Raw genomic sequence first — 142987 nt, 5'->3', positions numbered from 1 at the left:
ATATACTGTTTTTACCAGCCATCCAACCAACCAAAAACGGTGAAATTTTAACTAGCGCTTCCTCTGTCACTAAACTGGTTATGCGCCTGCACTTTTCCTAGCACGCGACTGAAGCACAAAACTGATGCGGGCAATTTATATTTTGGTTCAAATAATGATGTTTTTATAAAATAAAATAATAAACTAAAACACACAACAGGGTGTCATAATTATTTCGCGCACTTATTTTTCAATTGAAGTAATCCAGAAGTAATCATAATTTCTGTAATCCGATTACAATATTTTTGTTGGTAATGTAACGGATAAGTTACTCCCCAACTCTGTTACTAAATCATTGTCATTGTTTACGGGCTGGTAGCTTTGGTTCGACTTCCTTTTGAGCGCTTCCCTGTCTCACGTGAATGACACGAAGAATACACTCACTACAGTCAGTCATGCAACTGTAGTGAGATAGTACATCAGCATTCATTACCAAGCAAGGAAACCAAACAGACAAAGTGGTACCCCGATTAATTAAGATTTAAATGAAAGAGTCAAATCTGCACAATTATCGTTATTTATTATTACAATTATTGTACAGTATCTCAAATGTGACGCTAGTCTCTGTTTTCACCCCTCCCCCTCATGTCCTCTGACGTACTATACCCCGCCCCTCTCCTGTCTCTCACGTAGCAGTTACGTAGAAGCGTAAAAAATAGAAACTTCCAAGATGGCCGAGTCCGTAGGATCCATGCATTTCGCAGCTAATGGCAAAACAAATCCCCCCAAACCCTTGGTACCAAAAATACCACCAGAGAGTCGACCACAGTCTTCCAACGATGTCTACCCTCCACCGCCCAAAAAAGTCCGAATCGAGGAGAAGAGTTTGAAACATAAGAAACTGAACGGGGACGTAGTGTGTGCTGGGGAAAAACACAACGGGAAGCAGAGTTATGGAAGCCCAGCGAAATGGAGTTTCGGCCAGGCCAAGCCGAGCAACTCCACCACGCCAGCTCCCACAAGAAAGATTTTCAAGATCAGCAACTTTCTCGCCTCTCCTTCTAAAGTGAAGAAACCGAAGGAGAAACGTCTCAAGGAAAAGGAAAAGAGCGCTAAAACGCAGAATTCTCTCCTGGAGAATGTAAGCCCTGCCTGCTGTCATACAAAGACGGAAAATGGTGATGTAAAGATGATACGAGGTCAGTCCTTTGACATTTTAGTGTAAACACGAATGTAAACTTCACGTAGATATTAAATGACTATAACCACTTTAGCCAACTGAACATTATTCGCTCAGGGTTACTCTACAACAAGAAGGCCTTGCCCACATATGCCTCTAGGCCCAGTTGTTTACATTATTGTAGCCTATCACTGACTGACCGACGGCCAGCAGTGGAGATGAAGTTGAACTTGAATAATGTGTTGCTTGATGTTTTTGTGATTTCATCCTTTCAATTTCTTTTGCAGATCACACAATTAAAGAGGAGGAGAGTGAGAAGAAAAAGGATAAAGAGAGAGAGCGGGACAGGGAGAATAACAACCACCAAGTGGTGATTGTGAGTGATGTAGGGAGGGAGAAAGGAGAGGTGAAATCTCAGCTGAAAGGTAAGGGTGAGATAAAAGACTTTCAGTGAATTTATTTAAGATTTAATTCCTTGTTTGACATTTCCATGTTCATCCTCTTTTGCCTTCCCTCTCATGAAAAAATGTAATTAGAAGCAGTGATGTTCCTCTGCCTTCAGAATGCATGCAAACATACTCTTGTTTCTTTTCCTTGCAGATTCCGCGGAGAAGCCAAGTGTCAACTCAGAGGATGAGCTCCTCTTGAAGAAGGTGAAGAAGAAGAAAAAGAAGAAGCACAAAGACGGAGAGAGGGAGAGACGCTATCGGGCAAAGATGTATCATCGCTCCAGCCAGACTGTGTGTTCTGGTGTGTCTGTGGACCTGCCGGACCTGCTCAACACACCAGACAGGAGTAATAACACCAGTAACAGATTCTTCCAAACCATCCCAAGTCCTCGTCAGGATCCTTCCAGCACCACCACTACCTCCGTGTCCACCTCCATGGTCAGGGAGAGGTTAGGCTACGGCTCCCCAATCCACAGTGCCCTGTTCCCTGGCATGGCCCGGCTGGAGTTCGGTCACCTGATCCACGTGGAGCAGCAGGCCAATGGAGGGGCATCAGTGGCCCATGCTTATTTCCAGCAGCTGACTTGTCTCTCTCCGGCTGAGATGCAGCGTTTTGCCCAGGAGTTTGTCACATTGTCGTTCAGTGAGGATGAAGCCAACGCGGCCCGCTACGTCATGGGCATCATCCATGGTGCAGCGTCCTACCTGCCAGACTTCCTGGATTACTTCTCCTACAAGTTCCCCAATGCGCCAGTCAAAATGGAGGTGCTGGGGAAGAAGGATATAGAGACCACCACCATGGCCAACTTCCACACTCAGGTCAGTTTGATAGATGAGAATGTTGGCATAGTGCTGTTGGGCTTTATAAGTGACCCATTGATTCACCGCCTCAGTTCCATCCACTTCCACACACTGGTGCTGATGTTGTCTACACTTAAGTGGAGCGGTATTTGCTGCCTTTCTGATTTCTCTTTTGCCTGTTTGTGTGTTTCATCCAATTGCTGACAGATTTTCATCTACGTATTCCACTGCAGCTTAGGTTCAATTCTGGACTATTGCTAATTTTGCCCACTTCACTCATTATTCGTAAGGCATAGAATTAGCAAAATATATCAAAATACAGATTTTCCTGCCAGTGGTGAGGTTAAGCTCAACACTTTGCGGGTAAAAATGTATGCTCATCAATATTAAGAAAATACTGTAAGTTACTGCATCTGATGAACAGTACTTAAAGGTCACTGAGTGGTTGATCATTATAGGACACCTCACACAAAATTAGACCAAATTAACCTAGAGAAGTCTTGCAAGGAGTAAAGTTTCGACTGATTTGCAAAAACTGTCTTTCTAGGCATGGACAACGTCTGGATTTGTACATAGTCTCATTGAACAATGGTCAATAGATTATACTCTTATGATTTTTATCCTTGGATTGGGTGTGTGGACTGTGGTCCACTCACCCAACAAAGGTGTAGATTGGTGGGAAAACTTTATAAAAAAGGACAGAAGTTATGTACAAAGGCCACAAACTGTATCATTATTAATGAATCTGAACAATTATACAGGCTACTCATAATATAAAACAAATTTGAAACCAAGGAGAGTGTTAGGCTTAGTTATTATTTATGTCTAGTCTTACTGTGTAGGTAAACTAGCTAAGCCTGTGTAGTCTCTTGTAAACTAAATATGAATAATCAGAAACCAATTAAAGTTATGTCTATTTAGTAGCCTTATGTAGCATTTTATTTCATCTTGATCAATTTGGTAAACCATTTGGGACATTTATCAAATGTTGTCTATTAATACAAGCAATCCGTCTGAATGGTTATTCGGTAGAGCAGGTAATATTGTCACTGCACACTGCACTGCATTTTTAAACCAGAAAAATAGAACTTACACAACCTTAGGCCAGTTCCTTAACAGATTATAGTAAGCAATTACATGTGAGGTTCCATGCAGCACTTTTTATTTAATTGTGCAAAAAGTAATAACTTAAGCCTACAGGCTAAATATTCTGTGTTATAAAGAAATCATAAATATAAAAATAATTTGAAATTATTGTGTTGTTGACTTATTATAAATTCACTATTTATTTGTAAGCTTTTCTAAGTAAAGTTCTTTGAGAAAACCCAGAAAGTGATATATTCACTGTACCAGTCAAGAGTTTGGACACTTACCAATTGAATGGACAGGTGTGTCCAAACTTTGACTGGTATTTGTGATGGCAATTCTATCAATCAGAGAATACATTGGTAAGAGAAATTTCCACAACATACTGTATATTTTTCCCGCTTACTGAAAGCATAGCTGCATGAAGAGGGAACTTATGCCCATTGCACAATTTCAATAAACGCATCAGATAATATTTGGAGTAGCCTATTACATTTTAAGTTGTCATAGTAAGATTTACTCATTTTTTGATGGTAGTCTTTTTCGATAGCATAAGTTTTTAGCTAAACTTTTATGAAGCAGAAACGTATCAAGTTTGTTTGAATGTTTTACTTTATCTGGCCCATGAATTCATTGGATGGTTGATCATCAAGGAGTGGAAAAACACATTACGCCCTATTGACATTCATTCTACTTTGTGCTTTCCGTACTTTCTACATTGGTCTCTTGCATTAGGTTATAGTCTAACTATCGTCAATATAATTAAATATTGGTTTGACATTGTAATGTCTGCCATTGTAATGGACAATTGTATCTTCCCATTGCCTGATGATGTAACTTTGAGCACATAATGACCAAAAACACTCTGCAAAGCCTACTTGGAAAGTGTAGATGGAACACAGTATTAGATTGGCCACCTCAGAGCCGCAACCTCAAAGTTATTTAAGTTGTGAGGGATCTCTCGGACAGGAAAAAGAACAAGACGCAGCCAAAGTCAAAATAGGAATTATGGAAAGTCCTGCAAGAAGCTTGGAAGAATTTACCACAGGAATACTTAAATTGCACAACATTCTACCACAGGGAATTGCTATAGTTTTGCATTCTTAGGGATGCCACAAATGATTTGTTTTAAAAACATTTCACATTTGTGTTACTTTAAATTTTAATTAATGTTTGTGTTTACTTCAAGGTTATGTTGTTTCTTTCTTTCACAAAATGTATTACTGCTTAGATAAATGGCTTTTTTTTTTTTTATGTCTCGGCCCCCTAAGACGTTGTATCCATTTTTATTTTTTTCCAGAATCTTTCTCCTCTCCCAACTGCATGATTTCATTTGCAAATATGGATTGGCCTCATCCTAAAAACTTCCCAGCAGGTGCAGAAAAGCAAAACACTCCCCCGAAGCACATTTAGCTAAGAAGCTTTTTATCACACTGCTCACTTAACCAGGGTAATTTGGCCAGACATGCTGATAGAGAACACATTGCCTAGCCAACAACCACGATTGAGCTCACAATCAGTAAAACCTACTGCTTGTGAGCTTGGTCAAGTGTGACATGACAAAGAAGCCGTGTCAGAAGTCCACCCCCAGGCAGCGCAGAGCCAGCTTACACCGCCCTGCGCTGGATGCCTCAGCATTGTTGGTGTGAAATAAATGCCCGGCCCGCTATGACTCTGTTGCCCTTTGAGGCAGTGCCTAGATCATTCCACAGAAGTTTGAGTGTGTCATCTGGGTATGTGTGCAACAGAAGTTCAGATTGCATCCATCTCTGCAAGGTAATGCCACAAGGGGAAACAGCACAACATTGGAAATGAATGTGCTGCTACCAAAACACGGGAACGAAGTGGCACTTTAATCACATTGGCCTGGCAAACTAAGTTACTGCTTTTTTTTTCTTCTTGATTACATAGTTGGGATGTAGGAGGTAATCATTTCTCAATCTAATTTTGGACAGTATTTATTCCATTCAGAAATCCCAAAACATACTTTTGGTAAGTATGTTTAACCTATGCACTTCAGATTGCTGATTAAGCCAGTAGATGGTCCAGGAATCATTAGCAAATACACGTCCATCTATATTGTCTTGACTGAGTAAATCATTTGTCGTTGTTTCTCTATTTTCACACTGTGGTGTCATTTGTGTAGTCATTTGTGGGCTGTCTATTGACAGCTCATTGTATTGGGTGTGATATTTGCTTAGCAACGGCATGGCAATCTAAACGTGACTGGTCGATCGACTGCTGGGTGGGAGCATATATCCCTTCATTTTCCAAGAGTTTCCAAACTTCTTCATTGAATTTCCCACACGGATTGCTGGTTTTGATGACATTGTAATTGGAAAGCAGAAATTAATGTGTAATTTCATGTTTCTTTAACAACAACAACAACAAATCAGCTGAAGCATTAAGAGAAATTGTCCCTTTGTCACATCCTAAATCCTAAATATGTCTATTGGTCTTTTTAGTCTTGTTTTCTATTCGTGTCTTTCTTGACTCCTATTTCAAGAGCACTTCATCTGTCCATTCAGTGTTCCCATGTCAACATCCCATGTGTGTCTGCCCACAGGTAAAGCGTACCTACTCCCAGGGGACGTACCGCGCAGGGGCAATGCGGCAGGTCAGTCTGGTGGGGGCTGTGGATGAGGAAGTAGGAGACTACTTCCCTGAGTTCATCAACATGCTGGAGGAATCTCCCTTCCTTGAGGTGGGTGTAATGTGTGCCTGCGTGAATGTGTTTTGTTGTAATGGAGTCAACACTGCTGTGCTACTTTTTTATTTGCAGTAGTGATACCCACAATACTTTTTAATTTTGAAACCTATATTCCTGGATTTTGTTTTTATGCCACTCAGCCATTTTTGGGTAATAATTTTAAATGTATTTGATTGAGGCTTGAAAATGTAGTTGCTTTACCAATTAGACAAGCTTGCTTTTAACTTAAAAAAAAAAAAATAGCAGCCTGATCATGCTACCACACCATGAACTTGACAGTAGATTCTGTGTACTGTTGGATTTGTGCAAATAATATATTTTGTAAATAGGGCCAGAAAGTTCTTTCTGGGTCTCATCAGACTATAACACATTTGCCCATATGGTTTTGGGAGATTAAACATATGCAATGTTTGAAATATGTCCCAGTTCCTGACAGAAATTCCTGAAGCTCTTTTGCTGCCTGTGTCTTTGTTGACTCCCTGAAGAGCCATGTTTTGCCCTGTCATCAATTTTAGAGGGAGGTCCAGATTTTTGCAATGTGCTGTCTCGCTTTCTCTTCTTAATAATCATCTAAGCATTGTGCCATGATAAAATATGTCCAAAAGTATGTGGATACCCGATCATCACACCTGTATGGGATTGTTGGACATCCCATTCCAAAACCATGGGAATTAATATGGAGTCCCCCCCCCCATGCAGCTATAACAGCTACCACTTTCCTGGGAAGGCTTTCCAGGGCTCTGTGCAGGCCACTCGAGCTCCTCAACAGCAACCTTGTCGGACCGTGTCTTTATGGACTTCAATTTGTGCGCAGGTGCACAGTCTTGCTGGAACCAGAAAGGGCCTTCCCCAAACTGTTGCCAAAAAATTGGAAGCACCCAATTGTCAGAAATGTCTTTTTATCCTGTAGCATTAAGATGTCCATTCCCTGGAACTAAAGGGCCTTGCCCAAACACTGAAATACAGCCCCAGACCATTATCCCTCTTCCACCAAAGTAGGCACTATGCATTTGGTAGGTAGTGTTCTCCTGGCATCTGCCAAACCCAGATTCGTCCATCAGATTTCCTGATAGTGGAGCGTGATTCATCACTACAGAGAACATGTTTCCATTGCTCCAGAGTGTAATGGGGGTGTGCTTTACACCATTGCAGCCGATGCTTGGCGATGAGCATGTTGATGTGAGGCTTGCATACAACTGCTCATCCAAGGAAACCCATTTTGTGAAGCTCCCAATGCACAGATCTTGTGCTGATGATGCTTCCAGAGGCATTTTGGAACACTGGTGAGCAATGCAACAGATGATAGCTGATTGTTACACACTTCAGCACTCGGCAGCCTTTCTCTGTGGGTTTGCATGGTCTACCACTTCATGTCTGGGCTGTTGTTGCTCCTAGAAGCTTCCACTTCACCATTATAGCACTTACACTTGACCAGGCTAGACATTTTACAGACTGACTTGTGGCAAAGGTGGCATCCTATGACAGTGCCACGTTTAAAGTCACTGAGCTCTTCAGTACGACATTGTATTGCCAGTGTTTGTCAGTGGAGATTTCATGGCTATGTGCTGGATTTTATGGTAAGATGTGCTTGTGAGCATTGGGTGTGGGTGAAAAACCTGAACTCAATATTTAGTAGGGGTGTCCACATACCTTTGGTCATAGCGTATCTAATTTGATACCCCTATCCTGATCCCTACCTTTAAACCATAACTTCCCTACATTGTTTGTTTGGCTACCCACGCATCATGGCTATCTTTCTATTATGCTACTTAGAAATCTTAATGGAATTCCTACTGGAACTGATTTTATTTAGAGATAATCAAAATAAGTTAATGTCAGATGATGGCAAATTACCACCATTGTAACCATGGTATCAACAGTTTTTATTTTATTTCCCCCCCATATTATATATTATTATTTACAAGATCTTGTGAAAATGTATTTAAAAAGTGATGGGTGATTTTAGCCTTTACATACACAAAAAACTGTTTTCTGCAAGGGTGTTTAGAGTTTTGATATCCACTGTAACGTTGGTGTTACTAGCTACCATTAGTGTTGATTTGCACCTAATTAGATTAATGGATACTTGTGGATGTGTATTTTGGGTTTTGCATTGTATGTGGAATATATGTATTTGATGGTTGTGCATGTTCATTGTTTTAGAAAATAGCTAGCTCAATTCTCTGCAAGTCTACTGAAGAGTTGAGTGTGGTTTTGTATTCGTTTTATAGACACTAAACAAGCAGAAATTATAAAGTTATGGAAATCTAGCTACAGAATTGGTCTGATAGGACAGCTAGTTCATGTTCTCCAATTTAACTCTAGCTAACCATCCACTATTGGCTGCTTTTTGAGCAGGTGGCTCTTAAGGAACTGAAACAATACAGTACTACAATATGATGTGAATTAAAGAAATGCATCTGATATAGATATTTCCTTCCCATATCAATTCCCATCCTTCATTTGCATGTTAAAGTAATTAAAACAGCAAATGTGTCTACATAAATGAAATAGTGTGTGTGTGTGTTCTCAGCGTACCCTGCCCTGGGGCACCTTCTCCAGCCTGCGCCTGCGGAGTCCCACAGAGAGTGATGATGGGCCCATCATGTGGGTTCGACCTGGAGAGCAGATGATCCCTGTGGCTGACATGCCCAAGTCCCCCTTTAAGAGAAAGAGGTGTGTTGATTTGTTGGTTTTTGACATGGTTGTTTGTCCACCGTAGTCAACAGATTTCTTTGGTCAATATTTGTTTTGATAAGGTATTGCTACAAGTCACAACGCTGACAAGAAAATCTACCTAATAGGCGACACAACAATGAAACCGCCTTTGACACACCTGAATTTGCTTATAAGGAACATTTCCCCCGTTTTTCAGATCAACCAATGAGATTAAGAACCTACAGTATCTGCCGCGGACCAGCGAGCCCAGGGAGATGCTGTTTGAGGACCGGACCAGAGCCCACGCTGACCACATTGGACAGGGCTTCGAGAGACAGACCACTGCTGCCGTCGGTGTTCTTAAGGCAGTGCGCTGCGGAGAGGGGTGGGTACACACCTGGTCCCCCAGACCTAGTCTATACACACACCATCCATCCATGTTCACACCTGGTCCCCCAGACCTAGTCTATACACACACCATCCATCCATGTTCACACCTGGTCCCCCAGACCTAGTCTATACACACACCATCCATCCATGTTCACACCTGGTCCCCCAGACCTAGTCTATACACACACCATCCATCCATGTTCACACCTGGTCCCCCAGACCTAGTCTATACACACACCATCCATCCATGTTCACACCTGGTCCCCCAGGCCTAGTCTATACACACACCATCCATCCATGTTCACACCTGGTCCCCCAGACCTAGTCTATACACACACCATCCATCCATGTTCACACCTGGTCCCCCAGGCCTAGTCTATACACACACCATCCATCCATGTTCACACCTGGTCCCCCAGACCTAGTCTATACACACACCATCCATCCATGTTCACACCTGGTCCCCCAGACCTAGTCTATACACACCATCCATCCATGTTCACACCTGGTCCCCCAGGCCTAGTCTATACACACACCATCCATCCATGTTCACACCTGGTCCCCCAGGCCTAGTCTATACACACACCATCCATCCATGTTCACACCTGGTCCCCCAGACCTAGTCTATACACACACCATCCATCCATGTTCACACCTGGTCCCCCAGACCTAGTCTATACACACACCATCCATCCATGTTCACACCTGGTCCCCCAGACCTAGTCTATACACACACCATCCATCCATGTTCACACCTGGTCCCCCAGACCTAGTCTATACACACACCATCCATCCATGTTCACACCTGGTCCCCCAGACCTAGTCTATACACACACCATCCATCCATGTTCACACCTGGTCCCCCAGACCTAGTCTATACACACACACCATCCATCCATGTTCACACCTGGTCCCCCAGACCTAGTCTATACACACACACCATCCATCCATGTTCACACCTGGTCCCCCAGACCTAGTCTATACACACACACCATCCATCCATGTTCACACCTGGTCCCCCAGACCTAGTCTATACACACACACCATCCATCCATGTTCACACCTGGTCCCCCAGACCTAGTCTATACACACACCATCCATCCATGTTCACACCTGGTCCCCCAGACCTAGTCTATACACACACCATCCATCCATGTTCACACCTGGTCCCCCAGACCTAGTCTATACACACACCATCCATCCATGTTCACACCTGGTCCCCCAGACCTAGTCTATACACACACCATCCATCCATGTTCACACCTGGTCCCCCAGACCTAGTCTATACACACACCATCCATCCATGTTCACACCTGGTCCCCCAGACCTAGTCTATACACACACCATCCATCCATGTTCACACCTGGTCCCCCAGACCTAGTCTATACACACACCATCCATCCATGTTCACACCTGGTCCCCCAGACCTAGTCTATACACACACACCATCCATCCATGTTCACACCTGGTCCCCCAGACCTAGTCTATACACACACCTATCCATGTTCCCACCTTCCCTTATTTTGCTGACCGGGTGTCTCCCCATGTGTGTCCCTGTAGAGATGCTCCTGCCAGGATAACCAAAGACGTAGTGTGTTTCCATGCTGGGGATTTCCCTGACGTGGTTCAGAGGCTGCAGTTAGACCTGTATGAACCCCCCCTCTCACAGGTATGTTTTCGTGTCAACAGATTCTTCTGGTTCATTCTGAACATGTTAACAACCAGTGGTTTAATGTGAATGTTGGCTTAAAACGAAACATTAATGTACGCTGTCATCCTTTCCTCTCCCTCTGTCCTCTCTCCTCTGTCCTCTCTCCCTCTGTAGTGTGTGCAGTGGATAGACGATGCCAAGCTCAACCAGCTGAGGAGAGAGGGCATCCGCTACGCCCGTATCCAGCTGTACCACGACGACATCTACTTCATCCCCAGGGGAGTAGTGCACCAGTTCAAGACGGTGTCTGCCGTCTGCAGCCTGGCCTGGCACATCCGCCTCAGACAGTACCACCCTGACCAGCTGGCAGAACCGGACAGCTGCACTTCTACACAGGCAACCAGTCAGATCAAGGAGGAGGAGGTGACCGACGACAGTGGGGGAGAGGAGCAGAATGAGGAGAACACTCCTACACAGACACAGATAAAGACGGAGGTGAAGGAGGAGGGAGGGGAAAGGATGCCCGTACAGGAGCCGCCGCTAGTTCACAAGGAGGAAGAGAATGGAGGGGAGCGCCGAGGTTCCACACCTACACTGATGTTACCATTAGTGAAGGAGGAGAGAGAGGAAGGAGCCCCACTCAAGGACACGCTCCTGGGAGTCAAGGAGGGAAAGGAAATTGAACATCAGAAGGTGGAAGAGAGGGAGAGAAAAGGACCAAGAGACAGCAACACTTCCACACAGATGGAGGGAGATGGAGAAGATGGTGACCTCTCCAGGGCCTCACAACATGCTAGGATAGACAGAGAGAAGGAAGAACGGCAGCAAAGGACACCTCCGAAAGCCCAGAAAGACATAGAGAAGGAAAAGGATGGTTGTACAGCCACACAAACACCACCACATGTCAAAAAGGAGAAGGAAAAGTGCAAGGGGAAAGATTTCGAGAAAGAGGAGAGGGCTAGGGAGAAGGAGAGGGTGAAGGAGAAAGAGGAGTGGGGGAAAGAGAAGGAGAAAGAGAAGAAAGAGAGGGTGAAAGAGAAGAACAGAGAGAGGGAAAGGGGGAAAGAGAGGGAGAAGGACAGAGTAAAGGAGAAGGGGAAAGAGGAAGGTGTGAAGGAAAGCCCGACACAGACCCCCACGTCTCTGCCCACTAGGAAGGTGGAGGAGGAGGAGAGGCCAAAGGAGGACAGGAAAGTCCCACATCCATCCCAACCTGCCCAGAGGGACGGCAAAGAGAAGGGAGTGAAGGAGACAGCGGACACGGCATCGAAGACGCAACCTCAAATGAAGAAAGAACGAGACCGGGACAGGGGTGCTTGTGCCGCACAAACGCCATCCCACACACGACAAGAGAGAGAGCCGGGCAGAGAGGGCAGCACTCACAGGCAGAAACCCTCACACGGAAAGAAGGACAGGAACGGGTTTAGAGAGGGGAAAGAGTGTAACCCATCCACACACGCCAAGCCAGGCAGAGAGGAGGATGGGAAGGCTGTGACTCCTAGACACACGCCTTCTCATGTGAAGGAGGGAAAGAGAGATGGAGAGGTCAACCATAAGGAAGAGAGGAAGAAACCGCCCCCTGCTCCTTGTTGCACCCCCTTGGAACATAAACCCCCAAGGACGCTTGTAACCTTTGACCTCTTTAAGCCTATGGACGCATTTCAAGTCCCATCCCTCTCCTTGGCAGACAGGTCTAGGTCTAAGTCTAACCACCACAGTGACTGTCGAGGCACTCTCTCCAAGTCTGAGAGTCGGACTCTAGTGTCCCCCAAAGGACCCAAAGTAAAGGACACAGCACACACCAAACCTGCAGTTCCTCTCCAGGACACACGGCCGCAGCACTCCCTTAAACACCCTGTGAAACCACACACCACACATCCACAGCAGAAAGACTTTTTATTATGAATGTGTAGATGTGTAGTTTTCTCTCTACTGTACAACTTGTCGGCCTGCTCCCAGATCCATTGCTGCTTCAGCCATAATATCATTTTCATGCCATAGTACATAAAAAGAAAAGTGTCATTGGCTGAAACACACTGACCTGGGACAAGGCCACAACTTAACGTAAGGCCTATTTAGATCATATATAAAATTCATCCTTTCCTCGATCCCTTGAGGTAATCGGTCGTCTAACAGTTGTTTGGGTAAAAGCAAGTCTCACCAGCATTAAGGTGAGAATCAGATCCATGACCTCTGGTGAAGGATGCATTTCATAGTATCTGAAGAAGGCTACAGTAAGAATGTACACTAAGTAGCTCACTTCACGTTTGTTAGTGAATGTAAGTAGGTTCTTCATATAAAACCTGGTGTGTGACCTGTGTGTTAGTGCCTGTGCACTACTTAGCTAGTTGCTCCACTGCTCTTAAAGCACCTACTCTAGGTACTCTGGCTCAGTCCCAAAACCACCCTATGGCTCCATTGTCTTATTCTAGCCTTACCCCCTTTGATGTTTGCAGATCTGATGGGACCAGGTAGGTGTACGTAGGCAATTCAGTACCCTATCTAGGCTGAATTCCAAATCTGCTTCTACCCCTATCTTTTCACGTCTATACTAGACTATACTTAGGTGGGTAATATAGGGGTCTATTTGGAATTTAGAGCTAACCTTCCTGTATGCTACAGGGAGTTTCTACCATGTTCCTTCTACCTCTCCAGGCACTTCAGGTCTGCCAACCATGAAGAGCTCAGAGCTAGAGGTTGTTTTTGGACCAGGCTTGTATGATGTATGATTCAACACAGGGCTGTAAATGATATGTACTGAATCTGTACAGTATAGATGTACTAGTACTGATGTGAGAAAATGTATACAGAAATGCATATATTTTTTGTAAGACAAGTTTTATTTTCCATAGAACTTATTTATATAATTTTCTGTCTGTTTTAATTTCAGATGTATGTGAGAAACTGTTGTAAATATCTTTTATTTCCTAAGATTAAGACTTGGTAGTGTGATTTATACTCTGACCAGAACCTATCAATAAAAGGTTCTTAATATTATGATTGTCTCAATTGAAATTGATAACTGTAACTCAGAACAATCATACTTATTGAATCTGCCAATCATCCAAACCATGTAGTTGGATTTTATTGAGAGAACGCACTTCTGACACAAAACAATACCAGACACAAAAGTTGTTACAGAGTCCTTTACAGCACAACCGCCATCTACATATTGGACATTTGAACTGACAACGTACGCATACATACATACATACATACATACATACATACATACATACATACATACATACATACGACGACAGACAATGATCAACACACCCTGTTTTTGGTTTGTCTTTCATTTGATTTAATGAATCAACCTTTATTTGAACAGGCATGTGTTCCACCAAGACATGGCTGTTATGGGGGAATCCTGCATACATAAAACAACATATTGTATAAAAATATAGATATTTACATCACTGCTTTAAACCAGTATATTCCATTGACAGTACATCCTTTAAAGGTTTAAATAATGTAGTGTAACTAATGTATCTAGCGTAAATAATTTCTGAAATGTACACTTTTGTGGTGCATAAAGACTAAATGCAAATTTTCCAAGTTCATTACCAGCAATTGAAATGTCTAGTATTAAATATTCTTGTGAGCAGTTAAAACAATAAATGGAAATTATGTAAATTTAAAAGACACATTAAGTAGAAGCATTAACAATGCATTAACAAGAGAAGGCTGTGATGTTCCCTTAAGAGAGCAATGGCCAAACAATCTTCTGATACATGACAGTAATGTGTGCTAAAGCCATCTCCAGCTATAAATCTAAGCCCTGTGGTAAATTATATCTAGTGAATTTAAGAGGCCGCTACATGCATATAGAGCATGTGGTCATAACCTAATATTGATAAAAATGCTGCCTGGAAACATGTTTTCTATAATGTAGTATAAAACATGCCTATTTTCTATAGAAAAATGTAATTTAATAGGTCCTCAACATGGGTTTTTAATGTCATTCACATCACATGTATCATCTCCCAACAGCTGGCTTTCTGCTTGTAGGAATATTTCCAAATGTGATTGTTAGGTTAAATAAATATGTCTGGTTGTGCTATAATAGATGTAGCCAATAATAACAGCCCTAGATCAAAATGATCCAGTCACGTAGATTAACTAGAGTCAATGGAAAATATTGCTTCAAGGACTTCTTTAAGAGTTATCTGAAAGAAAAATTTTTACTCTGTTTCCTAATCATTCATACCAACAAAAGGTTTGTTACATCACAGTATTGATTTTAATCCAAAATGTCTGGACGTCACCTCGCCAGAAACAACTATAACAGTAACTGGGGTCAAGTGTTGCACTTTTTAACTTAAAAAACAGGAATTTAAAATTAATTATATAGAAATATGTAATGATTTTGGAAGAAATTCAAATAAATGTACAAGGCCATTTGGTTCTCAATCTACTTTAATAATCTGACAATGCCCAGATATTTTTAAAACCTCTAATTTTATAATACTCTTCCCAGGACCACTAGGCTATTCATGGTATCTGTATCATATAAGGTATGTATAATACATTTAAGTTAAAACCTTGTTTGTATAATTTGGCTGCTTTGCTCAACATAATTTCTACATTGTTACAACTTCCCCCAACCCTGGAAGCCGTCACAAAACCTCCTGTGCCTGGAAAAGGCAATAACAGGACATATCAATGTTGACCAACACAGCAAGGACATTTATGGTAGTGTAAATTCTTGGATATTAATGCAAAGGTCAGCAAAAAAAATACATTCACTGAAGAAAAATAAAACTTGCAAAAAGTATAGAATTTGGCTTTCAAGCAGGAAGAGTGAATGTCAGAGTAAAACAAGTACTTTTATCAGCTTGTTTATGTTTGGAGACATTCAAGGTAATACATTTGCTCTCACTCTCTGCTAAATTTTTCCTCAATTAATCAATTTTGGACTGTAAATAGACACACATTTTGGATCCAAAATAGAATGAGTCTGATTTATCTAAAACAGCTGGATGATTGCCTGCTTAGTAGAATTACAGGTTTTAGTGCTGGAATGCCAAAAAAGCATGTAGCCCCATTTGGGTGCCACAGAACTAGGTTGAGAAACTCTTCCTCAGTGTACCAGTACCAACGACATAGCCTATCCCTTCCTAACCCTGAGAAGGTATTTTATTGATCATTATTCATGTTTTTAGCTTTCAGCTTTCACCCCAATCCAATCAATTATATAATATTATTGCCAAACAACATTTTACTGTGCGTTAACTTTCAAACGCAGAAGGGATCAGCCCATTCATTATATCAAAATTGATTAGTTTAACATGAAAATAGCAGAAACAGTTTTAATATCAACACAGGTAAGTCCTCAAACCAGGTATGTAGTACACCCTTCTGACCTATGATAAAACACCCGAGAGGACAGGCAATCCCTCCTGCTCTCCTTTCTAGAGTGAGTCAGGTTACCTGTTATGAAATTCCCTTTATAGCAGATTTACAGTTATGTTCCAAAACTTAGAAAATATACTCCTCAATGTTCTCTTCTTCAAGGTAGTCACTAATCTGCAAATTATTTGAAAATATAAGCAGGGAAATACCACTGTATAATGAGTCCATACCAACTTTAGTGAGCTCTCTAATTACTTCAGCAAAGTTGAGGAACTGTATCTAATGCATTTTATGACTTGTGTATTTTTCCAGGAAAAAAAAAGATTCCTACCAAAGAAACAATGAATACCGATATTAATTTATAAATCCATCAGACCCAACGGTCCTTAGTTATCATAGTCAGTCAGTCTGTCTGTCTGGGGATGCAGGGTTCAAATCTGCTTATCAATACCCTCAATGTCAATAGGCACGTTTCACAAATACAGAATATAGAGTCCATTCCCACAGAAACCAGTCTAGACTCCAGTTCCCTGGTCAGAGGTCATGGCTGAAGTATTGCTCGCTGTAACACAACTCCCCCTCAGTCTCTATTGCAGTTGTCTCTGTATCCTGTACTAGTAGGAGTAAAGTAAATATATTCCCTTCTCAATCTCCTTTCACCCCTCCCCCTTATCTCAGTCTCTGCGGTAGTTAAAATGAAACAATACCCTTCTCATGTTCACTCTTTTCAGTTTCACCAGAAGCAAATAATATTATCTCACTTTCACCTTCCTTACAGACTCATCTGCAGTTTCTATGTCCTCCCTCGGAATCTTGTCAGTCTCTGCGGTAGTGAAAGACATTGTACCCCAGCTCCACCATGGCCCCGACCAGCACAGCCCAGAGGGGGACACAGACCACACTGAGCCAAATGTCCGTCAGCCTCTCCAGCCGGGCGCACAGCGTCAGACAGAAGCCCAGTTTCAGCAAAATGGCCACCAGGTACCATACCCTCCGCCGCAGGTTCTGCTGGCCATCCCGTGGATCATAGCCGGGCTTGCAGCGACCCGCCATCTTTACCACAAGCATGAGAATGAGGATGGTGTCGAAGGTCCATACAGGAAGAAAGACAAGAAACCAGTTCCAGTAAATTTTAGAGTCCAGTTTGAGGACCAGCATGATGAGGAAGATGAGAGAGAAGATCCATGTCAACAGGACTCTCTGGGCCAGAGACATCCTCATTGAAGGGAAGAAGTGGTGGCCGGGAAGGGGAACGTGGACACTGGTAGGGTCTGGTCAAAAGTAAGACAATCCTGAAGATAGGAGACACAAACAAACAACTACAATGAAACAGAAATGCGCTAAAACACTACATTGCAATGATTATTGTAGAACTAGGAGGGAATGCAATGTAGGACAGGTTCACTATATGTGTGTTATTTTAGGTTAAAGTTAGATTTAGGGGTCAGGTATAAATACGTTTCTTTTTAATGGTACTAAATTGTCCCTTCTCAACCTTGATAGCAAAACTGTGTGTGTGTTTTGGGGAGGGGGGGGGTAGGTACTCCTACTAATATTACGTACTGCTAGCTACAGCAGTTAACTTGCTGACAGTCCGCAATCACCAGTAGTTGACTCAGCTATTGTTAGATCATCGTCATGATCTGATTATCTAGTTTGCAACTGACAAGACAGCTTATATCAAGTTGGTCAATGAAATATTGACAACAATACAATAAGTGAATTTAGCTAGCTAACGTAACGTTAAATGGACAGAGTAGCTGAACTGACATTTTGAGACAGGCTGACGATTTGCTTACCTGGTTCCAAGCAAGGATTTGTCAATTACAGTAGAAAGAAATATTTTAAATAAAAAAGTGATCAGTACAAGTGAATAATATAGAGTTTTGCAAGTTCGTAACTACGACAACGAAGTTTCTAGAGCATCGTCTAATGTTTATCTGAGGTATAACGTGGTTCCGGTTACAGGGACCGAATAGAACATTAAAGATGGCTGCCTGGGCATTACTATATATGGACATGTTCATGTGACGACAAAACTATTTTTTTTACATTTTCTGTGTATTTCCCTAGCTATCTTGCTTTTAATTTCAACAAATGTGATCAGTGACATAAAAGAGATCAGCAGAAATATAAATGAGGAGAAAATAATACTTACTTACGTAGCTTGCAACAACATATATAATAGCTCCTAGCTTGTTTGCAACAAAAAGTGTACAGTACAGTACAGTACCAATTTATAATGCTATACATACCACACTAGCAGGACATTTCCTTAATCCCCCCACGCTATCAGAGGTCAGGAATGAATTACCACGCTATTAGCCTATATGTGCATTTTTGTCATTTTTAGAACTTCAAGAAAGAGCAGGTTAAGGAACAGGATTTTATGCACATTTCTGTCCTAACTAAAACTCATAAGACTACTAAGGGTTTTCCCCCAGCTGAGGTACAACAACTCAGTTGTTGCTTTCTAATTGGAGTTTCTCTGTTAAAATAAAGGTTCTATTCAAATAAAATAATAAATTAATTAAAACATTTATTTGATTGATGAGACCAGGTGCTGGGGTGTACCTTGGGCCTGCTAACTTCCTAGTTCTTACAGAACCACATTTCATATCATGTCTACTGTCCTACATACAAGCTAAAAGCTGTTGTGAATATCTACAGGTATAAAGACAAGTAGAATAGCTGGGGAGGTTGGTAGAAGCTGGACTACATGATACCTCATCCTCCGGTTGTTGTTAGTATATTTTTTGAGATCATTATTTTATGGCTTATGACTTATTCTCTTAATTATGTTCGTCAATCACAGAAAAACACAAATGCTATCATACCATACATTGTTAATCAGGAAATGGAAATGTACTTAGCCATTTGAATTTTAATTAAAATCTTATATCACAAATGAATGATAATTTACAACCTTAGATAAAAACGTCTCATTACAGATTGTCAAAAAAGCAAAGTATTAAAAACAGTTGAGGTAAATCATCATAAAAATAGCTTCAGTTAAAAAGCCCTTATTAAAATCACAAGTAAACATTAAGATAAAAAGCTTACTTCACAATACCTAGCTGTCCTAAAAAAAGGTATTTACAGTTGAAGGGCAGCACAACACAGTGAATGAGACAACATTCAACAAAACCCTCATTTTCTCTTATGTAAACAGTAAACCTCTAATAACATTTCATTCTTTAGTTTGTATGGGTAATACATTATATTACTGCTTTACGAAGCTTGAAAAGAGGTTGATACACTGGTCCCTGGTACTTAAGCTAACTTTTCTAACTATTGTTTTAATGGTCATACATGTCGAGTTTGGCAGAACAGTAAGAAAGCACACAGTTGGGAGACGGAAAATAGCCTACTGAAGCCAGGTTAACACACACTGGGATGGGTGGGAGAAAGTTGTGACCAAATTACATTCACATACTGTACTGTCATACTCCAAACGCTACTTTTACTCTGGTAAATGCAGCTTACAAAGCTTTATATGGTCCACATCCAAAAGCCCACAAGTTATGGCATTAAAGTAGTTAGAGTCAAGTTTCAAAACACACAAAAGGAAACACATCCCAGAAAAACTGACATATTCAGAATTTATCAAATGCTTAAAAAAGTTTGTTTCTCTTTTTCTCAAAGTAAATGCTTACTACAAAGAGGCCTCTTGTGGGTAGAAGTATGGAGTGCACATAGCCACGCAATCCTCAATAGGATGAGTTTTCTCTTGCCCAGACACTGATGTAAGGACAGTTCAGTGTTTTCCCTCAAATGTCTAAGATAAGGTATGTGGGGAGGACATGCTGATCCTAGGCATAATTCCCTCTACACAGTGCTCTGCCTGCTGTCCCGACCATATCCCAGAGACTCAGAGCAGCGTGGTGGGAATTCTATGAATATCCCGTCTGAATCTGAATCCAGGGATTCCAGAACCTGGCCAATAATGGTCTCTGGGCTGGAGGATCCGCTGGGGGGGGGGGGCGGGGGCACACATGGCCATGTCCGTGAGGGTCATCGTTGCCTCCGTCCCGTGGAGGTTTCCTGGGGAGTGGAAGGGGAGGAGGGAAGAGGAGTTGAGAGAAGACTCCATGGTACCTGCCAGGTGGAAGGTTGTGCTTAAGGTTTATTCAGTGGTGCAGTATTTTAAGTGTATTTGTTTTTGTCTGTCTGATATGTCAACCTTTTAACCCTCACCACAACAATTTCACAGTTTTTAGTGTACACAGAAGACAGAGGGCCTACCTGTGAACTGTGGAACCACACAGAGCCTGTTCACAGAGGCAATGGACGTGGAAGGATCAGTCCCAGAGGCCATGTCAGCATAAGCCACGCCCTGTTCTTCCAGGCAGGAGATGATCTCACAGGCAGAGTGGCGTCGGATTCCCCCGCTTCCCACAGAGCTGATGTCAGGGTCATACTCCGCCACAGGCGTAAGGAGAAGAGGGATGTTGTAGCTCTTAGAACGGACCACAGGGTTCTTAGACGCTTGGTCCACAGGCTGCTTTGGCCAGCACCACTGCAAACGCTTCTCTGTAACAAAGGGGTTCACAAGGTTTTTGGCCTGTGCCTCAATTCATTTTGATTTTCTTTTCACAACATCAGCATGTAAAACATATAGATAACCCATTTATATCTTCTTATTCTGTGTATGTTGAGTGTGTGTATCTTACCCAGCACACAGGAGCAGTGTGTCGCACTGCTGTCTCCACAGTAGAGGCCATGAGTACCCAGGTAAGGAGAGACCACCTTCTGAACCAGGGACTCCAGACGCAGGTACTCCTCACTGACACCCCGCGACTCATGGACACCCTGCAAGGACAGAGGAGACTGGTCAGTTTGTGTGCAAATATACAGTATATGTGTGTGCTTGGGTTCCACTACATAAATGGAGACAAATATTTTCCAGAACCTTGATGAAATCAGGAAAATCTAGAAATGTATGTGTTTGTTTGTGTGTGTGATTTAGTGAGAGAGTGGCAGAGAGAAAGTGCGAAAAATAAATTGTGGACAAGATTTAAAAAGAGATTCCAAGATGGTAATCCAAGATGGAAATGGTGGAAGAGTGAAGACCGAGAGGCGTACTGTACCCACCTGAAGTATAAGTAGCATCTGTGTGACGGATGGGGGGGTGCGGGCGCGGGGGCGACACAGAGCGTCCTCCAGCTTCACACTTAGAACTATGGTGTTCCTGAAGTGGAGCAGAGCCAGCTGTCTCACACTGGGCTCCTTACCCTGCACACAGACAAAACCCATGGGAAGAGTTAGAAGAAGAATGGAACGACAAGTAAGGTGAGGGGACCGCAAGGTTATTAAAACATCCCCGGTGAGAGAAGCAGAGAAAAAGACAGGAAGACTCAGAGAAAGCAAGAGGAAGTGCAGGTAAAGGAGAGAAAGTACAGACAGCGACATGAAAGAGTCAGGGGAGAGATACCTGTACTGGGTGGAAGATGGCCTGTAGCATGTTGAGAACATCGCAGAAGAAAAAGTCCCACGTCTCTGCCAGAGAGTCCAGTAACTTCTGACCTGCACACCAACAGGAGAAAACAAAATATGGTTAGTACTAGAATAACCTCTAACAGCCCAGCAGTTTGGGACCTTTGTATCACAGACATTGACAAAGTCAATCCAAACTTTGGTTAAATTGGTACCAATATTTGAAGCACAGGCTGCTCTCTTCTGTGAAATTCTGCGAACACAAACTAATATGAAATGAAATGTGAGACACAACAAATACCTTCATAGAATCTTATTTTGTCCCGTAGAATGACCATGCCCTTTGTCAGCAACTGGTTCTGAGGTACGGAGAGGATAAACAAAACAAGTTTGTTAAACATTTATGTTATTACTGAATCAGAAACAATCTATCTAGTTTATTAATTCACCAGAACTTACCTGGAGGTACTCTGTGAAGAAAGACCCCAAGTCTGTTTTTAACAGGTGCCTGAGTCAACAAATACAAGAGAAAGAAAATACTATAGCATAGGCTACAGTGACCAGTGCAATACAATGACTGCACAAAACAAGCAAAAAAGCTGTAAAACCAACAATGTAAAATGATGTATTAACTTTTTTAGTTACATGCTTATTACCATGTAGTTACACCAATGTTTATTTATACCAAGTCTCACAAACTTCAGGTTGTCTGGAAAATGTAATACCCAGTTTTCTCTTCTAAACATATTGTTCATTTGTTTCCAGTGGTAAGTATATGTTGAAATACTGCTAGGACTATACTTTATGACTGTGTCAGCTCTGTCTAATGCATGTGACTTCAGTTGTTTACTGCTCTAAAATGGAGGCTGATATGACAGAACTGATGGCTTTAATGTCTGGTTTTTAAATATAATTAGATATCTGGCATGGTCACATGGCATTTCACACTCACGCAGCAGGAAAAATGCTGTGCAGATTTGTGTTGGTGTGTACCTCACCTGACACCTTCGTTGAGAACATAGAGTTCATTGTCAGCCAGACCTTTCTTCTGGAAGACGGCAATGACAGCATTGTGGATGCTAGTGAATTCACACATCCACCCACACACACACACACACACACAAACACACACATCAACATGTTTAGATTCATTGCACTCATTAAATTATAGTAAATAGAGACAGATTACATGCATCACCAAGGTGCAGCAACCTGTTCCAAGTGGCGTTGGCCCCGGCCCTCTTCTGTTTCTCTCCACGGTCCTCCGGGGATCCCTTCTCACTCTTTCCCAGGTCACTGAGACTGGGGGAGCTCATCAACTTCAGCCTGTGTAGAGTCCTCATGACAGGAGACAGACAGGAAGAGAGAAATCACACTAAGTACGGCGCAAAAGCCTAGAGACTGAACTAGAAGAAAGGCAGAATAAAGACAGAGAAAAGACAGAGGTTGGGCTGGAAAAAGAAAGAAAGAGTGAAAATGAAAAGAGACAAAGAGAGACATGTGCACTGGTCAAGGCCACGGCCAGAACAGAAGACTTAATGGGAGTGTGGGGAGAGCGGAGAGAGAGAAAGGGGAGAGGCTAGCAAAGCTGTCGAGTGAGTAAGGGGTGGGCCATTGTGTGGGTCTCGGGAGAACAAAAACAAGATCTCCTCTCTCTTTCTCACACCTATGGTGTAAATGTGGCCATACAAACAAATACAACAGTCAAGACGCACATGCCAGTGACATCGCAAAAAATGGGAATTGGCAGAAACGATTTTGCAGTTTACCTGAAAGCATCATAATCTGATCAGGAAGTAGTCTAGTTCTTTGACAACAATAACAGGGACAGGAAACAGCAACACAATACGGGACAATAAGAGAGGGTTTCCTGTGTGGCAGGGGATGTGTCGCTGGACAGAAGACACAGCGAGAAAAGCTATAACATAGGAAGAAGCCTTGCTAGGCTCTCCTAATCTGATTGATCAGATTACCCCCAATCCTAATCTTAAAAGTGAGATAAAAACAATCTGAACCTGTATCAGTGCTTACGGGGTATAACGGCCATGGAAAGAGACAAGGAAGCAATACTCTGATGGGAGAAAGCCTTAAAAGACAGCAGCACTGTCAGGTGAAGGAGTAGGCATGCGTTATCACAGTGAAAAGCTTTCCCATTACATGATCATACCCAATCAAATACCCAAGCCCCTCCAAAAACATTAATCTCAAAACCGTATCTTCTCTTTTAAAGGAGAAAAAATACTTCACAATCCCATTCAAAATTAGTTTGAGGTGTGAAGTATCTCAAAAGGTCATAACACCACTCACCAGCCTCAAACTACTGCTTGAAATTTTAATTTAGTTAAAAATGCAAGCCCTAAATGTACTGCTTCACTGAGTAAGGAGTACTTACAACTACTGAATGCCCTTGTTTTCAAAAGAACAGCAAATTTGTATCCATTAAAATAACATTACATTTATCAGAAATACAATGTAGACATTGTTAATGTTGTAAATGACTATTGTAGCTGGAAACCGCTGATTTTCAATGGAGTATCTACATAGGCGTACAGTGGCCCATTGTAAGCAAGCATCAAATAGAAACCGCAAAACACCAGCCTCAACGTCAACAGTGACGAGGCGACTCTGGGATGCTGACCTTCTGGGCAGAGTTGCAGAGAAAAAGCCATACCTCAGACTGGCCAATAAAGATAAGATAAATGTGGGCAAAAGAACACAGACACTGGACAGAGGAAGGACTCTGCCTAGAAGGCCAGCATCCCGGAGTCGCCTCTTCACTGTTGACACTTAGAATGGTGTTGCGGGTACTGTTTAATGAAGCTGCCAGTTGAGGACCTGTGAGGCGTCTCTCCAACTAGACACTCTATTGCATGTGTCCTCTTGCTCAGTTGTGCACCGGGGCCTCCCGCTGCTCTTTCTACTCTGGTTAGAGACAGTTTGCACTGTTCTGTGAAGGGAGTAGCACAAGATTGGTTGTATAAAATCGTCAGTTTCTTAGCCTAAACAAAGGAATAGGCTTGATTTATCAGAATATACTGATGACTTTAAGAAGAAAGTTCATTGTTTCTGGCCATTTTGAGCCTGTAATCGAACTGCCACAAACACGGAAGCTGAAGATGCTGAACTAAATAAGGACAGTTTTATTGCTGCTTTAATCAGCACAGCAAATGTTAGCGGTGCTAACATAATCACAAAAGGGATTTCTAATGATCAATTAACCTTTTAGAATGATACATTTGGATAAGCAAACACAATGTGCCGTTGGAACACAGGAGTGATGGTCGCTGATAATGGGCCTCTGTATACTTATGCATTTCTGATCAATTTGATGTTATTTTAATGATCAAAAAATTAGCTTTTCTTTTGAAATCAAGGACATTTCTAAGTGACCCTTAAATGTTGAATAGTACTGTACATAGTTATTTTGATATCCTGTATGCATCTGTAAGTCTCTCTGGATAAGTATCTGCTATCAGTGTTTCCCACCCTTTTTTGGTTTACCACCAACTGAATTTTGCTCAGCCTGGACTGCCCCAGACGCACTCCCTCTTGTTGATTTTATCAATAAAAGAATGGTCTCCTGTGTGTTCTCAAGTACCTCCTGTGGATTGGCCAAGTACACCCAAGGGCCCTAGTACCCCTGTTTGGGAAGCACTGTGCTAAATCACTAAAATGTAAATGAAGCAGGAAGTTGGAGGATGGGGATACACTGCTCTGTCTGTTTCAATATGGAATCCAAACCAATGAGTGGTTTGCAAGGGACGGCTTTTCAGATGGAAGGAGATTTCAAATGGATGATTGGCTATTTAAAATGTAGTGATATGATTTGTAAGGGCGGTTAAAATGTTGAATTCTGGTTAGTCAAGAGGTTAAAGAACATAGTCTGATTGGTCAAATGGATTAAACATGTGTATTGTAATGGTTAATGCAGAGTGCATAACAGCTTGTGTTTCTGTTCAAACCCACACAGTCCGGGAGAAGTCTGCTGACAACAGAACACTGAACAATAGCCCTCTTCAAAACTCCACTCCCAATCACAGACACACTTACACTTGCAGGCAATGACTACACATAGGCACTTGGATACACATAGAAACAAGTTTGGACATAACATTATCCCTACACACCCATGCAAGCGCACACACACATACACACAACCACATAAGAACAGGGTGTGACCACATTTTGCTATTAGGAGAAGGAAAGTGATGTGTGTGTGTGTGTGTGTCTTCTGATGATTACTCCCTTTAATCATTACTACAGAACTTGTTCAGTACTAACTGATAAAACAACAAGCTAAGCAAAAGGGGTCAAGGTAAACATATTTGACTCTGAAGCCAATGAGCCAGAAGTGGGAGTTTGTCCCGCTAATTCCACTAAAAAGAGCTGGGTTAACTGCTGTTTAAAACATTTATGTAGACCAAATGCTGTATGTAAAACATTACACAAGACAATACTTTTTAGGAAATCCAGACAGGTGAGTCAGAACTGGATCACCACGAGCAATCTGGTAAAATCTAGCATTATGACATCCAAACTTCTTCCCTACTACTTTTTAATAGGGAAGCATTACTCAGTGGTTCTCAACCTATTTTGGGCCAGCGCCCCCATCCATTATCCAGGTCCCTTACCGCCCCCCATCACATAAGATATAGGTTAATTGCTCTGAATATTAATGATGATGATTATTATTACTGTTATGATTATTATTATTGTTATTATTATAGCTGTTACTATTGTTATAATCAAAAATCATTAAAAAAGCTAATTATTGAATGACAAACAACAGATTTATTATTTTCCCAGGGAAACAAACAGCAGCCAATCAGCTAGCAATTTAACATTCAAATCTTAATTAAACAACAGCCAATCAGAAATGCCAAACAATAATATTTCTTATTAATTGTTCCAATGGAAAACAAGCTGGCACTTATCAAGGGGTAAAAGCAGAAAGATTGACTTTCAAAGGAAATTGAGAATTAGAGAGAGCCCTGTGCCTGGTTTGTATTGCCGTCATGTCAAAAAGCCACTAGTATTGAATAGTGTTTTAATGTGCGTCTGGATGCTGGATGCTAAGTTGCTTTCAGGGAAAGTCCAACAGCGGAATATCCCTCTTTGTAAATGTGTAACCACTTGCGATAATAAGGCATTCATGGTGTATACCTCAGAGGTAATACCAAGAAAAAGAGCGTTCCATTTTCCAGAGTTTTACACAGTAAATGCCATGTGGGTGAAATGTATAGATGATACTCTGAAGTCCCATTCCTGTGAAGGCACAAGAAGCGCTACAAGAAGCTGACAGAAACACTGAAGAAAAGAGTTACGATACACCGTCTCGTCCAGTTGCAGTGGTTGTAAACTGTCAGGTTTTAATGTTTGCAGACCACAGTTTTTTTGCAAGTAGTTGAAACTTTAAACTTGTATTGTTGTGAATCTTCTGTGTAAATTCACCTTAAAACAAACGCGCCCCAAGGGAACCTCAATACCCCCTTTCCAAAATATTGCTTCTGTTGCCTCTGAACACCCCCTGCGGGTGGCTTACATCAATCAAATTAGGGAGGCTCTCTACACAACTTTTTTTTCCACACAATGATAGTTTTATGTAGATGATCAAGGCCTGTGACCAGACATGTGTCAGAGATTTTTTATGGTGTGAAAATCTTGACTGTTGTACTAATAGTGAAAATCTTCCAAGGTAACATGGCATACATTTCTGACCAAGGTACTGATGTCTACAAAAAAGGGCCCTCCTTCATGAAATGTGCGTAAGATCAAATTTGATCTTAAAATGATCGTATGCTCATTTCACCGACAAAGCTGGTATTCATCAATATTATCTTTGTCGTATCCTTACAATCAAACCCATGTCTGGTCGGGAGACCGTGTAAAACAACATAAAAAATAACATCATGCTTGATTCACAAAAGATGATCATTATCACACAAAACAACAATAGTAACAGCCCTCAGTAACAACAACCCACAATTATAGTTATAATAATAGGTAATATAAAACAAGATGACGAGGAAAATAACACATACAAACGTACCACAATATTAAATATTGTATCACTACCGTAGACTACTATTGTATTATTTATTTATTTCACCTAATTCTGCATTTTCTTTGAAATGCCTTTGTCTATGTAATGCGCTAGACAAATAAACTTGCTTTGCCTTGCTTTTTTCTAAGCCACTCAGGCTGTATCGACATATTTGGAGATCATAAAGGGTCGTTATAATTTCAGTTGCTGATATCTTGATTAGCTAAGAGGTCTTAAATTGACTAATGAGAGAAAAAATAAACCAGTGGTTCTGGGTCAAGCAGTTAACCTAATGATGGCAGAGCTTGCTCTTTTAAAGGACTTTGGCTCTGGGCTGAGACACGAAAGTGTTCCGTAACTGCGTTGATTTCGTTACAGAGAATGTCGAATGGTTAATTTGTCATTCCAAGCTATAATTTATGTTGAAATCTGTCAATTCATAGTTTGCTGATCACCACACCCGCATATATCAGGGGGTTGTCATATGTAAATATGGCCAGGTACAGCACGTTCTCGCGTCCACGGCATTATGTGATTTATCAATTTACGATGACATATATTTCAACCAGGTGCAACAGTTTTGTGAATCACACTTAGAGATGATCGTAAGTCTCTTCCCACGTTTGAATCTGAGATCTTTTCTGAGAAGGATTTCTGAATGAGGGCCAATGTCTTGCTCAATGTGTATTAGAGTGGAATGTGTTGTGGCGTAGGAAATCTGGTTCCGCGAGTCCTTCCAGCTCCAGTCCTTTAAACATGCAGGACTTCCTAGCTCATTCTTACCTAAAGGACTCTGATTTCCTAAATACAGAGAACTCTGGGAGAAATTCAACAAACAATCAAAACCTTAAAGACTGACAAGACCTCCAGTCCAGATGGTTCCCACTGTGAATTTTATAAGTGACTTTATTTTGCCTTACATACTAAGAATGTTCGCACACGCTAGCAACAAGGGGGTACTTTCACTTACTCTGGATGAGGTGGGTATGACAGTTAGTCAAAAAGGGGAGATATTATATACAGTTGTATTCAGATGTTTACATACATCTTAGCCAAATACATGTAAACTCAGTTTTTCACAAATCCTGACATTTAATCCTAGTAAAAAACTTTGGAAGTAAGCTTTAACTTCCTGACTGATGTCTTAAGACATTGCTTCAATATATCCACATAAGTTTCCTTCCTCATGATGCCATCTATTTTGTGAAGTGCATCAGTCCCTCCTGTAGCCAGGCACCCCCACAACATGATGCTGCCACCCCCATGCTCCTCAATTGGGATGGTGTTCTTTGGCTTGCAAGCCTCCCCCTATTTCCTCCAAACATAATGATGGTCATTATGGCCAAACAGTTACATTTTTGTTTCATCAGATCAGAGGACATTTTCCAAAAAATATGATCTTTATCCCCATATGCAGTTGCAACTGATAGTGTGACTTTTTTATGGCGGTTTTGGAGCAGTGGCTTCTTCCTTGCTGAGAGGCCTTTCAGGTTATGTCAAGGACTCATATATATATATAGATAATTTTCATTCAGCATCTTCACAAGATCCTTTGCTGTTGTTCTGGGATTGATTTGCACCTTTTGCACCAAAGTACATTAATCTCTAAGAGACAGAACGCGTCTCCTTCCTGAGCGGTATGATGCCTGGTCCCATGGTGTTTATACTTGTTAACTATTGTTTGTACAGATGAATGTGGTACCTTCAGGTGTTTGGAAATGGCTCCCAATGATGAACCAGACTTAATGATGTCTGAGATCTTGGATGATTGTTTTAGATTTTCCCTTGATGTAAGGCAAAGAGGCACTAAGTTTGAAGGTAAGCCTTGAAATACATCCAAAGGTACACCTACAACTAAAATAGCCTATCAGAAGCTTCTAACGCCATGACATAATTTTCTGGAATTTTCCAAGTTATTTAACGGCACAGTCAACTTAGTGTATATAAACTTCTGACCCACTGGAATTGTGACATAATGAATTATAAGTGAAATAATACCTCTATAAACAATTGTTGGAAAAATGACGTGTCATACACAAAGAAGATGTCCTAACTGCTTTGCCAAAACTATAGTTGTTAACATGAAATCTGTGGAGAGTTTTAATGGCTGTTCAATGTAAGTGTATGTAAACTTTCAACTTCAACTGTATACTATATAGATACTAAAAGTTATTAGCAGAGACTCTTGCCAACACACTTTGGTGGGCAAACTAGTCCACACAAATTAGACTCATTTTATACCCAACCATAACTGTAACATTTTTAGGTTCTTCAGAAATTTTACTTAGGGGACGAATTCATAAACTAGACCCAACTCCTATATATTGTTCTAGCCCCTTTGCTAGTAGATTCACGAACAAATCATTGTCACTTTGATTTAATCTCCAAAGAGGCACAAAACAGGTTGCTTACTTGCTGCTGATTTCAATTTTTGCCATCAAACCTCTCACTCAAACCATGAGGTCTGAAGTAACAATACGTGTTTAGAAAACTAAAGACAATGTAAATAACCTTTCTCTACATGAGGGTGACATTCTCCCCTATGTAAATTAACCAAATTCCCAACCATACTCCATTTGGAAAATGTTTCTGTCTAATTCTCTTGATATAGAATCAATTGGAATAAGAGCAGGCTGGTGCCCAAACAGATGCAAAACCACTCTTGGTCAGAACCTCTCCCATTTACCATCTCCCCCAAACCAATGTACCAACTGAGGATTTTAAATAAGTTTATAAAACAAACTTCCACCTTCCAAAACTCAAAGAAAAATGGTGCCGAACTAAATCCTTTCATATACAATTGGACTCAATTATCAATGCATTCATCTGGAATTATAAAGCACATAGGATAGATAAAATACACTTTTGTAAATCTTAGATGGAGGGAGAAATAGCTCAATCAAATCTTAATATTTAGCAGCTAAAATCCACGCTTTCACGTTTTGGCCTGCTTTTGTCCGCCTGGATGAGGATGGACCCCTGACGTTTTTCCACCCCTTTTCTGGAAGTGTGATTATGTCCCTTGACTGTCAGTCTGGAGAAATCACTGGATAATCATAATCCTACTTTGTATCTGAAGGCAAATTAAAGGTCATTTCAACCTTAATCAAATTTTGCTCCAATCCTGATCGAGAGAAACCCTAAGGATTCATCCTGTAGAGCATTTATACATGGAAAGTGCATTTGAATTGCTGAAGAAAACATATGACCTTTCAAGAAGTAACTTTTATTTACAGATTAGAAACTATGTTTGAAAAAGATTTTTCCTGCATTTGAAAAAATTTAGCTTTTGTTCAATGGGTGCTTCAAACGATGCCCAACATCAACCAAACGTGTACATTATTTGTATGACACTTTTCAATCTGTCAACCCAACCTCAATAGATCCCAAAAGAATAAGATTGGAGGAAGAGCAAGGCTGAGATATCTCTTTAGCAGACAGGATATATTGGAATACATTTATACTTAATCAATAAGCTCCACTGTCTTAAACAATATAAGATTGTATACAGGATTAAAGGACATGTGGGTATACCCTGTGCTCTAGCTGCAAAGCTATTGCCCTAAAATCCCCTCACATGTCCGTGATACACTGCTTGACCCGAATGCACTGTTGTATCCTGGGAGTTTCGAAGCCTCGTGACTATCCCAAACACCAACATCTACTATATTTTTTACAGTCTCAATTTGGGGAGAGGGAGTAATGGGGTATCTTCTCCTTTATTTCTTTGCTGTCAGTTGATAATGTATATTTGTGTATCTTTCTTTTTATGTTTTTTTCTATCACTTCCGTTTTTTTCCAGTTTCTAGTGATTCTTCAATACCTGCTATGTCAGGTTAGACAATATGATACACAACTAAAATATTTTGTTTGAAGGAATTCATACAATCTACTTGTGTACTATGTGCAATATGGTTTAGATGAAAAGCTTCTGTAGTTTGACTTGCTATCCTTGGTTTATCTATATATTATTAAACTAACAGTGTGCTAATAGCTGCTCTCACACAAAACAGGCATGACTTCAGCTGCACCATATACAAGGCTATTGTAAACCAAACACTTGAGAAATAGATATCACAAGACATATTTTATTAATGTAAACTGTACCATTCATAAAATATTCTGTAATACCATCTGCTACATAGAAAATGGGGCTAGGGTTTGGATTTCAGACTGCTATAGTTTTATCACCACCTTCATAGGAAAGTTAGCCAGAAGGAAAATTATTGAATGTTAATCCTTGGAGTTTATCCTCACCTTCTGATTGGATGACCGCCACTGTCCATATCAGGGCTTGGAGGCGGGGCTGAAAAGGTGGTGAAGTTGAGTGACAGGGGGCGGGGAGAGGGGAACTCGAAGCCATGCCTCCTACGGAGTCCATCCAGCTATCTGTCAAAGAAACACGAAGAAAATACATAGAAAGAATCAACAAAAGAAGATTCAAGAAAAACTTACATCAACAAGGCTTATTATTCAGGGAGAGGTCAGAGTGCAAAGTGACTCAGAAAGAGTCATATTACGCAAGACAGGCATGTCTCTTCATCACACAGAATAGGAAATTAGGAAATATTATTATGCCACAGCAGCTAGCAATCCAGGAAACATGAAATACATGGGAAGAGAGCAGTCAAAACCACTGCAAACTTGGAACAGTCTAGTACACAAACAAACAATGAAAATACAAGATATAATTCATACTTAGCCTGTGCTATGTCCTTTCATTGATAATAATGTACTTTCATTCTAATTATATAACAATACTAAGGCACCATCAGCTGGTCATTGGGGAAAACTACAGTCTACAAACACTACATAAACCAAACAAAATCAACAAAGAGTTATGATGAATGTAAAGAGACAAGAGAAAAATTCTATACGAATTTCTTCTAATATTACGTTTTAATGCTACACAAAACAAATAATCAGGCATTGTGTCTGCATACAGGATATTGAGCCATAGGACTGTTACATTGTAACGCTGGTGTAATAACTTCCTAAAAAGGCCGAAGGTCTGGTAATTTAGTCATGCTGGTAATTTGTCATGATGGGAGCCTACAACCCAATTCGAAAAAGGAGACTTTAATTTTATTAGCAAAGAAAGGCTAGGTCCTATTTCCAGTTGTACGATTTACTCAGTGACATACCCGGTAGACTAGAGTTTGGATATAAAAAAACCACAAAAAATTAGAAGATCCAAGCACATCCGGGCTGTCCAGGTGCTGAACTAGGCAGTTGTATATTATTTGCGTACGTGTGTGAATCTGCGTAAAAACTGGTCACCGGAGCACACGGAGACTATACGCACAAACACACACACTCCCTCCGGACTGTCTGGGCCGCATCATGCCACGCCAGTCTATTCTGCTTTTGTTCTCGCGGAGCCGTTGAGGTCTCTTCCCTTCCGCGAAAATACACAGATTGATCGCTTTCATTTATAAACGAATGGATTAGCCACATTCGTTTTACAACACCAGAGCCCACAACAATTTGCGTGCATTATAGTTAGGCCTATTCCTATTGAGAAATATATGCGTATAGCCCACAAAGGAAATGTATCCATAGAACACGATGTCCATGTCACGGGGACGAACCTTACGTGGAGCAGGCAACTTTAACATGTGCGTTACAGGATATGCAAAGCAACTAGCCCATGTAAACAATAAGACAGTTGGATATATTATTATTTCCAATCAACAGAAACATTTTTTTTTAAAAGGTCACAATAGCTTACCCATACAGTACGCTATCATTCAAAGTTCACGGTACACAGACATACATTCATCTCACACAACTCACCGTTCTCCTTACGGTGTTGCTTATAAAACAATGAAGTGGATATCGTCCACGGATGATCAATAGCATTGATCAATTGTATAACCTATACAATATATATCAGCTATAAAAAACATAGTCTATCTCATTGTTAATTTTCCAGTCAAAATAGACCACGGGCATGGGTGCAGTTGTGATGCGCCAGCACAACCTATGCTGCGGGAGTCATACCAGGAGCATGCATGCTCGTCCCCGTCTTGTTTTGACGAGATATGTGATCTGTGCCAGACGCCTTGCGTGTTTTTCTGTCTGTGAGCGTGAACGCGCGTTTTGGTGTCCGCAGGGTGGGTGAGAAAAAACATTTTATTTCAAGGCATTTTGTTTAAAAATATAGCAAGAAGCGTTTGTAGAATGTTATTTACCATATATTTCTTTTATAATTTAGTTTAAATTCCCAATACAAGTGAGCACAATTTAAAATGTGCCTGCATGTTTTTTTTATTGTACACCACTCTTCTATAATTGTTATTTTAAGGGTATAGAAAGTATGAGTTTTTCACCAAAGTAAAATCATGTGATATCAAAATTACTTGTTATCATGATCTGGTTAGGTATAAGTACAAAATGTTTTATGGTCCACCAGAAAAATACATCTAAAATATCTGGTTGTTATGCATATTCTGTACTGGGAGAGTAAGCCCATAGTAAGACTGTTTAAGAGTGCAGAGAGTAAAATGGACCTGGAACTATTATTCAGATAATCTTCGAACCAATTAAAGATCAGAGCTTTCTGTTTCCAAAAGCTGAATAGGTTAAGAACATGGTGAGCAAAGCTGGAGCATAATATTAGCAACTAACCATAAACTGTGCTGTTGTATGATTAATACTGGTAGCCTTTGTCCCTAGATTTTTTAAATGTATTTACTTAAGATACTTTGGACATACCTACTATTGAGTATCCTCTCAAAGTTTTTATCCACGCAAATCAAATATAATTTTGACAATTGGTTCACCGGAAGTCATGTTTTGGAGGCATTCAGTTTGGGTTATTTATCATACAGCAAAGATTATGATAGTATGCTACACCAGCCAGGTTGTTTTCCCAGACTATTTCATTTTGTCCCCTCATGCTCATCTTGCTCACCTCAAGTTCCTCCCCATCTGCAGTGAAATGTTCAGCATTATTTGAGAAAAAATACATCATTTTCTCTGTGATTTCTGGCGAGCACATTCACCTTTAACACAGAAACATTGTGGTTCTAGATCGAATTTGGCTATCTTGGCTTCTCTTCCAGACAGGCTTACTTGACTCATCTCTTTACTATCAGATGGTAGTATTGCTGTTTACATGTGTTCTGTGGATTCCTACAACTTGTTATGCTCTGGTAAACCATGGTGTTTCATTAGACAGGTTAGCAGGCTAAACAGCTATTGTCACTTGCATGGATTGCTTGCAAAGATCAATCAATCGCATTTATTTATGAAGCCCTTTTTAAATCAGCAGTTGTCACAAAGTGCTTTTACAGAACACCTTCGCCTAAAACCACAAGGAGCAAACAACAGTAGTGTTGAATTTCAGTAGCTAGATCACTGCATACACATTTTTCATGACTGGTTAGCTGGTTTTAAACAAGGCATTTTCAAAAAGTGTGTGTACTTGCTCATATCTCTGAAGCTATTTATCTGTGTGTTGCAACTTAAAAGTCACTCGCCTAGTCATTTAGTGCTAAATGTAAAAGGCTAGTTGTATAGCAGTCTTGAATGCTAATTTCTGACAGAAATGTTTTCCTATTATGTTAAGTTGGCAAATTTTTTTATTCAAACCAGTAATAATTTAGTTTAGCTTGAAGTTAAACATTTAAAGATTTCTATCTGAGCTGACAATATTATTAGGGTAGCTGTCTGGGTTCTCTTTATAACACCACAGCCCTTATAAACGTATTCAGGGATGACTGCTGACATCTCTGGATATCTGTTAAGCTTAATCTAACAATGCAAAAAAAAATTTTGCGTAACTTTGTTTTGGGACATATAATAATGCCAATCATTGTTACATGTGGCTATGTTATAGTTGTGCTCATAAGTTTGCATACCCTGGCAGAAATTGTGAAATTTAGAAAATATTTAAGGATATTTTATTTAAGGATAGTGATCATATGAAGCCATTTAATAACACATAGTTGTTTGGCTCCTTTTTAAATGATAATGACAACAGAAATCACCCAAATGACCCTGATCAAAAGTTTGCATACCCTTGAATGTTTGGCCTTGTTACAGACACACAAGGTGACACACACAAAATGGTAATTAAAGGTGCATTTCCCACACCTGTGGGTTTTTAAATTGCAATTAGTGTCTGTGTAGAAATAGTCTTACGTGGGTAAACTGACGTGGGTAAACTGAGCAGGCGAGATACTGAGCCATGGAGGGGCAGAAAAGAACTGTCAAAGTTAACATAATGGAACTTTATAAAGATGGAAAAGGATATAAAAAGACATCCAACGCCTTGCAAATGCCAGTCAGTACTGTTCAATCAGTTATTAAGAAGTAGAACATTCGGGGATCTCTTGATACCAAGCCAAGGTCAAGTAGACCAAGAAAGATTTCAGCCAAAAATGGCAGAAGAATTGTTTGGGATACAAATAAAAACCCACGGGTGACCTCAGGAGAAATACAGACTGCTCTGGAAAAAGACGCTGTGGTTGTTTCAAGGAGCACAATACGACGATGCTTGAACAAGAGCTGCATGGTCGAATGGCCACAAAGAAGCCTTTACTGCGTTAATGCATGGTGGTGGCTCACTGATGTTATGGGAGTGTGTGAGTTCTAAAGGCACGGGGAATCTTGTGAAAATTGATGGCAAGATGAATGCAGCATGTTATCAGAAAATACTGGCAGACAATTTGCATTCTTCTGCACGAAAGCTGCGCATGGGATGCTTTTAGACTTTCCAGCACGACAATGACCCTAAACACAAGGCCAAGTTGACCCTCCAGTGGTTACAGCAGAAAAAGGTAATGTTTCTGGAGTGGCCATCATAGCCTCCTGACCTTAATATCATCGAGCCACTCTGGGGAGATCTCAAACGGTTCATGCAAGACGACCATAGACTTTGCATGACCTGGATGCATTTTGCCAAGACGAATGGGCAGTTCTACCACCTGCCTTAGACAACTATTACAAAAGATTGCACGCTGTCATTGATGCTAAAGGGGGAAATACACAATATTAAGAACTAAGGGTATGCAGACATTTAAACATGGGTCAATTCATTTTTTTCTTTTTTGCCATTCTTTGTTTGATGATTGTGCCATTCTGTTATAACCTACAGTTGAATATGAATCCCATAAGAAATAAAAGACACGTGTTTTGCTCGCTCACTCATGTATTCTTTACAAATGGTAAATTCTCCAAGGGTATACAAACGTCTGAGCACAACTGTAAATACTAGATAGACTATAGGCTACCGTGTAATGTCATAGCCTACTGTACATAAATCCAATTATGACACAGAAGATTTGTTTTGAATTAGACTAGTAACATAATTTTGTTTAGTTTGTTACAAGAAATAATGAGGAAGTTGTTAATTTGAGCTGAAAGGAAATTAACTAAAGAATGCATTAAGCATTATAAGCCTACAGAGTAGACCGTGTCCAATTATGATACCTTAATAAGATACATTTGATCAGACTACAAAAAGTATATTAGCTCTAAGAGAATGTTCTACATTGTAGTATACATTTTTCTTGAACGTCCCTGCTTAGTGCTTAGGATGTAAAGGTTTAGACTATTTTGCTCTCTCTTAATACCAATGACACTGTAAATGTGGATTAGAACAGAACTGAACAGTCAGATTGAGTTAATTCTGTGGTTTAGAGCTGGGTCAGGCACGGGTGTCCAAATAGGGGGCTATAACTGAAATTATTGAGTGATGCTCTGCAAGCCCGCAGCTCAGGGCAAAAAGGCATTATGTCTTTTTGTATGCTTTTGTGGGGGCCCAGGCTATTAGGCCACATGATTTTTGGGCTGATTTAATATGATTTGTAATTCACAAATGTTGAATATGAGCATTATCGCCCAATAAAGTCCTGTATAAAGCAATAATAAACATGGTGATCCAGCTTTGACCCCAATCTCACCATAAACAGCGGGGTCTCTCCTCTTTTCCATCTTGCCCATCATGACATTAGGGCATTTGAGTGCAAAGCGCAATACAGACGCAAAATATATATCCTTAAAATACATGTGAATATGGAGCTCGATAGGACTCCAAAATTACAGAACAAATATCCCACAATGCGTGTGTATGAAAATACAACTCACAAACAGAACAATGATTTGTGAATACATATACAAAAACTTTGCTAATAATTTTTTTTATCTGTATGCATGTTTGGTAGAAGTCACAAATAAATGAATGATCTGTGAATATATAAAACAGGAGCTTGACTAGTGCAGAATTGCTGTATGGTCCAAATCCAGCTGGTCCGTGATAGAACAGGCTAAGCCGGGTCATCTCTGTAAGTTATCTCTCAATGGACAGCTCTGTGGGAATAGAAAAACAATAGTGAGTTTACAGATTGGTGAAAACAGAACATAAAATACAACATGAGCTGCCAGAATATCTTTAATTTGCATTGGCATAGATTCTATGAGTGTCTGGAACGCTAATGGAGGGAAGAAACAAACTGTGGCGACCCTGTGTTCATTTAAAGTGCTGTTCTGAGTTGTTCAGTTATGTTTCATTAGGGGGCAGGGGCTTACAGTTAAGTGGGGCTGTTTTGCCGGGGTGGGACGTCTGGCAGCGAGGAGAGCATCTCTGGGGGCTCGGGGACAACAGGGGCCTGTCCAGGGGTATCTGGCCATAGCTTATATAAGGTGGGGTTTTGGAGGGCATCTCTCTCTCTTGTGGCTACACTCTTGTGTGTGACAGAGAACCGTAATGTGACATACTTGTTAAGCTAGCTACAGATCTAGGAGAGTCTGTCAAGTGTCTATGGTGTTAACTGATATTGTTGGGCACAGACGGTGGCCAAACAGCTGTCTTTAATAAATTCTACCCTGTGTTCTTTACCTCTGACTCCTGATTTAGCACCCCAACCAGGTGTGTTACAATACAATAGCTTAGCCTTTTGTTTGAATGTTAGCGTTTTACAAAGAAAGGCAGGGAACATGTCAGTAAGCAATTACAGAATTGCATAGCCAGACAGCGTGCATGTATTGTGACTTGGAAAACCAAACATTATTGATCTAACTATGTACAAAAACCTGGGTCTGGGTCAATTCCAATAAAATACCTGCAAACACAGAACTTGCCATCGTCACTGAGCTAAAACCTATTGACAAAGATTACTAAGACATTTTCTCATTAGCTGGCAGGTAAGATGATACGTTTAGGATAGTAAAATACGGTCTAGTCTTCCTTACTGACAAATACTTGAAATAACTCGCTAGCTAGCTCAACTGGTTTGGTTATTAGTCTACTGATGATGACATCGTATGCTGCTTAACGCTATAAGCGGTACAACGCCGGTTATATTACCAAGCTAACTAGGTAATTTGGGTAGGACATTAAAGTAGTGCCATCACCACACAGTGGCTAATTCTAGTGGGGCTGACTGACAATGTAGCTAGCTGGCTGTTTCGTTCATTTCTGCCTTCGACTGACAATACAACTATTCTGTAAGCGTAGAATACAGACCCACGTGCATTTTTTCAATGCTGCAAATACAAATGACATTTGAACGTGTAAATTAATTTGTGAGCAATGTTGAATATATTCACAGATCATTAATGTATTTGTGACTTCTACTGAACATACAGATCAGATTTTTATTAGCAAGTTTCTATATATGCATTCACAAATAATTGTTCTATTTTGAGTTGTATTTTCATTCATAGGCATCGTGTAATATTTGTTCTCTAATTTTTAGTCTTATCGAGCTCCATACTTTTGAACCCGAAACAACGAATGGCGTCACTAAACATCGAATAGACCACTCCCTCAAACTATTACCATAGAGATAATTAGATCTAGAGTTATTGCATTGGCGTTGCCATTGAGGGCATCCGCCATTGCGGTCAAAAAGTGGGACTTCTAACAATGTTTATGGATACCTCCCAATCAAAAGTGAATATAGCACTTCAACGTCAATTGGGTCCAAATGGTACCTTCCATGCTGGCAAAGTCGTTACAATTCCACTGATATACAGTCCTCTAGCTATTTCTATGTTAACGATTCAAGTCCCAGAGCTAGCGGGAAATACAAATCATATCTTGGAGCTTGCTGAATGCATATTCACTAGCCATACGTGCTGTAAATTACAAGGTAATATACGGAATAATTATACGTTTGAGCTTGCTCAAAATCCATAGGTTATGCATATAAAAACATCTGTTTAGATAGTAACTACAGTTTTAACCAGCTAGCTAGTTAACTATCCACGTTTAGTCATAGCAGTTGATCACACACAGCGATTATTAGCTTGCTACATTGTAACTATACAACCAGTTACAACTACAGTTAAAACCGCCGCACTCTAGTTTGTTATCGAGTAGCAGCTATGCATACTTCGTTGTGAGATAGTTAACATGAACAATACAAGACTTGGACAGGAATACCACTGAACTGTCTTGCAGCATCGCACACGGTTGATAACTCGGAGAACGTGCAAATATGCACCATGACACCGAAGAAGAGAAAAGAAGCACAGCATCTAACGTGCGATTCGGGCAGGTATGGTAGCTATATATGAAGTTACTCTAAATCCTCACGTACGGTCTACAATGACGTTACAGAATAGAAAAGTGAATGCGCAACCCATAATCAGCAATTTCCTTTTGAATATAACCATAAAGTGTAGTACTTTATCCATTAAAATGATTACAAGTCATGTAGATCACTGCTTTTTTTTTTAGTATAACTATACTGCTGAGGAGTACCAGGCTGTCCAGGATGCTCTGCGACAGAAGCTGGGACCTGAGTACATAAGCTCCAGGATGGCGGGAGGGGGCCAGAAAGTATGACCAAGACACACATGAGCTTTTGGTTGAAACTACATTTAAATGCATTCTAATCCACCTAAGAGAGCTAACTATAACTACACTAATGGTTTCCCTTCATCTACTAAAACACCCGCTTGAAACAACCGATAATGTTGTAATTTTTGCAGGTGTGTTACATCGAGGGTCACCGTGTGATCAGCCTGGCCAATGAGATGTTTGGATACAATGGCTGGTCCCACTCGATCTCCCAACAGAATGTCGGTAGGAAAGCTCCGCTAGAATGGAACTATTAAATAAGTATATTTTCACACTTTGGTGTCTTCAGTATTGTTAGTTTAACTTTTATTATTTATGTAGCCGCTCTAGGTACATTAAATTAATGTGTCATTTTAAGCCCACTCCAATCCCAGTGACAGGTTGTCTTCTCACAGACTTTGTAGACCTCATCAATGGGAAGTTCTATGTTGGAGTCAGTGCCTTCGTGAAAGTCCAGCTGAAGGTCGGCCATGTGATATTAAGATTTTCAACCATTTTTAAATCTACACAACTTTTGCATACATTTGCATTGTTTTACTAAGACTGTAATTAGACAAGCATGTATTATGGGTTCCAATAAGGTACGATATTTGAACTAATCTCAGGTATTTTATAAGCTACAATATATTCCTTAAGAATCAATCGTTAAATATACCATGCATTTCTTTGTCTACAATTTGACGCAGCAACTAAGGATTCTTTATGAATCCTTAAAGAAGCTGTAAGAAGGCACTGTGTTGCTGAAGGTTTGTTATTATGTTCACTCATTAGAATGCTGGGATCGTATAGACAATACAACTCTTTATATAGTGTACTCAGCACATCTACAGAAATGTTTTGGACGAGCCCCTCAGCTTATGCTTTTCATTATAATACTGTAAGTTATTTCACTGTGTGTGTTTGGTGTACCTCTCGTCCATAGGATGGATCATTCCATGAAGATGTGGGCTATGGGGTGAGCGAGGGACAAAAGTCCAAGGCCCTGTCACTGGAGAAGGCCAGGAAGGAGGCAGTCACTGATGGACTAAAGAGAGCACTCAAGTACGAGAGATGCAGTACACCAGGGGTCATCAAAAGGTGGCTCGCAGGCTGAATCTTGCCTGCAAGTGATTTGTTTAAGTTAATAAAAAGGAATTCAGCAACAAATTAGTTACATTTAGGAATTCTGTTTCCAAGTATTCCCACAAATAAACTATAATCAGGTCTCAGTGCAATATAAGGTATGGAATTGTTCTTTTCAAAAACAGTGTATTTTTGGGTTTAGTTCTGGTCAACTTGTGGTGTACAAACAAAATGGGAACACAGCTGAGTTGCCTACCCCCTGCTTTATACAATTCATGTACTATTCAACTATTATCCTATTCAAGAGTCAGTTTGTTGTAGTCATGATATTATTCCCTTGTCCTTTCAGATGTTTTGGAAATGCCCTTGGGAACTGCATCATGAACAAAGAGTATCTCATAGCCATCAACAAGATCCCTAAACAGGTCAATTACTGTTCCTCCTCAGCCATCTCTGACATCCAACCATCCTTAGTCTCAGGTGTTGACTGTCGTCTGTTTCCCCAGCCTGTACCCCCTCTGGACCTGGCCCAGACTAAGCGTTCTGACAGTGAGCCGTCAGTGGAGAAGGCTCGGTTCTCTAGCCTGGCCCGGTGTGACGTGGCAGGGAGGGCACCCCTGGAGCAGCCCAGGGCCCAGAAACCCCCTCAGAACCCCACAGGGGGGCTTGGGGATGGAGAAGGGGAGGCAAAGACCTCTCTCTCACACACCCCTTATGCTGCGTCTGTACCTGTAGTGCCCTCAGCTCAACTAGACAGTGAGATCAAGCACTGTAGCCTTGTCAGGTAAGCAACGGCCTGATGATCAACTCAGACTTAACTTTCTAGTTTTATTTCAGATTTGTTTAACTTAATTGTCTCTAATTTCTTCTCTTTCCCCCTTGTCTTTACTCCACCTGTCTATCCCTCTTTCACATCCCCCTTCCTGTAGGTCTGTTTCAGATGCAGAGGACCTGTCTGTCTCTGACACCCACACAGACCCTAAGCAGCTGAGGAAGCTCAAGCAGCAGCAGCTGCAGCAGAAGTTCAGACAGGAGATGGAGGCGAAAAAGCTGCAGCAGGAGAAGGGAAATCCTCTACCCCAGTTCAAGGCAGCAGGCCCAGACATAGAACAGGGACCCGGTGGAGCTCATGGTGAGTGGGAAAATGTGGAAGTATTTTTAGATGACCATAACGTTTGTGTTAGCGTGAAATGTGAAGGTTGTGTGATAATACAGAAGAGCATGTACAGTATGTGTTAGCGTCTCGTAACTCTATTATTAGAAATTATTGAGAAGGACTATGAATGTTTGTGTTTGTATCATACTAGTGTTGCCATGCTCTTTGTGAATGAGTGTACATCTTCCAGGTAGGTTTAACACCCCTGACCAGGGACAGAGAACCTCCGTGGCCTGGAGCACCCTTAGTGGACACAGAATCCTGCAGCAGGGACGAGTATGTGGCCGCTATAGGCTCTGTGCACAAGCGTATGGACAAAGTTCTGCTTTAGCCAGATGTCGGCATATCAGTTTCCGGTTTTCTTAAGGCGATCACCCGCGTCGCCCAAAATTTCAGTTTTTAGTAGATGTCCAAGACCTGCCTAAAATAAGCATTAGTGATGTCCATCGAATTGTTGATGCCTGGTTCCCTGCTCCAACAAGCAAGCGGAACAAGGGATTCAAACTCTACGTATCGAGTTATCTGCACAACTACGAGGGTAAGTAGTTTACTGTGGTGTGCCAGCCGGCTATCGGCTAAGCTAGTTTCTTTTTTTCCCGTACAACAGCATCACTCATCTTGTTGTGAGTTTTGGTGTTTACTAAAGCGGATGAGTATTAGTAAGTAAACCGGAAACCAGACTTCTAGACAAAAGCGGAAGTTCGTTACTACGCTGGTACACAGAGCCTATTGGAAACTAACAGGGGTTCAAGTAGTCCCAGACTGGAGCTATTCAACAAATATTTCAGATTATTTACTGCAAAATATATAGTCTCCTGAAAGGGCATATATGGCCCTCAGTCACCCCCACAGAATTTCCTTAGGATTGAGATCTACGCTTTGACTGGGCCATTCCATAAGCCTCCATTTCTTCTTTTTGAGCCGTTTTATTGTAGCTTTGCTTGTGTGATTTGGGTCATTGTCTTGTAAGATCAGTTTTGGTTTGAGCTTCAGTTTTTGGACAGATGGCCTCACATCGTCTCCTAAACAATTCTCGGCTACAATATGAAATTCATGATTGATTCAATGATGGCAAGTAGGACAGGCCCAGATGTAGCCCCAAACCATAAAGCCACCGCCTCAATGCTTTACGGTTGGTTCATATGCATGATGTTTCGCATTGTGGCCAAACAACGCCACTTTTGACTCATCTGTCCAGAGCACATAGTTTTGATCTTCACCCAGTTGTTGTCAGTCATGTCTTGATAATCTTTTTTTCCCAGCAGAAGACATTTCTTCCTGACCTCTCATGTAGGCCAAGGTTGTACAGTCTCTTTCTGAAAGTTGACTCATGCACGTTCACATGGATTGTGACAAGAGAGGCCCTGGTGTTTAGAGACTTAATTGAGCATCTTTCGGGGCAGCTGTTGGGACAGCCAAAATGATCCCAAAGACATTCTATCCCAAAGACATTCTATGTAGATTGCCAGTGGTCTGGAATTATCTATATCTGTCAGACAGTGGAATAATGCCCTTAGAATTGCTTGGAAATGGCTTTACAGCGCCTCCCAGACTCATTAGCATCAATAATCTTTCTTCTGAGGGCCTAGTATTTTGATCTTGGTGTGATCTGTTACCACACACTCATATTTAGGGTTAAGACCAAACCAGACCACGTTTCTAATCCTGATGAAATGCTAGCCGCAAATATGTAAAATATAACTTTCATGGGGGTGTCCTTACTTTTTCACATGGATGTGTGCTGGTGTTGAGAAAATCTACCTACCTTTGCTTCTATGTTGATATTCAGCATATCAGTACATCCCCATATCCTATTGCAAAACCAAGTGCCTGTATGCAGCACTTATATGTGGTGTATTGGCAATATGCTTTAACCCTGAAGGTTAATGCTTAAATTGACAGGAACACCACAAAGCAAGCAAGTTTATATAGCACAATTCATACCTACAAAGACAGAATAAAATCTGTCGCTGTAGACATCTAGGATAAAAAAAATAAACATATTAAAGGACACTAACAGACAAGTAATGCAAAGACAGAATTGTATTTATTTCATAACTTTAGCTCTATTTTACCAGTTGTTTGGTCCGAGCAGGTTCCCACAGCTTTTCACTGAATGACTTAGAATAGTGCTATTCATGTAATGACCAGAAAGCCAAATTATTTAACATTGTTCATGTTCCTGATATAGTATACTGTACAGGCCACTGTGGCTGCTTGTAGTAACAGTTGTACTTGGGGCTATTCAAATCCCCATAGTGATGATATACCGTAGCTATCATATATCCTCCGAACAATAACTGGTCCTCATTCTCTCCCTCCCCAGATGACCCAGAGCTCTGGGACTTTACTCTAGATGGCATTGAAGAGTTGGACGCAGGTGGTTCGACATCATCCTTGCTACGACCCAACACGCCAGGGGGGAGTCACCAGATGCTGACCCGCAGTAAGACACCTCAGAGACTTCCTGTTAGACCCCACGAACCCCTACCTCATGGCCGAAGTCATCAATCTCAGTTCAGACCCCAAAACCCCAACCAGCACCAGGCTCACGGGACATCTGACAGGGCAGCTGAGACTGGACTGGGTAATGAATGAATTGCTTCAAAACAATGGACATCATTATCCTTCCCCTAGAGAGCTACTGGGTGTGCAGGTGTTAGTTGGGTCTGCACTAAAATATCTGGTTTGTCTAATCAAAGTACCTTCCATTTAACTAACTTTTGGAAAACATTAATGGTACATTTTGTAGGTGTTATAAATATAATTTATTTTCTTGTCACAGGTGAGGCCTCAAGTCCCTATAGACAAGGACAGTACATGAAGAAACGCAAGCTGGCAACTTAACAGCTGATGAACTCAGCTAAAAGCCATTTTATCAACACAAATATTTTATTTATTATAATTTGTACGTTTAATATCTGGGTATCTTGTTTCTGCTAAAACTGTTTGTTATATTGTTGTTAGTAACTGTTAGTCTTGTTTAAAAATAAAAAGGTGTTTCCCTTTCTGAAATTAGACTTAAATCATGTATATCCTCTCCAGCTGATCCAGCACTTTAGGCACACCAACCTTTTTAGCAGAACTGAGCCTCCACTTGGTCTGCCTATTGTATGTAATAGATGACAAATCTTATCACTTTGATTTCAGTTTATTTTTTATTTTTTACATTTTGTACAATGTGAAAAAACACACAAAACTATAGAATAGCCAGAGAAAACAGACAGAAATCCAAGAAAACAACATGAAATAACTTATTTTAGTAATTTTAAGTGATGAGAGAATGTGCCAAGAGAATCTTCCAACTACTTGAGGATAAATAACTACTTACTGTTAATATGATAAATTACCATGGGCTGTACAGTGGATTGGTGGGTTGTGTTCTAGGTAAGTCTAAGTTCTAAAATCGGTTAACATGCAAACTTCCAGAAATGCAGATATTGTAAGACTAACTGAAACATTTGCCTGTGACAGCTGTGAATGGCAAACCAACATCGGCACTGTGGACTCAGAGCAAGGCAAAGAATAACGAACAAAGAAAAAAGTAGGATCTAGGGTTTCCCAATATCAAAACACTTCGTCAAGTCAGTAACAACCCTCGGTATGTGAACATATCCATTTCCCATCACTCCCTATAAAACTTGAAACATTGCATATTCTGCATTGCAGTAACTTAATATTCTCTAGAGAATTTAGAAGTTGTTCAATCCAGGCAAGGGTAGGTGAGGTGGTAGCTGTAGTGAGGGGAATGGCACTTATCATGTGAGGTGGCAAAGGAGCAAGGAATAGTGCCAATGGGGAGAAATATGTTTAGTTTTCTCCTCTACGTAAAACAAGTGCTGCTGTGCAACACTTTTCTGATTGGTTCATTCAGGAACTCCCCAAATCGCCCACCGTATTCCATAACCAGTATAGGATATACAGCTTACACACAAAAAGAAACGCTGTTCTGCTGATGACTCTAGATTTTTAATGCAAACCCAGTGTGCCCTGCTGTCTATTAATCAGTCGTGTGTAAGAACATCACTTGTCTCTCTGGACACAGACTTCTAGTCCATTTGTTATAACCTCCACATTACACATTTACGTTTCTGAAACCGTTTCTGATGGACCTCACAGGTCCGTAGTTAATCTATCTTTCAGTCACTGGACTTAAGTCCGTCAGAACAGCGGGGCTCAGTTAACATGGTGGAATTTCTCTTAGTGAGGATGCAAGGCACTAAAGAGTTACATACGTTTACAGGGCAGTCAGTGTATACTGTGGGAGTGGGTTATAGCAAGACTAGTACTCTATTGTGATGGAGCAGTATGTGAATAATTATTTCATATGCAACCCTTTTACTTTATAAATATATACACAGTAAAACAGAAAAGGACAGGTTGTTGTATAAGAGCAGAAAAAGCAAAGGACTACTCCCTTGTGTTACTGAGTACAATAGTAACCCTGCAATTGCACTTTTATATTCCTTTAACTACACGTTGTTTAACAACCTTTTATAATAATTACAGTGAAACAACATCAAAATCTGATGGCTGAATACAAGTCCATAAAGAAAATCTATTTAGCTTTTTTATTTAAATATACACAAATGAACACAAAGAGTAACCCTGACAATGTCATGATTTGAAAACAATAGGAAATAAGGTTGAGACATTTGAGAAGTTGTAATAGTAAGAGGCTATCATGCACTGTTCAATCTCTAGATAATATACCAGTAGTATCCATTGATAGCATCCATATGCCTCTGGAATGTAAAACCTTTCTAACCAGAACTGTGCAGAGGGCCATAACTCTGGTCAGAGTCTGACTGCAGTTCACTAGGTGAGGTGAGAGACAACTGACAATACAGCTATGGTCTCAAACCAAAAGCACACTAAAGATCACAGTAGCTAAAGCCCAAAACAGACCACTGACAGGTTTCAGTCAATGAGTCTAACCAATCACTAAGGTGTAAACCCAAATCACTCATGGTTATTCACGTCAGGCTAAATCCAAAACATGGACACAAAAGGTGAAGTACGAATTGATAAACACCATCTACAAAAGGGTCCATACTCACATTAACATAAGATGGTCTCAAACACAGCCAGTCACAACATCACATCGGACCAGCTCAGAGGGTATGAGCGTAAAATATAACCATGGAATCCTTACCAAATGTATCGGTATACAAAGATATTTTGGGGGTTTAAAGGAGAAGTTCACTATTTAACAACTTCTGGGCTGTTTAAAAAAACTGAACCATGTATTAGTTTCTCTTGGCCCATAGACTACTTCAGTGTGCAGAACCATCTGACAACAAGTTGTAAAACGGTGAAATACTTCGGTAAGGCCACTGCTCACTCCATTACTCACGTTGCTATTATTGCATCTTACTGTATTGGCTACCCACTATAACCCTCTGACAGACTTTCATTTACCTTTCTTATAATTCTACCACTTCTATCTTCTACATCTTTACTTGCCCTCTTCTTTCTTCATACTTTTACAAACATGTTACCCACAATTAATATAGCTCACCAAGACATCTTACTATAAAACACCCCTGAATCTCAACCAGAGATTGGAGGCATGTGTGTTCGCAGGGTTTCTCTCCACCTGTGAGCACAACTACACTTAAGGCCAGGTACAGTCAAGAAGTTTCCCCTTCCTTACCCTCTACTTCAAGGGAATGATCTCACAATGGTGCTTTCAACAAATATCTTCTTTGTAGTTGGTGACCCTTGGTCCATGGCTTTTTTTGGACCAGCCCAAATGTCAATCACAGATTGATTCCACAGCCACTGGCAGACAGAAATGGGCCCTGGTATGGGTAAAGGTGTGATTAGTGTGCTATGGGTATGTATTGCACTCTCCCTCACTCCAACAGACAGATGTCTTGCTCGGTCTGAACAGACTTAACCACAGTCTCCTCTCTGATCTCACTTCATATTTTTTCTTCCACCACACCAACCAGCCAGCCAGCCAAACAAAACATCAGAGAGTGCTAGTGGTTTTCCTATGGCTCTCCTCCAATCTCCCTCAGTCCCCATCAGCCCAGCCTGACTAACCCAGGTCCAGGGCAGCAGGTTGGGCTACGTAGGCCTCAGGTTGGGACCTCCGGGGTTGCTGACAGGTTTCTGGGTGGCTCCCATGTGAAAGGCCTGTTGAAGGGGAGCTGAGGTTGAGGAGGGCACCTGGGGCTGGTACTGCGCCAGGGGCTGGGTGGGTGCCAGGAGACCCACCTGACAGGAACCTGCACTTCCTGGCCACTGGGGGGCACTGTAGGGGGCTGTTCCATAGCCAAAACCCTGGGAAGGCGCAGCCAAAGAGCCCTGACGCTGGCATAGGGGGATGGAGGGGTTGGTGGTGATGGGTAGATGAGCGCCTGTCAGGGCTGTTGCAGTGGTGATAGGTAGGGTAGGACAGAGGTGGCCAGGGGCTGAGAACTTCCTGCCCATGTTAGCTTGTGGAGGGATGTGTAGAGGGATCTGTAGGAGAGGAAGAGCAAAACAAGGCGAAGATACTGCTCAGTTCAGGTACGTAAGTAAACAATGTGGGATCAAAACCACAATGAATAAAGTAAGAGGGCACACATTGCCAAGTAAAACAGAAGTGGAAACGCAGAATTAAGTTGTAGATGTAAATGCACAAGTCTTAAGATGGAGCAGCCTTACATCGTGTCCAGGTCCCTGGGCTGGCCCCTTGGGTCCTTTTTTGCCCTGGGAAAGGATGATGGCATCTCGGGCCCAGTTGTCAACCAGCAGGTGCAGGTCATCTGTGAATGTGCCCTTGCGGCTCTGTGTTAAGGCCGGGGCTACATTAGGGCCTGATAGCTGGGACTGACTGGGGTTCGCTCCGCTGTCTGAACTGGTCCCAGTGATTCCTGGAAGACACAGATGTGTTAAATCTGGAAATACATTTTGTTCCTGAATTCCACTATCTAATGCCTTGATTCCATTATTATTTTAATTTCATTTCATTTATTTATTTTTTTGCTGCAATTTTGGGTTACTGCATCAGGGTTAGCATCAGACAAACAAGCAAATAAAGTGGTGTGGTATGCAAAAGTTTGGGCACCTCTTGACAAACAATGTGATTTTTTTATTGAAAATATGTAAAGACTGGCTCTCTTGGGCATGGAAAGAAATTTCAGCAAACATTAATGCATAGTCACTATTTATGTAAAAACTTAACCAAAATTGTGGTATGTGCAAAAGTTTGGGCTTACACACACGCTTTTTGTAGTCAGACAAAAATCTTTCAATTCTTGTATTTGGGATTTATTCCCCATTCTTCCTTGCAAAAGTCTTCTAGTTGTGCAATATTTCTGGGCCATTTTGCATGCACAGCTCTTAAGATCTACCCACAGATTTTTAGTAATGTTTAAGTCAGGGGACTCATGGCCATTCCAAAACCTTCAGCTTGAGCCTCTTGAAGTTGTTTACGCAGGATTGAGTTATGTTTAGGATCATAATCCTTTTGTAGAAACCATCCTCTTTTCAGCTTCAGCTTTTTTACAGACGGTGTGTTCACTTCCAGAAGTTGCTGGTATTTAGTGGAATCCATTCTTTCCTCCACCCATGCAATTTCTTATTTGTATTGGCTCAAACACAACCCCAAAGCATGATAGATCCATGTAATGAGGACGTAAGTAAGGTTTTCTGACTCTTACATGAAGGTCTTGTTGGTGCAATCATCACTGCAAAGTGGAACAGTGAACCACCACTCCTGAGTCTGCTAAAACTTCCTGCAGTCAAATCGAGGTTCTGATTTGCTTTTCTGACCAGCATACGAGCAGTTCTCTGAGGGTTTTCTTGGTCTTCCAGATCTCACCTTGACCTCCACAGTTCCCCTAAACTGCCATCTCTTAATTACATTTCACACTACGGAAACTGCAGGCTGGCAATGCTTTGCCATCTTCTTGTAGCCTTCCCATACATTGTGGGCATTAATAACATTAATTTCAGTATTACACAGCTGCTTAGAGGAACCCATGGTTTCTGAGTGTTTGCACAAAGTCAGAGTATTGGTAAAGTTTTGAAATTGGCACCAGTTGACATGTCCTAATGGCAATTGTTGTCAATAGGTCTCAGGCCTAATGAGCTGATTGAGGTCTGAGGCCTTGTAAAAAGAATCAGAAACTTTGGAATTCTTAGTGTGCCCAAACGTTTCCACATGTCATAATTATTTCTTTTTTAAAATTTTGTTCAATTTATGACATAAATAGCGACTGCATTAATGTTTGCTGAAAATATTGGGTTTCTTTTCCAATGTCCTAGAGAGACTGTGTTTTAATAAAAAAAATCACAAAATGTTTTTATCTGTCAAGGAGTGCCCAAACTTACTGTATACAACTGTACTATTTCAACTGACACCAAAAGGAGGTAGTAGTACCGACTACAGGCAATACAACTTAAAATAAAGAACACCACAACACATTAGTTGAAAGGAGGAGTCAATCATCATTAGATCATTTATTAAACATCGGATACCATATCCTCTGCAATGTATTGTTTCTTTTGGCTAAACCATACCAGATCTTTACATAAGAAGTACATTGGCAAAGGCTCAACCACATTTTGAGTAAAGTAAGTAAAAATCCCATCAAATAAAAAACATACATTTAGATGGCTAACTAATAGGTATACAGTGCCTGTAATGAAAACAATGACCATTAATTAGTCATTTTCAATTTCAGAATGATTTAGTTTCAGGTAACTATATTGACTTGTTCTGTTTAAACAGTTGAACTTAAAATAGACAAAAGAGGAACAGAAAAAAGACTAATTGTCTGTATACAACTCTAAGAACATTGGTGGTGGGAAAAATATCTATACCTATACATTTGTCAATGAACATAAACAATAACATTTCACATAGCTACATTTCTTTTGCAAAGTTCTATCAAGTGGACTAGTTGGGAGACAGAAAAATGTTTCATTTCCCTCACTCAGAACTGCTGGTCCTGGGTGAGAGAGATCTGTGTTTCAATAGAGTCCAACACTTGATTTATGAAGTTAGACATGTTGGTTGCAGTTTTTTCAATGAAACATAAAATGCTTCACTTCTGGCATACTATATTTAGCTACTGAAGCTTGTAGCCAGGGAAGTTTTAGTTCATCCTCAACTAATCTTAAATAGTTTTGTCCCTGGCTGTACTGGAAAACACAGTCTCTCCTTTGTGGCAGACTGCGTCTATAACCACTACGATGTTGAACAGTGGATAGTCAGTCACTCAGATATCTGCTCTTCATGGCCAGCTTCACTTACATGGTCCGGGAAAATAAGTGAGATGTTTGTAGAGCATAGCTTTCATATACAGATTCCCCATTGAAAGCGTTCCCCTGCCTCCCCAGTATTTAAATAGTCCTACATTATTCTAACCCCGGGCAAAATGCATTATGAGAGGGTTTTCTCTTATTTTGTTGACCAGGTAGTCAGTTATACCAGAAGCCTACAATATTCAGGTTAGCAGCCCAGTGGAATAGTTTAAACTGACACAGGCCAATGCCCCTCCATCTCCCTGGGTTTGAATCAATGATGTTTTGCAATCCTGGCAGCCTTCTAAATTCTGATTCAGAGGGTTGTGATAGAATCAAGACTCTTAAAATATTTTGTGATATAAATCCTGGGACAGTATGGAACATATTTATAAATCTTGAAAGGGTCATCATTACATTCATATTGATCTACTAACTTACCGGAATAGTCATAAGAATTGAGCAATTGCTAGCGAGTCTGCCAAAGCTATTTCATTTCACAAGAACATCTTTTTTTCTTTCATGGCAAAACAACATACTTGCTTTCATTCATTTGTGAATGACATTGATACAATAATAATCAAGAAAGGTGACGATAACTAACTATTTAATCAAGTGAAAAGACGAAAGAATCGTGTAATCTAACAGAAATAATTAATAAATGTCGTCGCTCTCAATAGATTTGAACTCACATCTTCCACGAGAGGCACTGTCTTTAACCACAACGCCATGGAATTACACGTTTCAGCAGTCACTAGACGCCATTACGTATGGTGTTAAACTTAGTAACGTTTCTTATAACGTTTACCTCCACCACAAATAGCATCTATTAACTGTATGGCCTTTGCCACTGGCTGTTTGAACAGCTTATTTGCCATTCGTGAATGAAACTGATTCAATACTGTATCAATATAGATGACGATAACAGACTTTTACGTCAAGTGAAAAGACGAGAGAATCGTGTAGCCAGCGAAGTGTTTGACTATCCTGAAGAAATGCAAATACATAATTCAAAAGAATCCACCAGAAATAGTTGCAATATAACAGTAACCTAGTGATGGCCGTTATTCTAACAGCAGGATATTATGCTAGCAGCTCTAACTCAGATTTTCTTTTTCATAAAAGCCATCATTGAATTATATAAGGCGATATAGTTATCTAGTCTGTCATTTTATGTTTCATGTCAGTTCCAATGTTGTTCTTGTCCTTTTTCTACATACTAGATTAACTATATGGCCTTCTAAATGTCAATGATGGCTTTTATTGTGATAATGAAAATCTGAGTGCTGCCAGCATAATATCCCGGTGCTAAAATAACGCTAATGAAGCCTCGTTAGGCCATCACTACAGTAAACAGTTTCATTTTAGGCTTCCCGTAGCTACAGAAGGTAGCTCTTTTCCCACTGGCCGTTTTAACAGCTAATTAGCCATTTGTGAATGACATTGAGTATCTATCAATATAGGTGACGATATATTTACTTTTTTGTCAAGTGAAAAGACGAGAGAAACGTGTTGGCAGGGAAGTGTTTGTCTTTCCTGAACAAATCCTTCCATCCACCAGAACTGTTTTATTTCAGACTTCCTATTACGTAGCTACATAAAGTTCCAGCTAGCTGAGTTTTTGTCTGTTCTGAACCTCAGGCATCATGTGTGTTGACTGCTACAGGAGTCGAACGCAGGACCTGTTTTTCCGTAGCCTGCGCCTCTAACCACTATGCTATTTTACAAGGGGTAGTCAGTCAGTCACAGACGGACAGACTCAGTAAGAGACATTCACTCTTCTAGGCCGGCTCCACTTACGCAGCCCGGCAAAAACTAAAACCTAACAATTACCTCACAAGCAGATCTCCCCTCCCTCACCCCACTCATGGTGACTTTCTTTGTAATGTTTTGCACATTGTGCTAAATGAGATACAAAAACAACATACTACTTGAGCCCTTAGTCACATCTTAAATGTTAATTAAATCTTAGACAATCCTCAATGGACTATACTTAGTCAAAATATCGTAGCAGTCCTACTTAAATGTCAAAGCATCCTCCAGAAGTCCAGCCAAGCAATGCAGCTTTTTTTTCACAGTGCTGGGACCAAGAACTCTGGCTAAAAAACACATTTAGTTAATAGGTGCCTGATCCGGCACAAGAAGTTGAAAGAGTGCTACATGACAAAGGAACTCTTGTAGACATTCCCTCCCTGAAACCAGAACAGTGCTAGCCAATTTGCGCTGCACTTTGTATGACTAGGTTGATATGGCACAACCAAGGGATGAAGCCAGATTGAACTGGCAAACTACGGCTACAGAACTCAGAATATGGCTCACCAATTTCTCGATCAAGCTAGCCTTCTCAATTGAAGAGTTATCATGTCAAGGTTTGATGAATATTACTTGTCATTTATAAAACTTAGACAACAGGACATTGTCCGGGCCCACTTACCCATGGTGGAGGTGCTGAAGCTAGGCAAAGAGGGGGAGGATTTGAGGTTCTGGAGGGAGGTTTGGCTGCCTGATTCAGAGACACCAGCTGTGGGGAGAGTCGTCTGCTTAGGAGGGGAGGCTTGGGGGCTTTGGCCTGAGACTGGAGCTCCTAAACACACCAAGACCAAGCAGAGAGTTGAGGAGAGAAACAACTAATCACATCACATTTACACTTTCCGAGATAGCAGCCATTTTATATTCATTACCATTTAGCAGTGCACAGACAGACCCTCAATAGATAGAAAATTGGACTGACAATTCAAAACACCTGTTACCTAAGTGCAGGGGGCTGGGCTGGCCACTGCTTCGGGACAATTTGCTAGTCTTGCTCTTGGGCCTTCGTCGTCCCCCTGCCATGGCCACAGCTGGGGAGAGGACAGCCGAAGGAGGTGGTTTACCCAGCTTGGTGAACAGAGCCTCTATCTCCTCCTTCTGACGGGAGTAGAGGGTCTGAATCTCCTTCATGTGTCTGGAGGGTAGTAGGACAGAGAGATAGACAATGTTTACCTATATTTACAGTACAGTCACAAATAATCATGCTTAGTTGATCCTTCACTGTAAAAGAGATCCCATACTTCTCTCGAAGGCGGCTGATTTCCATCTGGAAGGCCTCATCTTCTGGTCCAGAATCGTCCTCGTTGTCGCTGCTAATGTAACTGTGAAACAAGTTGTTGTTCATGGCGGGATTGCAATTTTGGGGATCAGACATCGTTGAAGAGGATGGGCCGTTCTGATGGAAGTGGCTAGATGCTGATAGGTCTGTAGGATTTGCTGTCGCTGGTGTCACTGAGAAACGGCCCACTTTAGAGGCGGAGCTAAGACTGGCACTGGTGGACACCCGGAAACGTCCAATGGTGGTGGGCTGTGTTGGGACAGTAGAGAGACCATCTACAGAGTTTCCTCTTCTGACCCCTCTGGAGAGGGAGGAGGAGCGGTGGAGAGTATTCTCCGGACTGGAGAGGGAGGAAGAGGAAGAGGAGGATGAAGAGGAGGAGGATGAGGGGGTGAGGGAGGAAGAGGAGGCGATGTTGAGAGGGTCTGGAGTGCTGCTGTTGCCTGCATCTGATGCAACGGAGACCTGGAAGCGTCCCAATTTTACAACCCCTGTGGCGGGAGGGACAGCCCCGCTGCTCACTGGAACGGTCTCTGGACTCGGAGCTCTCTTCAGCTGGCCGTCTTGACTTCCCACAGGCTGTAGGAACAAGACACACGTTACTTCTATTTAATATTGTTCTCTAACCAAATATAGTATTGTCTTACCATCTCATCTTTTTTGTTTTTGCCGGACCGTGTAAGTGGAGCCGGTCTAGTAGAGTGAATGTCTCTTACTGAGTCTGTCAGTCCCAGACTGACTGACTAAGTGACTGACTGACTGACTGACTGACTACCCCTTGTAAAATAGCATAGTGGTTAGAGACGCAGGCTACGGAAAAACACGTCCCGTGTTCGACTCCTGTAGCAGTCAACACGACACCTGCGGTTCAGAACAGACAACAACTCAGCTAGCTGGAACTTTATGTAGCAACGTAATAGGAAGCTTAAAATAAAACAGTTCTGGTGGATATAAGGTTTTGTTCAGGAAAGACAAACACTTCACTGCCTACACGATTCTCTCGTCTTTTCACATGACAAAAGTCAGTTATAAGTATATTGTCACCTATATTGACAGATACTCAGTCATTCACGAATAGATAATTAGCTGTTAAAATGGCCAGTGGTAAAAGCCATGCAGTTCATAGATACTATTTGTGGTGGAGGGAAACTTCATAAAAAACATTTATTTATAGGATTTGTTCAGAATCGACAAAAAGTTTGCTGGCTACAACCTTCTGTAGCTACAGGAAGCCTAAAATGAAACTATTTACAGTAGTGATGGCCAAACAAGGCTTTATTAGCGTTATTTTAATAGCAGGATAAATCCGTAAATCCGGCTGAACTAGGCTTGCCTGGTTTCTTGTTTTAACTCTACTTTGGGTAGGGCCCTACCTAAACATTTCACTTGCCTACACCTGCTATTTAGGAAGACTGTGAGAAACAAGTGATCATTTCACACACAGAGACAGACAAATAACTCTGGGACATTCCTTGTTTTTGTATCCCCAGCAGAACTGATGGCTTTGATTTGTTGCGTTGACCAGCAAAATTGGCGCCTACTCAAAATATGAACACAAAAGGGTAACTTGCCTGTGAGGAAGTATAGATAAACTCAGTAAAAAAAAAAAAAGATTGGCTACAATGTTGCAAAATGGCTATTAATTCAGGTTATTCGCAATTAATTCAGGTAGTTTTGTGGTACCAACCTGCAAAGTATCAAACTCACACAGAAACCACCACGCTGAACACATTCAGTACTACTAACTTTCACAACTAAATGTAACTAATTGAGAAAAAACAAGCACACTAAAACAAACACTGTTCAAGTAATACATTATTAATATTACTGCAAATAGACCATACTTCACATCCCAAAAAACATTCCACAAGACTGACCTGGTTTGGTCCTGGGAATGGAGGCAGTTGCTCAGAGGTAGGTGTCCCTGCCTACTCAGAGCCAGCAAAACAAAGCAGAACAGGAACATGTCATCATTACAAAACTGAGGGTAAAAAACACCCAAGTAACAAAACAACTGCAGAAAGAGTAGAGGAAAAAACAGTCACTGTACCTGTGCTCTGGTGGCTTGACCAGGCTTTTCTGAGGGTGCCTGGGCGAGTCCCCCTGGAGTGACATCCTGTCCAGGGACGGAACTGGTGACTGAAGTGCCCTGTCCCCCTGCAGTGAGGGACAGGTTGGAGGGGGGCACCAGGGCTGCACCAGGTGGAGGGGAAACTGTTTCTGTGGGTGGAGAGGTGGTCCCCGTGTTGCCAGCCTCAGCGGAGGAAGTGTCTTTAAAGAGGGAGCGTAGCTTCTTATCCAGGGCATGGATGTCATCAATACCAGGGACCTTGGATTGGGACTCTCCCCCATCGGAGTCCACAGGCTGGGAGGGCTGGGTGGAGGGTGGAAAGGGGGTCAGGGCCTGTGCCAAAGGGACGGAGGTAGGGACTGGCTGAGACTGGGACGAGGAGGGCTGAGTGCCAGGTCCAGATGAACTGATAAGTTGAGAGGACTGGATAGGAACAGGGTTAGCGGCAGACTGCTGTTCTGAGCTGGGCACAGTTTCAGAGTAGCAGGGTGTAGCTCCAGAGACAGGAGGTACGGGGGCAGAGGCTGGAGGCAGGGAGGCCGGGATGTCTTGAGACGCAGCCAGGGGAGTGGTTGTAACTGGGGCAGGTTGGTAGCCTGGCTGGAAATGTGGGGTTGTATCAGTGGTTACAGGGGCTGGGGTTGGAGACACCCTCCCAGTGGCAACTTGACAAGGGGGAAGGGAGGAGGACCCAGAGGGGATGACAGAGACTGGAGGTAGAGTTGAGGATGAGATGGTGGGGGCTGTAGGGTCTTGGGGAGCCAGGAAGGGAGGGGAGGAGGGGCGCATGCCAGCCTGGGGACAGGGGACTATGCTGGGGTGTGACTCTGCTATGTTGCTCATGGTAGCACGTCTCTCCCCATGCATCTGCCTCATCTCAGTGAAGGCCTGCTGGAGGCGGCCTGAGGGGGCTGACAGGGACAGACCCAAACTCACTGAAACAGAGATAAAAAAGATTCACTTCCATAACCTGTATCCTTACAAATATCCTCATGAAGCCAATGCTGTGTTTCCACTAGTGCCAAACACAGGTTTTTTACCCTAAAGTTTCCACTGACACGGGCCAGGGCCAGTCGACCACTAGGCCATGGCCAAGCAGCCCGGCTCTCACTGGGTGCCAAGGCCCGGACTGTAGGACTTAGGGCGTGGTTTGCAGATTGACGTGTGACGTGGTGTGAAAATGCATGTTGTTCTATACCAATGGCAATGTGTAGCATAATTTGCTTAGTCTTTAGGTTTCTCGTAATGGTTTTCATCCAATCTAAAAAACAGATCCCTGATAAAATAAAGCAATAGTACAGGGCAGCAAAGACGGAAAGAGTTGGAACGACCGAATGTGGTACGATACCTTTGACTCAATAGAAAAACGGAGCGCTGAGACAGAGACGTAAGCTTGCAGAACCTAACAACGCAAAATTACCTCAGAATCCTCCCAAATCCTTCTATTAAAAGTAGATAGTTTTGACAAAATACTTAAACTAAATAAAATGAATGCATTGGCTAACAGTTGCAGTGTTATGAGTGGAGAAGGAGCCGGTTGGAGGAGTTTGTTACATTACTCAACTTCAAATGCGGTACTGTAAACAAACTGAGCACTTATTTTTATAAGCGGAAAACTAAATTACGTTGATAGTTTACTCCTCCCTCCCCACCGGAGCCCTCCTTAAGTTCTTGGTACCAAATATATCGTGGAAACGGAAAGTCTGGAGCCAACATTAACATAAATCACCAGTGTGACCCTGGTACCTGGGTAAACCACCAGTGGAAACGCTGCACAAACGTACTAACAATCCCCAGGCCAGGTTTCAGAGTTCTCAAACATGGTTGGAAGTGGGGCACTACGACCCAGAGTTCCACTCATTACCTGGTGGCAGCTCGTCCCCAAACGAGGTGTTAGCAGAGCAAGGGCCAAAGAACTGTTCCCTCAGACGGGACTCTGGGACGGGGCTGACAATGAACCTGCGACCAGCAGAGTGGACAACCTGGGCAGCAACGCTGGGAAGAACACCTGGGCGGAGGTAGAGGGTAGAAGGATGAGGTGATGTTTAGACAATCGTTTTCACTAAATGGTTGTGTGTCAAGTTGTTTACCAGGCAGAGGAGTGTGCATGTCAGACTGCTGTGAGGGGTCATCTATCACTATCTGTGTAGGGAGAAGGACAACAGCATGTCAATTAAAGGCTTCCCAACAGTCCGTTGGCAGGTACAGTAGTGAAGGAAGTGTTGCTGTGTGCTGTCAAGCATGGTACCTGAGTAAATGGCGGTTGAGTGTAGCCTTCTTTCAGGCCCTCTCCCTTATCGTCCGCCATTTCGATAACCTCACGAACCTGCTCAATGAACAAATCACGTTCGCTCTCCAGGATGAACTCACTCACAACCTGAGAAAAGGACAAACAAAACTCATACCCACAATTCATGCCGATTTGTTCCAGATTCCCAAATGACAAACAGAGATATGAAATAAATTTAAAAAATCCTTTACTCTTGACTCAACAAAGCTTTAGGAACTTGAACAAAGCTTTTTGATAAAGATTAATAGAATTCGGATCAGCCCTTGGTCATTTGTTCTAATTACCATGATCGCAGCAATCTCATCAGGATTATCTCCATCCAGGTCAAATTTGAAGGTCACCATCTTCCTGTTGTGGGTCTCCAGCTGGCACTCTGCCACCCGGTCCCCCATGTTAGAGATCTGAAACAGAGAAAGGCAGATCAAAACACGACCAGACCTCTGTAGATGGGGTAAGAGGCCAGACATCTGTAGACAAGGATTCCCTGAAATTCCAGATTGAAGACTCCCAAGAATCAGAAAAAGATTGTAACCATGTAACTCATACGTTGAGAACATTGAGCTTGGCCTTGGTGGTCTTCTCGTGGTGGGAACGACTGCGTACGGAGCGCCGCTGATGCCGCTTGATCATGGACCGGCCCTCGTGTCTACCTCCTGACACGCCCTCACAGCCGTCACTCAGGCCAGACGCTGCATCTGACAGACAACTGGGGGGAAGGGACATGGATCAGGTTTTTGCATTCACTGTGTAGACATCAATTAACACAAATATAGCTGGATTTTCAATAGAACACAGTCAATAGCAGAAATGTCTGCTCAGGAGTAAAGCTGTTGTCATGCCTTACCCCTCCACAGACTGAGGTCCCACAGCTGTCTGGCCTGCTGTTGGCTCGCCTGCTTGAGAAACACTCACAGGGGCCTGAAATGTGTACACAAACAGTCAGAGAGAACAGGTTTACTTGCTGTTGGAAGGGTCTGTAGGCTCCTTAACCAACTAAGCAACATGAACACACATCCCGCTGGCCTGGATGTACCTGCTGCACAGATAGGTTTGTAGCCTGATAGAGGAAGTAGAGGTGCTCTGCGTTGATTGGAGGAGACAGGATAGGGCTAGGTTCATTGGCCCATGACTGACAGCATGCAGGAAGAAGCAGCAGCATGCAAGAGAATGAAAGTGCAGAGCCACAGAACCGTTATTCAAGAAGCAGAAAATAAAAAAGGATGGAAAGAATGGAAAAGGAAAAGAATGAGGACACTACATTAGATGGAATTCATGCTATTTGGTGATGTAGCATTAGCCGCAGTGCAAGCTGGGGTTGCTGGTTGGTGTCTCACCTGTGTTTGCTGGGCTGCAGGCAGGAGTGGTGATGGTGCTGAGCTCTGGCTGTGAGGTGCACTGATGCCCTCTAGCTGTGGCTGCTGCAGGTGCAGGGGAGGAACAGGCTGAGAGGTGGGAGGCACCTACAAGGAAGGGGAGCAGTGAAGATTAGAAAAATCTAAACATTCAATCTCCCATTCCTACATAGAAGACAAACAAGACTCTGTCCAACATCCATATCCCCAAGGCACCTACCCAAGGGACCATTGGCAGCATAGAAAACAGCCTCAACAAGCTTCAGTTCAGCGCTCATAGTATGGATTTAACACTCCCACTGAGGACAGCACATATACACCGGCCTCCAGTAATACTGCACCCTTGGTACATGTTAGCAAAATGGCCTGGATAAAATATATGCCCTTGGTCTTTCATTCAAAATATTCACCAAAATCGAATCTTAAAATAAAGTAACAATTATTGGGGGGGGGGGGGGTCCTGCCAAAACATGTGTGCCAGTTATTGACAGCCACTGAAATTCTGATGAATTAGATGTAAATTAAGTATATTCCCAGTAATTTTCACTCGTAATGAAATAGTCGCAATTTCTATTTCATTACAAGTGATTAGGGACACTTAAGTGGTAAGCCATGACTACCTGTTTCACTGGGGTATAAATATTAGTTGACACACAGGCCAAATAATCATAGTCATTAAACACTACGGGAAAGACCAGAGAATACAGCAATGATGTGTGAGAAAAGGTTGTTGAGCTGCAAAAATTAGCAAATGGCTTTAAGAAAATAGCTCAACGATTGAAAATCCCCATCACCACTATCAGGGCAATAATTAAGAAGTCAAAAGCAACTGAAGAAGTTCATAAATGGCCTGGAAGAGGACTTTCTGTCCTTGCGAACGCTTGATATTTACCAAGGGTGCCAATATTAGTGGAGAGCACTCTATATTGACAGGGCTATGGGAGAAAGAGCTGAGGGAAGAGGTGTGTGTTTCAAAGGGACATTTTATCTACCTTAGTGGGGAGCGATGGGTGGTAGTAACCTCCGTACTATAATAAAAAAAACAGTAAGAGATAAGAGACCGACAAGCAGAGAGACCGACAAGCAGAGACTAACCAAAGAAAGGAGCTGACAAAAGGAAATTCTAAGCAGAAAGTGATTTAAAAAAGGAGAGCAGAAGAAAGAATGCAGAGAAAGAGGGTCTTCCATTATTTTGAACAACAGGTGCATATTGGACCTTGGGTAACATCACACAGAAACCTGTGATCCAGACTAATTCATGTGTCTGGGTCTATGCTACGATGGTGATATGTACCTGTTGTGGAGCCCCAGGTGCAGGTTGGGAACTGGGAGGCCCAGAAACAACAGCGGCAGGCTGGGCACCAGAAACCACCTGACAAACAAAGGGAGGAGGATTAGTATTTTTCTATTGTCTATTCCACTTTCATGCCAATAAAGGCCTTTGAATTAGAAGTGAATTTAGATTCTATGATACACTGTACATACAGACACAGGAGTTACTGTTACTTTAAAGGGATAGTTCGTCAAAAATGCATATTTTTCTGGCAAGTCCACTTGCCAAAACGATATTCCTGAATACACAGTCATTTTTTCAAACATCCAAATCTATTATTCAGCTCTGTCCCAGTCTGTAATTAGCATCGTCTAAATTCATGAATGGAAACCTTTATCGCAAAGCTGCATTGCAAGCAGAAAACTACTCCAAAAAAAAAAAAAATTTACTGTACACTTCTCTCTCAAGCAAATTAAGTCTGACTGTCCGAGGTGAATATGAAAGACAGAATAGGTAACTCGCTTTCTAGCTAGCAAATACTAATTTTGGTTTACTGTGCATACACTTCCCTAACAAACACTTGGATTGATACAATTGTGAACAAAACTGACCGGTAAACACAGGAAGTACCCATTTATCTGAATTGTTAGTTTGCGAAAATGTAAACTTTATTTTTAGGAATACAACACATGTTCTTTGAGGTAAACAACACCACCTGTCTTAGTTTGGAGTGTTTTGAAGTAATTTTCCGCATGTAATGCAGCTTTGTGATAGGGGTACTCTACGTATGGTTTCCATTCATGAATTTGTACGATGCTAATAACACTAATTACTGACTGAGACAGAGCTGAATAATGGATTGTTTTAAAAAATTACTAAGCGGTTCATCGAAATAGGATTTTTGGATGAACAGTCCCATTAAGATCACATTGAATACACTGTTTGCCAAAGGAAGGACACTCACCATGGACTGCTGGGATTGGTTGGTTTGGACAGAGGGCGGAGCCTGTGGGTATGTGGCCTGTGGTTGAGGTTGCTGATTGGGAAGAGAGCTATATGACACCACTGGCTGAACTGGGTGGGTCTCTGAAAGGATGGAAGAAACCTGAACTCGATCTGTAATTTGATTGGTTGAAAGGATGGGCAAATAATGGGAGAAGGTCAGTTGATATAAATGCTAGATAAGACTAAACAAGGTCAATTCTACAGAGCCTTGAAAGCAAAAACAGATGAAAGACTAAGGCAACAGACCTTTCTCAGTCTGTTGAGGGTCCAGCTCTGGAGCCTCCAACTCTGGATGCACAGGAGCCTGGGACGATAATGGGACAGAGAGCGGTAGCTGCCCTGTAGGCTGGGGTATATAGGAACCCCCCTGTGCTGTCTGGGGGGGCATGTATTGGGCCATCGGCAGGTTGGCCTGGCCTGGCAGCTGAGTGGGCTGTGCTGGGACATAGGAAGCAGCCTGTTGGCCTAGCTGGGGGGCTGCCTGAGGCTGGGCTGGTTGTGGGGCCTCTAGACCAGACTGGACCCCTGGTAGTGGTTGGCTCGGCTGCAGTTGCTGTTGTTGCTGCAATTGTTGTTGGCCCTGCTCCTCCTCGAGCCTCCTCTTCTCTTGCTCCTCTCTCACCTTCAAATAAATTACAAGAGGTTAATCTCAGTTTCATTCATTTCATTGAAATACCGCACAACTTAACATTCACCCAGGCTTTAGAACAAAGACTCCATTGGGTGGGAAAGCACCTGTTGCCTCTGCTCCCTCTTCCTGCTAATCAGAGAAACCCGGTCCTTGATGGCTTTGGCCATGGTCTTATGGTCCCCTTCACATACATATCCAGACTCCACCTGACAGACAGGAGACCAGGGCACTGTTAGGACTCAACACATTCACAGCTCTTCAGTCTAGAAGTTGTTTGAAAATCAAGGATTCTTAATTATTGGGAAAGATGACAAACAGTTGTAAAAATCAGCCTCCTCCCTATGTCCCTGGTCAACACAGCCGTTTGGAACACGGTTCATTGGGGCACCCACCATCTCCTGGGCCACGTCCTCCGGGACATCCTTGCTGAGGTCAAAGGAGAATTCAATGGCCTCGTTGTCTTTGTACTTCCCCTTCAGTTTCTTGATGTCCTCTATCCTCAGCCACAGCTTGATGGCCTCCATCTCTCCGTCATCCTCCTCAGCCAGCTCCACACGCACCCCTGTCTCCTCCTGGAAGAAGGCATGGTTCAGCAGGTCCTTAATAGAGTACCTGGGAGACAGGCAGAGGGGATTGAGAGAGAGACATGACTAGTTAAATAAATATACATATTGTAAAAAATGTGTATATCAAATCATGTATTACGTTCAGAAGGCGGATGCATGAGTGTGAATATTCTCATTGTATCTGTAGCTGGATATGACACTTAAATAATTATAGATAAGTATTCTAAATGAGCAGAATGTAATCTGACCTCTCATCCTTGTTCTGTCGGATGCATCCCTCAATGATCTCCTTCACTTCGGGAATGGCCACTTTGTCGAAGCTGCCAGGCTTCACCCCCTATAAGACACACACAGACCTTCCAGTCACATCCCACACCCTACCAACATTCTGATTCCGTGACTCTTAACTTCCTGGTCTACCCTAGGTTAGGGTTCGTGGGGCACAAGCTTACGGTTGGAAATCATTTTATTGGAACAGTGAACAACTATTCAGCTGCAGTGCATTCTTTATCTAATTAATTCTTAAATTTTTTTTGCAGGTGTTCATACTAAAGTTGGGCAAAAACAAAACTGAGGGAGAACAGTAAGTTATTGAATGTGTGTATTACTGCAAGAATCAGTAGACATCTAGTGCCAATGCTCATGCTGGGAAAACAAAAATGCTAACAAAGCTGAGCCTCACACAAAACTATCTTTCCTGTAGTTTTGTCTTGGCAACAAAGTGCCAAAGGTCACTAAAAGGTCCTTCCCTTGTTTTTTCCAGGATTCTCCATACCTCAAAACTAACTTGTGTGTGTCTCTCAAAAAATTATTACACTGTCAATATTTCTACAATGATCTGTGGCTCAAAGCAGCATTAAACTTTTGTAGTCAATTGTAAATCCCCCTGAAGGGCATTGCCGATTCTGTGCTGCTACAATAACACATTTTAAAATAGACATATGGCCCTCAGACGCAGTAGGAAACAACCTGGGGAATTTTTGTCTCTCAAATATCTGTGACGGAAACACCTGACCCTAAGCTCATGTATCGTACAACCAGCATCAGAGAAACAAGAATACTACAAGTGAAAGTTATGGTGACACTTCTAAGTGTGGCTGGGGCTGTTTACTTCTGGGAGGGAGATGACTGGTGGAGAGATAAAGGGCTAACATTAAGAGAGTTGAGAGGAATGTGCGTTGATCAGGGAAGGAGAAAAGATGGAACTGAAGAGGAGGTGATGAGCAAAAAGAGACGTGTGTGCAGGCGAGACCAGAGATTTGGCGCCCCAGTAAGATGTGCGTTACGATATAGTTACGCACATCTGGTCTCATAGCAATAAGCATGTCCTGTGTATACCGATTCCTGAAATGTATGTCACCCCTACCAATTGTACCAGTTTTTGGTTCATGTAAAGAGTAACCTCCTGTGTCAGGGGGAGCAAACAGGACGGAACATATTCTAGCTTCCAGTGTAGTTAATCAGCTATATTGCTGAAACCGGCAGGAGACATTACATCATGACCACCAACAATTTTGTGTGAAAAATTTCTTAGTGAGAAATAGGTTCTCCTTTCAGGTCTTTCTAACCAGAAAGCATACAGTTTGCTTGTGTCCCTTTTGAATCCAAGCCAAGGCCTAGTTCCTTTATCAGAAGGAAATAACTGAACCGTACAGACTCCCCTACCCATCACACGCACTAGAGACCACCAGGGGAAACAGAACAGACCTGCAGACTGGGGTGGAACCAGGCCGGGAGGGAGGCGAGGGAAGAGATAAGGGGTAGGAGTGAGTTCTTCACACACCAATCCCGTTTCTGAACTGATCGTTTTTGCTAAAGGTTGAGAACCAACTTGCAAAGAAGTTGTCGGTGAAACAGACATTTGTGCGGCTCGCTGATACGCATATTTGCATTATTGCTTTGTGAGGTCAAAACAATTACGCAATTGCAAGTTAGAAAAATATTGATCTAGAAGGTGAATCCTCACTGCAGAAACCACAAAGTGGTAGAGCGGATTATGTTGGCCCACTCATTTTCGTGTTAGAAATAAACATTGGGAGAATGGGGGCAAGGGAGACTTACACTAGTGACTCTGCGGTAGATCTGTGCAGCGTTCTGGCACTCGGAGTATGGGTACTCTGAGGTGGCCATCTCCAGCATGCACATCCCAAAGGCATACACATCCACTGACTCGTCGTACTTCTCCTCATACATCTCAGGCGCCATGAACTCAGGGGTACCTTAAATCAAATACAACCATTCAGAACTCTGTCTCTCTGTGTCCGTCTCCCTCTCTGAGTGTCACACCCCAAATGCTCCTCTTCTCCTCTAACCAAGAGGAAGAGGAGGAGGAGTGACTCGTCCGCTGTTGTATTATCCGGAGTAGCAGAACCTGCGAGTAGAGAAAGACAGAGGGGAGGAGAGAAGGAAAAAAAACAAAAAAAAAAGAGGAAAGGGAAAGGCAGGCTCAGTTAGACTGTAGTGAGACTGGCACAGGTTTCTCTGTGTAAGACCTGGTTATCTGGGGAGGGGACACCTGCTATTAGTGGTATAAGAGACGGCTGGTGTACAGAACACACTGGAGGGGAGGGGGCAAACTGGTGTTAAGACACACCAATCACAACCCGCTATACCAATCATAATGACGTTAGTGAGTTAACTGGAACGCCAATGGTCAGGGGCCTCAAAGAGCAGGGGAAAAATGGAAAGACTAGCCATGGAAATAACTTACCCTTCACAGCTGAACACAAAAATACATCCTGTTTCATACAAACCTACTTGTGAGTAGTCTGACTTACCTGTCAGACACCTAGGGAGAAAGGTGTTATGGCAAGGGCTGAGAGAAGCTTATCCCATAGCTAGTTACAGTGGTCTGGACACCAGTCTAACTCAAATGGCAAATACTTTGTTTTTAATCCTCTGGTGGTCTTACACAGAAAAACGAATGGTCATTTGAAAATCAGAGTTTGGAAGATGTGTGTCACAGTGCACTCGCACACTTACCAGGCCCATAACAGCGCATACTCACTGACAGCAGTACCCTATTAATTCCTTTACTGCAGAATGGGACACAGCTGAGGCTAGAGCCTACCGTTAGAAAACATACCCAAGAATGTGAAAGAAAAGAAAAAAAAAAAAGAAAAAAAAGGCTGATAACGGAAAAGAGGAAAGGGGGAGGGGCTTTCCAGACAGACAAAGAAGCAGATATTATTTTTCTGTGCTTCCTATTTTTTAAGACAGACAAACACAGACAAAAACCTGTGGGGGGAAAAACCCTTCAAAAGAAGAGAGAGACAAACGGCAAAAGTTATTGGCATCACTGGCAAACAGACCACATATTTCCAAACCACAGAGCAAAGACCAGTCTGAGAGCAAACAGAGAACCAGAGGCCATACCTGTAGCCCTGGTAAGACTAGCCTGGCAGTTAAGGCATGACAGGTGGACTGAGATTCATATTTCACAGAGAGACGGAGAGATTAGAGGCGCTACTTACTCTCAGTAGGAGCCTGACACAGTGAACTTTCACTTTGTGGAGGAAAAAGAGAATGAATTGAATAGGATCACTGAGTAAATCAGTCCTGGTGTACTCGCTGTCATGAACGTGTCAACAGTTTTAGGGTCTCCCCATGACATGGGCTCCACTTGAGCTGTGGTTTGAATAGAGAGATGAAACATTGTGGTCTGTTTTCCAACCACATCGTCAGTAAAAAAAAAGTAAAACAAAAAGAAAAGTTCAGAAAGCAAACCCTAGCAACCTTAACCACCCACCCACCCACCTCATGACAACCTCCTGTTCAACCACAATAGAACACCCTAGCACAGGACATCCCCTGTTGGAGTGGAAAGGAGAGTACAGCAGGCTGTAGTAGAAGGCAGCAAGTGGTATTGGGCTCTTACCTATGACACTCTTGGCAAAAGAGGCCCTCTTCAGCGTGGCCAGTCCCAGGTCTCCTATTTTGACAGAGCCGGTGGGGCCCGTGATGAAGATGTTATCACACTTCAGGTCCCTGTGGATGATGGGAGGGGCCCTTGTGTGGAGGAAGTGGAGGCCCTTCAGGATCTGCCTACACCAGCTCCGCAGAACCTTGATTTTCATCACCTTGAAGCGCTTCAAATACCTTCACAACAGGATGGGGATGGCCAGGGTTAACAATGGACATCACAGATAACCTTCAACACATTTCGCTGACTGAGGTGCCACGTCACAGGAATGCGGTCAGTGGACTGTTGTTAAAATCAGTGCATAAGCCATACTCACGTTTTCAGTGTTCCGGAGGTCATGAGTTCTGTGACCAGCACAATGCACTTCCTGCCTTTAACAGGGGCCTCCCAGGAGTCGTAGAAGCGGACGATGTTGGGATGCTGCAGCCCTTTCAGCATGCCCGCCTCCTCCTTAAACCGCTGGCGCTCTGACTTGGACAGCTTCCGGTCCTGCGGGGGAAGGAAATGTCAGTGTTCAAAACAGCCTTTGGGAATAAACACAGCAGGTCTACCGCGCAGAGCTAATTTAGCTCACAGACAATACGGTACATACATCTTATTTATAAAAGGTCAACTAAGACGGGAACAGTAATCTTTAAAGTGAAGTCAGAATGACAGTTGCTTTCCTATCTTCACACCAAGGTATGAAACACTGGAGCAATCATGTTGCTCCTTCTTACAAGAGTGAGGATTTGGGAAATGAATTGAAATCTTACTAAACATTAGTCAACATGGCAAATTTTGCTATGTCAAATTATATTTTTTTCCAGAGACAATGAGGGTAAACTTTTAGGGTCTTGCTCAGAGATTGAAAATGTGCTGTCGTTCTCTTTGGTGGTAAGAGGAATAGGACCAAGGACCTTTCAGACTCTAGAAAGTTGCACTAACCACTAGGCCACTTTGCTACCCCAGTCAATACAAATATAAAAGTTTGCAATTTTTGCTAATACGGGCGATTGTTAATGCGACAATTGATGGGTCATGTCCCAACTCCAAGGAAACGTATCAAATATGTAGAACTGAAACAATTTCACAACATGAAAAAAAAATTATGTGCATGCCAACATACAGGCCATGGACACATTTCTGCATGTGGAAGTGACATTAACGTTGTGGGCGGCTTGGCCAACATTTCCCTACCAACAGAAAACAAAGAGCCAAAGCGATGAGAGACCAAGACAGAAGAAGAATTGTAAAATACATACACCAAGCCAAAATCTAAAATGACCTTGACTAACACTGATATTTTAGTATTTTAGCAGATACTCTTATCCAGAAAGACAACCAGGAAAAATGTGGGTTAATTGCCATGCTCAATGGCACAGCAGTTTTCAACCTTGTCAGCACAGCTTTTTTGAATCAACAATAGGTTAGCATGTCCTGTGCGACAGGCCGCCACCAGGTTAGCATGTCCTGTGCGACAGGCCGCCACCAGGTTAGCATGTCCTGTGCGACAGGCCGCCACCAGGTTAGCATGTCCTGTGCGACAGGCCGCCACCAGGTTAGCATGTCCTGTGCGACAGGCCGCCACCAGGTTAGCATGTCCTGTGCGACAGGCCGCCACCAGGTTAGCATGTCCTGTGCGACAGGCCGCCACCAGGTTAGCATGTCCTGTGCGACAGGCCGCCACCAGGTTAGCATGTCCTGTGCGACAGGCCGCCACCAGGTTAGCATGTCCTGTGCGACAGGCCGCCACCAGGTTAGCATGTCCTGTGCGACAGGCCGCCACCAGGTTAGCATGTCCTGTGCGACAGGCCGCCACCAGGTTAGCATGTCCTGTGCGACAGGCCGCCACCAGGTTAGCATGTCCTGTGCGACAGGCCACCAGGTTAGTATGTCTTGTGTCACAGGCCACCAGGTTAGTATGTCTTGTGTCACAGGCCACCAGGTTACCGGTTGTGGTGGATGTTTAATAATTTTTAAAATGCATTTGTGAGTGCAAACCCGTGGTCAAGTGCTAACACTCCCAGAACCATGCACATAGGGAGCTGGCGGAGATAGGGTGGAGATACTTGCTGGCTAAACGAGCAAAGTAATAAGAAAAATACAGAGTTGGCGGATGGAGTATCGCAAATTTGACACAAATTGGACAATTGAAAATGAGATCTTAGGATTCAACTCTTGTTTTTATCAGCTTCTTTGAGTGACCTTAACTCTGAGGAATTTAGTACCATGTATTCTGGGAGTTAATAAAGCATTACAACTGAAAACACATCCTCTAATGAAGCGAGTTTATCAGGCTGTGGAGGAGGGGCTATTTTCACTATTCAATTCTCAGAAAGTGGAATCCAAGAACTCAAAGGAACTCTTGGCTGAAGACTTGCATTTGATTAACATCAGTTCTTGCGAAGCTAAAAAATACTCCCCTACCAAAGAAAATGCCTCCCTGGGCACCAAATGGACACTACTCAGCAGCCCTAATGTTCCTAACATGAAACCCTTTCTCTCCACACAGACACTGAATTTAAAGATGCACTGTAATGGGATGCTTGTGACGTACTCAGTTATTTGGCAATACAGCCTAGATAATGTTGTATTAATGGAGCGTCAAAAAAAAGGAAGAAATCATGGTCCCTTGTGAAATTTACATTGCTCGTTGTCGAAAGGGCAATTTAGATTGTGATTTGATTAATATTTCAATCAATTTACATAATGCTTAAAAAAAAAAAAAAAAGAGAATATTTAATTGCAATCAAGTTTGTCAGGGGAGTGAGAATGTGCCCTTGTGTGTTGACTGAAAACTGAGGAACTGAGGAAGAACACAGTAGTTGTGGTAAGAAGGTCGTTCTACTTCATCACAACCAGAACATTTTTATTTCCAGATTCTTCGCTGATTACCATAACTCTTGCGTATGGATGACCATCACATTCTGCAAATGTCTGGTAAATTAATAAGCTGCTAGAGAAATTTTTCCAACCTAAAACCAGCTATAGGGATAGGCCAACACAGCATTTTCATCAAACAATTGTGTTTTTCCCTTTCTTGCTTTGTAAGAAAGAAGCTAAGATATTAACACACAAAAAGATTAGATCCCTATAATATCATTTCAAACACTTATCAGCTTTTCTAATACTAACAAGAGCAGGCTCAATTGTGCAGTGGAGTGGATTTTACACTTTGCAGAATATATATATTTTTCAAACAAAATTAAAAAGCATGTGGAAGTTGTCGCTGACTGTCTGTTCCTGCCCAGACCTCTTCAATGATCCTTAGGGGCCAGTGGGTCTCGGGAGCATCCCACAATATTGCAACCTCTACCAGTCAATACACTAAAAGTTGTTTCATTTCCTTTTAAAGATAGGCTAAGACAAAATCTGCAAACACCTGGCAACTGGCCAGGTTGTCCAGGATACGTGTTCCATTGTGTGAGGAGAGCACAGGGAAAAAGAGAGAACTTTCCACTGTCAGACTGATCTGGCAACAAAAGACCAATGAAACGGCACACGGCACTGCGGTCGAATAGGAACGGAGCTTGTTCTCTTGAGACTTCGGCCTGACTGACGATTGCAGAGTATTGGGTGTCTGTCTGTCGGGGGAGGTTATCAGGAAGGGGGGTTTGGATGGGAGGTGAAGGAATGAGGATTCTTTGAACAAGAGGTAGGATTTTTTTTAAAGGGGTTAGGGGTGTATATTTTAAGAGGGCGACCCTAAACCTTGAGGTCTAGGGGTGACAGTCAGGGACAGCTCTACAAACGCAACATTGAACAGCTGCATTCTTCAAGCAGCCCCTCCCTTCCCCCACTGAAGAGAGACAGAGGGAGGCAGGGAGGAACTTGTCCTGTGTCCCCTACCCAGTGAGAAAAAGCCTTGTTGCCCCTTCCTCTAATTCCAAACAGACCTTCTGAACATCATTAGTGGAGCTGAAAACCTTTTTTAGTCCTTGTATTAGGGATGTACCAAAATATCAGCCAGCAAAAGGTATCCTTCGACTGCATTAAATCGGTCCAATTATTTCAGAACAATTGTGCTTTCGTCTTAATAGCCATGCAATATGCACCACTCATTTGTATATATTTTTTTAATATTGTTCTGTTTATATTGTTTCCTCTGTTGCAGTGTTTTTGATGATGTGTAATACATTGTATAATGTACAATTACAGAATGCATTTACTATCATGTAATATCTACATGTTCCAAACATTGTGAGTCATATTTTACATAATATTTTCTTATTGAAATATATAGAAAAATTACTTTTGTATGATTTAATGTATATCTGTTGAAATTAGAAGTATCGTAAGCCATTTTTTTAAATTTATGCCAGAGTACACAGGTACAGACAAAACATTGCCATCATTACTTGACATCGGCATACTGTGTTCTATGAATATCGGCTATTGGTATCTTCTCATTCGTAACAATGATTATTTTGAAGAACCTTTGTAAAACACCTAGCAACCTCATCAATAGATTTTTGCATTTTGTTATCGAAGAAATGAGCAAAGCAGGAAATAGAAGCCAGATTTTGTGTGGGCTATAAAACTCCACTGACATATTTTCATACTAGATTTTTGGGGTAAAAAAGACAATTGAACCACTTTGTAAAGCGCGTGTGTGTGTGTGTGTGTGTGTGTGTGTGTGTGTGTGTGTGTGTGTGTGTGTCGAGCACACATTAAGGTCACACATGGGTCGATGCCACCCGGAAATTCCAACCCTGCACCAAATGTTTGACAAAGTTTGGTAGAGGTGGACCAAGTGAACGCATGCCTGGTGCTGGGCCAGCTTTAAGTTTGTCCAAGCCTAGATGTATGCCTAAACATAACCTTGCCCTACTGTCTAACCTTAACCCCTAATGCTTAAACTTTTAACTAACGTAGATTTTACCACTACTACAAATTGTATGTAATTGACCCTAAACATAACCCTTAAGCCGGAAAATGACTTTGTACCATCACATACCTTTGTACCATCCCTCACGTGAATTAGAGTTCAAAGCTGTCAGAAACCTCTCAACCATCACCTCACAATGTTAACTTCTTGTTCATTGCTTTCAGATCGGTGGTTCAGTGTGTAAATTAGGACTTGACTTTGACCTCTCAACAGTGTCTTCTCATGTGAGAGCTGTACTGTACCCTTTGCTGCTATCTGGACCATACCAAGACTGAGCAATAGTTAACAGAATGGGGAGAACAGGACGGCGAGTGAAAGTCCAGTACATAATGTTTTAGCAAACAACGCGCAGCTACCAATTCCACTCATGGGAAGAGCCTTCTAGGGAGCCGGTCAATCAACAGTACACTCACACAAAGGAACAAGCTTAGGCACAAACACACCCTTTCTCTGACAACACAATCACAGGATCAGAATTAATAAACCGATAGAGCTCAACAATGACATGACAGTGAGTAACAGTGAGCAATAATGCTTCATCATGAATCACTCCACTTATTTATGGAGAAACTACTATCATGAGTTTGATGAAAAAGGTAGCTACTCACTTACAGTGGATATAAAAGAAGGTCTACACACCCCTGTTAAAATGCCAGGTTCTTTTGATGTAAAAGAATGAGACAAAGAAAAATCATGTCAGAATGTTTTCCACCTTTAATGTGACCTATAATGTGAACAATTCAATTGAAAAAAACTGAAATCTTTGAGGGGGACAAATTAAAAACTCAAATTAACAGAATTAGACATTGTAATGATAAAAAGTGGATACGATGTTGCACAAACCTTATATTTCAACCTAGCTGAAAATATTTGAGCCACTGAAAATTAACCGCTTTGCATTTATAATATTTAAGATTTCTATTAATACTGTCCATACTCCCATTTCTACATTATTTGAAACTGCTCCTAGTCACTAGTGTTATGTATATTTTGTATTTCGTTATTTTGCTTCATACATACTACATAGATGCCATGTCAAGAATTTAATTGTTCAGAATGACACATTCTTCAGTGCACTTCGCAAATAAAAGACTGATGTTAAGAGCAGACAACCGAGAAGGTAGCGATCTCAGAACTTGGGTAGGGCACATACAAATTGTAAGTAAAATGCAACTATATTACAGGTTCAAGCTTGAATAGTTCTTGCAACACCTGTGCCAAGACTAGTATTCTGTCAGGGGAGGGGGGAGAAGAATGTATACCTTTGATTTTTGTTTAAATTTCAAAATTCTAATTCAGACAGAACATTGTCATTTCAATAGCTACAACAATAGGTATGCTACCACAAAGATACGATCAGTTAAAAAAAAAGTTTTTTTTAAAGAGGTTACATTGAGCGATTTTAGGTAATAACTGTGTAAATGCACAGCCATGATAATTTATATCGCACTGGATTCTGGGAGTCACAAGGTTTATCTTAACCACCCCCCCAAAGAAGACGACTGACAGATCTGTCTGGAAGACAAGCAAATGTAAATGACATTCCAGTCTCTTAGTGACCCATCTTAAAACCAACTTATCATACAAAAAGTTGTATGATAAGTTGTATATACAAGTCACTCATTTAATACATTTTTGTTACCAGTATTGTTTATTTTAGGTAAAGATTACCACAGCTGTTGGCTGCAGTCACAGCTAGGATTAACTTAAGTTATGTCAGGAATTGGATAAGAATCATGGATAAGAACAACTCTACAAATGTTCCAAAATCTACACTATAAAATGAATGTTGAGGACACAGATTATAAAGACTGTTTGAGCTGACTGAGTGAATATCAGAGTGGTCAGACCAACCACTGATTATTGCGTCACTCATAACTAGACGTCATAATGATGGGTTCAAATTAGGTCGGTCATTCGGTTCTAATCACAACAGTGTATGCGTCAAAGGGTTAAAATATTTTAAATGAAAAGATTGAATTGAAAAAAAATGAAAAAAGATTTACTGAAATTTTCTGCATGCCTGTGATTGGACAGAAGAATTTTTAGGAAAACATTTATTTATTTTTTAAATTGAAAGACAGGTGAAATTTTCACCTAACATACTTGAATATTATTGGATTATAATTGAATCTCTATTCTGAGATTTTCTACCTGGATAATAAATAAGGCCCTACTTAAAACACCAGCAGAAATAGACCCAATATTCACAGCACAGCCCATCCTACGGACTAGAGCCAAGCCAACAAACACAGATCTGTCACCAGCAAGTAAGAGGGCCAAGACCAACACAACATTAACCCAAGAGCAATGGCTGCCGTCCAACAACGTTCGTCCCCTTTTTTCTGGTCAACCCTAACCCTGAGCCTCCTGCAGCCCATAAAATGTAGCCTTTCGGGTGTCATTAAGATAACATTAAGATATTTAGACACACAGCCATGGTTAGCTGACAGGGTATGGAGCCAACCCCACAACCCAGATAAACAGTAATTTGAGTATTATAATCAGATAGCGTGACATCAAAGTTTCCATCGCAGCTGAACATGTTGAAATGCCAGGATTCATTTTTTAAAGGCTCTTAAAAAAAGAGATTAAAATTATTGAAATATGGGCCCTCAATAGTGAACTAAATCTCTGATTGGCAGGCAGTCAGAGCAGCTGTTAGTCAGACAGGGAGTTGGCTCAAATAGCTCTAGAGCAACTGCTTTATATTACTGCCCCCAGGTCCTAGTTACAACATCCATGTTTCTATGACGGTAAGAGCATGGTGCTTGCAACACCAGGGTTGTCGGTACAATTGTCCCCGGACATACAGTTGTGCTCAAAAGTTTGCATACCCTTGGAGAACTGGTAATATATGTACCATTTGTAAAGAAAACAAATGAGCAGGCAAAACACGTCTTATTTCTTATGGGATTCAGATTTAACTGTAGGTCATAATGGCACAATCATAAAACAAAACATGGCAATTAAGATTTTTTTCACCTGTTCATATGTCTGCATACCCTTAATTCTTAATACTGTGTATTGCCCCCTTTAGCATCAATGACAACTTGCAGTCTTTTGTAATAGTTGTCTGAGGCCCGGAATCCTTGGAGGTGGTAGAGCCCATTAGTTTGGATAAATGCCTCCAGGTCATGCAAATTGTTTGGTGGTCTTGCGTGAACCGCACGTTTGAGATCTCCCCAGAGTGGCTCAATATTAAGGTCAGGAGACTGTGATGGCCACTCCAGAACCTCCACCTTTTTCTGCTGTAAACACTGAAGGGTCAACTTGGCCTTGTGCTTAGGGTCATTGTTGTGCTGAAAAGTCCAAGTGTCCCACGAGCAGCTTTGAGAGCTAACAAACGCATTGACTAGTTCTACACAGACACTAATTGCAATTTAAAAAGCCACAGGTGTGGGATATTCAAATTTATTTGTGCTATTTTCACTTGTGTGTGTCAACTTGTGTGTCTGTTACAAGGCCAAACATTCAAGGGTATGTAAACTTTTGATCAGGGCCATTTGGGTGATTTCTGTTATCATTATGATATAAAAAGGAGCAAAAAAAAACTGTGATAATAAATTGCTTCATATGATCACTATCATTAAATAAAAGACAGGTTTGTTTTGCAGAATCAGTCATATTTTCTAAATCAATGCCAACATTTTACAATTTCTGCCAGGGTATGCAAACTTATGAGCACAAATGGACAAAGAACAGATGCACTCTACTGACAGTCGCTTACAGAAACACCCCATCAATTAGAATGGTGTGTAACTGCAATGGCATTATAATGTTTTAACCAGGCTGACAAGTAGCTTCTAACTCCACAATGGTAACAACGTGATCATAGGATGTTAGTTTAGCTTAGCAGAAACCATTAATAATCACCCCCCTGGTTTAAAATATGACCTACATCCCAACTTCTACAGATAGGTAAACAGACTGAACAGAAATTGTTAGTTTAGGCCTTGTGCTAAAAAGTGTCTCACTCCCAGGTCTCACTTGAGAATGGAACAAAACACCTTTTCACATATAAAACACCAGTACAGTAACCTAAAAATAGTGGCAACTGACCTAATCTTACAGACAATTGAAAGTGCTGAATCAGAAGCGGCTGTACCCTTTCGGACAAGAGAAGAGAACTCTGCTCCGATATGTATACCATTAGTTACATTAGGTATTGTTTCCCTGACAACTATAAACGTTGCAGATTCATGTGCTATGCTTCCTTTTTATTATGGTAGGGTAGCCAGTTGCATTTTATTTTGACTAAATATCTTATTAGATCACAGTATAAATAAATGGCTATGTACATTTTTTAGGAGAGTTGTCTGCATCCAGTCAGCAGAAAGGTAGGCTGCAAAAAATTTCAGATTTTTGGATTGATAGTTCTGGTCGCCTAGAGATGAACGTTAGACCCGCTTCAGATGCAATATTTCTTTACAGACTATGAGAATGGAGCACTATGGACTCCAATACCAGTAAAGCCCAAGCCGCCATGTAGGAACATACACAACTACAACAGAGAGGGTATCCTGTGTCCACTTAGGCCAGACACTAGGGGGCAGAGAATATACTGGCAACAGGGTAATTATTTTACATTGGTAAAGCCATAACCTGGTCAAATGGTTAGCCCTCCCGTAGATGGGCCATTATAGCACCTCATTTGGAGATAAATGTAATGGCTGATGACATTTTGCTATAGAGGTGGTGCCTCTTCTATAAATGACATCTCTATGTGAACCTGCCTGATGACCCAGGGTTATGACCATACAGATCATCAAAACAGCGTACAGAGATGAGCGGTCATCCAGTTATAGATCAGCCATCTCACACTACAAGCTGAAATAGAGCTGATGTTAGCTACATGTAATTCTGGCTAATGAGTGACTTTATAACTTGTCAAGGCCCAAGAGCGAAGTTTACTTGTTCATATCAAGCCAATGATTGCCTGATATGCCTTAAAACATTATTGCAAAATATCGGTTTTAGCTGAGGTTGGAAAATATAGTTCCCCAGGTGTATATTAACAGTAGACCATTTAAATGCCAGCTAAACACCTCAAAACACGTTTGAATGCGCTCAAAGCAACAAGCTCATACAGATCGGCTTAGCACATTATATTGAGACATTTCTTAGGTTTCCACAAAACATCAACTACAGCAATCCTTCAGGTCATCCCCTCTTCATTCATTAGATTACAGATAAACTGTACAGAGACGCGTCTACCAATGTCAAATATGAATCACATTACGCTAACAGAGTTAGCCAGCAAAAGATCCTGTAGTATGAACCCTGCCAATAAGTCAATACTAATCTCATTAGAACATATCTGATCAAAAAGAAGAGGAATACATGAAGTTGAAGAGCAATCTTCAACTTTCCATAAGCAATTTCTCTAATCTTTCACTCCCTACTAGGGATGTCACGAGAACTGATATTTCGGTATCAAGTCAATGCCAGAATGCTGAAAACATGACGGTACTTGTTCTTTTACAGTACCCTAGGTACCCAGGGATCCAAAAAATGGCAGATGGCAGCAAGTGCAGCAGCAGCTCAACTCGTCAAAAAGCACAACAGTAAGAGTCACAAACTTTGAGTTCGAGGCAGATGATCAGGGAGTAATACATTCTCAAAAAAACACTATGCAAACGGTGCCTTCAAACTTTCAAGATTAAAACAGGAAACACTTCAATTTAGCTAAGTACCTCAAAGACAGTCATGCAGATTTATTTAAAGAATTCAAGGTGAGTGAGTTAATGTATCATTGTATAATCTGGATTATATCCTTATCTTGAAATACACAGGACCATTATTTTGTTTGAGACAGTTGGCATTGCTGTGTAGCCTAGCAAACTATATTCCAAACGAAGTTTGCAATGGCTTAACCTCTTAAACCAGTCCTGGAATGTCTCTAGGAGGCCAGACGAGATTGGAGGTGTGGCCTTATAAGACCAGCAATGGCTAAAGGCTACCGTAATGTAACAATAGCTAGGCAACCATCCTTACCGTTCAGTCTGTCATCAAAATATAACGCTAGCGTTTTAAATAAATATTTCCAGACTAATGGTGTCAACATGTCAGTAAATTTAAACTACTGCTTGCACTCTGAGCAGAGGTGTGTGTGTAGCCTCTGCTGTTTTCTTAAGTACATGGGATTTATTGTTTTGTTTTAGTTTTTTACCTTGGTATCGAATTGGGTATTGAGAATTGTGGAATTTCGCTGGTATAGGTATCAACTACTACATTCTGGTATCGTGACATCCCTACTATATCTATCAAAAACAAAGCAGAAAAATGACCCAGAAAAGATACAGAATAACAAAATATCAGGGGTTAAGGCAAGATAAGGGGAGATCAGTGAAAAACAGTGGGGACGTGGCCAGACCGTGCCCGGGTGGCATTGTGGCACTCCCTGGATTACACCAGCTGTCAGTCCCAGGCCTCCCAAAGGATGCTGGTCTGCAAGCCTGCTGCAGTTCTTATCTCAACTTTTAATGCTGGGCCTCAGCCAAGGAAGAGAGGAAGGAAGGGATGACATGCTTCGTTGAGGCAGAGTGAGAGGGGAGGCTCCTAAATGTATTCTCCTACCCCCCTCCTCTGCAATGACCTATTTTGCATTCAAACATGCTTGCAATGTGAGATCACAAACCAATGAGGGAAAGGGTGTGTACATGGGTGGGTTTAAGGTTTTTAACCAGAACATCAGGGACATATGGTTTTCATCTGTAAGTATCAGAGAGACATTCCAAAAAATAAAACAAGGGCCATGTCAAACACGTTGTTTGGTGCACAGTCGCATTAAAATAATATTAACATGTTATTAAAAATACAATACCACCCCAAATATCCAAAATATCTAGTGCTCTTAGAGTTCCGTTTGCCCCGCACCTCTGGACACCAGTTGACATGTTTCATACATTCAGTGTGTGCTACACAAAAACTCATTTTTAAAAACATTTGCTTTACAGAAATAAGTGATGGGACATTGCAAAAGCTAAATACCTCCTTCCTTACATAAGCGAAAAAACTATAATTAACTAACTATAATTAAAATAAAGGATCATTTTTATCCCTCCATATCCACAAACAATTTGCATCAAAATAATTTAAACAAACATGTGATATAACAATTTTAGGCATCTTTAGGGATTTCCATTATTAGGGCATGGGTTACAGCTAGCATACAATATTTGGAGTTTGCCTGAGGAGTTTGACATGCTGCACCGGGCAGTGGGAACTAGCATTAAGGGAATAGAGACCAGCTAAACAGCTTGGCATTTGTCTTTGTTAAGTATACCATATCCCAGTGGTCTATGGAGCTACAAGCTATTTTCAAAGCTGCCTGTTATAAGATTCTCAGCAATGTCTTACCTTTCCTTATTCCAACATATTAAAGGCTACTATTTAGTGCACATTCTGTTTTATTACTGCTATCAGGTTGTTTTAAAGAGAATTACTGCATATTAAAAAGCAATATAGGTACCTCTTCAACTGTGAGTGACGGAATCTAAAACAAAAATCCAGAAAATCACATTGTATGATTAAGTAATTAATTTGCATTTTATTGTATGACATAAGTATTTGATACATCAGAAAAGCAGAACTTAATATTTGGTACAAAAACCTTTGTTTGCAATTACAGAGACCATACGTTTCCTGTAGTTCTTGACTAGGTTTGCACACACTGCAGCAGGGATTTTGGCCCACTCCTCCATACAGACCTTCTCCAGATCCTTCAGGTTTTGGGGCTGTCGCTGGGCAATACAGACTTTCAGCTCCCTCCAAAGATTTTCTATTGGGTTCAGGTCTGGAGACTGGCTAGGCCACTCCAGGACCTTGAGATGCTTCTTACGGAGCCACTCCTTAGTTGCCCTGGCTGTGTGTTTCGGGTCGTTGTCATGCTGAAAGACCCAGCCACGACCCATCTTCAATGCTCTTACTGAGGGAAGGAGGTTGTTGGCCAAGATCTCAGGATACATGGCCCCATCCATCCACCCCTCAATACTGTGCAGTCATCCGGTCTCCTTTGTAGAAAAGCAACCCCAAAGAATGATGTTTCCACCTCCATGCTTCACAGCTGGGATGGTGTTCTTGGGGTTCTACTCATCCTTCTTCCTCCAAACACGGCGAGTGGAATTTAGACCAAAAAGCTCTATTTTTGTCTCATCAGACAACATGACCTTCTCCAGATGGTCATTGGCACTTTCAATACGTTTAAACAAAAAGAAAGTGTCATGGTTCACATAAAAGACCAGATAAGACTACTAAATAGGCCTATTAGTTTTGTGCCTTTTATAAAAAGCTGTTAATCAAAGTAGGGTATTTAACCACAGTATTTTATATTACATTATTCACAATTTACCTGGTGCGCAAACCACAATTCCAAGAAACGAAAATATATATTTATTGAATCGTTGTTCGACAGTTTGATTGGGCCACTTGTCAATAGACAATGGTGTGTTTATTTTTTCCACAACCCAGTAGATAGTCCGTTTATTTTACTGTATATTCTGTAAATCTTTATTAAAAAGTGCAAACACTCTCTGTCAACTGGATGTTGGAATCCTGCGGAGATGTGCATCACATAGTCACAATCTGATGTCAGCATTTTCTCTGAAGAATGTAGGGCGCTAAATGAGGGAGGAAGTGGACGATGGGAGAAAGCGAAGAGGTGGAGGAGGGGAGAGAAACAGGCTTCCTTTACACAGGAGATTAGAAATTCCACAGTCAGGAATCTGACCCATTTACTTTCAAACAAGCACAGAGCTCAGGACCGCACTGCACATGTGCAGGATTGTCTCTCTGAGCTGAGGTGGGGATAGGCCTGTGTGCCTGTACAAGCACTGAGCACTTTGTCTCTGGTTAAGAAAGTAGGGAAGAACAAATTGCGGGATAGAAACACCAAAATGTCAAGAACCCCCAAAACAACCCTTGAGCAAGGCAGTCAACACAAATGAATGCCAGGTTACCATCAATGATGGATGATCCTCTGGCAGGGAACCCACTCTGGAGATGTGGAGTCAAAAGGTCTCAAGAGGGCTAAATGGAGCAAAATGTATGCAAATATTTAAGTGTAAAACAAGACTAATATTAAGCCCACACCTAATTATACAGGTTTTTCTGTATCAACAAGTCTTGGGTGTGGCCAGGGGTGGTGACAGGTGACGAATTCCACGTCAACCCAAGGAATTAAAACATTTTAGAGGTCCCACCCTATATTGGTAATGTTTAACACCATTTCTTGCAATTCTACACTTATCTTCAAGGAGCTGATAGAAATGTTTGCAATATTAAAGCAAATACCCAGCAATTCGAAACAAAAAAAGGAACCAGGCGAGCCCAGTTCGGCCGGCCCGCTATTAAAAGGAATGAATGTTGTTGCCCTCGTTGGATTCGAAGCAGGGTCCCCTAGGTGACAGGCTATGTCTTTAACCAAGGCACCAATAAGCTATACTTGTGTTCTGCATTGTTAACCCAATTAGTCTAAAACTCCACGGTTCTCAAAACTATTTCCCTACATTAGCTAACATCCAAATAAACAACATGTATAACAGGGTTGATACACTACATTCAACGTTACATTATAGGGATTTCCACCACAAATAGCATCTATGAACTGTATGGCTTTTGCCACTGGCCGTTTTAACAGCTTATTAGACAGTAATACTAATATTTACTTACTACTTGGAATACTCATAAGAATTGAGAAATTACTAGCAAGACTAAAGATGAACTTTAAACTGCTCTTTAATTTCATGGCACAACAACATACATTTTTCTTTCATTCATGAATGACATTGACACAATAACTATCAAGATGATGATAACTGACTTTGTCGTCAAGTGAAAAGACAAGAGAACTGTGCAAACCTGTATAAAAACCTGTAAAATGCATGCATGGATGCATACTTCCAAAATCCACCAGAAACAGTCGCAATATAACCATACATTTTTATTTTAGGCTTACTATATAATGTAGCTACTGAAGCTTGAAGCCAGGGAGGTTTTTGTCTATCCTAAACAAATCCTATTTTCATACTTTGTTCTGTTAGAGGCAAAGATCGAATACCAGTCGCCCACACAGAAGTCTGCGCCTCTAAACACGAAGCTATTTAACAATGGGTACTCAGTAACTCAGTCACTCCGTAATGCCACATTTTCAGTTTGGCATTGGTGTTTTACCCTAAAATCCAGAAATGGTTCAGTTTCCACTGACACAGGCCAGCGCTAGTCGGCCACTAGATCAGGTTATAGTCATTACAAAACAACCGATTTATCTAACAATGCATTATGTAGCTTACATTGCATATCCAAAGTAGGTCTGAATGCTTGCTGCCATATGGAACCAGCCATGTTCTGTCTAGAAAACTCCTTTATAATTCATTCAACATATGCCATTACTGTTCAGATAAAGCACTAAAACAGGCAGCACAGATTGCGATGATTTGGCACCAAGCTAGTATTGACTAATTGGCAAACATTTAAAAAGAAACAGGTAGACTAGAAAACTACTTTGACTAGCGCTTATTCAGGTCATTATTGGAGGAAGCGCACAAAAATAAGGCTGAGACCTGAGAGAGTTAGAATGAGAGCAACTTAGAACCCTCTCACAACATAGCGGGAGTGCCAAAGCAGTAGTTTGTAATGCTAGATGGATACTGATTCACATAAAATTATGCAAAGCTGATGGCCAGGCAATTCAAATTGGCTATTTAGCTAACTGATTGAGCTGTCGTGAATGCACGTTAGCTCTAGAGCCAACTTAACTAGTAGCTAGGGCTTGCCTGTAGCTATAACACAGGGATTCTTAAACATTTTCAGTCACTAACCCCAAAAAACAATGTTTCAAATATCACGACCCCTGCACATGCAAGCTCAGGACATAAGGCCTCAAATTACACGACAAATGTAGACATGTTCATTAGATCATATTAACAAAAGAACCCTTATCAACTATTAGCCTACATATTAATGACCTGTTCTCTCAGGTATATTTATTGATTGGTAAGTTAAGTCTGAGCAACTTACTCATTTAATGAGATGGGTGGGCCTGCTTTTTTTGAGCACAACAGCTGCATCATGGGTTTGATCGTCGAAATGGCAACATGGAGATCATCAACCACATTAAGACGTGGTGTATTTGTTTTAAATACATGTCAAAATGTTGCCTCACGTAAGTGGGTTGATCAAAACGGAATCAGTATATCCATTGCTGCAGAAGGCTTTGGAGATGCGAAGTGATCATTTTCATCATTTTATTGAGATGCAGTTCATTGTCCTCCACAAATTCTTCCAGCTCTGGAAACATTATGACATTGCCACCTTTAGCTTGCATAGCCCAACTTGCATAACTAACTTTTTTGTGAATGCATTGATTTTATCACACAAGGACAATAGGCCTATATTTGTAATGTGCCTTGTAGTGATGAGTTAACTACATTAGGTTTGTTGAATATACACAAGATTTACCAACCATTTAGGATCTGTCAAGTGGTCCAAGAGTTGGGACCCAGAAAATGCACCCCTCATGCAGCTCAAACAGGCGAGTGAGAAGTTTCCCATGCGAAAAGCCACTTGATCTCAGTATGGAACAGCAGGGCTTCATGTTCTGAGCCCATCTCTTGGCAGAGGGTGGCAAACAGCCTGGTGTTCATGGGACGTGACTGAATGGAGTTTACTATTTTAAAAAAACATGCTGATTTATTAACATAAAAGGAATGCTTGGTTTGCATTTTAAGTTTCACTGGCTTTAAACTTTGGTGTGCAAGAACCTCTGAGCGAAGAACCTATTTGGGGGTGTTATTTGGGAACATCGTTAATGGTAATACAAGTGAATGCAAAATATGAATTCCTCTTGATATTTTTGACGTTTGAATGGCTTGTCGGGCTGGAGGGACTTATCCTTGCGTTTCTCATTTCCCGTAGGCTTATTTTCATTGGAAGTTGATCGCTTTTCTGAAGGAATGCTTTCATCAGTTGTTAGAGAAAGACTACTGTCATGTAACGTCTTCTCATTTGTAGTGCTATGGTCCATGTTGCAGGCTACGTTTATTTGCTAGCTAACTAAAAGCGTGCACACAGCAAGAACTGTTTAAGTGTGGCTCCATAGGCTACTCATAACCCTTGCGAAAGATTCAACCAACCAGCTCGTTCTGTGACAACGTTCGTATTCCCCCTTATGTACAGTTATTCATTATTCAGGTTTATAACAAATAGCTCTTTATTTTAATTTTTTTGTTCTAAAAATCCTCTTGCAACCCCCCAAAATCATGTGGCGACCCCCACTTTAAGAACCCCTGCTATAGCGTACTAGTTAACTGGCATAAAACATGCTAAATCCATAACTAAAGAAACACTCTGCTTATCTCGCTACCACTTGCTATTGATTAGTGACTAAGCATTTGGAATGAGCCAGCTTTTTTAGTCGAGTAGGAGTCACAAGGGATGCTTTAACAAAAAGGAATACCCATCACTACTAGCCAGTCACATAGACTGTTCTACCTGAACACCTGAAAATAACATTTTTGACAACCTATTGACAAATTTCATTCTACATAAATGTTGCATGTTTCAGCCCCCACTTTCTGCTGGGGAGAACATCAAAAATGTTGGCCTAATCTGTGAAACTTTTATTTAACACCGGGCTTTGATGCAATTTGTCACTTATTTGGCAGGAAGATAGATAGATAGATAGATAGATAGATAGATAGATAGATAGATAGATAGATAGATAGATAGATAGATATCTATCTCTCTCTCTCTATCTATATTTCTTCCTTTTTAAGAGTTTCTTTGGAAGAAAAAAACCTTTTATTAGTCTAAACAGCATTGCTTCTTTCACAGACCAACAGCCAGTGGAGAACTTGTGGTCCTCAAAAACAACAGTGATTAACAAAGGGGGAAAATGATACATCAAGTCCTCAGTGATATCATGATTGAAATGCTACCAGTGCACAAAGATACCTGGCTAGCCATTTCACACTGGTTAGACGTTCAAGTAGTGAATGGGGTCAAATCATGTTTTGGGCCTTTTTCTTGCCATTTTCTCTGCAAAAGCAGACAGTCTGGGTAACGTCACGGGACTTTTGACGCAGCAACAATCAACACTACAGAGCTATGGAAAACGCATAGTAAGAAAAAACACTAAGATTAAATGAAAGTGTTATTGATTGACCTAGTTCAACATAAACACTTAATATAATGATGTGGTCATTTAAGTATTTTATACCTTTTAGACAAAGAAACAATTACCATAACTAATTCCAGTCCAAAATGAGGAAGGACATTATCAATAAAACAAATATATAAAAACATTAGAAAGTTGGGGGAGCTCCTTAACACTTCCTTTTGACCAGAAACAAGAGAACCGACAGCCCTGTGTCTTAAAGGAGAAACAGCCATGGCTGACAATAAGAAGTCAATCAGGGAGGAAATCACCCTGGTTGTGAGTCATGAGGACAAAGTCTACAGGAATGCAAAGAACAGGACTGGTACCAGTAGACAAAATGATTTAGAAACAGTTCCATAGATAAACTAGAACAAAGATTGTCATATTTATGTAACAGCGGTTGGGCAAGATTTTTAAGTCAGTTTGGCGCAGCCGAGTCGAGACAGGGTGCTAAATACAATTGATGTGATGAAATTGCAGGAGAAAAATGGGGTATGAATTAGAACTGCGCAATAAACATTGTTAAGCCTAAAATACACAGCTCCAGAAAAAATTAAGAGACCACTGCAACTTTTTATTTCCTTTGCAATTTGAACCACTGCACTTTTTTGTAATTTCATTTTAACCCTTCTGTTCCTCACTCAAAACCTTCCTTTTTGACTTTTTTGGAAAGGAAAGGAAAAAGGTGCAGTGATCTAATATTTTTTTCCAGAGCTGTATATGGTCACACCTTTGAAATGCATATTGGCAACAACCTAAAAGTGGAAATGCCAGTTACTCTTGACTAATGAGTTAGTAACAAATACAAAAGGTGAGGTGGGGAACAGATCAATCAAAGGGTTGATTGCACTAGTGTACTTAGCTAATACCTGGAGAATAATTAGACTACACACTAAAAATCTTTTAAATAAGACTTGATCCATCAATGGATCCTGACTATAATGGATGAAATGTATAGGGAATTTGACAGATCCCATTCATAGAGCTAAGGAAAACACTTTAAAGGGTCAGATATTCATACAGTGTCTACGCAATTCTAGGATGTCTTCCAGGCAGTTCCCACAAAAGCCTCACATTATTTAAAAACATTGACAAATTATTATTTTTACCCAAGTGGTAAATAGTGTACTAGCAAGTACCTACAATGCGCACTAGTAAAATACACAAGGGAACATAAATGCAGACAAGTTAGCTGATAAACATATACAGCTATCGTTTTAAAAGTATGCATTATACCGCTCTTACTTCAATATAGCCAAGTTAACTATATATATGATACAGCCTAACACTCAAGGGTAATTTCAAACAATTGCTTTGTCGTATTTTGACACGCATTTTGACATGTTTCTGCTTAATGTGTTTTTATTAAATTAGTAAGAATCTCAGGTGGGTTGGCCCTTTTGAATGGAAACACAGGGACTACTGACTGATACATCCTCAGGTGTTTAACCGGTGACACCCACAGTTGCAATGTCCTAAATATGACTCACAGACCACATGACAGTACCAGTCACAAGCAGGAAAGAATGGCAGACTAATGTGCCTACACCAATATATACTCCTCACAGACAAGTTTTGTATAGGTCTGACAAGGGATAATAAAGAAAACGTTTAATAATTTTTGGAATGCTGCTCTTCCATATCACCAGACATGAAATAATTAAATTCAGGATACAAGTTTCATACACAGGTAGGATTGAAATGCAACTAATAGTCTTACCTGCAGCTCGCACCATGCCACTTCCACTGTGGTCTCTGTGTCCAGGCCCTTGTAAACCGTCTTAAAGGAACCACGTCCAATCTCAATGTCAAACTTGAGGAAACGACCATCCGGCGACGTTCCCACTGCTTTTGTCTCCGCTTCCTCAATGTCATCCTGCACCTTCTTCTCTGCCTCTCTCTGCTCAGCCTCTACCCTGGCTTTCTCCTTGTCTTCCTCGCCTTCCTCACCCACCTCTCTTTCCTTCACCTCACTCCCACGGTTTGTTGTTTGGCTTGGCGGTTGGGCAGCTACAATGTTGGCTGGCTGAGACACCACTATTTCCCCATCACAGATGTCCTGTACTACAGCAGCCTTCTGAACTACAGAAACCACCTTCACTTCTCCTTCGCTCTCTGTCGACTCTTCCGTCACAGTCACACGGGGTACTACTCTTGGGAAAATGGTTGCACCAGCAGGAAGGACCTCCTGCACGCAGGGCACTAGGGGTGTTTCGACTGGGATTTTACCAGGTAAGGGAAGGTCAAGGGCAGTTGCGTTGGAATCACTGATGACGCTGCGTCGGAAGAAGGTTCGATGTTCTGCATTGCAGCGGTCGCGCTCCATGGTGTGGTGGCGCCTCCTCACCGCCACCTCCATCCGTTCACCAACAAGGGAGTCCGAACTAGAACCGTTGTTTCCATTACCATTACCGCTCTTGGAAGCGGGAGCCAGGAACTTCACCATCTTGTCGTTGGGCTTTTCCGACATCCCACCACCCACGGCAACTGTGAGCAGACACGATTCAACAGGAACAAGACAACTCAAACTTCCTCCATGTAGGCGTTGGAAAGAAACTGAAATCTATCTGGTCCAAAATAGAAAACCTTGCTAAACAGAGGCTTGTTTTGAAGATCTCGTATTTGTACCTGAGTGCTTGGTACTTAAAAACAGTTAGACAGCATACAAAGTTTAGAGTCTGGATGGAGAAAAGGTGTTCTTTTGTAAATGGACACACGGTAACAGAAAAGGAAGCGCTGATGCTGACATACGGGACCTTTTAGATCCACCCCATCCATCCTGCAAGACACTGGTTACAGCTGCAATCTAGCATAAGGAACCACCAGGTGGGGGGGGTGGGCAAGACTCAAAAGCAGACACCAAGCTTCACTTTGCAGGCAACGGGAGACCACACTCCCAGCTGAGATCCTGTGTCACTGAAAAGGGGGGGAGAAATTAGATTAGAAAAAGAATTTTTTTGCAGGAAATGGCAAACTGGTTTAACAAGGGCAATCGGGAGTAATCAGGCACAATGCCTACATTGAATGCAAGAGAGGTTTGATGGATCCTTAGGAAGCTGTAGATATTGATTTGTTCCTATTGGTAAATGTCAGTACTCAATTATATGTAGCTTTTCACAGTGGTCTACCACACTTCAAACATTAAGAATTAAGGTACACCGCTGAGTGTTTTGCTAGGTAACCAAACATATCACACAAGACACAGGTACTAAATCACAATATAAACCACACATGCACCACAACTAGAATCATTACTAGCTTGTGCGGTACATGTACATTAGTCAGGTGCAATCAGGTATCAGCTGTAAAAACCTCAAATGCGTAGCTATTCAACCCTCGGTACCAGTTGTAGATCGAAACCACATTATTTTTGGCACAACCTAACCACATAGCATGAACTTGACCAGCTGTTGGTTGAAGACAACTCCGGGGTTTTAGCTAGCTAGCAGCAGATAATTCAGCTACCATAGTCATCATAGCGTACCAAGCTGGCCTTCGCTACTGGCTGCTACTTGAATTTGAATCGAAAGGTACAGCAGTGCGTAGCTGTCAATTCAACAATGTCAACGTTGGCATGAATGTATCGAAACAAAATGAAATTCCTAGTAAATTGTAAACATTATTGTACAAATTAGCGAACTAAATTGTTAATTACCAGATACGGCGAAAATGAACAAACGTTGGATAACGTTTGTTAGTTACCGTTAGCATGATCACCAACAACATTCCATGGCGTCTGCGCAGTTAGCTAGATGTAGTTAACGTTAGATGCCGTAAAATATTTTGCTTGATGGCGGGCAGCTAAACCAGCAACTCCAGTTATTAAAGTTATCTGAATAACGTATGTCAAATTACATAACCAGGAAGTGAATAACCAAGTAGCTAAAGTAACATAACTCACAGAAATACTAAGACCAAAACGAACGTGAAAATTCCCCTTGACAGTTTGAATTCTGTCTCAGATTAACGTTAGCTGTAGCTATCAGAAGCGAGGGTTCTTTGTTATCTCTGCACACAGAATATGACAGTTCCGCGTTGCCATAACTGGAAAACCGCCCCACCCACAACTCAACTAACACAAATACGTCGATACTGCGTTTAATTTACCGTTGTGTGGTCAAGTTTCCATTCTAAGCACAGGGATAACTATCCGACACGTTTGCCCAAAGAGCCGGTTGGAACGTTCCCAAACACTGGCAAACAGACTACAGAACAGGCGGCTCTTCTTCGTTTTGGGAGTGGATTGGCAGATTGCGTAATAAACCGCCACCTACTGCACTGGAGTGTGAGGCCAGTCACTGCCTAGCTACATTAAATTCGACACGTCTGTGAGAAACAATAATCCCTTAACCACAACCCTCCCTTTTCCTCCCTCCCCTACACCCCCCAGACTCAAACCACATCCCGCTTCCCTGACACTTATATGCAACCATTCCCTCTCTACATCATACAATTCCCAAAATATCAACACATTTTCCTCCACAAACACTTTCAAAGTGACATTCAGCCCTGTGTGACCAAATCATATTCTACTCCACACCACTTCTCTCCCACGCCCCTTATTCCCTACCTATTCACTGCCTGGTCCACTCTTTAAAATGGCCTACTTCCTGCTCAAATCCCACTGCTTTGCCCAGCACTCAAGCCCTGATGTCCAGGTCGACACCTTAATTTTTTCACCACAGCAGAATTTGCCAAACAACACTTCCATCCACTCCAATCCCAGCAAAATAATCATAATCTCAACTAACATATACCCCCTATTCAACCGACGGGTCTTCACAATATTGAGCACTACAGCTGAGTCAGAGCAAATCATAACTCTGTGCAGCTTCACCTCCTCCATCCATTTTGGCCCAATAATAATAGCCATCATTTTAGCGTATATATACTGTTTCATGATCTGTTAACCGATAACATGCTGTGACATTGAATTCCAGGATAATCACCCCAGCCCCCACTTTTCCACAGACCGGATCCTTTGAGCCCCTCATTCAGATCAGGGGAGTGCTAACTTTTTGACTCGGGGGCCCGATCAAGATTTAGAAATAAAATTGAGGGCTACATTTGTTTTGTCATTTGTTAATTATAAATGATTTGCAGGCCAGAAAGGGCAGTTATTAAAACCTTTATGCAGTAGGTTCGTTATAATGTCTAAACTATTTAAATTCAGATTTAGATGTATAAGAGTGGGCTGGTGAGTTATGTTTTACTTCTGAAAGATCCTTAAACTGAGTAAACCCATAATATACTTACAGTGGGGAGAACAAGTATTTGATACACTGCCGATTTGCAGGTTTTCCTACTTACAAAGCATGTAGAGGTCTGTAATTGCAGGTCAAAAATCCAGAAAATCACATTGTATGATTTTTGAGTAATTAATTTGCATTTTATTGCATGACATAAGTATTTGATCACCTACCAAGCAGTAAGAATTCCGGCTCTCACAGACCTGTCAGGTTTGCTTTAAGAAGCCCTCCTGTTCTCCACTCATTACCTGTATTAACTGCCCCTGTTTGAACTCGTTACCTGCATAAAAGACACCTGTCCACACACTCATTCAAACAGACTCCAACCTCTCCACAATGGCCAAGACCAGAGAGCTTTGTAAGGACATCAGGGATGAAATTGTAGACCTGCACAAGGCTGGGATGGGCTACAGGACAACAGGCAAGCAGCTTGGTGAGAAGGCAACAGCTGTTGGCACAATTATTAGAAAATGGAAGAAGTTAAAGATGATGGTCAATCTCCCTCGGTCAATCTCCATGCAAGATCTCAACTCGTGGGGCATCAATGATCATGAGGAAGGTGAGGGATCAGCCCAGAACTACACGGCAAGACCTGGTCAATAACCTGAAGAGAGCTGGGACTGCAGTCTCATAGAAAACCTTTAGTATCACACTACGCCATAATGGATTAAAATCCTGCAGCGCACGCTAGATCCCCCTTCTCAAGCTAGCGCATGTCCAGGCCTGTCTGAGAGTTTGCCAATGACCATCTGGATGATCCAGAGAAGGAAGGGGAGAAGGTCATGTGGTCTGATGAGACAAAAATAGAGCTTTTTGTCTAAACTCCACTCGCTGTGTTTGGAGGAAGAAGAAGGATGAGTACAACCCCAAGAACACCATCCCAACTGTGAAGCATGGAGGTGGAAACATCATTCTTTGGGGATGCTTTTCTGCAAAGGGGACAGGACGACTGCACCATATTGAGGGGAGGATGGATGGGGCCATGTATCGCGAGATCTTGGCCAACAACCTCCTTCCCTCAGTAAGAGCATTGAAGATGGGTCGTGGCTGGATCTTCCAGCATGACAACGACTCGAAACACACAGCCAGGGCAACTAAGGAGTGGCTCCATAAAAAGCATCTCAAGGTCCTGGAGTGGCCTAGCCAGTCCCCAGATCTGAACCCAATAGAAAATCTTTGGAGGGAGCTGAAAGTCTGTATTGCCCAGCAACAGCCCCGAAACCTGAAGGATCTGGAGAAGGTCTGTATGGAGGTGTGGGCCAAAATCCCTGCTGCAGTGTGTGCAAACCTGGTCAAGAACTACAGGAAACGTATGATCTCTGTAATTGCAAACAAAGGTTTCTGTACCAAATATTAAGTTCTGCTTTTCTGATGTGTTTTAGATTCCGTCACTCACAGTTGAAGAGTACCTATGATACAAATTACAGACTTCTACAAGCTTTGTAAGTGGGAAAACCTGCAAAATCAGCAGTGTATCAAATACTTGTTCTCCCCACTGTATGTCTCCTCTTCCCAATCTCTACTCCCCACAGTCATGTCCACATTTACACTTGGTTTAGGAAACAACCACTGAGGAACATTCCCCAGTTGTCACAGTATGTCATCACAGTACCCCCCCCTTGACGACATCGGCCCCAGGCCCGACATGGAGGGCGCAGATCAGGGTGATCTGGGCAACGGCGATGGAAATCTCGAATGCCGGAACAGCTGGAACATGCCTTACCGGAACCCAGCTCTGCTCCCCCAGACTGTACCCCTCCCACTCCGAGAGGTACAGCGGCGATGGACGGCGTAGATCTTTTGGCGACGGACAGCGCATTGGAGTTGAATGTGAGCAGCATCACACATGTCTGCCGCCTGCCGGAACCACTATTCAGAATTGCAGAAAAAATATTACGCCAGACTTAATGGGTCCCAATTGCAAATATGTTCCTCATGAGGAGATGGACTTATCTACCTCCTTTCATGGCTGTATCTTAAAGGGTGAGCATGGTGACCTAGCTTATGTGAAAAACTCAATAGCGCCACCATGTGTTTGGTCCTTGTCAACATACGTACCAACTAGCATTATTATACCATTATCCCTGTAGGAGATGTGTCTATATATTTGCAAAACGACACACCCTCACAAGTTCATTGGTCAATAGCATGTATGTTTTTTGACATAATGGTCTGGCTGATATAACTTTTGAAGACCATGGTCCCTAAATTCCAAATTTGGTGGACATTTGGTGCCAGAGGAGTTACGTTTTTAGTGTTTTTCAAAAAATCTAAAAAGGAGGAAAATCCATAATGGCGGACAAGGTCCCTGAGAGGCAGTACTAAGCGGTGGGAGGGTGGGCATGGTTAGTGTGAGGTACAGCAGTGAGTTCAGCAGTGTTACACCAGTAGGGAAGATGCTCTGTTAGAACTAAGAGACCTGTACCGCCTGCCTGATGGTAGGAGGGCAAACAGTTTGTGGCATGGATGTGAAGGGTCCCTGATGATGCCATGCACCCTATGCATACACTGCTTGCACTGGAGGCCTACGATAGTTGGGAGCTGGGCACCAATGATGTGCTGGGCAGTTTTCATCACCTGTTGCAGGGCCTTCTGGTTGGCCACGGAGCAACTGCCTAATCACACAGTGTCGCAGTAAGTCAGAATGCTCTCGATTGTGCAGCAGGAACAGTTCACAAGGATCTTAGAAGACAAAAAGTACAGGCGCTTCTGCGCCTTTTTGACCAGGGTTGAGGTGTTGAGGGTCCAGAAGAGGTCCTCGGAGATGTGGACACCCAGGAATTTGAAGCTGGGCACACGCTCCACTTCAGTGCCTTCAATGAGAACTGGGGCGTGACTGCAGCCTTTAGATTTCCTGTAATCCACGATGAGCTCCTTGGATTTCTTTGCATTGAGGGCCAGATTGTTGTTAGCACACCTATGCTACCAGGCACTTGACCCTCTCCTTGTAGGCTGACTCGTCATTGTCACTGATCAGGCCTACCACTGTGGTGTCGTCTGTGAACTTGGCTATGGTGTTAGAACTGTGTACAGGAACGGCTCAGCACGCAGCCTTGTGGAACACCAGTGTTCAGGAACAGGGTGGAGAAGTTGAAGTTGTCTAATCTGACAGACTGGGGCCTAAAGTGCAAAGTCCAGTTGCAGAGAGAGGGGCTGATCCCTAGGTCATGACCATTCTAGAGGGGATGACTGTGTTGAATCCTGAGCTAAAGCCTATGAACAGCATTCTCACATAGGTGTTGGTTTTGTCCAGGTGGGTCAGGGCAGAGTGTAAAGCTATGGAGATGGCGTCCTCTGTAGAGCTGTTCGATCAGTAGGCAAACTGTTAAGGATCCAGTGTTGGGAGGAGGCAGGGCTTAAGATGGACAAGGATCAGTCTTTCGAAGAACTTCATGATAGTGGGGGTGTGTGTGACAGGTCAGAAGTAATTCAGGCTAGACGCAGTTGACTGCTTCGGCATTGGCACAATGGTTGTGGTCTTGAAGCACGTTGGAACAACTGCCTGGGCCAGGGACAGGTTGAAAATGTCAGTGAAGACCTCGGCCAGCTGCCCAGCACATGCTCTGAGCACATGCCTGGGGACGCCATCAGGACCACTAGCCTTGCATGCTTTCACCCTGCTCAGTTCAGACGGCACATCTGTGGTGGATAGTCTGAGGGGGGGTGGTCTGCGGGGATTTCAGCTTTAATGGCTGGCTGTTGGTTGTCCCTGTCGATGTGTGTGTAGAACCTGTTTAACTCGTTGGGGAAAGAGACATTGTTGGCTGTGGGCTTAGTGTTCTTTGGCCAGTAGTCTGTGATGGCTTGGGTGCCCTGCCACATGCGTCAGGGTTCGGAGTTGTTGTTGAAGTGCTCCTCAATCCGCAGTTTGTGGTCATTTTTTACATCTTGATGCCCTTTTCAGGTTGGCCCTGGATGAGCTGTAGGCCTCTGCATCGCTGAAAGCAGCGTTGTGTGCCTTTAGCAGTCAGACCTCTTTGTTCATCCACGGCGTCTGGTAGGGGAAGGTGTAGCAGCAAAACCATCCTTTATATTGCCCATGTACAGTACAATTTCTATTCCTAATCGATTAAGCCACATCGAGGAATGTTGGAAGGTTGTCCTGACACATAGCAATCTATTGTCCAGAATTGTGTTCACCCCCAATGATAGTGTTTAGAAAATAAAGAAACTACTGTGTGAATCCACACACAATAATACAGCTGGTATGGCGCATCTTCAAAAAACTGTGTGCTGCCATTCCAAACACTCCTCCCCCAACTTTGGAGCTTGTAGACCTTTTAATGGTTCTCTCTCAGAGCCTGTAGAGGGGGCCATACACACTCAAAGGGAAAAGTAGTAACAACAACATACACACTTGCTTAAACATCAATAAAGAATATAGTTATTAGGGTTTCATTTGGCTCCTACACACCAGCCCCAATTCAACTTGATGTGAAATCAAATCAAATCATTAATACTTACATGTAGGTGTCTTCTTCTTAGAAAGCGCCTTCTTTATAAGTTTATGTGTGGTGACTGTCCTCACTGATTAATGAGGGGTAAATACTTGGGGAGTAGGAACAGTGAAAGGTGAAAAGACAGTCCCATGTGGGGGAGGGAAATGGCTTTGTTGACCTCTGGAATGTGTGTATACATGTGGTCTAGTGGATTGTGTCCTCTGGTGGGGCAGGAGACATTTTGGTGGAATTTGGGAAAAACTGTTTTCAGATTTGAGTGGTTGAAATCCCCTGCAACAATAAAAGAACCATCCGGGTGTCCAGTTTTCTGTTTTTCTAATAGCAGCCTGCAGTTCTTTCATTGCTAGTTTAGCATTAGCATCCAGAGGTATGTAAGCTTCAGTTACAACAATGGATATGGATGACTCCTGAGGCAAGTAAAAAGGCCTGCACTTAAGGACAATGCTTCTCGTCTTCCACAGAGAGAGATGCCATTGTTCAAAAGGTGACTCACTTTATTACAAATACAGTTCCAAAGTTTGAGTACCCTTGAAGTATTGGTTATATATGTACCATTTGTAAAGAAAACATTAGTGAGCAGGTAAACCATGTGTTTTTTTCTTATGGGATTCAGATTTAACTGTAGGTCATAACAGAATGGCACAATCATAAAACAAAACATGGCAACAAAGAAAATATTTAACTGACCCCTGTTCAAAAGTCTGCATACCCTTAATTCTTAATACTGTGTATTACCACCTTTAGCACCAATGACAACTTGCAGTCTTTTGTAATAGTTGTCTGAGGCCCGGAATCCTTGGAGGTGGTAGAGCCCATTAGTTTGGCTAAATGCCTCCAGGTCATGCAAAGTGTTTGGTGGTCTTGCGTGAACCGCACGTTTGAGATCTCCCCAGAGTGGCTCAATATTAAGGTCAGGAGACCGTGATGGCCACTCCAGAACCTCCACCTTTTTCTGCTGTAAACACTGAAGGGTCAACTTGGCCTTGTGCTTAGGGTCATTGTTGTGCTGAAAAGTCCAAGAGTGTCCCATGCGCAGCTTCAGTGCCGAAGAATGGAAATTGTCTTCCAGTATTTTCTGATAACATGCTGCATTCAGCTTGCCATCAATTTTCACAATATACCCTGACCCTTTAAAGTTCACACACCCCCTACACATCAGTGAGCCACCACCATGCTTCACAGTGGGGATGGTATTCTGTTCACTATAGGGCTTGTTGACCCCTCTCTAAACATTGCGCTTATGGTTGTGACCATAAAGTTCTATTTTGTCTCATCACTCCAAATTACAGTGTGCCAGAACCTGTGAGGCGTGTCAAGGTGTTGTCAGGCATATCGTAACCAGGCTTTTTTGTAGCATTGGTGCAGTAAAGGTTTCTTTCTGGCAACTTGACCATGCAGCTCATTTTTGTTCAAGTATCATTGTATTGTGCTCCTTGAAACAACCTCACCGCAGTTCTTTTCTGCTCCCCATAGCTCGGTATCTAGCCTGCTCAGTGCATCTACATGAGAGCTAACAAACTCATTGACTATTTATACACAGACTCTAATTGCAATTTAAAAAGCCACAGGTGTGGGAAATTAAACTTTAATTGCCATTTTCACCTGTGTGTATCACCTAGTGTGTCTGTAAAAAGGCCAAACATTCAAGGGTATGTTTTTAAGGGTATATTTTATCAGGGCCATTTGGGTTATTTCTGTTATTTTTATAATTTAAAAAGAAACCAAACAACTATGTGATAATAAATGGCTTCATATGATCACTATCCTTAAATAAACAAAATTGTTTTTCCATGATAAGACATATTTTCAAAATCAATCCCAAAATGTCACAATTCCTTGCAGGGTATGCAAACTTATGAGCACAACTGACCGTTGAAATATGCTATTGAAAACAAAACAGACAGCAGCCAAGAGAAGCTATACTACTTTACTTTACTTTATTTCATAGTACACCAGTTGAGAACCACAAGATCTTGTCCACAGCTGTGAGCACATGAAAGAAGTTCACAGCAAGGCAGTTACTTCAACAGTACTATGGAGAAGAGCCAGCACTTTAATTAAGCCTTGAAGTGGAATCAGATCAAGTCAGAAGGCGCACATAGAGTATATGGTCCCTTACTGATACATAATCTAACTAACCTGCGAGTCATCTCAAAACATTCATAGACGATAAGAGAAGTGAAGAGTGACAGCATTTGATGTAAAAGAGAGTTGGGGAAGAAGAGCAAGATGTATTAACCTGGTGGGCTTCATAGATAAATAACATTTACATTTGAATAATTTATCAGATTATTTTATCCAGAGTCCTAGCCTCCAGTGGAACCTGGTTCCACCTCTGAGTTGCCAGGACAGAGAAGACTTTCGACTGTGTGGACCAGGAACTGTCCGAAGGTGCTAGAGCCCAGAGGTTGCTAAACGAAGATCCTGGATAGGGATGGTATGTTTGAGCATTGTCTGAAGGTATGGAGTAGAGTTTCCACTTGTTGCTCCATAGGCAAGAACTATAGCCTTGTAGCGTATATGCGCTTCAAATCATCAGTGGCGAGTTCGTAGAAGAAGGGTGATATGGAAGAATTTGGGAAGGCTGAAAACTAGGCTGGTGACTGCATTCTGAATAAGTTGCAGGGGTTTGACTGTACACCCAGCAGTTATTCAGACGTGAAATGACAAGTCCCTGGATGAGTATCTGTGCTGCTTCCTGTATGAGGTAAGGTCATACTCTAAGAATGTTGTAAAGCATGAACCTGCAGGAGCAAGTCACAGCCTTGATGTGAGCAGAGAACATTATAGCCCCCCAGCTCTGCCGCCATGTGTTGGAGTTTACCCCGGTGAACGAGAGGGTCGTTTCCCTGCGCCTACGGGTCAGAGATAGGTCTCTCACTGTTGTTTGTGCCTACAGGCCGAACAACAGTGCAGAGTACCCGACCTTCTTGGGGTCTCTGGGAGGGGTGCTGGAAAGTGCTCCGACTGGGGACTCCATCGTTCTACTGGGGGACTTCAACGCCCACGTGGGCAACGAAAGTGATACCTGGAGGGCCGTGATCGGGAGGAACGGACCCTCTGATCTGAACCCGAGTGGTGTTCAGTTATTGGACTTCTATGCTAGTCACAGTTTGTCCATAACAAACACCATGTTCGAGCATAAGGGTGTCCATCAGTGCACGTGGCTCCAGGACACCCTAGGCCATAGGTCGATGATCGACTTTGTTGTTGTTTCATCTGACCTGCGGCCGTATGTCTTGGACACTTGGGTAAAGACAGGGGCTGAGCTGTCAACTGATCACCACCTGGTGGTGAGTTGGATCTGATGGCGGGGGAGGAAGCTGGACAGAAGGGTGATATGGAAGAGTTTGGGAAGGCTGAAAACTAGGCTGGCGGCTGCATTCTGAATAAGTTGCAGGGGTTTGACTGTACACCAAGCAGTTATTCAGACGTGAAATGACAAGTCCCTGGATGAGTATTTGTGCTGCTTCCTGTATGAGGTAAGGTCATACACTAAGAATGTTGTAAAGCATGAACCTGCAGGAGCAAGTCACAGCCTTGATGTGAGCAGAGAACATCAGGGTATTGTCTAGGTTCACACCAAGGTTCTTTGCACTCTGGGAGGAGCACACTGTGCAGTTGTCAACCTTAATGGATATTTCTTGGAGTGGACCGACCTCCCCTCATAAGAAGAGCAGCTCAGTCTTGTCTAGGTTAAGCTTGAGGTGGTGTGCCAACATCCAAGCATCGGAAGTATGGATTGTTAAAAAATCAAATGTCATCTGCATAGTAGTGATAGGAAAGACCACATGAGGATATGACGGAGCCAAAAGAGAGGTGGGAACACCAGTAGTAAAAGGCTGTGTGGCAGACACAGATCCTCTCCACATTCAGAAGCAATACAAAAGTGGGCAGAGACTGAGATGCCGAAATCCAAGAGGATTGATGCAATGATTCACCGTGTCAAAGGCAGCAGATAGATCAAGGAGGATGAGAACAGGGAAGAGATAGTTAGCTTCCATTGCGAAGAGCTTCTGTTACCTAGAGGAAAACAGTCCGGATGGAGTGGTGCATTTTGAAGCCTGACTGGTTAAAGTCTAGGAGTTTGTTCTAAAAAAGGTAGGAAGAGAGTTGGTTGGAGACAGCACGCTACAGTGTCTTTAAAAAAAAAGGCCGAAGGGAAACCGGCCTTTAGTTTTTGACACAAGAGGGGTTAAGTGTTTCTTTAAGAGGGGAGCGACCCTGGCCATCTTGAAGTCAACTGGGACACAGCCTGTGCTCAATAATAAATAATTCTCAGACTTGCTGTTTGGAAAAATTCATGATACCGGTTCACATAGAGACTCTACAGACAGGAAAGTAAAAAGGAGTGACTGTGGAGACATACAGTATTCCTTTATACTTCCTTTATAAATCCTTTAAAAACATGAACTCTTAGATATTAGTTGTTCCAAATTTTAATGGCTCTAATTTTAGTTATTTTTATAATACAAATTGTAAGATTATAAATGTCATGCTTCCTGTATAGACAATTACACAAAATGTAGGCATATGTCAAGAAAAAAACAACATAACCTTTATTATTGTTATGTATTGATTTAGCATTGTTAAATGTAATACCTCTTTTTCTCAACGATCCATATGTTTAGACCAAGTCATACGCCGAGGCCTCGCTGCTCATTCAGTTGGGTAGGAAGTTAGTGGATCTTTAACTACGTAAATACGGAAGTTCACTTCACATTCCTTTACAAAAACAACAGAGGTTTCATATCTGAGTCATTCAATTTATCTTTTATGATTATCAACTTAATTTCCTCTTAATATAATCATGAAACCCAAACACCACATTTCTCCAAAATAATGAGAAGTCACTATGAACGTTATCAATCAAAAATGTGCATGTATTTTCTTGCTTTAACAATTTCACATAAGGACAATAACAAAACAAGCGAAATACAGTCTCAGGATGTGTATCATAGAATGACCAATAAACATTGGAAAGTGATAAACACAATTGTTTATCACTTTCTTTGTTTAACACCACCTAATTTTGAATGAGTCCTATTTTGAGCTTGTGGTCCCCTAATGGGTCCTTTGGAGGCAGTTGGCAGGGTAATGCAATGTCTGCTTATGTGGGCAGTCTCACTGTGTGGAAGAACTGTTGTCTAGTGGATTAGGGGGCTGGGGCATTCTAAGCTTTCGCCTCCAGTGCACATGTACTGCTGAAACATGGGTTCAAATCCGATCTTGGAGCAAAAACATTCTCAACCATCTTTTCCCACTTTCCTGTCCAAGAAAGCATTGAATGCCAATAAAAACATATTTTAAAAGGGAAAAGATGTTATCTGTACTTGTAAATCCATGACTAACCCGCCCTGTTGTGCCCAAATCTTTCCCAACTTGCTCCTTCGGATAATGTGTAAGTGTCCCCAGACATAAAAAATATTTCTGGAATGCTGTTTTTTATAAGTAATACTTTATGTGTTGATACCCTCTTAAATGCTAGTACAATTACCCAGTTATCCATCAACAAAGGCCTTCTCAAAGAGCCAATGAAGACTGCTGAGTTTCCGGTTAAGTAAAACAAATGTTTTAGTTAGCTGCTTTTGTTGACAAAATGATGTCATATATCCACGTAGGCTACTTTTTGTTTTACAGTGATTGATCAACAACAACAGCACTTTTTAGAAATTGAACAGATTTCTATTTTCTTTACTGCTTGAGTCAAGCTGAGGGGCCTTTACATGAATATGCATTGCAGACTCCACCAGTAATATAAGCTTCATTGAATGGGCCACCATATTTGTATTGCAGTTGTACAGAGATCATTCATTTGCCTATGATTACAGGGACAGTGTGCTTTAGCCAGGCCTCACCTTCATAACAAAACACAGGCCTGTTGTTGGTTGGCAGGTAAACACTGCCCTCTGTTGACACGTTTGGTAATGAATACGTACATGTACTGTATTTGAGTGTGTGTGTGTGTGCGCGTGTGTGTGTGATCCATGTCGATGTGTTCCACAGTTTTCATTAGGCCAAGATCTGCCACCTTAACCTGGTGGAGGGGCATGAGTACCCGAGTGACCCTAGGATATGTTGTCTGGGGCTATATGGCAAACAGGTCCTGGGCGACGGGTCAGACTAAGAGCGGTTCAAAAACCCTTTAATGATGATAAACATTTTGAGGACCGTGACGTCGCTCGGGATGGCGCAGCCGGGGCCCCACCCTGGAGCCAGGCCCGGAGGTGGGGCTCGTATGCGAGCGCCTGGTGGCCGGGTCTTTCCCCACGGGGTCCGGCCGGGCTCAGCCCGAAGGAGCGACGTGGCCCGCCTTCCCATGGGCTCACCACCTGAATGAGGGACCATAAGGGGTCGGTGCCTAGAGGATTGGGCGGCAGTCGAAGGCGGGGGCCTCGGCAACCCGATCCCTGGACACGGAAACTAGTTCTAGGGACGTGGAACGTCACCTCGCTGGCGGGGAAGGAGCCTGAGTTAGTGCGTGAGGTTGAGAGGTTCCGACTAGAGATAGTCGGGATCACCTCTACGCACGGCTTGGGCTCTGGAACCACACTCCTTGAGAGAGGATGGACTCTTCACCACTCTGGAGTTGCCCATGGTGAGAGGCGGCGGGCTTGTGTGGGTTTGCTTATAGCCCCCCAGCTCTGCCGCCATGTGTTGGACTTTACCCCGGTGAATGAGAGGGTCGTTTCCCTGCGCCTACGGGTCGGGGATAGGTCTCTCACTGTTGTTTGTGCCTACAGGCCGAACAACAGTGCAGAGTACCCAACCTTCTTGGGGTCTCTGGGAGGGGTGCTGGAAAGTGCTCCAACTGGGGACTCCATCGTTCTACTGGGGGACTTCAACACCCACATGGGCAACGACAGTGACACCTGAAGGGCCGTGATTGGGAGGAACGGCCCCCCTGATCTGAAACCGAGTGGTGTTCAGTTATTGGACTTCTGTGCTAGTCACAGTTTGTCCATAACAAACACCATGTTCGAGCATAAGGGTGTCCATCAGTGCACGTGGCACCAGGACACCCTAGGCCGCAGGTCGATGATTGACTTTGTTGTCGTTTCATCTGACCTGCGGCCTTATGTCTTGGACACTCGGGTAAAGAGAGGGGCGGAGCTGTCAACTGATCACCACCTGGTGGTGAGTTGGATCCGATGGTGGGGGAGGAAGCTGGACAGACTCGGACAGAATTTCTAGGTGCAGCCAGGGGCCGGAGGGTGTCAGGTTTGGGGACCACACGATTTCGCTTCTGCTCTTTGCGGATGATGTTGTTGTGTTGGCCCCTTCAAACCAGGACCTTCAGCGACGGTTTGCAGCCAAGTGTGAAGCGGTCAGGATGTAAATCAGTACCTCCAAATCCGAGGCCATGGTCCTCAGTCGGAAAAAAGGGTGGCTTGCCCACTTCAGGATGGTGGAGAGTTCTTGCCTCAAGTGGAGGAGTTTAAGTATCTAGGGGTCTTGTTCACGAGTGAGGGAAGGATGAAACGTGAGATTGACAGACGGATCGGTGCAGCTTCTGCAGTAATGCGGTCGATGTATCGTCTGCCGTGGTGAAGAAAGAGCTGAGCCGCAAGGCGAAGCTCTCGATTTACCGGTCAATCTACGTTCCTACTCTCACCTATGGTCATGAGCTTTGGGTCATGACGGAAAGGACAAGATCCCGGATACAGGCGGCTGAAATGAGCTTTCTCCGCAGGGTGGCTGGGCGATCCCTTAGAGATAGGGTGAAAAGCTCGGTCACCTGGGAGGAGCTCAGAGTAGAGCCGCTGCTCGTCCACATCGAGAGGGGTCAGCTGAGGTGGCTTGGGCATCTGTTCCGGATGCCTCCTGGACGACTTCCCGGGAAGGTGTTCCAGGCCCGTCCCACCGGGAGGAGACCCCGGGGAAGACCTAGGACACGCTGGAAGGACTATGTCTCCCGGCTGGCCTGGGAACGCCTCGGTGTCCCCCCGGAAGAGCTAGAGGAAGTGTCTAGGGAGAGGGAAGTCTGGGCATCTCTGCTTAGACTGCTGCCCCCGCGACCCGGCCCCGGATAAGCGGAAGAAGATGAATGAATGAATGAGAGGGAACCATCCCCTTGCATATTTGGGGATGATTAACTTGTATAATAAACTATTGATTTGGGGAATTTAATTATCCATAGTCTGTATATCTCCGGAAATCTGACAAAATCTGTCTGTTGCCTGTGTTGTTTGATTCAGTCAGCTCCAACAACCTTCCGCAACCACCGACATATCTAAACTGTTGGAAAAAGATACTTCCAAAATTCCATGTTGTCCGAAAGAAGGTTTTAATAAAAACACATTATCAGTGATTTCTGATCATGTGTCCAGCACTGTTAATTTTTATTAACGGAGCTACACCAACATATGGTGATAGACAATATACATACAGCATGTTAGATAGATAATATACATTTCTTAAACAATTCACTAAATAGGCATCTGTTTCTTTCAAAAAGAAATGTAAAATATCACAAAATGACTCTTCCCACCATATTTCTGGAATGGAAATGGAGCTCCACCAAGTTGGAAGCATTTAGACTTAGCTGGAAAGACAGTATAGTGCAACATCGAACAGCACTCAAATCTGATTAATCCTTCTACTTTTCCAACCTTGGAAAACAAAACAAAAACAAAGAGAACAAAACAAACTGCCAGGGCCGTGGATGAATGACGACACTTTAATTGTTAAATAATATATCTCCCGACACATACAGTAAATTAGTAATGAGCTCTTAATCATCCAGCCAACCAACTGGATGCTGTTCCAACTAAACTACTTAAGGAAGTACTTCCTGTGCTTGGCCCGACTACATTGAACATAATCAATTGCTGCCTATCTTCAGAATGTGCGCAAAACTCCCTAAAATTAGAAGTAACAAAGCTTATTTTAAAAGAGCCAAACCTCGATAAGAAATGTTTTATAAATATCAACCAATATCAAACATCCCACTCCTCTCCAAAATAAAAATAAAAAGCTGTTTCACCGCAACTCTCTGCCTTCGTGAAGACAAATAATATTTATGATACGTTCCAGGCTGGTTTTAGACCTCATCATACTGAGACTGGATTTGTGTAGGTAGTAAATTACCTTTATCGCTCCTGTCATCTGAATGCACTTTCAACTTTCGCTGCTACACAAACGAGTTACAATTATACATTTCAATTAAATAAGCCCCAAAATCGCCTACCATAAAAGACTGTTTCAGACCCAGTAGAGTTCCAGAGACTCATCGAATCTACGCTAAGCTATTGAAGCTGTTCTGGGGTCTCACAGTGGCCCAACACCTTACTGAGACACTTAATGTTTTTTTTTTAAATGTATAACCCCATTTTGTTCAGAACTCTTATAATGTTCACCGGGCACAGCGAGAAGAGGCCTGGACACACACTGTAGGTTTCTTCCTAGGTTCCATCTTTAATATGGAGTTCTTCCTAGCCATTGTGCATTTATTGTTAGCTTCTCTTAAATTTGCAAAGACTAACGGGTCAATATCATTAGTGATCTGTGAGAATTCAGCTACATTTTCAATTATCATTTCTATTCTTTCATGAGCATCTGACCAGGAAATCAAATTGCTTTCAATACAATCTGTGAAATCCAACATTACTTGCACTAGCCCTGTTAACTCTGAGCCCCCACACATCTATGATTGTAGCCTACCTCTTTCTAGTTGGCACATTACACAGTTTACCTTCTTCAGAGAATGACTGATAGGGCGGTAGAACATGAAAATGCAATCGTATTGTAATGTCATTTTCATTAAGTTAGGAAAACAGCGTTAGAGCATGGAAATGCAATTGCAAAGAATGGCGCTGTTTCTCACATTTCATGTTTGAATTAACATTTGAATTTTGTTAACCACAATGTGGAGCATGACATTGAAAATGAAATGCCAAATGGCTTTTCATTAACATTTTAATATTGACAGCGAATATGGATACTAGTACATGAAAATTAAAATGCAAATCACGTGACTGCATTGTCATTTTCATATTGACTGAAATAATGCAGGCAAAATTGGAAAATGTGGGACTGCATTAACATTTGAATTAAGTTAACCATACGCTTCCATACATGTATGCTACATTCACAAGACAATTTCAAAACAAACAGATGGAGGCCAGGCTTTCTCCTATAGAGCTTCATTATTTGGAATGACCAACCATTCAATGAGAGAGGTAGACTCAGTCTCAACCATTAAGCAATTACTAAAGATTTGTCTCTTCAGTAGGGTCTTATGATTAAGTGTAGTCCATGGTTAATGTGTTCCACTGGGAGGACTGCCCTCTAGCCCAAACCCAGGGGAGGATGCCTGCCAGCTACTAAGCCACCATCAGGATGGGCCACAGTGTCTTGAAAGCCCCACCGTCCCTCCCTCTGTTTCAGTCCCTTGATGTGTTGTGCCCAAGAACAGCTCTTAGCCGTGTTATATTGGCCACATACCACACGTCCTTGTGTGTTATTCCATACTATACCCATAGTGGGTGGTTTAAATCCTGATGGCTTGTAACCATGTAACCATACGACTTTATAAACATGATTGGTTGATAGCCATTGTATTTAAGACTCTAATTGCATTGGTAACTGGTTTACACAGAATCTCAGGCATTGGTGATATAGTGCCAGTATACTACAGGTAGGAATTGCGTCCAGGCACACTGTGATGCGTCACGCCTAAGAAACACTCTTGATCGTGGTATATTGCCTTATTGCTTACACATACTACAGCTATCCGTCAGTCAGTATTCAGGATTCAAAACACCCACTTTATAATGCTCAGTTGAGGCACAAAAGTTCCGCTACTACTGGCAGGAAGTTACTAAGGTAACAGAGGCACTGAAATCTGAAGGTGATTATCTTCTTGTGAATCTAAAACCAGGCCCTCCACCCTAAGCATTTAACTGGAGTGGCCTAGATGGTCACGTGTTGTTGAGGAAACTCTGAGGGTGACTTTCAGAGATTGGAAAGTAGATCAATAAAGCCTTCAACTTCGGGACATGTGAATTGAACGCAATTCATGTTCTACTTCTAATTAAAACAATCCCCCAAAAAGTTGGGACGCTGTGTAAAATGTAAATAAAAGATGTGTAAATAATTGAAATCCTATATTCAATAGAAAATAGTACAAAGACAACAGTAGTAAAGATGCTGACCCTGGCAATTTGCTGCAATATATATGGATAATCAATGCATCATCACTTGACTACAGAGGTGCTGCTAACAAATGTGTTCTGATTGGCATTCCATTAAAAACGAAAATATCTCATTGTTGGCCTCTAGGAAACTGATCGCTACCTGGTTGTAGTTACTTACGTTCCACCGTCAACCTATTAGCAAATCAAAAATCTAAAGTTTCCTATCTTTTAAATATGATTTGAACGCGGTGAAGTTCCGCTGTTGTGCCGAGAACATCCCCCTGCCGAACCCCCCCTCCTCGCGTGAACGCGCACTCTCGTCATTGTCATTGCTGCGACTTGAGAGGACAGTTTAGCCCAAATATTCTACTGATCTTCGTAGCAAAAAGCTTTAATTGAATTGTTTACATCAAGGCAGCAATCGATTATGTTTTTGTAAAAGCACTTTGTTACAACTGCTGTTGTAAAAAGGGCTTTATAAATACATTTGATTGATTGATGACCACGTTAGGCTGCGTTTCATTCGATTTTTTAAGGCAGGATGTTCGCGTGGGAAGGCACTGCAGTTTTCGGTTGGCTATTTGTTTCAAGTGTATTACTATAGACAAATGGTCAAAATCGGTCATATCTCCCATTTCTTATTCGACTAGTGTTTTGTAATTTGCTCCTATTGTAATTATAAAGTCAAATTAGGATAAGACCATATTCTTGTCTGGCAAACGGCAGACTGCAAGTCTGGCACACTTCTTACATTTTGGTAGCTCATGTTGACCACCTCACTGTACCACAAAAAAGTAGGTCCTATACATGAATAGGTGGTTATAGGTGGATTTATAATGCATGAAACTCATTCAAGCAGTACACACGGAAGTCTGGGAGATTGTCCAGTGAATCTCTAAAGAGAAGGCAACTTTAAGAATGCCAACATCGTATATCACAGAGGAAAGAACAACAGTACATAACTTTATGCAGGTTGAGAGATATTACGGAGCTGGTCATTTCCTGGTACTGTAGGTTAGAATTAGAATACTGAACATAAAGCGAGCAATAAGGAGCAAGGTGCAAATCAGTGGAGGATAATCTGAGATTGCATGGAGTCCAGCATGGTGTGAGTTGAAGTAGTTGAATCTGGAGAATACAAGTCTCTGGCTTGTAACCTTGGAGGCAATAGCTGGATAATGTGCAGAAAGAAGGAGAACAATGTAAATTACATGTGATTGTCTAACATCTGAGAATGGGCATTCCCTCAGATATCCGTATTGCTCATTATGTGCTGTCACACAGGTCGAAATGTCACCTGCATTTCTGAAGAGATGAGTTGAATATCCTTTATGCATCTGTACTGTATATATATATATATATATATATATATATACACACACACACAGTGTGGAGAACAAGTATTTGATACACTGCCGATTTTGCAGGTTTTCCCACTTACAAAGCTTGTAGAAGTCTGTCATTTTTATCATAGGTACTCTTCAACTGAGTGACGGAATCCAAAACAAAAATCCAGAAAATCACATTGTATGATTTTTAAGTAATTAATTTGCATTTTATTGCATGACATAAGTATTTAATACATCAGAAAAGCAGAACTTAATATTTGGTACAGAAACCTTTGTTTGCAATTACAGAGATCATACGTTTCCTGTAGTTCTTGACCAGGTTTGCACACACTGCAGCAGGGATTTTGGCCCACTCCTCCATACAGACCTTCTCCAGATCCTTCAGGTTTCGGGGCTGTCGCTGGGCAATACGGACTTTCAGCTCCTTCCAAAGATTTTCTATTGGGTTCAGGTCTGGGGACTGGCTAGACCACTCCAGGACCTTGAGATGCTTCTTACGGAGCCACTCCTTAGTTGCCCTGGCTGTGTGTTTCGGGTCGTTGTCATGCTGGAAGACACAGCCATGACCCATCTTCAATGCTCTTACTGAGGGAAGGAGGTTGTTGGCCAAGATCTCGCGATACATGGCCCCATCCATCCTCCCCTCAATACGGTGCAGTCGTCCTGTCCCCTTTGCAGAAAAGCATCCCCCAGCTCTCTTCAGGTCATTGACCAGGCCCTGCCATGTAGTTCAAGGCTGATCCCTCACCTTCCTCATGATCATTGATGCCCCACGAGGTGAGATCTTGCATGAAGCCCCAGACCGAGGGAGATTGACCGTCATCTTGAACTTCTTCCATTTTCTAATAACTTCGCCAACAGTTGTTGCCTTCTCACCAAGCTGCTTGCCTATTGTCCTGTAGCCCATCCCAGACTTGTGCAGGTCTACAATTTTATCCCTGATGTCCTTACACAGCTCTCTGGACTTGGCCATTGTGGAGCGGTTGGAGTCTGTTTGATTGAGTGTATGGATAGGTGTCTTTTATACATGTAACGAGTTCAAACAGGTGCAGTTAATACAGGTAATGAGTAGAGAAGAATAGTTGCAATAGGAGCACATTATAAATATAATTTATAAAATGAAATAAACATTTCAGGGCAATGATGGCGGAATTATTATCCTTACACTCACTTTAGAAAACACTAGTCAAATAAGAAATGGGAGATATGACCAACGATTTGTTCATAGTAATACACTTGAAACAAATAGCCAAACGAAAACTGCAGACAGTGCCTCCCAACGCGATCAACCTGCCTTAAAAAAAATCTAATGAAACGCAGCCAAACGTGGTCATCGATAGCTGCCTTGATGTACACAATTAACTTTAAGATTTTGCTACGAAGATCGGTGAAATATGTAGACTAAACTGTCTTCTCAACAAGGAAACAAGTCTCAGCAATGACAATCGAGAGAGTGCGCGTTCACACAATGGAGTGGTGGGGGGGGATTTTCGGCAGAGAGGATCATTTTGGCACACCTGCATTCTGACCTGAAGTCAAGACTTGACCGCGTCTTTAATCAACTTCCCCGTCATGAAAGCGGCAACTGGCTCACACGCCGGAGAAAGCCCGATTCCTGAAAGAATGCAATACTTTCACCCGTTGAAAAATACGCCTACCCGAGCAGCCGTCCGTCCTAAAAGTAATTCCAATGTATTCCCGCATTGGCGTCGGGAGCAAGGTTCAAGCGTGGCGGTGACTGTTGTGAACGCGCATCGCAGGCTTGACGTCACTGAAGCGCCCTTGCTCTCCAGAGCGAGAGCTGGTTTGTGTTGGCAGAAAAGATGGGAAAATCTGATAGAGCTTCTATGCAGAGGAAATAAGGAAAATGTCTGTATACGTAGCCGTTTTTCATTTGACGCAGGATACAAGAAATTGACTTGACCCCCATCGGACAAAACTAAAGCAAGGTATAAGCTAGTAGCTCTTTCGAAACAATTTTCATCGTTGCGTTTATTGCTAAGCAAAAAACGGATTCTGCTGGACCCATGTCTTTATGATGCCTTCTATGCCTCATGATGAATTTATATTCATGGGTATATGATATTTGAGTGATGGAAATTAACGTTATTTCTGTTTTAGGGGGAGTAGATTTCTTGCAAAGAAAGGAATACCTCGTAAATGGTGTTCAGCCCTAAAGCAATGGAAGAAGAGAAATTGATATTTGAGAGAGAGCTTTTGGGTGGCTCCTGAGCGTTATTGCCTATACTACATTATAGCCTATATCTAACGAAGAAAACATTTGATGTTGCCCATTTCTAATTTTAGTCGTGTGCCAACTCAATTACAAGTTAATAATTATAAAACCCACGTATTATTTTGATCGGTTTTGTCAGCTATCTTACACTAATGTGTTTATTCCCCAATATTTTAATGTCCAGCCTATTTAGTCAATGTAGCCAACACAGCTAACGCGATCCAATTTCGAACAAGAGACAATTGCACCTTAACTTGTGAAATAGTGGAGTATTATCCATTACTTTAAAGTCAGAGAAATAGAGACGCATCCTTGAAATTTTTTTAAATGTATATTGCGGCTTAACGTTGCATTGTTATAGTGTAACAATATGACAGCACGTTAGCATAGCGTTTGCTGTTAGCGTCAAGGCTGCTACTAGTTGTAGCTGGCCTTTCAATATCATACTGTATACCTACTAACTATAAATAGTCTATTAACAGTTATTAGGGGAGGTCTGCCTTCGAAATTGTTCGTTGTGAAATGGATTAGTATTAAAGACAGTGAGGTTTCTATGGAAATTCTGTTTCTATCGGTAGCATCTTAGGGCCGAACACTCGCAGTTACTTGATAGCTCACGACTAGCTGTAATTTGATAGCGACAACTGAAAAGGGACACTCCCTACCTAGATGAGGTGAGGTGACACTCATACTCCTGCCTAACATCTGATTTTGACTAGTTTCTACTCTAGACAGCTTGTCTTATTTATAATGGCAGCAATATAGTGCTAATGAATGCAGACACGAGTATGCCTTCCTGTGCTGGGGAAACAGAACAGACTCCTTGAGTTTTTTTTTTCTTGCAGCTACAACCTCTGAATGCTCTTTTGGGTGTTTAGGTCTGCAGAGTTGTATTTAGTTGAGGTTATCATGCTACACAGGTGTGGTGTGGTGGCATATGTTTGTTAACCAGTTGTTTCCTTATTTCATGCACCATAATTAGACACTACAGTCAGTAGGGCTGTTGTCATAATATAGTCAACTCTGTTTCTTCTTCCAGATCAGTCTTCTGTGTGTGGACCAACTGAATGGCTGTACTTCAGTGCCAAGAGAAGCAGTCACCCAATCCCTTCTGAGTATGAGTGAGCGTGAAGCGAAAATACTCACTAGTTGCATGTGAAACAATCACTCCAGTTGAAGCGACATAAAAACACGTCTGCTCAAACGCTCAGATCTGCTGTCAACACACACATTCACAGCCAGGCTACAAGGCTCCACATTTCAGACAAATCTACCTCTTCATTTCCATCATAAACTAGTCTGCTTCTCCACTTCAACTATCATGTACGGGAGTTCCCGTTCCGTGGGCAGAGCGGAGGCCAACCATAGCGGAGGAGGAGGAGGAGGAAGAGAGAGAGATAGAGATGGAGGGAGAGATGCAGGGAATAGCCAGGGTTCGGGGCGTTCCCCTCGTCTCCCCCGTTCCCCGCGAATGGGCCACCGTCGCACCAACAGCACAGGTGGTAGTGGAGGGGGTCCAGGTGGGGCGGGAGGTAAAACCCTCTCCATGGAGAACATCCAATCCCTTAATGCTGCCTACGCCACTTCAGGACCCATGTACCTGAGTGACAATGAGGTGGCCATGTCTGACCATGTGAACAAGAGCGGTCGGGAGATGACCACAATGGGACGGCAGAGGGTGACGTATGGGTCAAGGGCGAGTGCTGGAGGGGTGGCGGCTAGCACCCCCAACATCGCCACGTCGGCCCCAGCCAACACCGGGCTTCCTGGGGGTATGATGGCAGGCGACGCTCTGGCTTTTGGGGACCACCACATGGCCTCCACAGTGCCCCATTCCCTGAGGCAGGCTCGGGACAACACCATACTGGACCTGCAGGCCCAGCTTAAAGAGGTCAGTAGCTATGGTTAATGTTAGTCTGGGGATCCGGAATTGTGCAGTCTGAGGCGCTCCATCACAGTGCTGTGGCATCCACTGCATATGGCATGTACCGATGTGAGGTCCGGGAGTCCCATTGGGTGGTGCATATTGGCCAGCACTGCCTGGGGGGGTTACATTGGCAGGGATTTCCCTGACTCATTGTGTTCTAGCGACACCCTCAGGTGGGTTGGGCACCTGCAAACTGAACTGATGTTGTTAGTCGAAGGAGCATGACCTCCCACGTGCTGATTCCTTCCTGTTCGAGAAAGCAGTGTGAAAAGAAGCAGAATGTAATGGCCTGGTAGAACATGTCTCGGAGAATGAATGTCCCACACTTCAACTCTCCTGATCATGTTGGGAGTTACTTCGATGAGACAAGGTTGTAAGTACAATTGGATATAACAAAATTTGGAATAGAAGAGAATAAAATAAGGCTTGTTTGTCCCAACCCTGTGTAGAAAGAATAACACAAGGAAAGCTCAGCGCTCTGGTTTCAGGAGGAAAGTTAGTTGTAATACATTTGACATTTTCCCTACTTTGAGCAGGCCATCCAGTTTGATTTTGATGTTGAGTGATCTGCCATTTGACATCTGTGTTAAAAAGGTGTGTGTGGTATTGTACATTATGTAGCCTAATATGTTTCACCAGCTGAATTCCCTGGTCCCTTAGGTTTTGCGTGAGAATGAATTGCTGCGTCGTGAGGTGGAAGTGAAGGAGAGCAAGCTGAGTTCCTCTATGAACTCTATCAAGACCTTCTGGAGCCCTGAACTGAAGAAAGAGAGAGCCCTGAGGAAGGATGAAGTGTCCAAGATCACTGTCTGGAAGGAACAGTACCGTGTGGTACAGGACGAGACACAGGTGTGTGTGTGTATGTGTGTGTGTGTGCGTGCAGTATTTCTCATTATTGTTTAAGAAATAATGGGGTTAGATAATCTGATCCTAGATTTGTGTTGTCAATTTTCTGCTTTGAGCTCAGGACAGGTTAGAGCCTATAGTGTGTTGTGCGTGTAGCATTAACAACATCAGCTAATCCTCTTATATGCAGCTATATGCTCACGCTTACTAGATCAAAGAGGGGTGTTAGTTTAATGGCTGCACAAATCTGTACACAACATTCCCCCCTGTGTTAAGAGGACTGGGGAAGTCCTCTATGAGCAGATTCAAGAAGAAACCTGTTAAAAAGAAGCTTCAGATTTAGTGTTTTTTTCTTCTCTTCAGCATACTGGTGTTCCTACCATGGATGAAAAAGGAAAATGGAAACTACAAAACAGCTTCTAGGGGATTAGGCAGACTAAATAATAGGCTCTTGAGAAAAACATTTTGCAAATAAAAGCTTGTGTTTAGATTTGTGTGCGCGCACAAGTTTTAGTGTTCTTATGTTGCTGTTTTATCTGTGGCAACGTTTCACAACTCTGCAATGCTAAAGGTACACACAGAAATTGGAGACCATCTAGCAGGCGTGTGCATTGACAGAATGTTTACTGAAGTTCAGGATTCACCCAACCGAAATGCCAGTATCTAATTACAGTGTCATGTTCAAAGTGTTTGCTTTAGCAATGGCCTTTGATTCTTGCCCATTTCGGTCTATTATAAAGAGGTTTTGCCAGTGTAAATTCTGCACTAGGTGGTTTAAACTAAGATTATCCTCTCAACCACACCTAATTTAGGCTAATGCCCAACTCTGCACCCAATCATTGCATATATGTAAATGTGAACACTTTTTTAGGAGGATGTTTTTTTTTGTATTTCCCCTACCCTGACAGAAGTATGTATTTAATGACTAATAGTGTGGATGGGTAATTTGGTGTCTCTTCCTGCCCATTATGGCCTGCTGAGGGGACATGTGCACACAAGCTGTGGGTACTAATTGTCTTTAATGCCCCACTACTGTAGGGCTAATCAGTGGGTGCTCTAATTCAAAGATGGCTATTTCAGACTATAAGCATTGCAAAGGCATCTGGGTAATTACCCTGTCCGTCTAACTTTGTCCCCTCTCTGTGTGTGTGTGCGCGCGTCTCGTGTGCGTGCATCAGAGAGAAACCTGGTTTGCATGCAGCCTACTTGTAATACCTAATATAAAATAAGACATTGATCCCCCTCATCCCCACTGATAAGTGATTGCTAGTATTTGAATGTGCGCCAGGAGCTGTAAAATGGCAGTCATATTCCATTGCCTCCTGTAGCACCACTGATTCCACTAATTAAAATTGCTCATTACACTCTAAACAACACTCGCCTTTCCATTCAAATACAGTGATGTATTCACCCCCATGTAATTTTTTTTATTTTTAAATATCTGTTGTTTTGCCAAGTGGGATTGAAATGGATGTAATACAAAGATCAAGGATTATATGGAAATAAAATTATATATTTTTGTATAAAAATAAAACACTACCTTGATTAGATAAGTATTCACCCTCTTGAGTCAGTACATGTTCGAAACACTTTGTGAGTGCATTGCAATCTTTGACCTTTTCTTCCCCTTTAGGCTCTGTCAAGGTGTTAGGGGTGCAGTTTTTATACATAGGGCTCAGTTCATACGGACAGCTCTGTAATGCCTTGAATGTTAAATAAGTCATCATTGCAGTATCATTAAATGTCGACTTTGATTGTGACAAATGGTCAAACGCCTCTTACTCGATCTGAGTAACTGGTGTGGTGCTTCATCTGTAACTTGGAGATTTCACTCCCACTCTCAGGATGCTGCTGTATTATTTAGTTAGGGATGTGCTGACTCTGCTGTCCACTCACTTCCTTCACTTCTATTTCATTTTCACAGCTTCCTCTTGGATGGAAGATTGTAGGTCTTTATTTTAAGCATTTACTTTTTTGCCTAAAGTCAGCCTTAAAAATGCTCAATACAATTCAATGTCTGATTTCTAGTAATTTTTTTTTTACCATCTACCAATCACATTTTTATGAGGCTTACAAAAAGCTCCAGCTTGTGTTTGTAGTTCAGTTTAAGCTTGAAAATTAATATTTGACTGAGGGACTTTAGAAATAGAACAATGGGGGACATTTCAAACAACGTAAATCCTTTATTTCACACAGTAAGCATGTGATTCCAGAATCAATTTAGGCTTGCCTAAACAAAGGGGCAATACTTATTCAAGGACAACTTTAGTTATTCATTTTTTAAATTAATATATGGAATGTGTAGACTAATTTTCAATTTTACATTACAGAATATTTCTTGTAGATCAATGATAATTCAATCAATTTCCATCCCCCTTTTGATAGCAAGAGCGAATCAGGCATTTGTCCCATTGCATTGTCCAACAACGTGTTGTGCCGCATAAACTGCATGAGTAAACTGTAGCATAGGTTTATTTAACTCTGTACGTACTTACTCTGTACCACTCTGCCCTTTGCTTTTGGTTTGCTATTAGATCATGTTTTCTCTTAAACACCGCTCTGTCTCTTCTCAGAGTGTGACCAGTGAGTCAGACTTAGTCACTGGGTATAGAAGGGGTGCGGAGGAGAGAAAAAGGATGAGGAAAGATATTACAGAGCTGGAGGATGAGCGAAGGAGGAGGGGAGTGAAAGACTGAAAGAGAGTGATTGAGAGCGAGTGTTGTGTGCTGTTGTCTGAATCGCCTCCCAGCTGATTCAAAGCAGAGAAAGGCAGCACCGTATAACAAGCCATTGTATTCTGTGTTGCTCAGTTCAAGGAATATGGCAGTACAGGTTCTAAACAAGGAATGCTGGCTGATTGTACTTCTGCTCTGTGTGTGAGTTTGACTGGTTGGGAATGCCAGAAGGCCCTGATTGAGTAGCTGGTTACTTGCTGCTGTACCCCAACATTCTATTTTTTGTTTACTATTTGCGCCTATTTGCACCATGTATCTCAACTCTTCTGTTTATTGATCCAGTTAATCAGTTTAGGTTTCAATATCAACCCAATGTAATCCTATTCAAATCACATTTTCTCACAAACAAATGGGCTATAAATACATTATTGCTATATTTACCTGGGACAGCATGCATAGTAGGTTAGACTGTATTCATCTGCTCTTAGTAACATGTGTTCAGACTGAACACAAACCTTATACCTAAAAACAGCATTTTACCTAAAAAAAAATGTTAGGTATAGGTACTATGTTTAAGTTGTATCCATCTGTGTTGTGAGTGCTGTGTTACCATGCTTTTTGCCAGGCTTAGGCAATCTAAGATTGGTCGAGACACGGACCAAGCAAGCAGCCCTTCAGTGGCTCGGAGCCAAGCCTTTTGTATGTAGTGTTTGACCAAAAACTCAGACTTAAGCTAAACAGTCTAGTAATCAGATCGCCTGACCAGATCCCTGGGATATGCACAAAACACATGAAAAATATAAGCACCCACTACAATTTATGAAGAAGACACAAGGGGGCGTGCTGTATGGCCAATATACCACTGCTAAGATCTGTTTTTAGGCACAACACACTGTGCATGGTCACGTCTCTTAGCTGTGGTATATTGGCAATATGCCACAAGCAACAACATTACCAATGCAATTAGAGCACTAAAAAGTGATATCTTACCCATGGTATACCCAGTCACATATACAATTGCCATCTGCCAATCAGTATTCAGGATTAGAACCACCTGCTTTATAATTATTATTATATACTGTGTGTTCACTTTTCCCCAATAGCTTGCATATTTCATGTACAATCCATAAAGATTCTTATTTGCTTAATTTCTCCACATACTATTTTTGTACGTTATTTACACACTCTCCACAAGATGTGATATAGACACACCAAAAGTTGAAGATGTAGCTGGTCCTTTCTCTGAGTTCTGTGTTCAGTCTTGAAATCAGGAATCACCCTGGTACTAATAGATGAACAAAACCCTCATCTCACTCTCTCCAGCACCTCCATATGACAGTTCAGGCACTGCAGGATGAACTGAGGATCCAGAGAGACCTGAACCAACTGCTCCAGCAGGACCCTACCAGTCAAGGTCGCGACCTGGCCCTTACTGCTGAACCGACAGAGGAGAACTACCGACGGCTGCACGGGGACCATGAGAGGCAGGCAAAGGAACTGTTCCTGCTCAGGAAGACCTTGGAGGAGATGGAGCTGAGGATAGACACCCAGAAACAGACTCTGGGGGCCAGGGATGAGTCCATCAAGAAATTACTGGAAATGCTGCAGAGCAAAGGTGACTTGACCTGCACACATGCATGCACGCGCACACTGGTTGCATTTGTCATGTTCTCATGTGAGTGACTGTTGTATTGTACTCCAGGGCCGTCGGCTAAGGCGTCAGAGGAGGACCAGGAGAGGACCAGGAGGCTGGCTGATGCTGAGATGCACAGACACCATCTAGAGTCCCTGCTGGATCAGAGGGACCGTGAGACGGCTGCCCTCAGAGAGGTGAGCCCCACAGGGACAGGTGAAATCGAGAGAGGCAGGTAACACGGCTGCTTCAACTAGGTCACAACACAGACCAAGACTGATTCAGTAGTCCGTGAACCAATTAAGTGTCACAACCTTGTTCACTTTAGGAGCTGCATCGTCGATACGAGGGAACCCCAGAGTCAACCAAAACCAAGGCTCTACAGACTGTCATCGACATGAAGGTACTGATCTTTACGAGTGTTTGACTGTGTTGTTGTCCGTAAGGGCATGTGGGATTCTATTAGCCGCTTCTGTGTCTGGTCCATCAGGATGCCAAAATCAACTCTATGGAACGTGGTCTGAGGGACATGGAGGAGGAGCTATTGATGATGAAGTCCAACGGCCTACTGAGCTGTGAGGAGAGACAGGAGGAAATGAAAAAGATGGAGGTCTACCGCAGCCACACCAAGTTCATGAAAAACAAGGTCAGAGGTTATTTCTCCCTCTTCCCATTGGTCAGACCTCAGTTCCCCTTGGTCCTTTTTGTTTGCTGACTCAGTCAGTTTATAAAATTGGTAAATATTTGCTTGGCAGCAAAACCACAAACTGTTGTCCAGAATGCTGCAGAAAATGTAGTTACTGTAAGATCCACAGGTCCAAATTTATATCTGAAGAACTTCAATATTCCAAAGGACATTACATGTATTTGAAAAACTGACTTAATCTGTCATATTTGAAACGCACCATAGTCCTTTAAAAATCCATAACTTTCTGGAGGAATGTAATCTCCTCAAAAGAGGATTCCAAATATTTTTTTTTGGACCACGTAAGCGGAGTTGGCTAAGAAGAGCCAATCTGACTGAGCGGGCGTCTCACTGAGAGACTACCCATGGTTAAATAGTGTAGTGGTTAGAGTTGCAGACTACCACACAGGAGACTGGATATCAAATCTGGCCAGGAATAAGAAAGATTAGCTGAGGACAAGCTGGCTACAAGCATCAGTAGCTACACACAGTAAACCAAGCAAACAAGCCAAAAGGAAAATACAGCCACATCGCCTGAACTGTCCACAGAGGCAGGAAATTCATTACAAATGTGTTCTTGTTTACAAGCCTTTGAAATGCAGATCTAAAATCCAGTAGAATGGAACTTCGTTTGGGTCTCAGAATGTGTTAAATAACAATATTTAACACACTGACTAAGTTTAATGACCAATCAGCACTTGAATACAAACTATTGTGATTTAATTATTATCATTAAAAGAAAACCTGATCCAGAGTGCAAAGGAGCTCAGACTGGGCCAAAGGTCTTTCAGCATGACACCGACTCAAAGCACACAGCCAAGACAACGCTTAGGTCCAAAGCCCTGACCAGAACCATACTGAATATGTTTAGGGTGACCTGAAAATCAAGGTCAATCGACGCTTCCCATCGGCTCTGAAACAACTTTAGAGCATCTGCAAGGAAAAATGGGAGGAACTGCCCAAATCCAGGTGCCCAAAGAGCCAAAGATCTGACGGCTGACAAAGGCATTTCTACAAAGTACTTGGATAAGGGTTCTGAATGCTTATGGCCACTAGGTTTTATGGGAATCATGATTCGTCCACTATTTCTGCTGTGTAGATTGATGGGAGCATTCTGGGAGTTTTTATAGTCATTCATTAAAAGGGAGAGGCCCTGAAGAGGTAGGATCATACAAGAGATATCAGAAAAGACTCTGGCCAACAGGCTTTGTATTTTAGTGAGCTAGTTTACTCTGTTCTGACTGGGAGGCATATATTTTTTTGGGATTGTACCCTGTGCGTTTTCAGTAAATATTTCCAAACATCAGTCACTTCTGTAGCTGTACAACTTCTCATTGGGTTCTCTTCATCTTCCTCTCCTCCACCATTCTTCTCTGCCTTTCCCCTCCTGCTTTGGTTGTCCTTTGTCCACCTTTCTCTTGTTCTCTCACTGTCTTTTTCTGTCAGATGGACCAGGTGAAGCAGGACTTGTCCAGGAAGGACACAGAGTTGCTGGGTTTGCAAACCAAGCTGGAGACTTTGACCAACCAATTCTCTGACAGCAAGCAACACATTGAGGTCCTCAAGGAATCACTAACTGCTAAAGAACAACGAGCTGCCATCCTTCAGACAGAGGTACACAGAAAGAACACACCATGTGTGGTAAAGATACAACCCACACAGAGACGCAAAACATGGAATGCAGTGCGCTGTTGCAGTGATCTATTTCATTATGGTAGCAGATACTTGTTGGGCCATTTTCTCCATTTACAAAACATGACTTTGTATATGTAGCTGATAGGAGGGAATACGTTCAAGTACCATATCAACCTGGGTAATGGGATGTTGTGTTATACTGGTAAGTATAATAATATTTGCCAGGGTATATTTATTACAATGAATTGTATGAGTAGCTAGTTTGCTATGTATTTCTTTTGTCAAAGTACGCTCCCTGTTGCTCTGTTATCGCAGTTTGTGATTGGACGTGGGACAGGTGAGGGTATCACATAATCATAATGTGTCTACTGCTCCAAAACCTTCCACTCCACCACCCACTGGCATGTAGGTCTGTGTGTGTGAGGTCTGTAGACCCCTGAAGTGGTTTCCCTCTGCTGGCCAGGTGGATGCACTGCGTCTTCGTTTGGAGGAGAAGGAGTCCACCCTGAACAAGAAGAGTAAACAGATCCAGGAGATGTCTGAGGAGAAGGGAACACTCAACGGAGAGATCCACGACCTCAAGGACATGATGGAGGTCAAGGAGCGCAAGGTCAACGTCCTGCAGAAGAAGGTGATTGATTTTTGTCCTTGGATATTGCCGTGTTTTTAAAATAATTGTTGTTTAGGTCACCTAATTGTGTGCGTGTGTCCAGATTGAGAACCTGCAGGAGCAGCTGCGAGACAAGGAGAAGCAAATGAGCAGTCTGAAGGAGAGGGTCAAGTCTCTACAAGCTGACACCTCCAACACCGACACAGCCCTCACCACACTGGAGGAGTCCCTCGCTGAGAAGGTACTCACCCGCTCCCTGTCATCCTGTCACGGGCCCTAAAATGTCACTCCGAATTACATGTGTGCCTCCTGCTCGGACCCTTTAGGAGCGTATTATTGAGCGCCTGAAGGAGCAGAGAGACCGAGATGACAGGGAGAAGACTGAGGAGATCCACAGCAACAAGAAAGAACTGAAGGATCTGAAGGAGAAAATCAGTCAGCTGCAGGGAGATTTGTCAGATAGAGAGGTATGCTCTCCTTCACTGTGCCATTCGCTAGGGAGAAGTGTGACTGGTCAATAACCAACTTCCCCTCGCTTCAGACCAATCTTCTGGACCTAAAGGAGCATGCGTCCTCCCTGGCCTCGTCAGGGTTGAAGAAAGACTCCAAGCTGAAGAGTATGGAGATCTCTCTGGAGCAGAAGAAGGAGGAGTGTCTCAAACTAGAGAACCATCTCAAGAGGGTGAGAAGGCGTCTACACACTTGTCGAAGGCCACTTCGTGTGTGTGTGTGTCTAATTGTGTGTGTTTCCAGGCTCAAAATGCGACATTGGAGGCTAAGGCAAATACAGAGCTTGTGGAGCGCATCACCTCCCTGGAGCAGGAAGTCATTCGATACAAGGAGGATTCTGGGAAGGCTCAGGCAGAGGTGGACCGACTGCTAGAGATCCTAAGAGAGATGGAGAATGAGAAGAATGACAAGGATCGCAAGATCAATGAGCTGGAGAGGTGTGTGTGTTTCTTCATCGCTGACTCATAGTCTCTGTATACTCTGTATACAGTATAATTTCTGTCTGTCGAAATCTGGTCTAAATTGGGTGTTTTCCTCTCAAATGGCATACATTCCGCTTCTCCATTTTTCTTGTATTTCTGCTGTCTGAATCTGTTTCTCCCCTGCCTTCATGCCCTTCTCCTGTCTGAATCTGTTTCTCCCCTGCCTTCATGCCCTTCTCCTGTCTGAATCTGTTTCTCCCCTGCCTTCATGTCCTTCTCCTGTCTGAATCTGTTTCTCCCCTGCCTTCATGTCCTTCTCCTGTCTGAATCTGTTTCTCCCCTGCCTTCATGTCCTTCTCCTGTCTGAATCTGTTTCTCCCCTGCCTTCATGTCCTTCTCCTGTCTGAATCTGTTTCTCCCCTGCCTTCATGTCCTTCTCCTGTCTGAATCTGTTTCTCCCCTGCCTTCATGTTCTACTGCTGGAATCCTGTCACCTCTCCAGCCAGTCCTCCAGGTATGTAACGTGTTATTTACAAGACCTCTACTTCTGCTGACACCCTTTCCCTCATTGCCCCTTCTCTCTTCACTTGGTCCCACTTCACTTTCTAAATCCTTCTGCCTCTCTGATGCCTTGGTGTAATAAATGTATCCCTATGGGAAGATGTCTAACCCAGTCCCTGTATGGTCCACGGTTCCCTGCAGGCAGACTAAGGACCAGAGTAAGAAGGTGGCATCATTGAAACATAAGGAGCAGGTGGAGAAGAGCAGAAATGCCCGACTGATGGACGAAGCCAAAAAGAGAGAGGACAACATCTCAGAGAGCTCTCAACAGGTCAAGGTGCGTGTGTGCGTGTGTCAAGGGGAGGCTTAGGCGTGTACAGGTCGTAAAGAAAGCTCTCCCTGTTGAGTGTAGTTCAACATCACGTTCTTTCAATAAAAACCTTTAACAGTGTCTTCTGGCCCCTCCAGGACTCGCTGCGGTTGAAGACGGAGCGAATCGAGGAGTTGGAGGAGGCTCTGAGAGAAAGTGTTCAGATCACGACAGAAAGAGAGATGGTGCTGGCACAGGAGGAGGCAGCCAGGAACCACCAGGAGAAACAGGTACACACACGCCACAGAAATGCACACACTCGCTACACGAATGCACACGCAGACAACCACACACACACACACACACACGCACGCACCAAAACAACGCCTCAAGAATGAGCACACACATGTCCAATGCGACAGGAACACTAACACACACAGTTCCCATATCCTTTCTCCTCTCATCCCATCTGTGCTCTACACTTCACTCTCTCTCCCTCCCTGCTATCTTTCCTTTTCTCAGTTTTCTTATCTGTCATTTTCTCCTGTTTTTCTCTCTGCTACTCACTGCCTCTCAGAAGCACTCACACAAACCAATGCATGAGTCCAACCACGCCCACTTTCAGTGGTCCAAGGTATGATGTCATGAACCCACTGCCCTGTTTATCCTTTTGGATCAATTGCTCACAATTTACTTACTGTTCACTTTGAAATGACATGGTGTCAGCTAAACAAATGCCAATCTCTAACTAGTTAGTAATCTATTATAAACTAACTTGTGGCTGAATGGTGTTGTTTAGTATACAAAACAGAGAATATTGTGTTTATTTAGCAATATTGGGTTGTGTTGTTACCATGTGACTTCTAAGTATATACCAGGTAAATTAAAGTAATACAGTAAGATGGTAAAATTTGTCCTCAGTTGGGTTGGTTTCAGAAACAACCCGTAATCCCTTTTGAGGGTTAGTGCCAAGGGGCCAGGATGTGAGGGCTAGGGGCTAGGTTGTGAGGGCTAGCACCTAGGGGCTAGGATGTGAGGGCTAGCGCCTAGGGGCTAGGATGTGAGGGTTGCGGGCTAGGTTTTTTTTTCTGGACAGAGACCTGTTTTTCAATGACATACAGCTTGGATGGAAGACAGCTCATCAAAATTGTCTGTTCAGGATTGACGTTGAGAGGTTGTCTTTTAATGAACACATCTCATACATTTTTAATTTCTCTTCCTTATGTCTGTCCATTGTCATTTTTTTATGGTATGTGTCTGCATTTACAGATTGAGGAGCTGCTGGGAGCCATGGAGAAGGTGAAACAAGAGCTGGAGTCTATGAGGGCCAAGCTGGCATCTACTCAACAGTCCCTGTGTGAGAAGGAGGCCCACTTAACCACACTGAGAGCCGAGCGCAGAAAACACCTGGAGGAGGTGCTAGAGATGAAGTAAGACACATTAAGTCACACTTTACCAAGTCCATTAAGTCACACTTTACCAAGTTACCAAGCATTACTGTAAGGTAGCCAACACTATAGCTAATGAATAACTGCAGCAATTTTAGACCTTGTGAAGACTTGACACTCATCCTACCTCTGATGGCTCATTCACCTCATGCTGTGAACACAGGTCCCACTAGAGGACGTCGGGCCCTCAGTCAGTTTGGTCAGAAACATGCACACCAGTAGCCTGCTGGAAGTCATTTTGTTGGGCTGTCTAGGTGTGGCCTCTCCAGTGCACCTGTTGTCACTTTAATTTGCACAGAAACAAGTGACATTGATTCACAATCGCTTATGCTTCCCAACTGGACAGATTGTTATCCCTGAAGTTTGATTGACTTTGTGCAATACTGTGATGATTACGTGTTCCCTTAATTTTTTTGAGCAGTGTAAAACATCCTGCTGTGAGGTAGATTACTTTTTCTAAAATGCCACCCGTTTTACCTCCTTGGTAAAGACAGGAGGCACTGCTGGCAGCCATCAGTGAGAAGGATGCGAACATTGCCCTACTGGAGCTGTCATCATCTAAGAAGAAAAAGACACAGGACGAGGTGTCTCTTTTGAAGAGAGAGAAAGACCGTTTGGTTCAACAGCTCAAACAGCAGGTGGGGAACACTCCCTTGTCATGAGAAATGGGTCTGACCACATGGAGCAGTGGACATGTATTTAAAAAGTGTACAGTGAATAATCATTCCTTTTCCCTCAAATGTGGAGAGACATATACACTTTTTATAGTTAACAGCTGTTTGTAGAGTTTTACCGTGGTGTCATGAATGTTTTTCTACAGGTGTCTACAATGCTGCAATTCTATAATGCTGGTCCAGAAATGATTTCCACATAACATTATCTACACCCTCTCTGCTGCCACCCTTTTTCAGACTCAGAACCGTATGAAGCTCATGGCAGACAATTATGAGGATGACCACCTGAAGGCCACCCCCGACCAAACCAATCACAAGCCTTCTCCAGATCAGGTGGGGACCAAACCAAACCAAAAAATCTATTTAGGGCCATTTCTAGGTAGGATGTGAATTATTGTGATAACCACCCATAAGTGTTTTCTATCGCACTTCAATTTCTGAATCTCTTACACATGGACACAAACACACACACACACACTAACAAAGTCTTCTTTTCTAACGCTGCAATTGGCTAAACCATCTATCCAATAGGATGATGAGGAGGGTATTTGGGCATAGCCAACACAGTGCCCCCTACCCTCCCCTCTCTCTACCATTTTGTTAAGAAGGGTGAGCGCAAATGAACGTCAGTGTTGTTTTCCATTCTTCAAGTCCTTCCTGGCATGTTTGACTGTCTCTCTCCATCATTCACTGTGTTCCATTCTGCTCCTCCATTGGGTTTTGTTGTTTGTTTCGCCTCTTGCAATTTTGGTGCAGTGACATCGGTCCATGCAGTGTTTGGTGCATGTTGTCCGTTCTCCATTTCTACTGTGTTACCAGTCATGTAGAGTAATTATTTTATTTCTTTGTGGGCAAAGTGATGTGCAGTGTTTTCTGTTATGTATTTGTAATGAATTTAGATTTTAATTTTCACTTCAGTGTTGGACTTTTTTGTGTTGATGTGTCCTAATTACAATCATTTGGATTTGTAACACAATAAGATGTGGTACAATAGGGTAAATACTCTTGAGTCACTGTACAGTGCTATACAAACACTGCCCTCTAAAATAATTGGACCCCTTGGTAAAGCTTAGGGGGAAAATGACATTGTTGTTGATCAGCTTTATCTTACACTTGTTTTTCTTCTCTGAAACATTTATTGGCACTCCTAGAACAATTATTGGCACTCCTAGAATTTCTAATGAACCAAATGTAATTGAAGTATCTTTCAATTGATCTATGCTTTTCAATTTCCATACCAAAAGCCCTTTGGATATCTTCCCTGAGGAAAGCCTTTACTGTCATCAGCACGTGGAGTTTAAATGTCATTGGAACTTTTCTTTTGAACTGGGTTCTATGGTCAGATGTCTTGTGTTGATTAGAGACTTCCCCTCTGACAAGACGTCCAAATAACTTGGTGGCATGGAGCTGACATCTAATTTTAGTTTTGGAGACATGGTGACCCCATTCAAACAAATTCAAGATTCAAACAACTTCAAGATTCTGTAGCTGTAATCCTTGGTTGATTTTTTTACTTTCAAAGTTCAAACCATTCTCCTTACACTTTGGTCCACAAAGTATGTCTTCTTCCAGTCTTGTTTATCACAGCCTCAGTTGATTTAAATGTTTTAATGATTCCCCTATTTGTGGAGATGAGTTTCCAGGCATTTATTTTTAGCTATTTATATTTGCCATTGCCTAATTTATGCAGGTCAACAACCTTTTGTATATATTTGATTTCTGTGTTCTCTGACTCCCATGTTAATATATGACTAAGGCTGCATCTCAATTTGCATACTTTTACTACATACTAAAAGTATGTGCTGTGCCGGTGATTGAAGTACATTAATAGTATGCCTGTATTGGGACATACTACCTCATCATAAAATGTGCATTTTGGAATTAGACCATTTTGTTGCACATTAAAATCCTGCCAAATTGAAGATGTAGGTAAACATTAAGCATTGTGCTAAATTGATTAACCTTATGTATTTTTGATGAGGTTAACTTCCTCTACAAATAACATCTACAGTACCTGTGAGAAATGTAGACACGCCTACTCATTTGAGGGAATTTCTTGATTTTTTTTCCTATCTTCCATATTTTTAAATAGTTGTTAAGACATCAAAACTATGAGATTACACATGGAATCATTTAGTAACCAAAAAAGTGTTATCTAATACATTTATATTTTAGATTCTTCAAAGTAGACACATTGCGTTGAAGACAGCTATGCACATTCTCTCAGCCAGCCTCATGAGGTAGTCATCTGGAGTGCTTTTCCAACTCTCTAAAGGAGTTCACTTGTATGCTGAGAACTTGTTGGCTGCTTTCCCTTCACTCTGTTGTCCAGTTTGGGTGATTGCAGAGGCCGGGTCATCCGATGCAGCACCATCACCATCCTTCTTGGTCAAAAAGCCATTAAAAAGCCTGGAGGTGTGTTTTGGGTTGTTGTCCTCTTGAAAAACAAATGATAGTCCCACCAAGTAGAAACTAGTGAGAGGGTGTATCGCTGCAGAATACGGTGGTAGCCATGCTGGTAGAGTGTGCCTTGAATTCTAAATAAATCCCTGCCAGTGTCACAGGCGAAACACCACCACACTGTCACACCTCCTCCTCCATTCTTCATACATGCAGGGATCATTTGTTCACCCACTCGGCATCTCACAAAGACACGGTTGAAACCAAAAATCGCAAACTTCTTTTCCTGTGGAGGTCCTCATGGGAGCCAGTTTCATCATAGTGCTTGATGGTTTTTGTGACTGCATTTGAGGAATCTTTCAAAGTTAATTACATTTTCCGGATTGTCTGTCGTATCACTTTGGTTATTTGAGCTGGTCTCTTACTGTGGACTACTACCAGTGGTTAAATTGTGATTTTTGGAGGTGGGGGAGCCTTCTGTTTGGGAGTTGAGGGAACTCAAATGTGCGGGGGGAGACCACATATGTCATGAGCAAAATAATAGGCTAACTATGCAATTATGTATAAAAGTAAATTAACCAGCTATATTTCAAAATGTAATATCTAATAAGAGTAATCTACCCAAATTATTTTTCTTGACTGTGGAGTTAAAAAATCCACCCTGATCAAACCATTCTCATCAAATACATTCAAACATTCAATCTTGTTGCAGAAGTTGCAATTTTAGGTGACTAGTTGCAATTTTCAGTAGGTGGCCACTAGCCAGTCAGAACTATTTCACAAAGTTAGCTAGCATTAGCTATCACATTACACAGAAAGTTAGCAAATATTAGCACAGCTACCTAACAGAGTTATGTGCTTAGTTAGCCAACTTCAGTTGAGATATACTGTAGAATACCACATTTCTTTAAATGGCTGCTTAGATAGCAATATACTTAAATTTGCATTATTTTAAGTTTCCATATAATTAAACTTAGCAACTTCACTGGGCCCTTATTGATCTTTTTCAGTCTGGATACTGTACAGACCAACACTGTAATGTGCGACTGCAATTTGTTCTTTTTAATTGATGCATTCTTCTTGCTATTTGTTCTGTCAGTCCATTTTTGTACTTCAACAGCTACCTTTTAGTGCCCTCTGGGTATGATTGTGAATTCAGTGCAAAATCTGTGTAACATTTTAACTGCTGGTCATTGGAAGTGCCAGAAAAAAATTGTAAGAACAAATACCATCAAATGAGTGTGTGACAACTTTTGACTGGTACTGTAGATAGAGTTGGACAGCAACAAGGTGTTTTGTCTACTCACCACGTACTGAAGCTTAGACACTCACTCAGACCCTCTTTTCTATCTCACGTTCTAGACTCCACAATCACATCACTGAATGCATGCAACATGTCATTCCACCTTCTGCATGCTTGTTTAGCATGGTCTTGTCTCTGAAACTACTGAGGCCTAATTATGGTTTCTGTAGCGTAGATATTAACTTTTCTTTAAAATTACCCTTCTTCACCTAACTTGGTTTGTAGCATCTATGGACAAGGTTCTAACAACACTATACCTTTCAGACTACAACATCAAAAAACAAGAGTGGTTTTGTTTGGCCTAATTGGTGTACAAGTTCATTGGCATTTCTTTTTAGCTAGACCGCTAGATAATATAGGGGTTAAAGAAGTGGCCACGTGGATGCTACATACAAAGTTTTATATGGAATGAAAAAACAGTGCCAGAGGTGTAGTGTTTTAAAGTATGGAACGTCATTGAGCATTTTGAAAAATATATTGAAAACCTATTGCATTATCTTGAAATTGTTTGATAATTTGTATTGTTTTGGGTAGAAGGGGCTAATTATGTGGAAAAGTCTAATTTGCCTTGATGCTGGCACAGTGGGTACACTGCTGAAACCCCGGAAACGCTGCTTTTCAGCTTTCACATACTAGTATTTTTGTTCTCTCTGATTCTCTCTCTTCCATTTTTCATTCATTCCAGATGATCCCCCCTCTCCTGTCTTTGAATGAGAATCGCAGTAAGCTCAAGCTTGACATCGCCCATCTGACTGACCTTTGCCATGACCGAGACCCTAGCATCCTCAGTGAACTGACCCCGCCACCCCACTATCACCATGCCAACCCACCAGGCTGGGAGGAGAAGCTACACAAGATGACTTTTGAGCAGGTAACAGAGGAATCTCACCCTCTGCTGTTCTCCTTCTCCCTCTGGTTACCTGTTTCTCATCCTCTGTCTTATCTCACTCTTAACAAAAAATTTCAAAATGTGTCATCTCAAGGAAAATGGGAAGAAATATGTTAAGTTCTTATCCCCTCCCTCCTTTAGTTGGAACTGGAGTTGGAGTTGTGTGAGAAGGAGTGTGGGGAGCTGCAAGAGTATGCCAACTCAGTGTTACAGCAGATCGCTGATTACTGCCCTGACATCCTTGAGCAGGTGGTGAACGCGCTGGAGTCATCCTGACCTCTCTCACCTTAACTGACCGACCACCCCCAGATGACCCTATAAGCCTGCATGAGTTTGGTGATTGAAGACGGGGTGATCCTACTGCCCTTCCAAATGCCCAGTTGACGAACTGGAAGACATTCTGGTGATGGTCCTGTGTGATTCAAAAACAGTCACACAGTGGGCTAATGGTGGAAAGATGATGCTGCGTGGTCATTGGTTGTTCATGAACACATCACACCAAAACGTTTTGAAGGGGGGAAAAAGTTACTGGAAAATGTTTCCGTAACTCCTCTGTTTAATTCCTTTCTAAACATTTTCTCAGGTTATTTCCTTCTGATACAACCATTATTTGTCATTTAATCTCTTTTTTTCTATGGTGAGGGGTTTGTGGTATGAAAATGTTTAGAAAGTAGTGTTTTAAACCAAAATGTGGTGTAAGTACTTTATTTCTCCGTTGTGAGTTTCAGGACAACAAACTTTTACCTCAACACCCCCCCCCCCCCCCCCCCACTTACTGCATGTTCTGTGAATGAGACATTAGAGGGATAAATCAGAGGGACATCTGAATATCAATGTCTGATGTACATGAAGGGAGCGGGCAGGAAGCAGGGGAGAGTATGGAAGCAGTTGGTTTTCAATGATTTTGCACACAGACCTCCCTTTATATGAGGTATGCAATTTTTATTTATTATTTCTTTAGAAAATCATAGCCAGCATCCCAAAGGATAGCCTATTCTCCTACATGGTAACTTGTCAATAGGATACCCTTTTCCCCACATTGTACACTGTCGAAAGTGGTGGACTGTATGGAATAGGGTGTAATTTAGGACGGTACCATAGAGTGGCCTTTGAGCGTGCACAGGGATCAATACCGGACCTAAAGGAGGAACCGTTTGTTCCTTTTTTTTTTTTGCATTTATTTAGTGTTGGGGAAAAACTGGGAAGATGGGAGTTTAAGGGTGTTGGGCTGGATTCTAACCCAGTCTTAGACTGCTGGACTACCCAAGCCACTATATTATTCAGTTCTAATGGTGCTATGACATGACATGAAGTGTGACCTAATTCACTGATTATAGGATCTCATCCAAAGTTTCTATAGATATAATAAAAATAAACATTCTCAATTAAGTTTCCTGCAGTGCACGGTCCCCTTCATTTTTCCAAAGCATCAGAGCTACGGTTCTTCTTGTAATTAAATGATAGTGATTAAAATGATATCACAGTCATTTCTCAGTGGGTTTGAACTTCTTAAATCCAGTTTGTAAATAACTCATTAAGTACGTACAGTGACTACATAAAGGTAAGCCAGTGAAAGATGTTGTGAATTAAAAAAAATAAACACTAAAAGCAGTGCAGTTGTCAATTGTGTGTCTCAAATGATGGGTGTGACGGTACTGTCGTAAGTCGCCGAAAGTCATGTTCTATAAATATATATATACATATATAAAGTATGATGTTAACCATATGGATATATGCATTGAATGTTTGCACAGAATTGTGAAGAGCAAGACCCTATGAACAAAATGGTGGACAATTGTGGTGTCGTCAGATAAAACTGGAGAGAAATTTGTGTCAAAAAACAAACTTATGTGTCAAAAAAAATGTGTTAACGACAAACGTTTTCAAACCGTAACTGTGTAGAGGGAAAGTACTTTTCTTGTATTCATTTATCAATTTTGATTTAATGATTTATACTTTTGCCATATGATGTAAATGTATAACCATATGGTTCCAGTGTTTAGTATTTCCAGTGGTGGGTGTTTGTGGGAATGACACCCCCTCGACTGTATTCTCCATGTTTCTCACAGTAGTTTTACCCTTTGGAACAGCTGTCTCCAACCAAGGTTGTCCTGAAGCTTATTCAGTGGCCTAACTAGTGTTGTATTGTGTAGAACAGACATCCCTTTTCCAGTGTCTGGCATTTAGAACTGCTCTGTACTGGATAGTTCTATCATTCAACAGTTGAACAATACTCATAACACATAAGCTTGCTGTCTCCAGGACCAGAGCTGAACACTAGGCTACTGTTCAGGATCTCTCATCCTAGCCATATGAGAGCATCTTGAAATAATTTCCTTAAAATGTTCCTTCGCAGAAGTAATCACTGACCTGACAAAATTGTATAGATATAGGTACAAGTTAAGGGTTCCACCTGTCAGCTTTTGCCTATCTAGGTGATGAGAACATTATTTTATTACAGGGAGGAAAAGAAGGTTGCCTTTTTTTTTAAAGTTGAGCAGGGCCCTAGACTGTGTATTCCTGTCCTTGCCTTAATGTCTGTGGACTCTCCATTCTATGTGATAACTTAATGTTTTAAACTCTTCATTCAGGAACACAGTGCTGTTAAAAGGGGCTACTATTACCACAGTCATGGTTCTTAGATCTTTTATTTACTTATTTTGCATTTGTAAAGGAAATGTACTGCCTTCTGTCTGTGTTAATTAAAAAAGTAAAACTGTAAAAAGAGAAAGCAAAACAGACGTTTGTGTATTTGCATTTTGTATATGTATGTAAATAAACATCCTATCAGTCTTTCACTCTGTGGGAGATTTTGTTTACAGGAGCACAATGTTCCTATTTGTGTGAAAGGGTTTGATTTAATATTGTGCTGTTCAGTACAGTTGAAGGTACATTTAAAAGGCAATATTTGCTCAATTTGCATAAATTGCATTCAAACCCCAAATTTGTTTTTAAACCAGTCTAAATATTTAACACCTGCCTCTTGCCGAGCACGGTTTGGATAGGTGTGTAAGTGGTGACAGAACGCGTTAAGCCATGGTAGTAGGTAATTCACCATTTTACTTAGATTTAATTCAGATCTACAAAATACCAAAGGGGTTTGAAACCAAGGGAATGTCAAATTTAGTGTGCAATCCTCATAACCATTAGTAAATATGGTCCTTTCTGGACCAGACATCATTGGTAAGAGTACAATAATGTAATGGACATTATATAATGCCTCTTCTGTGCATTTGCATACATGTTTTTACATAATTGGTCATGTTTTCAAAACCCCTACTCTGTGACAAAACTCAAATGAACAAACACCATATTCCCAAAAAACATTCAGCATTTTTATTAATAAATATCACTATTGTATGAAATATAAAACTTTAAATTACCCTTTAACACTCCAATAATTGTTTTCAAGGTGAAAATATAAATGTAGGTTAACGATAGCTATATATGATGAATACAGACTTGACATGTTCTTGAAAACCAAGGACAAGTTAGTCTATTATTTTCACTCTATTCTAAAGTCCCCAGTGGGAAAAGGCAGATAGTTTACCCCAGTCTGTTTGTGTTCACAAGAGAAGTGGTGGGAGACAGATTACATTGTTTGATACTCTTCAGACATGGAAACTACCAATTAAAAGGTGTAATAAAAAATAACTATTCACTTCAATTTGAAGAACAATTTTCTGGACTACAGTCATTCATTATAAAATAATCTTTTAACAAGCAAAATAGTTCAGCTTAGGAAATCCCTTAGTCAAAGCTTAAAACCAAGGTGTTAAGGCCTTGCAGTGTTAAGAGACTGTTAGAACAGAGTTGATTTGCACAAGTTATGTTTATCATCAATACTGGTAAACGGTTAAAGGGAAAAATGTGCCAGAAATCCCATGTTTTGTTTTGCATGGAAACTTTGACACAGTGTAGTAGGGTTGTGTCCCAGGCACTCCAGTTTCTTTAATGGACGAGGTAGCTTGTCAGAACATTACACATGATAAAATGACAGGATAGTTATAAAATATATGGTGGAATATTGCTGTGACACTGAAAGTGAATGTTTAAAAAGAGTTGAATCCTTCTGCTAAAATGAAGTCACAGTTCTGTAGTTATTAAAAGGAAATGTAATAATCAACAAGCTTTTCTTATTAGGTATTCTCCATCAATGAAAAAAAACAAACACCTCCCACAGTGAAAACCCCACATTTGGGTTCTTCCCAGTTTGGATTTTACCTAACTTTCTCACTTTCAGTCATCTGCCAAAGTCCCAGGTTTAACACTTTAAGGCATGGGAGCTGCGTTATCCTCTCCAAGCCCCGTTTGGTGATTTTGGTACACCCATACAGGTCAATACCAGTCAGCTGTGTCAGGTGGTCAGAAATCAGCTCTAGACCCTTGTCAGTGATTCGTACACACTGCCCAATGTTCAGTGTCTTTAGTTTGTGCATCTGGCGCACCATCCGATTGATCCCATCATCACTAATGTGACAGGAGCACAGGGACAGAGACTTGAGCTGATACAGCCCCTGGGCGATGTAGGCCAGGCTCTGGTCACCTATCTTGTCACAGAAGGACACATCGAGTCCTGAGAGCTGCAGAGAACCCATGGCCAGATGCATGATGCCTGTGTCACTGATGTTATCACAAGACCGCAGGTTGAGGCTCCACAGGTGAGTCATGTTTGACAGGTGGATCATGCCTGCGTCTGATATGCCTCCGCAGAAGCTTAGGTTGAGCACTTTAAGCTTGGCCAGGCCCTTGGAGACGTGTTTGAGAGACAGGTCTGTCAGCTTCTGGCAGTCCTGCAGGGTCAACTGTTCCAAGGAAAGGGAGCCTTCAGCTGCGCTTCGGGTCATCCCAGCCAGGTGACCGATGCCCACGTCTGACACATGTCTGCAGCTCCTCAAATTAAGACTCTTGAGTTTGTGCAAGCCCCAGGCAATGAGCAGAAGCCCTGTGTTGGTGATGTTACTGAGACCACCGAGTTCTAGTACTTCCAGGTTTTTCAGATACTGGGCAATCCTGCCCAGACTTGAGTCTGTAATTGGTTTACAGAGGCTGAGGTTGAGGACACGCAAGGACGGAATATCTTGAACAAAAGCATGTCCGAGGCCGTTATCCGTGAGGTTAAAACATCCGCATAGGTTAAGGCTTTCGATGTTTGGCATCCCCTGGATAACGTAACTCAGGCTGCGCCGCAGGCTGAGTATCTGAACCTTCCTTATGCCCCGGGTATGCAAACTCGGGAACAGGGACGGGTTGGCCCTCCGCAGATGAAGCTTCGCTTCTACCCCTCTCCACACAGACTTGTGGTACGAAGCGTCCCTCCAGGCCGCACACACTTGAGCCACCCTACCTTTGTCCCTGACATCTAAGTAACTGAATATCATCGCTAAAATTTCCGGGAAAAGGCCAGATATGTGTGTCTCCATTTCAAACATGTTTGTGATATCAGCCAAACCCGCTTATTTGATTAAGCTAGCTAACTGATAGCGAAGTTAACCGCGTATTCGAGTATGCTAGCTAACGTTAGCAAACTGTTACGAAGTTAGCTAGCTTAGTAGCTAGCTAATGTAACTCAGGAAAATGACCTGTTCAAAGTCCAGCCATCCCATGCCATTTTTGTATAATGATGCATATCTGGTATTCCAACACGAATGGTTATATTATTCTAATCTAAAATATAAAAACGTTGATAGCTAGCTATCCAGCAAGCGTTACCTAGCCAGGCTACTGTACTAAGCTAACCAAGGTAATAAGCTAGTTAGCTAGGATATCAAAACGCGGAAAACAGTTGTCAAACGACACTTCCCATTTTCACGTCAGATGACCGCTGTTGTTCTTCAAACGGGTCCAGTCGGCCGTTTATTCCCAAAAAAAACATAGTAAAAATATATCAGAAATCCGGCAGTATCTGTTTAATCGGTGTCATAGGTGAAAAGGGCTGCAACACTATTGGTGTTTCGGTTTTGTTGGGGGATTCGTGGAGGTTTCTGTGGCCTACAGCCTTTTGTCTGTCTATGACATAGAGAGTGATAGCTGCGTTAGTGAACGTTTTCGAAGGGTTTCCACCATTTTAATAATGTAGTCAACTGCGCTGGATGGGAATTGATCCATTGGCTGATCCGTCCTCATGACCCCGTTGGTCATGTCCAATCTGGTGATCAGGAGGGTTCAGCCAATCATGAAAAAGTGACTACTCCACAACGGCGACTGCCTAAATTTCACTGCAATAATGGGAAGTTATAAGGATGCAGTCTCTATCCATCTCTATGCTTTGTGACCGTTAAAAATTGCCTGGTTGTGTTGCCCTGCTGAGATGTCTCATGCATCAACCTATAGTTGCGTACCACGTCATCTATTATGTCATCAAAATAACATTTTAATATGGCCAAGTTCGAGTAGATAACTTTTTCTGAAGATGTTGACCAACAAGTTTTCTGAAGTGTATTGCATTACCGGGATAAAGGTGTTACAACTTGCACCTACATGTCAACTGGATGAACTTTACAGGCATCATGTAATCAAAAGTCAAATCCGCCTTCATGTTGCTGCTGTTTGTTATCGCCAAGCAATTAATATGTATAATTGGTCGGATGCCAATTAAGTTCTGGGTCCATAAATATTATGAGATGGGAACCGGAATGAAGAGCTCGATTTTCTTTGAAAACCCCCAACAAAGTCACTTGGTCAAATCTCACCTTCCCTTCCAATATTCTGAAACAGCAACCAATTTACAATGGAAACATGAATGCCATATTTGAGAACTCTCTCTAACCAATACTGATCACAGTTTCATGATTTAAATAAAGGTTATAGATACGTTTAATTTGACAATATAAAGAAAAGCTGATGGAGTGAAAATGTTTGAGTGTGTAGGTATTTAACATTCTAGAGCAGTGTTTCTCAACCCTGCTCCTGGACGCCTCCCCTAATTTCAATAAGGTATTTCTGCAGACCGCAAGTCGGGGGTTTTACTTAATATGGGGGTTCCTGAATATTAAGTTACGCCCTCTGATGTTCGCTATTGGTCAGTTTAAATTGGGGTTCCTGAATATTAAGTTACACCCACTGATATTCGCCATTGGCCAGTTTGGGGACATCCTGGGTTGACACACGTTTCAACGCTAGGTGTCATGTATGGTTATGACATCATTACATTGAGTGTACTAATAGAGGAAGAGTAAACTAAAGTTACAACTTTATCTCAGAGTCCATGTGATTTCATTCAATATCATTTGTCAAGGTATAACACTAGGTTCAAGCGGTTCAAGCACTGATATAGAAAACAAAAGTGTATTTGCTTTGAAAAAGCACTCTAGTCTGATTATGCTGGTACCAATTATGTAAAATAAAATGGCATTTTCCAATAACATTTAATTGTATTGTGTTTCAGGATTAAAATTATTTGATAACATACAACTGAAATATATTAATTTGAAGACTGAAGTGCCTCTAAAAAAGTTTTAAATGTTTTGGTTACAGTCAAGAATGAGACACTGGTGGTTTAGAAAGCTGCTGAGTGCAGTTAAAATACAGACACATGCATACATACACATGCAGTCATACTCATTATGCCTGCCATGGTCAGTTTTTCTTTGAGTAGCCATTGCTTGGTTCCTATGTGATACAGTAGAAAATGCTGCTTATTGCAGTTAAAATATAGTTGATCTGAGCTCTTCATGTTACAAAGTGAAACAGGCCTCCCTTTTGCACAAGTTTATACAGTATTATCATTTTTCCATAGATTCAACATATTAGACAAATGTGAACATGCTGTGTAAGATACTTTGTGCGGTGGACCTGTGAACAACAACTTCAGTGACAGCTAAACTGTTCTGAAGGTCCTTTGCCGAGACCTGCGGGTTCTGCTGTGTAGATCTGACCAGTTTTCATACAAATCATTGTAATGATTTCTCCTTCCTCTGACTTGCACTGTTCAATTTAACAGCAATCTTCTAGAAAGTTGAAATTGGTAACTGGAAGTGTGGACTTTTCTGTAGCCTGTTACAAGTTTCAATTTGCATCATGTAGAGGTCAACATCTGTTTACAGAACAATACATTTTTCCAGGGTGCCTGGAACAAGCAAATGTTTTATTATATAGTAATGACGTGGTTATGGACTTAAAACATTGTTGGGAGGAATATAAGTGTTACATCTAATGTAACCCTAATCCTAAATGTTGATTCAATAGCATAAATTCCAAGTAGAACAGATCCAAAAGAGCACAACATACATTATTGAAAGTCAATTAATATAGCCCAAAATCTTAAAGTTAATGGCATAACCTAAAAAATACAAAATTAAATGATATGCCAGTTAGACAATTAAACATTTAATTACCCCATTAAATATTCAAAACATTACATTCCAACACTTTCAAAACTAAACTGTTTCTTTATGTACTGTGTATTCAGCTTTGCCCAGATTCTGTAGGCCAGGTGAACACTTCCAAAACACTGTCCAGTTTACTCTTGTAAAAATAAATGATGCCTTGTCTCTTTGTCTCATCAAATTGTATTGTGTTTTCTGGATCTTGTAATTGTTGTTGTGTGGAAACCAGCATTTGTTGATTGTTTAAAGACAGTTAATAGGTATCATAAACAAAAATAATTTACAGAGAAGCTCAAAATTATCACTAAGTCCTCTTTTGTCTATTTCGTCCATGAATGTTTCAGTGTCTTCAAAATTATTAAACAAAAACATGAATGGGGAGAGAGCTTCTTGTTCTTCCTCTAGAGTTGAAGCCTCTCTGAGCATCTGCAAAGCACCCTGTATTTCCTCATCATTCAAGGGTGAGGACTTGTACCCAGTCTCAGAAGAGGCCCATGTTGGCATTTACCCAGGCAACAGCATCCCCCAGCTCAACAACGCATCTTTGGAACTGAAATGAAAAATCACAACAATCACATAGAAGTAGAGGTGTACAAAGTACAAAGTAAAAGTACTCAACTGGGTTTGGCTGTGTTCACCACTTTATGGAAGTATCTAATTAAGATCTAAGTAACCAGGTAAAGCAAGCAAGTTTATTTATATAGCACAATTCACACATCGGTGCAATTCAATGTGCTTTACAGAAAAATAAATAAAATATATATATTTATATATATAAATACAATAACATAAAACAAATACTCAAATGAAAACATCAAAACAAATGATAAAAATGTGAATAATAAATATAAAAATAATAAAAACGGGATAAAAACATAGGAAGCTACAAGGCTAAACAGTGTGGTTAAGTTTAGGAGCTCAGTCATAGGCACGTGAAAAGAGAAGTGTTTTTAACCTGGATTTAAAAATGGATACGTTTGGCGCACGTCTCTGATCTTCTGGTATTTTATTCCAGTTGTGTACAGGATAAGTGCTAAACGCAGCTTCTCCATGTTTAGTTTGGACTCTGGGTTTTACTAGCTGACATGTGTTCATGGATCTAAGAGCCCTGCTCAGTTTATATTCTTCAAACATATCAGAAATGTATTTGGGTCCTAAACAATTCAGAGATTTATAAACTAAAAGCACCACTTTGAAATCTATTCTGTAACTGACTGGAAGCCAATGCAAAGATTTAAGAACCGGAGTGATGTGCTCTTTTCTCTTGGTCCTGGTTAACATTCTAGCAGCAGCATTCTGAATGAGCTGCAGCTATTTTACAGTCTTTTTGGGGAGGCCATTACAGTAGTCCAGTTAAGAGGCCATTACAGTAGTCAACCCTACTAGAGATAAAAGCATTGATGAGTTTCTCTTGGTCTTTTTGGGACACCAAGCCTTTGATTCTGATTATATTTTTAGATGATAGAATGCTGTTTTGGTGACCACTTTGATATGACTGTTAAATGAGAGGTCTGAGTCTATCAGAACACCAAGATTACGCACTTGATCCCTGGTTTTAAGGGCCCGAGAATCCAGCTCTTTACTAATACTTGTTCTTTTATTTTTGTTGCCAAACACAATAATCTCAGTCTTATCTTGGTTTAATTGTAGACAATTTTGGGAGTTCAAAACTAACCAATGATCAATAAAATTAAAACGAAAATGAAGAGTGTAAATAATCAATTAAGGTCACTGGTTAGTTATGAACTCTGTTTAGGTAATTTAGCTCATCCTTAGAAACTTCACAAAACTGGTGAAAACAGCCAAATACTATTTTTTACACCACTGCATAGACGATGGCCATGATAAACTATTATTTTGTTTACATTTCTAAATAATGACAACATAGTGTATATTAAGCTACAAAATAAATGGATCTTGCCTGCTTGCATAGAGTGACAGGTGCATCACACATCTTTAGCTAGTTATAACGTACCCTAATTGAATAGACCTGGCTTAAGCCCCGTGTGGTGCGAGACAAGGCAACCGTGTTTGACATCCACCTGTCAAACCCCGGGCCGTGTACATTTTTCACCACCCCCTGCTGGAGCCTCATGCACTGTCAATACGCCTCAACCAAGATTCGATTGAAGCAGTGTTGCAGCTGCACTGCAAGCTGGAACGCTTGGGTTGGTTTTAGGTAATAATCGCAATCCATGTGCCACATCATGGCAGAAATAATAACAAGTAGCATACCTCGTCGCGTAGCTAGCTATCTTTAAACGTAGCTATAAGGGTAATAGTGTTGTCTGTCTCTGGAAAGCTATTCGAATCTCGCTTATCTACTAAAAAATGTAGTAGATAAGCGATCTTAGCGAACACGTTAACTATCCCAAAATATATAGCTAGCGGTTGACATTGAAGCACTTACCAAAATCTTCGTAATTGACCCTGTAAATACTTCCTTCATAAACGCATGCACTTAATCGAAAACACCACACCAATGGAAACCTTCAATGGGCGTAACTTAATATTAAAGAACCCCCATATTAAGCTATGCCCCCGACTTGTGGTCTGCAGACATACCCTCCCTAATATACCTGATCCTGGACGCCCCCCCCCCAATATACCTGATGTTAGTGATGGCCATACAAGGCTTCATTACCGTTCTTCTAGCAGCAGGATATTATGCTAGCAGCGCTAACGCAGATTTTCTTTTTCAAAATAAAAGACACAATTGAACTATATAAGGCAATATAGTTAATAAAGTCTATACATTTTATGTTTAATATCTGTTCCAATATTGTTCTTGTCTCTTCTTTTTTACAGACTAGATTGTTAACAATATTGCCTTTTATTGTGATAAAGAAAATCTGAGTGCTGCCAGCATAATGTCCTGCTGCTTAAATAACGCTAATGAAGCCTCGTTTGGCCATCACTACCTGATGTAGCTCTTGAAGGACTTGATAATGAACTGATCATTTGAATCAGCAGGGAGAGATCTAAAACATGGAGGGCAGGGGGCGCCTAGGAGCAGGGTTGAGAAACACTGCTGTAGAATAAACTGTGTTATGGGGGATAGCACAAGGACTTAAGCTAGTGTTTTTGCAGTTTGGTAAGCCTACTTATCTTGTTGGCTGAAAAAAAAAAGAGTAAAGTCCTAGAAACATCTTAAAATGCACCCTTCACAACATCCAGCCAAGTGAAGAACACTCTCCAGGAGGTAGGCATATCATTATCCAGGTCTACCATAAAGATAAGAATTCATGATAGCAAATACAGAGGGTTCACCATAAAATGCAAACCTTCATAAGCCTCAAGAATAGAAAGGCCAGATTAGACTTGGCCAAAAAATATCTAAAAAGCCAGCCCAGTTCTGGAACAGCATTCTTTGGACAGATGAAACTAAGATCAACATGTACCATAATGATGGGAAGAAAAAGTATAGAGAAAGATTGGAACGGCTCATGATCCGAAGCATACCATATCATTTGTAAAACACGGTGGAGCCAGTGTGATGGCATGGGCATGCATGGCTTCCAATGGCACTTTGTCACTTGTGTTTGTTGTGTTTGACAGAAGTAGCCGGATTAATTCTAAAGTGTATAGGGATATGTTGTCTGCTCAGATTCAACCAAATTCAGCAAAGTTGATTGGACGGCACTTCACTTTACAGATGCACAATGACCCAAAACATACTGCAAAAGCAACTAAGGAGTTTTTTAAAGTAAAGAAATGGAATGTTCTGCAATGACTGAGTCAATCACCTGATCTCAACCCAATAAAGCATGCATTTCACTTGCTGAAGACAAAACCAGTCTCTCTGTGTCCTTTTAGTGGTTTGGTGCTTTCCAAAGTGTGTTGGAGTCATTTCCTAGGTTATATCCCTGATGTAAAAAGGGCTTTATAAATACATTTGATTGCTTGATTGAAATTTGATTGATAATTGTGAATTTCCCCTAGACACTGTGCTTCAATATTTTGTTGTTGCTTGGTTTTTGTGGTTTTAGGCTTGGTCTACTTTGTAACAATTGCTAAAGTAAAATATTGATTGCTTGAGTAAGAAACTCTGTTCCAATTCTGAGGCCCTTTCACCAGGACAAAAAAGCAAAATGATATAAAACTGCTGGCTCTTGTCTGACTGAATGGAGCTATCAATCTTTTGCATTTCTGAAAGTATAAGTTGGTGTTTTAAACTAAAGTTTTCAAAACATCTGCTTTTAATCTTAATGAGACCAGCCTGGAAATATATAGGTTAAATAGCACTCTCCATGAATCAGACCTGTTTGTCCAGGACATCCCACAGATGCTCATTTGGACTGAGATCTTGGGAATTTGGAGGCCAAGTGAACTTGACCTCGTTGTTGTGTTCCTCAAACCATTCCTGAACCATTTTTGCTTTGTGGCAGGGTGCATTATCCTGCTGAAAGAAGCCAATGCCATCAGGGAATACTGTTGCCATTAAAGGGTGCACATGGTCTGAAACAATGTACTGACCCCTGCAGATCAGGAACACCCCACAAGGGCTGCAGTTTTGGAGATTCTCTAACCCAGTCATCTAGCCACCATAATTTGGCCCTTGTCAAATCCTTATGCTTGCCCATTTTCTTTGTTTCTAACACAAACTTTGAGGACAGAATGTTCACTTGCTGCCAAATATATCGCACCCATTGACAGGTGCCACTATAATGAGATTATCAGTGTTATTCACTTCACCTGTTGGTGGTCATAATGTTATGGTTGATCAGTGTTTGTATGTACCATACTGGAGGAGCTGCAGGTAGGGCCTCATGCTACCAGCAGTGACAAGAACATTAGCAAAACGCAAAACTAGAGAAGAATCAGTCAGGAAGGATAAGGAGAGAGCAATTTTCTATGGCCACCACCTGCAAAACCATTCCCTTTTTCAGGGTTGTCTTGCTGTTGCCTCTCCAGTGCACCAGTTGTCACTTTCATTTGCACCAAAATTGGTGACATTGATTCACAATCACTTATGCCTCCTAACTGGACAGATTGATATCCCTGAAGATTAATTGACTTGGTGTTATACTGTGATGATGATGATGTGTTCCTTAATTTTCTGAGCAGTGTATTACACTACAGTTTCAGAAAGGTTTTTTAGGCACATTCATGTTGGCCCTTTTTCCTTCCCCATGGCTTCATGTTCTTATCTCACTGGATTTCAACCCTATGTAAATATTGGGTTGTTTTAAGTTTTTAAGGAAAAATGTAACAGTAAAAAATAATGATTGAAAGAATAAAGATATTAATGAAAACAATGAGTGCCAAAATGTTAAAGTACTTTGGAAAATACAAATAAAAACGTCATATTCTGACAATCAACCGTTTGCATGATAGGTGACTCACATGACAAAAGGTTCAAGCACAGCTTAACGCTGGTCGAAGTAAGTACCAGTTTTAACTTTGAAAAGAAGACTTTGAGTTTCAGGTTTGACAGGTCGAATTACAGTAAGAAAACCATTGCACCAACTGACAGACTTCTGCAACAGTGTTGGGAAGAACCTTCCAAACAATATT

General features: G+C 41.9%; 7 protein-coding genes across 17 annotated transcripts; 3 read left to right on the top strand and 4 right to left on the bottom strand.

Moving 5' to 3' along the window:
- Positions 1–676: 676 nt before the first annotated feature.
- LOC105022228 (lysine-specific demethylase RSBN1L) lies at positions 677–13901 on the top strand. The gene is made up of 8 exons (XM_010890468.3): positions 677–1178; positions 1447–1584; positions 1760–2427; positions 6062–6199; positions 8739–8881; positions 9081–9248; positions 10814–10922; positions 11079–13901. The coding sequence occupies exons 1-8, from the start codon at positions 710–712 to the stop codon at positions 12807–12809; spliced, it is 3564 nt and encodes a 1187-aa protein (XP_010888770.1). The 5' UTR covers positions 677–709; the 3' UTR covers positions 12810–13901.
- An 84-nt stretch (positions 13902–13985) lies between these two features.
- On the bottom strand, positions 13986–18233 carry tmem60 (transmembrane protein 60). The gene is made up of 2 exons (XM_010890361.4): positions 18062–18233; positions 13986–17554 (listed from the first exon to the last, which is right to left on the bottom strand). Exon 2 carries the CDS (start codon positions 17481–17483, stop codon positions 17079–17081), a length of 405 nt encoding a protein of 134 aa, XP_010888663.1. The 5' UTR covers positions 17484–17554; positions 18062–18233; the 3' UTR covers positions 13986–17078.
- Positions 18234–19463: 1230 nt separating this feature from the next.
- Positions 19464–32140, bottom strand: prr5a (proline rich 5a (renal)). Of its 2 annotated transcripts, none has more exons than XM_034288025.1 (10): positions 31999–32140; positions 22911–23036; positions 22697–22777; positions 22158–22206; positions 22000–22057; positions 21697–21788; positions 21357–21497; positions 20936–21074; positions 20508–20795; positions 19464–20360 (listed from the first exon to the last, which is right to left on the bottom strand). In XM_034288025.1, exons 1-10 carry the CDS (start codon positions 32025–32027, stop codon positions 20134–20136), a joined length of 1230 nt encoding a protein of 409 aa, XP_034143916.1. In that variant the 5' UTR covers positions 32028–32140; the 3' UTR covers positions 19464–20133. The 2 variants fall into 2 exon arrangements, with proteins under 2 accessions (XP_034143916.1, XP_034143917.1); XM_034288026.1 differs by having other exon boundaries at positions 19464–20306.
- Positions 32141–39740: 7600 nt separating this feature from the next.
- Positions 39741–45757, top strand: rad52 (RAD52 homolog, DNA repair protein). 2 transcript variants are annotated; one of them, XM_020056755.2, is made up of 11 exons: positions 39741–39842; positions 40154–40250; positions 40433–40534; positions 40687–40780; positions 40951–41018; positions 41478–41632; positions 41967–42042; positions 42124–42401; positions 42547–42749; positions 45100–45360; positions 45559–45757. In XM_020056755.2, the coding sequence occupies exons 2-11, from the start codon at positions 40191–40193 to the stop codon at positions 45618–45620; spliced, it is 1359 nt and encodes a 452-aa protein (XP_019912314.1). In that variant the 5' UTR covers positions 39741–39842; positions 40154–40190; the 3' UTR covers positions 45621–45757. The 2 variants fall into 2 exon arrangements, with proteins under 2 accessions (XP_019912314.1, XP_010888657.1); XM_010890355.3 differs by having other exon boundaries at positions 39751–40250; positions 41478–41596; positions 45559–45756.
- A 233-nt stretch (positions 45758–45990) lies between these two features.
- LOC105022160 (serine/threonine-protein kinase WNK1-like) lies at positions 45991–90469 on the bottom strand. Of its 6 annotated transcripts, none has more exons than XM_010890350.5 (27): positions 90351–90469; positions 87964–89159; positions 68531–68703; positions 68170–68390; positions 66354–66511; positions 64541–64629; positions 64119–64338; positions 63831–63932; positions 63342–63717; positions 63055–63206; positions 62112–62189; positions 61810–61845; positions 60800–60925; positions 60499–60594; positions 60310–60383; positions 60012–60171; positions 59750–59866; positions 59424–59552; positions 59266–59317; positions 59040–59183; positions 57155–58110; positions 56982–57032; positions 55067–55683; positions 54767–54960; positions 54451–54600; positions 49431–49639; positions 45991–49244 (listed from the first exon to the last, which is right to left on the bottom strand). In XM_010890350.5, exons 2-27 carry the CDS (start codon positions 88711–88713, stop codon positions 48849–48851), a joined length of 5826 nt encoding a protein of 1941 aa, XP_010888652.2. In that variant the 5' UTR covers positions 88714–89159; positions 90351–90469; the 3' UTR covers positions 45991–48848. The 6 variants fall into 6 exon arrangements, with proteins under 6 accessions (XP_010888652.2, XP_010888653.2, XP_010888651.2 ...); XM_010890351.5 differs by lacking the exon at positions 90351–90469 and adding an exon at positions 90145–90269; XM_010890349.5 differs by lacking the exon at positions 90351–90469 and adding an exon at positions 89899–90133.
- Positions 90470–110152: 19683 nt separating this feature from the next.
- LOC105022158 (ELKS/Rab6-interacting/CAST family member 1) lies at positions 110153–129911 on the top strand. 4 transcript variants are annotated; one of them, XR_828880.3, is made up of 21 exons: positions 110153–110388; positions 111715–112566; positions 113263–113451; positions 117447–117738; positions 117826–117953; positions 118085–118159; positions 118247–118402; positions 119888–120055; positions 120540–120707; positions 120790–120927; positions 121013–121153; positions 121228–121368; positions 121440–121633; positions 122121–122132; positions 122321–122456; positions 122588–122719; positions 123699–123859; positions 124368–124515; positions 124789–124884; positions 125083–125160; positions 128940–129038. XR_828880.3 is itself a non-coding variant. In XM_010890345.5 (21 exons), exons 2-21 carry the CDS (start codon positions 111997–111999, stop codon positions 129417–129419), a joined length of 3366 nt encoding a protein of 1121 aa, XP_010888647.1. In that variant the 5' UTR covers positions 110154–110388; positions 111715–111996; the 3' UTR covers positions 129420–129911. The 4 variants fall into 4 exon arrangements, 2 of the variants coding, with proteins under 2 accessions (XP_010888647.1, XP_010888649.1); XM_010890345.5 differs by lacking the exon at positions 125083–125160 and adding an exon at positions 129285–129911 and having other exon boundaries at positions 110154–110388; positions 128940–129125; XR_828881.3 differs by lacking the exon at positions 122121–122132.
- Positions 129912–132465: 2554 nt separating this feature from the next.
- On the bottom strand, positions 132466–135198 carry LOC105022159 (F-box/LRR-repeat protein 14). Its single transcript, XM_010890348.3, has one exon. The coding sequence runs from the start codon at positions 134573–134575 to the stop codon at positions 133364–133366; it is 1212 nt and encodes a 403-aa protein (XP_010888650.1). The 5' UTR covers positions 134576–135198; the 3' UTR covers positions 132466–133363.
- Between the last annotated feature and the right edge of the window lie 7789 nt (positions 135199–142987).

The sequence above is a fragment of the Esox lucius genome, chromosome 19, assembly GCF_011004845.1.
Source record: "Esox lucius isolate fEsoLuc1 chromosome 19, fEsoLuc1.pri, whole genome shotgun sequence".
NCBI lineage: Eukaryota > Metazoa > Chordata > Actinopteri > Esociformes > Esocidae > Esox > Esox lucius.
Note: the sequence above shows the minus strand (reverse complement) of the source record. Positions and strands in the feature narration are given on the sequence as shown.

Coding starts and splice junctions, on each gene's coding strand:
- LOC105022158 (XM_010890345.5), top strand. CDS start 111,997: ATGTACGGGAGTTCCCGTTCCGTGGGCAGAGCGGAGGCCAACCATAGC. Junction 120,056..120,539: donor CTGCCATCCTTCAGACAGAG/GTACACAGAAAG, acceptor TCTGCTGGCCAG/GTGGATGCACTGCGTCTTCG. Junction 124,885..128,939: donor ACAAGCCTTCTCCAGATCAG/GTGGGGACCAAA, acceptor CATTCATTCCAG/ATGATCCCCCCTCTCCTGTC.
- LOC105022228 (XM_010890468.3), top strand. CDS start 710: ATGGCCGAGTCCGTAGGATCCATGCATTTCGCAGCTAATGGCAAAACA. Junction 1,585..1,759: donor GGTGAAATCTCAGCTGAAAG/GTAAGGGTGAGA, acceptor TTTTCCTTGCAG/ATTCCGCGGAGAAGCCAAGT. Junction 8,882..9,080: donor TCCCCCTTTAAGAGAAAGAG/GTGTGTTGATTT, acceptor CCCGTTTTTCAG/ATCAACCAATGAGATTAAGA.
- LOC105022159 (XM_010890348.3), bottom strand. CDS start 134,575: ATGTTTGAAATGGAGACACACATATCTGGCCTTTTCCCGGAAATTTTA.
- tmem60 (XM_010890361.4), bottom strand. CDS start 17,483: ATGAGGATGTCTCTGGCCCAGAGAGTCCTGTTGACATGGATCTTCTCT.
- rad52 (XM_020056755.2), top strand. CDS start 40,191: ATGCACCATGACACCGAAGAAGAGAAAAGAAGCACAGCATCTAACGTG. Junction 41,019..41,477: donor TCGTGAAAGTCCAGCTGAAG/GTCGGCCATGTG, acceptor TCTCGTCCATAG/GATGGATCATTCCATGAAGA. Junction 45,361..45,558: donor GGCAGCTGAGACTGGACTGG/GTAATGAATGAA, acceptor TTCTTGTCACAG/GTGAGGCCTCAAGTCCCTAT.
- LOC105022160 (XM_010890350.5), bottom strand. CDS start 88,713: ATGTCGGAAAAGCCCAACGACAAGATGGTGAAGTTCCTGGCTCCCGCT. Junction 57,033..57,154: donor GTCAAGCCACCAGAGCACAG/GTACAGTGACTG, acceptor GGCTCTGAGTAG/GCAGGGACACCTACCTCTGA. Junction 54,961..55,066: donor ATCAGCCGCCTTCGAGAGAA/GTATGGGATCTC, acceptor ACTACCCTCCAG/ACACATGAAGGAGATTCAGA.
- prr5a (XM_034288025.1), bottom strand. CDS start 32,027: ATGGACAGTGGCGGTCATCCAATCAGAAG. Junction 22,207..22,696: donor GTTCTCAACGAAGGTGTCAG/GTGAGGTACACA, acceptor TTGTTGACTCAG/GCACCTGTTAAAAACAGACT. Junction 20,361..20,507: donor TGTGGTTCCACAGTTCACAG/GTAGGCCCTCTG, acceptor TCCACCTGGCAG/GTACCATGGAGTCTTCTCTC.